Source organism: Drosophila guanche, unplaced genomic scaffold, assembly GCF_900245975.1.
Source record: "Drosophila guanche unplaced genomic scaffold, DGUA_6, whole genome shotgun sequence".
Taxonomy (NCBI): domain Eukaryota; kingdom Metazoa; phylum Arthropoda; class Insecta; order Diptera; family Drosophilidae; genus Drosophila; species Drosophila guanche.
In genome coordinates, this window is record NW_022995743.1 from 4,614,995 (window position 1) to 4,749,841 (window position 134,847).

Consider the following 134,847-nt stretch of genomic DNA (forward strand, 5'->3'; position numbering starts at 1 on the left):
TTGTGGAATTTATTTTTGTGAAAGATTTTCCAAACCGTTGCACAAAATCGAGCTCAAGGGCAGATTATAGGGCTTAATGCTTTTCTCTGTCTTTCTCAGTCGCTGCCTTTCTCCCTCTTTCTGCCTCCCCTTTCCTTTTGGATGGAGAAATGGCGGGAAAATGCTTGTCTGTTTAGTTTAAACTTCACGTCTCTTGCGATGATTATGACACACAAACATATGTGGGATGGTGGGTGTATGTCCCGTGCCCTCTCCCCCCTCTCTCTCCCTCTGTGTATTGGCGTGTGCTCCACCTTTTGGCGGCTGTTTACTCCCAGTGCGCCGCGTTGGGGGCCTCTTATTCTCAATTTAGATTCAAATCAACGCAAAGTCGACAAGAGCCATCGGGCGCAGATGTTTACACAAAAATTCACTTCATTTAGTTAGTGTCAGGATAAATAAAGCTCCTGCTGCCACCCCGTTGGCCCCCGCATTTCGCTTTGATGTGATGTGACTGCCTCTGTGGCACTTTGTGCCACATCATAATTAACTATCGAAGGAATGTCATATGGCATTCGGGTATATTGTCTCTTTGGCAGCACCAATTTGGCCTCAAAATAAATTGAGGAAATTTACGATTTTCCTTTGTCCTTCCACCGCACCCCTCAATGGATTCACTCTCTAATTGGCCTGCATTTGATTTCACAAGCTCGTTTCGGGCTTTGTTCGATTTTTTATTCGGGAATTCAGGAATTGGATTTTCTGCTGTTGGAATTTGATTCTTCTTTTGTTAGATCTGCCCGTTAAGTGAGCTGTTAAGCGAGGAAGATTGACTTGAATATAATTAAAAGAGGGGAAAAAGTGGCAATTTATTACAGAATTTACGGCCTAAAAGCCAATACCTCTACCTCTGCCAGGTGTTTGCATTGTTCTCCCACTCTGAGCGCTGAGCTAGCTCTTCCCTTATGCTGGAATGAAAGCACTTTGCTGATTCCCCGGACGTGTTTGGCTATTTGAATGCACATTGCTGACCAATTATGCCCAAAGGATGGGCACATGCTGCAGCAAAGATTCTGATTCTGTAGTGTCCATCAAACAGAGCTGCGTCCGAAAGGTACAAAAGGCACACCAGTGCAGTGGGAAAATGGGAAAATGACTGAAAAGTTGTGCCAACAGTGAATTTATTTACATTTGAATAGTTTGTTTGTTTGGTTTGCTTTTTGCGTTTTGGTTTTGGGTTTCCGTTCGGTTTGGACTGCTGGCAGCTCTTTAAGTGTGTGCATAAATATTATCGTTAGTTTCGGTGTCTGCTGTGTGCAGGACTGGGGCGCCGGATATGTGCTCCACTTCACTGCTATGCACTGCACTGCCCCTACACACCGCTCCACTGACAGCCACTCCACTCTCCAGTCTCCAGTCTCGAGTGTAAAGTCCCAATTGTCACTGGCAGTGGGCTCTGTCACGTTCTGGCCCGGTCTGCATCCTCCCTTGGCCAAACATTGTTGGCTCAAAGGCACAGAACACGAGGCTTGTCATGTTCTACGCGTCCCCAGGTTGGTGTGAGTAGAGGGGGTCGACAGTGTGTCAACTACAAGAAATATTTTTTTCGGGCTTAAGTGGTGGGGTGCAGGACCGAGCTCAACCTTTTGACATGTCAGCGCCCCCATCGCTGTGGGTTCCAGCCCCATGCTACTGTGTTGTCTACTCCCATCCTGTTTCTGTTCATCCAATACCCATCCTCCCACTGCTCTTCTCTTGACAACCAACAACCAGGAAGTGGCTTTTGCCTCTCCTGGTGGCTCCTGGTGCTTCACCCTCTGGTTTCGTTGCAGATTTTAATTGAATTTAGAATTTTCGTTGGCTGCAGCACAAAGGCCAATCTGGCCAATCCAATTCGCCAGCTGAAAGCCAGCTACGAATTTGGTTATGACCGGAGCAGACTCCCTCTAAGAGTCCCACCGTCTTTCAAAACTCTAATGGAATTTACCTGAAAATTTAGTTGCCATAGGTGCACCCATGCCCTCTTCCCTTTGCCCCGTCTCGAGCTCTCAGAGAGAGTGCATGTTTGGGTGTGCGTGGAGGGGGCGTGGTCCCAAAGTCGCGTGTCGAAGGGCGGCCCAGACGCGTCGAGACATTTTAGTTTAATTGGCAAACAGGAAAACAATTGCAGGGACAGCTAGAGTGCGGGGCCGAGTGGGTGGGAGAGTTGGTAAAATCAGTGGATTGAAAGCCAAGTGCCGCACTGCAGCAAAAACATTTTCCCCATTTTCATTCCCATTTTCATTTCCATTGCTTTGGCTGCTTTTGGTGTTGTTATGGGTGGATTGTAGTGGTATTAAAAGGGACTTCCGTTGTCTATCTGGGGGCATGTCCTCTCCTGATTAGGCAACAGATCGCTGGGGAATTGCTGTGGCGATTTGTATCGCTCCTGATTGCCAGCCAGCACTGACTGACTGGCTCCCTTTGTCCGCACTGCAAAGTGCCATTTGATATTATCTTCTTTGGTCTTGCCATAATGGTTCATCCGGCAAAATGTCAGCCGCAGTTGTACCAATTAGTGTGAAATTTGTTTCTGACAATTACAGGAGAATTTTTATGCTCAAAGGCTCTGTAAAATGGCATTCAAATGTAAGGTATTTGTTCTCAAATTAACATTAATTCCTATTAATAAATTTGCATTATTTCCTCCTGCCTTTTGACAGTAATTGTACTGCCAAATGTTTCCATTTTACAACAGTGCAAAGCCATCTGACTTCTGATTAAATTTTTCCTTAATTTTATATGATTTTCATGCATTCTTCCCGTCTGCATTTTTGAGATCCATTTATCTTTTGTTACATTCCTCGAATTGATTGTTATTTACCCATTTCCCGAAGAGAGAGACCCAGCGAATGCTTTATGGCACCCTAAAGGATTCGCTCTCAAATAATCCATTGCCAAAACGAGGCCATTTCGCGAGGGTACCCAGAACCCTGCCCCAACCATCGGGGGATACAGAGTCCCATAAACGTTAGGAGGCTGCCCTGCCGACTTAGCAGCACTGAATATTTAATGCTCCGGCAATGGGGCAATGGGAAAGAGATCCTGGGTGAATGAGTGATTTCTGCTCCTTTTACGATGAGTAGCGAGAAAGAAACGATTTCGAATGATTATCCATCCCCATTCACAGTATAATGAAAGGAAATGGAAGTGGGAAATGTGTAGCCAAAGGTGGGGTAACACTAAACAGATCGAAGAGCGGCAGGAAATGTGCAAAGTGCCAGGCCGCACGACAACGCCCGTACACCTGCAGGCATTACTCCTTAAAGGCCCAGCGGCTCACACAACTAGGATATAGAGTGTCTAAGTATATAATATATTTTGTAGTATCTATATGGGTCACGACACTGCAATTAGGCGATTAAATTAAACAAAACATACCTTTCCTTCACCAGTTGGCACCTCATCCAGGGGAAATACCGCCTGCTGCCTGCTGCCTGCTGCCGACACGTCGGTGTCCTCTAATGAGCCACAAATGGCAACGTTCTCGTTTTGTTGGTCAATACCCTGGGCATATCCATCCGAACAGTCAACCCAAAAAAAACCCCCTCACAATTAGCAGAGTTTTTTATGCTGTTTGCGATATGCCCGACGTCGGGGGAACTTATGTATTTGATCGATAAATTGTAGGAAAAAACGGCGGCACACTTTTCCTACAGATACTAGATATCTGTGTATATTTATTTATATTTTTTTTATGTGTAGTTTGGTAAATTATTTTTGCACTTGTTCACTTTCTTTTCATTTATATTTTGTTGGTTATTTATAGAAAATGTGAAGTGAAGCCGAAACGCAACGCAGTACAAATTTCTTTTAGATATTTTCACTTGTAGTTTGAAATATTTTAGATTTTTGTGTGAGAATATTTAAAGTTAACTTTTCTACTTTTTTTTTTGGGGTTTTCCAAAATCTTAGGTTTTCGAAAAAAATAACCAAAATTCTCGTGGCACTCGCGATGTGTTGTGGCGCAACTTTACCGTCCGATCCGTGCCAGAGCCGTCGAGTGTTTGATGCGATTCGAATCGTGTCGGCTTTCTGTGTGTTTTCCTTTCGGATTTCGTTGCGGTGCTTTCGCCTGTGACGACATGGAAAAGCTTTGCAACGTCATTGAGAGCTTTTACGTGCACTTTGCTCTCTATCTCTCTCACTCTCTTGTTCGTTCGCTCTCTGCTCTGGCCTCCTTTCTGGCCATTTGATTTGTTTGTATTTTTTCTTTACGACTTTGCCTTGTTTATCTTTAGTGTCCCTCCCTATCCGCCTCCTCCCTTTTCCCCACTGCGGGTGTTTGTTGAGTTCATTTCGTTTCGTTTCCCATTGCCCAGCCTCAATGGAGCAGAAGAGTGTGAGGAGATGGAGATGGCGACCATTTGTGGGTGGCAATAGAAGGCGCTTTGGGGATTGCAACATTTACAGCTATTCTCTTTTTTTTTGGGCCATGTACCAGATGTACCCTAAATGCAAACAGAAGGGTATTTTAGTTGTGCCCTGGACAGCAGAGTAAAGAATAAACTCTGGTATTTGTGAGTATTCCCGAACAGGAGCAGATGTGTCGAAAACTGTCAGTATTTCGGTGTTCATAATCCATATTAGGGGGTATCAAACGTACCTCAAGTTTCTGCCAAAGTTATCCTGGCTCTCTGTGTATTTCTTTTGCTTTATTTTTGCTGCTGTTGTGCTCTCTTCCTCTTTTGTGTTTTTGTTGTTCCGTTGTCCGTTCTGTATGACCCTCTTTTATGAGCACATTGCCAGCCATTGCCGACAGCAGCAGCAGCAGCAGCAGGCAGGCAGCCCCGCGGCAAATATCTAGAACCTCATGACAAGCATTATTTTGACATTTTATTAATGTGTCGATCCGTGGAAATGAATGAAAGGTTTTACCCATTGCTCATGTGTGCTACTTATATTCGAATGCGAATCTATCAATGCTAGAAGTGCACATCTTTGGCATATATTTCTGCTGATGAATGCATTTGCATTGAGTGTGCTTATTATTCACACGAGAAGGTTGCACGGGGTTGGGGGAAATTCCCCTGGAATTAGTCTCAGTCTCTAAATGAAAGGTAGTCCAAAACCAACTCTTCCCTCACTTCATTCTGACCTATTTCCTTTACACCTCATCATTTCGATTGGTAATTACATAAATGGCCAACAGCAAAGGCAGCTCGTGATTTTTGCAACAACTGCAAAATGCAATTAATCTTCAGTCTCGCCGCAGCCAGCCCAAAAACTGTCGAAGACCGCAAACAATCTCTCGCTCAATGCAAACATCAAACATCCACTCCAACCCCACGTTCCCAAACGACGTCATGCGACATGGCAGCAAACGTAAGGTAACGCTTTCAAAATATACGTTTTTTTTTTCTCCTCGGTGACGTTACAATATGTCAAGTTTTATGATGATTGAACGAGCAGCGGGAGAGGAGAGAGTGTGAGATTGCCAGCGCCGGCACAACGAGAATGTTTTTAGTCGACTGAGGGAATGTCCAGCACTGGGACACAGCACTTCACATCTTAATTGCATTTTGCATGATATTATTTAGTCTCAAATGGAAATAATGTAACCCAAGGTGCCAAGAAAGCATCCTCTGAATATGGATTAGAAATTATTATTCCTACTGCGCATATGCCCAGCTGCTTGCCAAGTTTAAGGGGTATCAAAGAGTGTGCACAAAGAGCTAAATGGAATGAAGCATATGGGCCTGAAGAATGCTTGACTAAAGTCAAATACTGTCTGCGATTTGAAGTGTTTTGTGGTTGCTTTTTCCCTTTCTGTGCTTCGTCCTGTATCTAATCATCATTTGTGTGCCAGTTTCTGTTCTGTTTGGTGTGGCATATTATCATAAGACATGATTTATTTATAGAAGCAAAACCAGGTGGCGGCACACAGATACACACACAGACAGACACACTCATCTGCATACACATACAAAGATTGGCGTTGTCCTCGCTCAAGTTCGGTTCAGCTGTCAATTGATTTACTTGACCCACATGGGCCCCAGGCCACGAGCAAAAAAAAACTCCAATTTGGATAGACAGCGGCACACCCACTCACCTTTCAGCGCCTTCATCCTCCCTCTACCCCTGTGTGGCTTGCCGCCTTTTCACCAATCCGATCAATATTTGGCAGATAGCAAAGGGAACCCCCACTGGGGGTAGCGATAGCCGCCAAAAAGGTTTCCCTCGCTGACTTAAAGCTCTGTTTCGTTCCTTTTTTTGTGTGTTGTTTGTCAAGCGCTAAGCTTTTGGCCAATTGTTGCTGCTGGCTGAAACGAATTAGGAAAGAAAGCAAGGCGAAAGGACCCTCAGGTGTTGCTCAATTAAAAGGAAATTCATTTGCACGGATTTCAGCGCAAATGATATTTATGTAAATTTATTTTTGCCACAACTTTTTAATTAACCCAAAAATGTGTTGGACTGAGAGGCGTACAACTTTTGGTGGCAACTGGCCAGGGGTATCCCCAGATGTCTCTTTAATCTGTTTAATCTATGCTAATGAAATGCGGACACCTGTCCGTCTAGGACAGTTGGGGGCGGGTAGGGCCGCTTTTGCTTTCTTCAGCTGTCTGCTGCGGTTTTGCTGCTTTCCTTTTTAGTCTGTTTCCACGCCGCAAACGCTCAATTACTGCCAAAGGCAGCCCAAGGGCTTAGCGAAAGTATCTGCAGGAAGTAGTTGTACGAAAGGAGCAGGGAAAGCCCCGTATAAGTGTGGTGTTTGAGGAGGAAGCTACGCCTAATTCTAAGGTTAAGCTAATGATATGCATGAGTTTGTTTGCCCAACTTTCCATACGAAATAAGTGTGAGCCAAGCAAGCGAGGCAGAGAGGTGGCTTCAGTTTCAGTTACATACAAAGTAGAAGGGATAAAGAATGAGCTCTTGACAGTTGGCTCTCTTTTATATCTTTGAGTTTCTAATATCCAAAATTGATTGCAAAATCTTTGGAAATTCTTATCCCAATTAAATCACTATATCAAACAAGCTGCACCCTTTCATGCACAGCCATCTGTCTGTATCCTTTAACTCTGTCAATTTCTAACGACCCAAACTGAACAAACATCAAGTCTAGGGCATGCGAAATCCCTCCGTGGCCCCACTCGACGCGTTTCGTGGCCCAGAGAGCGAGTGGAAGATAAATTGAGGCTGTAAAAGCAAAACACTTTGCACACTGCCAGGGGGGGGTGTGGATGTGGAAATGGAATGCCAGTGTAAGAGGCCACTTTATCATAAACTCAGACTCAACAGGTTCCTTTCTATCCTACCGAAAGGCGTAGCTTTCGGGCATCGGGGCATCCCCCTTTCGGGCAATTCCCCTTCCGCACGGTGTCTGTGCTGCCATAAAAGTTGCTGCGCTCTGATTGAATAAAAATTTCATTAAACGCACATTTTATAGCAGCTGGAAGGCGTTTTGCAACACGCCCCCCGGGCGAGGACACGCTCTCTCTCTCTCTCTCTCTCCCGCTAAGATCCTAGCATCCCTTGAAGGAGGGGAAGTGGAAGCAAAGGCAGCCTCGCCTTAGGCAGGATTTCGCTTTGTTGCCGTTTATTTTAATTGCCGGCATTAGACGTTCGTTGATAGGCCATAAAAAAGCCGTTGGCTTTTGGTGTGAGCGGAAAAGTCCACAAAGACAAAATGGCGAGACGGATACCCTTCGCCACCCTTCGGAATCCATAGCCATGGCTGATCAGCCAGAGGTATTGCCAGCTTCGTTTCGGCCTTGGAATTGATTTTGGTTTTGGTTTCTCGCTTTCTTTTTTGTTTCAGCCGCGTCGTCGGCTTCAGTTCCGGTTGGTAGCGGTGGACCAGGGGCGTGGATTAAATAGGGTGAAAACGGGGGGTAGGGGGCAAGTGTAGGTGGAAAAGCCAGACGTTGCCTTTCGGTTTTTGCGGTTGTTAAATCGCTTTTATGACGTTTTCTTGGTTGCCGAAAATGTTCGCTCTGCGGTTAACTTTTCCTCCATCGTCCTGCCATCACGCATTCCACCCTTCCTTCGAAGCCCCACCCCGTGGAAGTTTTCAGCATTATTCAACCGACTGCGTTAAGCTTTCGAGTGTTTGGGTAATTTCAGAGATTTATGCAACTTTCTAGAGGCGGAAAAATGAATTAAGCAAGGAGTTGAGTGGCGATGAGTATACTTTATGCTTAAACCTTCTGGGCTTTACCAAACCTACATACAACTAAGCGATTTACCGATTTATATAGCCCCATTTCCATACTTAATCTTTATGAAAAGCCTGCGTGTCGTTCCAAAATGTAGGTACACATTTGAACTTTGCGCCCTTTTGCTTATTATATCGAATAGTCGGTTTCTCATTGTGACACAGTCTGGGCGGTATGAAACATTGTACATTACATGTAGCGCCATCTGGTTTCCTTTTGAGCAACAAGTAAAGCTTTCTTGCCCGTACGATAGGTGGCACCACTTAAGCCATTCAAAACTAGAAAAAACAACACCCAATGCACTCCATGGTATGGGTAGAAATCTAAATGTCATGGCTGCAGTTCGTTTTAGAGTGCAAACACATGCACTATGGCAACACTCCACTTCTATTCCCACTCCTACACCCACACACAAAAAACACTCGTACAATTGTTGGGTAGCAGCTAATTTCGTCTGGACAGAGCGACGGCAATCGCAAAAGGGAGAATAAATGATGGCGACAGGTAAACAGCGCTCTCAGCTTGCTCTCTCAATCATCAACGCTCTTACGCTCAGTTGTTTGCTCTCCGTCTCTCTCTGACTACACCAACTACTCTCTTTGGCTGAGGTGCGCGTCACAGGTAAAATTCAAACGGTGCTTGTAACGTATTTCTGGTCGACTGTCGAAGCCTAATTGCGCAGGTGCAAGAGAGACGTCCGCTGCGTGTCGCTGCCAGAAAGAGATCGCTATACAGACGCAATATAAGCAGACAGACGCGATCATGGCCCAAAGCGAAGCCATGGCCAGTCGGCGTCTCAGTTGCTCACGCGGCTTACCTGTCGACCGACGTTTTTTCCCCAAAGAATAATCCGAGTGCTCGCGTTGGTTCCAGGTGTCTGTCTCTGTGTGTGTGTGTTTGCGTACCGTAGCTCTCTTCTACACGCGCGTTTATCAGTGTTTGTGTGCGTATTCAATTAATTACAAAAGCAAAAAAAGAAGCAGCAGCTCTGGGAATTGAATGAAAGAAAGGCAAAACCCCCGTTGAAAAAGAGTGTATGCAAAATAGTAGTTGCGTGATACAAAAAGGCCATCAAAAAGGCAGCAACAAAAGAGGGAGCATGAAAGGTGATTAATTCACTTAAAAGTGCAATTAAACAGCAGCAGCAGCAGCAGCGACTACAAGCAGCAAAATCATTGGAGCAGCGCAAGGTGCAGACAAGGTGAGGGCGAACTTGAAGCATTTTTTTTTTTTGGGAAAATTATACAACAACGAAAATATTTAATGAGCGTGGTGCATGTGTTCGTGTATCTCTCTCAGGTGTGTGTGTCTGTGTGTGTGTATGTTTGTGAAAGAAATGCACAACAACAGAAATTGCACTTGAAACCCCATGACAAGAAGAGAAAGAGAAGTTGCGCAGCATAGAAGGTGAAAGAAAGAAGAGGCAGAAAATGATGATGACGATGATGCGGTAGAGGTAAAAAAAAATCAGTACAAAACGGTATAAACGTGATTCTTTTTCCACACGCCATTACCCAAGCGACCTCTCCTGCTCCGCCGCCAGCGCCACTGTCTTCGGCTTTGTGGGAATTTTCTTGGGAAGAGAAAGAAGAGCAAGAGGAAGGAGGTGGGGCAGGAGAAGGAGAAGGAGCGGCAGGAGGACTGCCAACTTGGCCTCCAATTTGATGCTGCAACTGTACACTCAGTGCTCTAGACTCTCTACCCCACTCTTCTCTCAGCACTACTCTTCCCGCCCAGCCTCCCTCCTCTTCCATCCTCTCTGACTTCTGCTCTGATCCATTGGCGACATTTTTGGTTTGGAGCGCTGTCTGCCACAGCAATGACAACAACAACAGCAACAGCATCCAGAGCTTGCCTGAAATGAAGCGTGGACTCGATCGGCGGCAGCAGCAGCATAAAAAAACGCAAATCTGGCGCAATTGAGCGCGAATGAATGCCAAAACCAGAAAAACAAGCAACAACAACTACCAGTCACAGAGAGAGCGAGAGAGAGAGAGGGAGCGATACAACTGCCAAAGAGAGAAACAACAATAACAACAACAACCAGAGCGCATAGATTGCCGGCCTCAAGTTACGACGTCGTCGACGATGCTGCCCCAAACTCGGCTTTCGATGCTGCTGATCGTCATCCAACTTCATTATGATGATCGTTATTATGGTATTTTCACTGAATGAGCCACATTCCGGTTTAGTTTAGCATTTCAACAATCCCGAACACACAAAAGCATCCCCAAAAACCCACACACAGACGACAGCCAAACTCTCCCCAGTGGTCATTCCCCACTCCACTTATCCATTCTTCACTCCCATTCCCCCTCCCCGCACACTCCATTTCCAATTGAAAAGCCAGTCAGCAACTGTCTGTCCCTCCACTTCACTCCGCCTTCCCATCTCTAACGATCGCGCTTAAACATGTTCGGTCCCCCCAACAGCACTACCCGCCCTTCCCGCAACCTTGCTGAAAAAAAAGCAACACGGCAAGTTTTTGTTGCTGTAAATGCAAGCCTGTGACGTTGCCGTTGTTGTTGTTGTTGTTGTTGTTGTTGGTGCCTGCCTGCATTCCAGCGATCGAGCTGCTGCTGCTTCGGTTGCGTTGGCAGCCAGCACCTGGAATGCACCCATAGTCAGCCTCTCTAGCTCTCTCTCTCTCGCTCTCCTGTTCTCTCTCTTTGCTTTTTTTGTTGGTTTTGTTTGTTTAGAAATTCCAAGAGAGGGACATAACGAAAACGAAAAGTGTGAAAAGTGAAGCCACCAAAAGCGGACAAACGACGAACTTTGAGCTCAGCCTGAAAGAGTGTATGGCTTTGTGTGTTTGTGAGTGTGCGATTCTCCTTTCCCTTTACTTAAGCCTGCTGCCGTCTCTCTCGCTCCCGCTCTCCCTCTATCACGGTCCTTCTCGATGGCGCTTGGGGTGGGAAACCTGCACGTTTTTTACATGTAATGTGAGGTCAGTAACACTTTTGTTTCAAACATTTATCACTCTCCGTTTTGGGCGAGTGAGTGCGTGTGCACCGTTTATGACGTCAAAAGCGGCGCCTGGAAAGAGAAAAAGAGTGAGAGAGAGAACGAGATGGAGGCACGTTTAATGAACTCTCGAGTTGATTGACAGGCAATTTGCTCGAATTGTTTGGGCTTTGAGAGAAAGAAATGAGTGGGGCTCAAATCATGCACGTGTGGAACGGAAACCCACATTTGGGCCTAGAAATTCTTGAGTGAAAATTATCTTCAAAAGCAATCAGACTAAGGCATGTTTGAATTGAACTCTTCTTGTATATATTGAAATCCTTCTCATAGTTCTTCATACAATTATAAACATAATAATTGCCTCTCCAAGTTTCAATCAAAACATCTGCATCTGCATCTGCATCTGCTTGAACATTTCGTGGAACTACAAATGTCACAGTGGAAAACCCAACTAAAACGGAACGCTGTTGTGTGCAAGGCGTGGCACGTGCAACCGCCCACAATTTGAATGTTTGAAACATTGCTTTGGTCGGTCACCAGACGAGCGAATGTTGACAAACCAAACCTTTTTTTTAAATTTTTTTCTGAAATTGTTTTGCATTTCACTGAAGCGGCACCGAAAGAGATGACGAGATACTGCGGGAAAGATAGGGCGGGCTAGAGGGAACTTGTTTTCCTCATATCCAAACGAAGCGTGCGAGATTTTGTTTAACGCGGCTTGTCCCCAAGAGAGTGCGAGAGGGGAAGCAAGAGGAAGTGGGAAAGTTAAGAGGCGACTCCTGAGTTCAACGGGGCATGTGGAGACAGCTGTGGGCACAAACAAGCTGCGTGTTTACACATATTTTTGCCTGTCGTTCGCTGCCTTTTTGTTTGTTTTTTTTTGGCCACAACGAAATGAATTGAGTTTGGGCCTGGCCCACAACTAGTTGCTAGTTGGAGCACACAAGCCCAGACACACGTGCAGACAACCGCACCCAGAGCACCCAAACCACTGCCCTCCGGAGCCCCTGAGACCACCTCTCGGTTACAGCTCACCCCTAAAAACAAGCTCCTCTCAGCCGACACTCCCCATGTGGGAGACACACTATTGTCCACGCAAGCATTTTACAAAAATAAAAGTAGTCTCGAATTTCTGTTTGTTTCATACCCACTGGGAGTGGGGGCGCTACCAATCTGCATATTCAGTCTTTCAGTTTCGCGTCACCACAGTTCAAAGGAGAGTACATTTCTCATCCAAATGCTATCTAAATCGTAAAACTACAGCTGCCATCAAGGATAGGATGTGAAGGGTATCAAAGTAGTCTATTACCGAATCGCAACGCCTTAAATTCGTGTTTGAGTTGACAACTTTTGTGGGGAGTCGTTGGAGTGGGCCTGGAAGTAAGGTTTTGCGGGGTAATGGCAGGTCATGCATACATATGTAAGTACAATCATTACGCGGGACTCGGCTAGATATACGAATGAACGTACATATGGCTGCTTTCCTCTCGTATCTCCTGCCTCAAACAGTGGATCCATTTCCCGCATTTTGCGGCTCCCTGTTTGTCATGCAACCCAAACCTCCTCCAGGCCCACCCATGTGTGTATGTGTGTTCAGTGGGGTGAGTTGAAGGCTAAAGGCTGGTTGAAACGCAACCGTTTGGTTTTTATGTCTTTTGTAAAATTTTTATTTAATTTCTAAATCTTTTTTTTCTTCCATGAAAAGTTTAATATTTGTTTTTCATGCTTGCGATTTGCATAATTTGCACAAACACACATATACACACACGCACACTTGCTCAGAGAGTCACACACAGACGCACACAGAATCATGACCTCCATTTGTGCCTAGCCTGTACCTGTGGGTAGAGCGAACAAGAGAACAAGAGAATGAGCGAAAGAGAAAGAATGCTCTGCTCGCATGCGATATATTTTATGAATGCAAATCCCTGTTCATTCGGATTTGGTTTACTTACTTGCCCCCAAACCTGCTTTTCCTCCTCATCCTCATCCTCATCCACCCCATACCCCATCCCTTATTCACTTTCACCTTCTTTGTGCTCTCTTCTCTGGTTCATCCTCTGCCTGGTACACACAGAGCCACACAGCAAAACAGTTGCTGGCTGGCTGCAGTTTCCATCTCCACCTACAATCACGCGGGGGCTGTCGAAGCGTTTTTCGCCTCGCTTTAGTTCGCTTTTTATTCATTCACATCGCTGTTCTATTCATGCGCTTCTCCTACTGAATTGAAATTGAAGGAGTGAGAAGCGGCTAAGGGTGTACCCTGTATTGCCTAAAAGTTGTATTAATATTTCATTAGGATTTCCTAGGATTTGTATCACTTTGAATACTCTTGCATACTTTGAAACAATTAGCATTAATGAATGTGTTACAGAAAAATAATATTATTAGTACATTTTATTCGAATACAGAATACAGAAAAATAATATTATTAGTACATTTTATTCGAATACAGAATATTTATTTTAGTAAATTTTAAGATGACCTGAAGAAGGATCTTTCCTACCCGCCCCTCCATAATCCTACAGGGTACTCAAAAAATTAGAGCACCACAAAACTGAAACTGAACTGAATATTTATTATTATTATGTCTTTGCCATTTCATACGGCCCGCCCCGCACCACTCACATGGCCCCTCTGTGGCTATGCTGCTCTCTGTCTCTCACTCTTCTATCCTCTTCCTCATTTACCTGTCTGCCTCCCTCCCTTGCCAACACCATCTCCCACTTTCAGTGCCCCTTCCGCCGGCGTCATGCCCTCATTCTACACGAAAATTGTTCCACCTTTGCTTTCTGTGCTTTTTGTTCGTCTTTTCCCTTTTATTTATTTTTATTGTGTGGCGCGGCGGCTTAAATGCGCTTTGCAGATATTTTATGCCTTCCTTCCAAGGGGGGATTCCAAAAACGGGAAAGGCGGGAAGGCGGAGGGAGATGTGGGCCAAATATGTTTATTTGACACACACACACACACATCCCAACTCCTCCCTCGCCGCCAGCTGCAGTCGGTCTGCCTCTGGCCATGCAAATCTCTCCCTCTCTCATTTTTCCCTCTTCGGCTGCTCCATTATTTGTTTGCGTTGTGGAATCAAAGTTCTGTTGTTGTTGGATTATCCAGTGACACGGCTTACAAAAGAGTTTTGGCTTGCTGCCACGCCTACTTTTTGTTATTTTCTGCGGCACCCGCCCCCTTAGGGCTGCCTTTGGCGGGAAATTCATTTTAGCCCCTGACAAAGCAATTTTAGTTATTTTTCCGCAATTGTGTTTGGGTGTGTGTATGTAAGTGTGTGCTTTTTGTTTGGCCTGAAATGTTTCCTCTTTATTGACTTTTGGCATTTTTGGCATTTTTATTATTATTTTACTCCATTTTTTGCTGAACCTTTCAACTTTCTCTAGTTTTATTTTATATTTCACATTTGTGCGTTTGGCAGTAAATGAAGTGCTATAAAAGTATCCATGAACTTTGCAAAACTATACGATTGTTTTACCAAAAAGCTAAGGAAACTTTTCAGCAAGAGGGAGCCTCTCTTTTATCTTTCAATCCTTCTGAAGTCTCTCTCCTTTGCTGGTGTAGGAGTTTACAACTTTTCAGAATTAAGTTCATCTTATGTCTCATGTCCTTGCCAAAGTTCAGTCGATTAGTGGCGCACAGAAGAAAAATCTTAAAGCAAGGAATAAAAGTATCAGGATTGCATCCCATAAAACGAAATGAGTTACACAGATTTAGAGCACTTCGTCAATCTGAAAGCCCATAAATGAATTCATTATTTTCATCCTTTTAATCATAAATTAAACAGATTTGCGTAGGTGCTTTTATATGTGTAAATAAAAGGAGTGTAGGCTTTAATGGCCTTTAATACACAACCCATGAAAATGCCACACAATGCCCCTTTGGCAATTGGACAGTGCCCTTCACTTGGCCCCCTCATACATATAGTAATTCTCTGTTCATTGAATCGTGATTGCGCATCGTGATCAATTATTGAGTACGCAATTTAAATATCATTAAAATTAAGTTGTAATTTAATATTAAAATCCTTCCAAAGGGGATACCCAATGGACAAACAAAGTGAGCGAAAGAGAGAGGGAAGTATAATGACCATGGACAGCGGGCGGAAAGGACATTAAATCCGTTTAGGTTCTGCCTTTGTGTGTCTGTCCCTCCAGCCTCCCTATTTGGAGAGTGCGTTCAGTGATGTTCACATATGATAACATACACATACAGTATGTCCGACCTAAAGCCCTAAAACTCAATTCCCAACCAACCTTTGACCCTGCATGCCACTCTGCCCGCCCTCGCACCCACTGGTGGCTAATCTGTGCCTGTGCGTCTGCTGTGCAGGGTGATGATATGCAAGCGGAATCCTCTTCTGGAAAATTGCCTCCAAAATCCTTCACGCTTCATCAATTCCCATTGTTGTTTTCCCATTGTGTGTGTGTGTGTGTGTGTGTGTGTTGTGACTGCCTCTCTCGCTCTCTTTCTCGCTTCTACATTGAATTGCAAATATTTATGCGTGTGTGACGGGGAGAGAGCAAAGTGGTAGCCCACGACGGAAGTGCCACACACAGCCAACCCGCTCGGCATTCCCCCACTCTCCTCTTTCTCTGCGTACTTAAGCGAATTGCGTATTTATGTGTGTAATCGCAACTCATCATTCCTAGGGGCACGGGGCATGCCTGGTAGTTTTGCGGGTGGCAGGGAGTGGTGTATGTGTTTGTTTGTGACAGGAAGGGGGCAGTGGCAGGTAGGGGAAGGATATATACAACGGTGCTTATTCGTTATGGACTGATGGATTTCCGTCTGTTACCTTTTCGCATTACGAAAATGTCGCTCGAGGTTTACTCCCCCCTCTTCCACTTAAACGTCGCTGCCGTCTATATCTGTCGTGTCAGAAGTGGCTGCGATTTATTTTGGCAGCCATTTACATATTTTATTGTCAGCTAATGTTGGGATTGTAGGTGCGTCATGCCTATGGAGTGGGATAGGTGTGGGCTGCGAGGACAGGGGGTGGCATATTGAGGTGGGTCTACATCAAGGCTACGTCTACTTATCTCCTTGACTATTTCTAGTGTGCGTCATTTAGCGACAAGCCCATTAGACAGGATCATAATTCACTGTTGAATCCAGAGCAGAAATTAAGCTGGGAATCACAAAGGGGAGTGGAATCAATTACAGAAAAACGAGAAATTGTTATGCGAAAGAATAGGCTAAACCATACTTAAAAGATAAAATGTGCATAAAGTAGAAATCATCTCTTTCAAGTGCCATTGGAGCTTTAATTTCAATGCATTTCTGTTGCATTTTAATTGAATTTGGACCAAGAAAATATTACAATATTTTCTCTGGCTAAAGTTGCCATAAATAACACATGTATGCTCGTATTCTGTGTTATTTTGTGCTCATACAACGCTCATACAACACAGATCAGATTGTTTTTCCGGCTCTCGAGGGAAATTCGCACAACTAAAATCATTTTGCCACTAAAAACTTTGCCAGAATATAATTTCATTTGGCAAACAATTTTTGCATAATTATTTGCAGATTGCCGGCAAAATTTCTGGGCTAACATTCATCATTCCATCGACCTATCATCCCTCCCCATTATTGCGGACCCAACCCCTTATGCCGTCCCTCCAAGTACATACAAAAGTTTACCCAACAAAAAAAGACCAAACAAAAATATAAACACAACATTTTTTTGCTGCTTTTGTTTTTGTTTAATTAAATTGAAAATGTTTTTTCGCTGGATTTTGAGTGGCAGCGAAATGAGCAAAGCACCGAATGATGATGGGCTTCCCAATGGGCTTCTCGTCCAGCCCCGATGACAGGCCTGGCAGATGCGGAAAGCGGCTGTAGTTTTCCTCCCAGACATCAACGCATTGTTGGGTGTTTTTTTAATAAAGCAAATCGATGCCCGGAGTCGGGAGTAATTGAACAAATTGCCACAAAATTTGCGCTAAACAAAAGCTGGCTGGCAGCATGGAAAAGTCTTTACAAGTTCTGCGGCGCGTTGAAACGGAAAAGCGTTGCGTAAGGAGGTGGTGCTGATGCGGGTGCGGGTGCGAGTGCGGGAGGGGTTACGCCACTTATTGATGACCTTCTTCGAGGTAAGCCAAGCGTTGCGTATACGCCGTGATGAGCAGAAAGAGGGGCATGGCGGTTGTTCTGAGCGTATGGCTCATTCAATCATCCGTTGATTCATTGACAAGGCTGTCAATGGGCATATTGATTTATGACCCCGTCTGACACTTCATCCCCGCCCCCCGCCACACCTCTTGGAGCGGGGGCGGAAGAATCCATTCAAAATGTCAGTCTGCCATAATTTGCAGGACGACTGACGGCAACCCACCCAGCAAAAGTGCTTAGCACAAATCGTTTTCACTTTCGACATAATTACCAATCCATATGGAAGAGTGTGGCTTGCCGCATGCCGCATGCCCCAGCCACTACCCCACCCCGACCTTGTGTTGTATTAACCGCCCGCTCAACACGCAAATAATTGAGATGTGGCCCCACAGAATGAACCGCAGAGCTACGTTTGGATTGTTGTTTGTTCAAGCGTAAAGCAACAGATAACCAGATACCAGATACAGATGCCAGCTACAAATACTAGATACAGATACAGATACCAGCCACAGAGATAAGTATCAGCTGCAGATGCAGATACGTTGCTTAGTAGCATGTACACCATGTGGGAATGTTTTATCGGTAGAGCGCATAGAACGTGCTCTTGAGTGTGGCTACCCCAACAAATACAAGCGTTTCCCAGTTGCAACTTGGCAAACTCAAACACAAAAGCGTTTCCCCCACGCCCTGTTCCGTTACTGGCATTAAATTCCATCAAATCGACACACATAAATAATCAGCTGCTAGCCGGAATTACTAAAAAACAAGTTAAACAGCAGCTGCCGTTCGTACACTGTTAATTCTAGGCTCTAGAATCTATTTGATGGCATACCTCTATGAAGCACATGCAGATCCATTGGCTGAGATTAGGCTTGGGCAGTCTCTTACAGTTTGGCATTCGCTTGCAAAGACGGGAAAGCCAGGGAAGGTGGTTTCCGGAGCTGCAACTCCGCTCAATTTGTGAAACGGGGATATACCAACATTAACCGGTTTCACACAAAAAGCGGAAGAGCTGCGTTCCAGCTACAAATGTTCCTTCATAATGGTAGGATTGGATCCACACAAAGTTGCATTGCTCACTTGCACAGGAACATCCATCTCCATCTCCATCTCCACTGGAATCGCAAACCGGGCAAGATGGTTGGCCCCACAAGCTTTTATACTTAGGACATGTTAAAGGAATACAAAAAGAAACCATTAGCATGCTAAAAGAATAAAAGCGACTGGGTCTTAGCTCTGGTTGCTCCTGTTCAATATTAACACTGAATATTTGATTAATTTTATTTGTTTCTCTGTCAGAAGTGCTTGCCTGTGGTAGGTCTTGAAAACTCGGAGCTTAATTTGAAACTGATGTCCTGCCAACATTTGACCCCATGTATTTATACTCAATTGCTGTACAGCGGAAGCGGTGCACCTACTGCATGTATCTTTTTGTTTGGTATTGGGCCTTTGCATTCTCATTTATGGTTGCCCAAGCGTTCAAGCTTAAGACCTTCTCAATGGTCTGCATATTGCTGCTTCCGTGCGATAAGAGAAATAATATATTCGGTGAGGCGAAGAGGCTCTTCGGAAACCATTAGTTTGTAGCCTGCAGGTGTTAATTTCACGCTCCGGCTGAACATTTCGATACGAACACTCTCTCTCTCTCTCTCTCTCGTATGACACCGAATGCGACCCCAAGGGAATGCATGTGGGCGGTGGACACACATATCCAAAACGCACAAAACAGCAACCAAAAACAACAATAAACTAAACAAAAACCAAAGCGTCGCACTCTAAAATGCTCTTCACACAGCGGGGAAAACATTTTGCAATTAAATTTTGGCCACACTTGGATATGCAACATTAGTTCCAATTCAAATTGCATTCCGTTGGTCACATCTTTGATTAATTTATGTGTGCAAAAACGTAAGACAATGCCACGGAAGTGGCAATTTGATATGCTGCGCCTGACATTCCACTCCCCCGCCGCGACCCGTTTCGAGTGTCGCAAAAGAGTGGAAAAGTCGCAAAAGGCAATGGAAAAATGAAACTGAAACTGAAACCGAAACTGAAAACCCACAAAACAAATAAAATGCACGAATAATAAACACCGCAACGCGTGGCTCGGCCATTTTCCACATCCCACTTGCAACAGCCCCCTCATCCCACCAGCAATCGGATCGGAAATGGTTTATTGGCGAGTGAGTCCCCAATATCCTGTGACAAATAATTAAAACAATTGTAAATTGCAAATTTAATGAGAATTTCCATTGGTTTTCGACCCACCCGTTCCGTTGCTTCTGGAGTAAATATTATCCTGGGAATTACACACGAGATATCTGTGAGTACATCATCGTGGAGGGACGAGTAGATCATCAGGCAGCCACGGTAGCGAAGTGTTTTCATCAATCCATTCAATCCATTGAAATCTGTTGCAGCTGTCTCGCCCCTCTCTCATTTGTGGATGGCAGCCACAATGTCTGCCACAACGAATAATGCCATTCGAATTATTATGGTAAATATTTGCGCAGATGTTTGTGTGTGGCTATGTGTGTGCGGGTTATTCTTCATAACTCTTCATAATTATTCATAATTATTGTTTATTTGACTTTTGGTCTATGCAAATTAGTTGCCTAATTCCGTAAATATATTTGGATGCATTTACTGTGGCATGTGCCCTGAACAAACGGCATGTGTGGGTGTTACCTGCAATATTGGTGCCAATTTGAACGTGATGCTGCCACCATCCATGAATATATATGTAGATATAGCTATATATGGAGAAGTATGTTCATATGCATTTCCATTTTATATATGAAAGTTGAGTGAGACTTTTGATTTTTGTGCATTTGACACGTTTGGCACGGCCACGTTCTGTTTATGGCGCTGTTAGTGGCAAGTCGAGCAGCAGCGGCAGAGGGGGAGGAACGGTGTGTTGCCAAAAAAAAGAAAAGGTGTATGTATTGTGGCATGCTGGTTACAAGAGGGATGCCGAACCGTTTGGAGCTGTCATCAAACATGCAAACTGCATTCGAGTAAATTGCCAAGTGAATGGAATGCTTCTGCCTCTGCCTCTGCAGCCACCCACTCTGTGGCGCTGAAGTATTTGCCTCACAAACTCAGTCGCTGAGCGGCAAAGAGACCAAGAAATAAAATCAATCAATAGACCGAAGTTTAACTGTTGGAGAAAGAGAGTTTACAAATCATCAAGAAAAAGGATACTCCAAGGAGCAACAAAATGCGGGAGGATATACATATAATAAAATCAGGATATCAAGGCATAAGGGCTATGGGAATTTCGATCTATTGTCGGCTGTTTGCTGCTGGCCACTTGGCTCTTAAGAGCTCCCTCCTCAGATTTCGTCACAACAAGCTGGTAAAAATGTATCTATTGAGCTATCCCTCTGCGTCCCCCGTCCTGCCTGTTAGTAGTCAATTTTCCAAGTTTATTTGTTTCGGTGGAGCAGAGGGGCAAGCAACATCCCGAATAACTTGTTCCACACATATCCATAAATACCCCAGCAGGGGCAGCTGGGCTGGGCCACACTTTAAGCCAGGCTGAAAAGTTTTTCCACACACACACACACATGCAGAAAAAGTGGAAAGTGAAAAGCGAGAAGTGAAAGGCCAGCGAGCTAGCGAGGATCAAGCGGCGGGGAGTAGAAAAAAAAGTAAAATTGCTGACAGGAAACTTCCAATCAGAAATGAATTACTTTGAAGTGAGTTTTGCCACAAGCGGGGAGTGGGGCAGCGGCACCGCAGTGTCAGGTTTAAGCAGCCATAAAATAACATTAATTTGTTGCAAATTCGTTTGCCACAAGTTTTTCTAAGTTGAATTAATTTGATTAGCTTATCGCCGGTTCAAAGTTGTGACTACATCAGGGCTCCCCCGACGCTCCTTAAATCGGATCCCACACTCCACTAGATGGAATGCCAGCGGGAGAGGCAGTGGCTGAGTGGGCGGCAAAAGCAACGTCGAAGACGACGACAATTCAAATTTTATTAGATTACATGAAATTTATGTGGCAATCAACTTAAAAAAAAAAACAGAGAAGAGCCGAACTCCAAATGTCTAGGAAGTGGCTGGCAGGAAGTGGGGTTTTTTCTTGGGTGGAAAATGCAAATGACACAAGGACTGTGTGGCCTCATTTTAATAAGAATAAACTCCTCTCTCTCTCACTCTCTCTGTGTGTCTTTGTTGAACTAAATAAGTCAAATAAAAAGAGTATATTTCTGCTGCTGTTTAGGGGCGGTCCACACCATAAGGGGACCATTGAAAAGTTCTCCCAGAATCGCTCATTTCATTTCATAAAGTCAAGGCAAATAATTTTCGTTTATTTTGTTAATATTTTTACGGCAAAAATGCTTGAAATTGATAAGGCTGCCTTTTGTATGGGACATGTGTGGTGGAGTCTGGGAGGAGGATGTGCGGCAGGGTCTCTGTGGGTTAGCATTGTTAGCAGACACACACACAGAGTAGGCGAAGGAGCGAGTGCGAGAGAGAGAGAGTGTGTTCCGACCACACTTCCTTTGGGTCCAATTCTATAGAGGAATTTCTACATGGAGGGCTACTCATTGATGCTCTGCTTCTTATGGCAACAAATTCTGTAAATATTTTAATAAAAGAAATCAGAAAATCATTTCACTAATGGCAGAAGGAGGAGCCTGAAAGTTTCAATTAATTATAAGTTGCGAAAGAAATGTTTAGCGAATGGAGTGTGTCGTTCCACTACCTCTACAAAATGATTACAACTAACTGGTTACCTCTGTAAAATTCCATAATATTGATACCCCGCTGTGAAAGTGTATCTAAAAGAGCATAAACCAAATCCAGAGGGAAGCCAAACAAAAAATTGTTGAAAATACAAAATTTAAATTGTGTGCGTTGTCTGCGTTTATTCTTTTCTTTTCTTTCTTTTTTTTTTTTGGTGAGCAGATGGGGTGGTGTGTGTACCTGCTCCCACTGCCTGCATATCTATATCTAATGATTATTTGTTTGTGCTGTTTGCTGATTGCCGCCTGCTCCTTACACTTGTTTGCCTTTCTTTCTCCACAGATTGGATGCGAGTCTCCAACGTCATGGTATGAAGGAGCCGACGAACACTTTGGATGAAATTGTAAGTGCTTTGGCTAATCAGTGCCATCCTACTCGTAGATTAAGGCAGAATCAAGAGACAAGCACAAGCAGCTATGCCCCACAGACCTACTCGAACACATGTACTAGACGTGTGTACATCTGTCTCTCTGTGCAGAACCACAACCCATATCCACCTCAGAGTCCCATATGAAGTGTCACATAATCTACCGGAACCGTTTCTCAAGCATTAAAGTCGGGGCGGGGGGAGAATATATGCGAAAAAGTCACCACAATGCAACGGACACATAATGAAAGTGAAGTGGCGTGCCATGGAATGAGGTTTACAGAGTTGGGTTGGAAGCAGCGTCTATTCGGCTTCTGTTGGGGCAGTGTTGCAAGAGCAGTTGCAAGCAATTGGCGCTTTTTAAAATGAGAGCAAAAAGATAGGAAGATAGAAAGAAAGAGAGAGAGTGAGAGTGAGAAAAAGTTGGAAATGCAAAGCAATCGAAATAAAATGTCAGTCCCGCAAGTGGTGGCAGGTGGCGTCAGCAAAGGGAAGTGGGGAAGGCAGCAAAGAGAAACACAAACAGAGACAGAAGAGAGAGAGAGAGAGAGAGAAAGAGAGGAACGGAAACCCAGGCAGACATCAAATAATAAGAGAGGGAACACTGACACACAGACTGAAAAGTAGGGACATGTTAGGGATCCCCCAAAGCAACGACAAAACATAGTTGGGTGTGTGGTGTGCTGTGTGCGGTGTGTGTGTGAGGGACTTCAAAGTAGTGCCCCAAAAGTGGAGTTTAGCTTTCAGTTAGAGGGGACTGTGGGGTATGGTCCTGCCTGGACGAAGGAGAAGGAGAAGAAGGTCCAGAGGAAGTCGAGCGTTTGTCAGAGCATCGCCGTGTCAAGCGGTAATTGTTATGTAAATGAGTTTTACAGTTTTTGCTTGGCCAAAAAAGGTCACCCAAAGAGTCAGTTAGTTGGTTAGTGGGAGGGAGACAGAGAGCGAACGAGAGACTAAGAGTGACAGTGAGAGAAATAGGCTTTGTCCCAAGCAACAGCAACAACAACAAATTTCACAGTCAAGTCAAGTCAGTCAGCAGTTTTGGGCCGCCCGGCCGCTACCTACCGATGATGAGCCGAGGAAATTCCGGGCAAAAAAAGTTTTGTTTGGCTTTTGTTTCGTTGTCGTTGTTGCTTTTGGTGCATGCCACTGCCCCCTTACCTTCCAGCTAGCCAGTCTGCTCCACCTTTCGTGTTCTTTGTGTGCAAGCGAAGCTCTTTGTAAAATTGCAAATCAGTTTGTAAGTCAACGGCAACGTTGTCGTTGCCACTGTCTTTGTCGTTGTTGTTCTTGCCACTTTATAGCATGCCTCAAACGGCCCCCCCACCAACATCTTTGCCACAACATTTTTGTGGTGTAAACATACGAATGGCTATGACTGTATTTCAGTAATAAAGTTGCTCTCTCTCTCTTTCCCTTCTAACATAGGAGGCAAACACATTGGAAAGTTAATAACCGTTTAGGAAAGTTGAAAGCGGAATGAAATTAAGAATTCCATCTTCTGTCTCTCTCTTTGCAAATATTTACGGGTGGAGAAAGTGACCTTTTTCGTAGGATGTTTTCTTTGGGAGATTATCAAGTTTTGTGGATAAATCTTTTAAGGCAGCGACACAGTGTGCGTGTCTATGGTTTATTTCCCTACTCTAAATCTGTGGGAGAGATAACCCAGGGAAAATGACTTTTCTTTCCTAAGTAGCAGAGTGTATCCACCATATACGAATATCCATCAGACAGCTATCAATATCCAGTGGAAGCTCCTATGATGGATCCACCGAGTGTGATGCATCTTCCTGGCCTGACCATTCATTTCCCATGCAGTTCCATCCATATCCACAATTACACAATTTAAACAGTTATTGAATTAAAGCCAATATGAGAGCATTTCCCTCTTGGCCAATATGGAAAACGTTGCCTACTGCTGCGGGCGGCTCATAACGTACAGCTCGGCCAATTACGAGACGAAGCTGCGAACACATACGCAAATACACACTTACAGTTGTGTGCATTGGAAATGGTTCTGGCGTACTTCCTAGACGAAGGACGAACAGCCGCAGGATATCCCAACCTTTAGCAATATTTGTGTTGGCCCATTTTCTTAAGTGCAACGTCAGCTTGGCATTTCGCAACAATTTTGCTGCTGCTGCTGCTGGTACAGATAAATGCCAGGACAGGCAAGGAGCCTGAAGGACACACACAAAGATAAAGTGAGAAGGGTGAACACCAAGGGAGGAGCATCACGCACACAGATGCGACTCCGAGTGGGACTTGAATTTTTAATGCAAGGAAGGGGGAGACATGGGCACAGAGGGAGAGATGCGGAGGCGGAGGCGGAGTAGGAGCATCATATGCCAATGCCATTCTCAGTGGCATATTTACATTCCGGCTCAATGTCAATTGCTCTTATAAATTAATTTGCAAAAAGACAAATGTACCCCAACAAAAACACACACGCACACACACACGCAGTTGTGCTACCATTTGGGGCACGGTGGCACGGGGGCACAGGGTCACGCTCTTGGCCAAAAAAAAATCGAAAAAAAGAAAAGCGAGCACGCCTTTTGTTTAGAGGCCATTACGGAGGAAACCCGTGGGCCGTTGTCCGTGGTCCTCTCTGTTTAACTGGCAGTGTCAGCTCATGTGGAGCTCCTGCTGACCTGCCCGCTGCTTGCTGTCTGTGACATTGTCTCTTCCGTCTGTCTGTCTCTCCATCTCTCTCGCTGCAGGAGGGTACACATTGTTAGGCGGCACCCTCAATGTGTGTGCTCCTGCCTGTAACCGTACCCGTACCTCAGCTGGCGTGACAGGTTGTTGTCGTTGTTAGACGTTAGACGTTTTTCTGTGTGCTTTTGTCTCTTGCGCCACTCATTGGGAGACGGGCAGGGAGCAGCAGCAGCCACAAGCAACAGCAGCAGCTGCCAGTTGTCGTAAATATTTGCGCACAAAAGTCGGCAATGATTTGCTGCACACGCACCCACAGACACACACACACACACACATACGGACAGGACAGGACTTAGCCGAAACTAGCTAGAGCATCCACACGCACCCACGCATAATGAGAGCCTAACCGCTGCTGGGTACGGGATGGGCTGGATGGTGAATGGATGAGGTATTATGGCAGCTAATTAGCGCAGTAAAATGACAGCGCAAACCCTGCGATGCGTTGCGCTGCGTTGCCGTGGCAGGCACAGTGGGACTCGAAGGCACCGAAACAAAAGTGCAACAATTGAGAAAACTAAAGACTCAAAATCCAATTAAGAAATGATTCAATTTGGAGGCACAATTTTGTCACACGAATATCAAAATGTCTTCATGCAGAGGCAGTGCCCTGCAGTGGCTTGGGGCACACGCATGCACTTCCGTATGGTGTCGCAGAACGTGTCACCCCACACCCACACCCACACCCACACCCCACATCCAACCCACACACGACAGCTGCATTTGCTTCGGGTTTGCCTTCGTGATTTAATGCTTTCGCTTCGTCCTCTGGCTTCGGTTTCGGCTTCGCTTGTCGCCTAACGAACTTCGTTAGCGCTGGTTCGTTTCGTACGCTTTGGCTATTGAAAGCAGCGCCAATTCTGCTTTTGGCTCTGCGTTCTTTGGTGTTGCTGCTGCTGCTGCTGCCGCTGCTGTTCGGTTTCCATTTCAGTTGTGCATTGGCTGGCGGACGCGACAGTTCGACAGTTTCCGGTACAAGCAACGCAACGCAACGCAAACGTAGCGCGTAACTTAACGTAACGTAACGTAACGGCGTGGTCGTGGTCGTGGCTGTGTCGTCTGTGTTTTAGGGGCCTCCCCCATCGTATTTTGGCGCATTTTTGTATCGTGAGTTATTAAAATGCGATAAAAGCCAGTGAATCGGTAATAAAGCGCTTATCTGTGGCCGCAATTACGACAAAAACAAAATAAACAGACGACGGAAGAGGCAAGGGGAAGCGATACTGGGCTGAGAGAGATCAGATCAGATGGAGGGGGGCAACCCTTGAACGTTTAACATTTGGCGGTTTTTGTTGGTTTTGTTGGGTTTTTTTTTTTGGGTGACAGCCGGCAACCAGAGCCGCTGACTGTTTCTTCAATTACTTGTGCGGAGGGGGGTGTGGGAGCAACTTGCGGAGTCAATTGTGTGGCTGGCCCCCGCATCTGTTGCAAATTACAAGAGGGAGCATGCCGCCCAAAGAGTGTGGCGGCTCGTGCCATCAGTAGCGCCTAAATGAACATATGAGTGTGGCTGTGTGCCCGTGTGTGTGTCTCTTTTAGTTAATAGTTGTCTACGTGTGTGGCATATTACCCGGAGACACACACACAACTACACGCAGAGAGGCATTAATGTGAGACGAGACCCAAACACACGGACGCACCTTTGAGGCGGTGACAAGAGCTGGCTGGCGGTCGGGGGGATGTGCACAGGTGTGTGTCTGTGTCTGTGTGTTTGGAGGGATCGTGTTTGTTTTTCTTGGCTTTTAGCTTCCGCTGCGGGCTATCTCAAAAAGCATTCAAAGTATCTTTCGGATGTGCCACTTGCCGTGTTTCGATGCGTCTCTTGCTCCGTGTCTCTTCCACACTCTCTTTCTCGCTCTCTCTCGCTCTGTGTGCTACATTTGGCTGTTTATGACATTTAAATCAATAATGTCGCATGACAGCAGACCACCCTCCCTCCCTCTGCTCGTAGTGTCACTTACTCTGCGTCCTCTACTCCGATCTCCCGGTGCGATTTGTGCAATTTGTGCGGATTTGTTGCATCTTGCAACATCAGCCTCAGTCGGCAAAAAAGGTGACTGCTCCCGGCAGTGCTCTCTCCACCTGCCACACCAGCCACCACCATCTCATTCCCGTCTGCCCTGAATTCGCTTAATGAGCGCCGCCTGGCCGCAGATACTTATTTAACGCTCATACGCCCCGTTGCACGCCCCTCCAGACGCTTTCTTTGCCAAGTGGGTGGCAGCGAGTGGGGAGTGGTTGGTGGATAAAGCCAAGGCCAGGCGGCTTTTGTTTGTTAGGAGTGGAGCGGAGGGGGGAGAACTGCAGCCGCTCTCCATCTCCATTTCTGTGGGAATTCCCTGCACCTAGAATTATAATTATGTTTGGCTTAATCCCATTTACGACTCTGTAATGAAGATGTCAGATGTCCCAGGTACCCGTGCAGCTCCCCTTCTGTCACAAATAGTTTGTGGCAGTTTAATTTGTAAAGTGTGCAACACTCGTGTGTCCAAGTGTCCAGCTAAATTCGCCCTAAGCTGCCACAAAACTCAATTTACATGGCCACAAGTGCCACAAAAAAAGCAACAGTGGGAAAACATAGCGAGAGGGAGAGAGAAAGTTAGAGTGAGCGAAACGGGACAACATTTTAATCAAATGTGTAAAAACTATTTCTGCTCCGCTTGCTGCAACCTTCCTCCCTTTCAGAAAAGGAGCAACACAAAGTTTTGGCTTCATCATCATCATCATCATCGTCTTGGCCATGGGCAAAACATTCTCCCATCCAGCACGGAGCATTGGCGAGCACGTCTCCCCACCCACCCATGAATTTGTTAATTTAGCTTAATGTGCAATTAAAGCTTCTAGGAATGTGAACACCCTAAAAGCTGATTTAATTTGCATTTCGGTCAAGGGATATACGAGAGTGAATGGCAGCAGGAACATAGAGTGTGTCATGGGGCATGAGGACTACCTGCCTGCGAGTGTGGGTGTAAGGTGCCAGAAATTAGGCTAAATGCCTGCCACATTCGCGGGATTTAGAAGGTGCTACGTTCCTCGTCCTTATCCTTTTTTTTTTTCTTTTTTTTTTGGGGCACAACATTATCTTATGGTCGTAAATTCAACCCATTTTTTTGAGGGCGGCTTCCATACATATAAGAAAATCCTATTAGCAGCGCAGGTAAATTTCCCAGAAGGGTCATCACGCGGAGAGATGAAAAACTTTTGCTTTTTGCCGGATAGCCCCAAAGAGTGCCCCCGAAGGTACAAAGGTGGAGAGAGAAGATGAACATCTAATGCGCAGTCCACTAATCGATTTGTTATGCCTAAGGTTACCCAACCTCCTAGATTAATCTATCAATTGCATTCACTTCTTGGGGCATCTCTCTGAACCTGTAATCATACTCGTATCTTGATGGCATTATCATCCACTTGGAGTATCATATTTCACTTGCTATGACCATTTGTTTTCTCTTACTTGATTGAATTACAGATCTTCTTTTATTTGTCCATGAAATCCCATTGCTGGACCACAGATTTCCAGCTTGCAACATTGGTGGCTGCCCCAATTGCCACCCCCTTCCCCTTGTGCATCTTGTGGGATTACTTTTGCAAGCCTACGTTGTGGCTGGTGCGCCCCTCTTGTTGCTGGAATCTGTGGCCAGAAATCCATTTGCTCTGCTCCTAGCACTCGTCGCTAATCTGTCCATTGTGAGACATTGAAAGTGGGCGTAGAGTCATGGCCTAGCCACGCCCCATAGTCCCCCAATGGCACTTCATAACTGGTTTGTGGGAGCGAGGAGGAGTGTGACTGAATGGGGAGTGTGCGAATTTACGACCTCAGTCAACACTCATGGTTAACTCTTGGTCAATGAGCAAGCAGGCGGTGGGGTTCACTTCAACTTCAATGGCAAATGGCACACAGGTTGCCGTCCAGCGATGGGGAAGGAATGGGAGAATGGGAGCGCGAGGGAAGCCATCCTATACTTCACGATTACTTAATATTAATGACTTCCAGCCACTCTCTGTGTGTCTGTGTGTGGTTTGTGTGTGCAGGCTCTTCACTGACCTTCTCAAGCAACACCCAAGCACCCGCTCCCCCTTGTGATCCTTGCGCGCTGATGTCGCAAATCTCTGATGCTCTCGTCGATGAACAACTTTTCTCGCTTTGGTCTTTTGTAATGAATGCCCTTTTTATCTGTATTAGTTGTATAAGTGTATAAGTGTGTTTTCTGTCTGTGTGGGAAAGTAGTTTTTGAAGAGGAGGAGAGGCAGAAGGACGAAGAGGTTGCCTCAAGGCTTTATCTTGGCCCATTGTGTTCGACAGCAGCGGCAGCAGCTGCTTTGGGGAGTTGGGGAATATTTGCTTAAGCTGATTTAACTACATTAACTTGATTAAATAAGTATTAAACAGTCAGCAGGGGTGCGGGTAGGCAAACAGGAGCGGATTGCGTAGATGCGGGCCTGCGGGTAACCCTATCCTACGAACAAGTACTTGCTCCTCCTCTTAGTTATTGATTGATTTCAGATTACAATCAATGTTGCGCTGAATGTTGCTACCAAATGTTGCCTCGAGGGCAAACGCCACTAAAAAGAGTTTAATATTAAAGCCACCCTCTGTATTCCCCTGTCGTCAGCCCTGCAGCCTGTGTTCGATGTTCGATGTTCGATGGAATGTGGTTCCAATTGTGGTTCCAATCAAAACGTTTAGAACAACAGAGCAACAGCATGCACGATGCTGTCTCTCTGTCTGTGTGTGTTGTGCGGTGGCATATCATGTTCTCTGATTGCTGGGGGGCACACACACACACACACACACACACACACACACACAGCAGTACATATATTACACAAATAGTTTTGATTGTCACACGCCCCCCGACCTACACACACAACGAGAGTGGGAGTCAGAGACAATTAAAGTGCGGTCTATGGATTGGAGATTTGGCAAGTAATTAGCATTCCCCGAGCGACAAGTGACACCCAACCAACCAACCAGCAGCCCAGCCCCCATTTCAATGTCATGGGAATGTAAGAAATAGTTGCCACAATTTTGGGTTTTTTGCTGCAACGATTCCCTCGATGGGAACTTGCTGCTGCTGCACGACAGAATGGGTGGGAAATGGAAATGGAAAATCTAAAATTTAGCTTTTATAACTTTGTTTCCACGCACTCTTTCTGCCACTTTTGCTCTCTCTCTCTCTATCTCTATATCTTTGTCTGTGTTTTTGTCGGGGAAATGGAATGCGGAAAAGCGTAATTTAATGAAAAGTCATCAAAGTCCGTCTACTGCAGGGTGATGGCAAATCTACAACTTTTTGATTTCATTTACTAAAAGAAGATATACAAAAAAGAGAGAGAGGGAGACACACACACTCGGGCAGAGCGAGAGAGATATGCGAAATCACTTGACCATAAAATTTGTTTAATTTATGCAAAATGAAAATCTGTTTGTCTCGTTATCCATCCAGTCCCAGTGCCAGTTGCCAATAAATAAAATACGATAAAAACCATACAGAAATATTAATATTATTGCAAGCTCGTATTATTTTGCTTTGAGGCACATAAATGTCAACATCTGATGAAGGACATTTGAATAATTGTGTGGGATTCAGGGAGAGACAGGAGTAAGAGTGAGATATGATGATGATGCGTGCGTGTGGCAGACACATGTGACTGCTTCTTGACCGCTTTTCTAAAAGGATTCCAGGCACACTCACTTGCCTTTTCTGCCCTGCTAGATGATGTTGATGATGATGGCTCTTAGCCATCGGACAGCTCTGGAAATGAACAAATTTTTGTGGGTCGTCATTCAAGTTAATAATAAACAGACACAAACAGGGCACAGATACAGTCCAACACACACATACTTGTACACTCGAAGGCCGTTTGAGCAACACAAATGAAAAGAGGGCGAAGAGCGGCGACGGCAAGTGTTGTGGAAGACATAGACAGCAGGATAGGGTGGCGGGAAGGGGGGGTGACTGCGGACTGCCACCAAATTGCGCTTCATTTATTTATAATAATTACAACAGTAAAAAGTTTTAAAAGTCATTTCAATGGCAGCAACGGGGAGCACAGCCTGGCCCTCACTTAAATATGCAGGCTAATAGGCGGCCCTGCCTCGTCTTCCACAGGGTGTGGCAAAGGACGCAAACTATGTCCAGAAACTGGGCTGTGGGTCTGTGTGGCACTGAATAATGAATGGCATGAGAAATTGAACTATTATTTGCCACCCGGTCAAAGGACTGCAGGGCAGCAGGACATCAGACAATCAAGCGTAGGCCTTGCTTACTTTTGGCAGTGGAAAATTCTTTGTTTCGGTGCAAATTTAAATTTAATTCTCTGAATTATGGCCCCAATTTGCGCAGTGACGAGTGGGGAGAGAGGGAGGCTGAACGGATGGATGGATGGGTTGGTTGTGGCATGGGGCACATTGGCCGTGCCCTGACCAGTCCGGCCATAATCTGCGCTTAAAATATGAGCGCACATTTTTAATGCTCACACGGACCCACTCTCACTCTCACTCTCCCTTTACTCTTAATCTCCCAAACCCCCCCCCCCCCCTCTTTTATTGTGTTTGTTTTTACTGTTATGCCTGCATTAAATCAATTCCAACTCAGAGAGCGAAAAAACAGAGAGAGAGAGAGAGAGAGAGAGGGCGAGGGCCCGTGAGGCGTGTAAATTTGATGTTTCAATTTGCCTTTTTATTTATTTATTTATTTATATTAAGATTTTTTTAACAGCAGGGGGGAATGAGTTGTCTGGCATGCAATAAAAAATGCAATTTACATATAAAAATTAAATTTCAAAATGCAATTACGTTTGCCAAACAGTGAGGTCCATTAAAAGCGACAATCTCCATTTAATAGAATTCTCCACTTATCCACTTAACCATCGGCACATCTGCCAACTGCCCGCCTACTGCCATCGTCCTTGTCACGCATTTTCTCTTGTTATTTTGAGTGCCATTTTTTCCGAGTCTCACTTAATTAACGCAAATTATTTGCAATGCCAATAAGCTGGCTGTATTCATTAGATCCGAGGCTTTAAGGCTTCATGAATGCGTTGCCAATGGGATTTGTCGTCATTTATTCAATTTGATTGTTGAATTTTGCATTTCAGGCGTGGTTGTGCCCCTTGTGCTCGATGGATGGGGCAGCAAAAAGTGCGAATAATTTATGCATTACCGAAAAATCATTTGCAATTTTGATGCACTTTTTGTTGAATGTTTCGACAGCGAAGAGGAAAGAGATTTATGGCTACACAATTGATATGCCTTCCTGTGTTTTGCTCTCTGATTTATTGTTCTGGTTTCTGGTATTGCCATCTCCCCCTCTCCATTTAAAGGGTATCCCCTGCGCGAATACTCCCATTTATTTCGTGCACAATGGCCTGACCTTGAACGTACGCGCTTTTTTTTTCAATTACTGTGCGCATTTCGTAGAATTTCTCGACCATTTGAAACAGGTCAGATTGGCGAGAGGCTGCTCACGTGTAAAGGACTCCCCTCAGCCCCTCTCCTTCTGCTTTAATTACTCTTGCGGAAAATTGCTTCAACTCTCAACTTTGTTGAGTGTTAAGCATTTGCCACGAAACGGGAGAACACACACACACACAAAAAAAGCAACTCGACACGGCTCTGGCTTTCCCTTCGTCCTAGCTCTTTGCTTTTTCTCTCTCTTGCTCAATGAGGGTCAATGTGTATTACAATGCGTGTGGCTGGCTGTTGGGTGTCACGCCCGTTTCTCCTCTGCCGGAAACCAAAGACCCAAAAACGAACCGAAAGGCAGGGAACCGCAACCGCAGCAGCAGCAGCAGGACAAGCCCGCCGCAGTATCCAGACATGCAGACTTCATTCTGCCGGACATCAGCAGAACATCAAAATACTCCCACCTCAAATCAGAGTCAGAGTGAGAAGTGAAACCTCGCGTGAGCGACGACTTAAACCGCAGCTTGTTGTGCAGACCCTTGGCTCTCGTCCTCCTGGACCTGGCAACCTGCTCCCGTCCTAGCATGAGTGGTGCAAAACTTTTTGCAAAGCCAAAAGCCACTCGCAACTGAAACCACTTGGAACAAACCGTTTGACGGAGGCAGCAGCAGCAGCAGCAAACAGCAAGTGGAACTGGAAAGTGGTGTGTGGCAGGACCCACAGAAAGTGCCACTAATGTCTGCTCCAGTAACTATATCACGAAAGTGAGAGGCTTGATTTTCGGCCAGCAAAAGCAGAAGGATCCTTGTCGCACTTACCGCCATGCGACTACATGTGCATATGTATGTGTGTGTGTGGCCTGTGTGTGTGGGATTTCAGGTGTGTCCTTGTACCGTTGTCGCCAGCAGCCAGTGCCCCCACTCGTCTCTCATCGCTGCACACAAATTGCCAAAGTTGCGGACATTCTGGTAGGCAAAACTTTCAGGAATTAATTAAAATACAAAATGGCCACAAAAGGCGACGGCGATGTCAACGTCGTTGGCTAAGGCAGCCAGCAGGGCAATCCAATCCGTGACAGGATCAGAAACAGGATGTGTGGCCATGACGGTGAGTGCTGAGGCTGAGTGGACGAATGGGGCTGTGTGGCACCCACTGCCATCAAACACGCTTCCGCACTGCATATCCTGTTTGTAATCGATTTGAAAATGTGCAGCAAGGACATTGAAAAAGGAAAAAAAGAAGCGAGAAAAAAAGAACTGCCCAAGAGGCATTGTGAGCTGCAAGAGGAGGTGGAAGAAGCGGAAGCAGCGGGCAGCGGCAGTGGAAGTAGAAGTAAGGGAGGCAGACCGACAAAGTGGCACAAAACAACAACAGGAAGAAACAAAAAAAACGAAGGAAAAAATTAGCAATAAACGTGCCCGCACGCAATGTCCAATGTCCCCGGGACGATTACTTCTACAAAGTTTCACTCCCACTCCCACTCCCACAGCCACTTCAGCCCTTTTACACTTACTAAAAAAAGAGAGGGATAAAATCAATAATGCGCTTGTTGCTCCGCCACAGCCCCACAGCAGCAGCACTAGCAGAGGCATCAGCAAAAAAAAAAAAAACACAAGAAGCAACATCAACTTTCATGGCAGTACCTTGGCCATGGCGCAAACGCGCTCTGCGGACATCTTTCAATGTACAATTATATTGGCTGCCAGCTACCACCACCCCAACTCTCCATGCCCCTCTCCATTCCCCCAATGTTCATGCAACATAAATAGTTGCGTTCTGGCTGCCTTTCGGTTACCCTTTTGCCATGCCTCTTTTCCTTAGCTTTTCCTATTTTTGCTGTTGCGGAAATTCTAGAAATTCCGTGAACAGCGGGCCAATAGAAGGACTCTGCTGGAGCTGCTTAGCTTTGTCAGCAACATAAGTGTATGGCCAAATGTAAATAGAAAGGATATAGAGGAGATAGGGGCTTGTGGTGGCTCGGGGGAACCACATTGCTTTTTACATGCTTAAGATACCATCGCTAGCGAGCGAGCGAGCGACGAGCGAGCGAGTTATTATGACAAACTTTGTTAATTGGAAAATATTCACTGAAAATGTTGTGCACAGAATGCGCCGGATGGATACATTCATGGCTCCATCACCAGGGCATCAGGGCATCAGGCAAGAGCAAGAGCTTGGTTTTGGCTTTTGTGGTGCCAATGCACATTCGACAAGCTTCAGTTTCCTTCGCTTTCTGTGCTGAAAAGTAAACTTTCTTATGAGCAAATATTTTCACAGATGGCATTGAGGCATCGTTAGTGGCAAGTGGATTAATTCATTAACGAACTAGCAAACTCTGCGGCAAAATAACGCAACTTGTTGGCTGGAAAGTTAAGGAGTTTACACTGAAGTTTTGTGCAAAAAGCTCACAAGGGATATTATGATTAAGCGAATAATGGCAAGGATATCTGACAAGTAGAGCCGCAAAGTTTCAGAGAATGGTTTCAGTCTCTGAACGATGGCAGAGATATGCCACTGACACCTGCCATAAATGGAACACCATTACATTGGTGTAAAGATACTTTAAGTACGATGCTTAGGGGCACTTAACAGCTACGATTTAATGTCACTTTTCATGGTTCTGCTTGACTTTAGTGCAGTTTTGTATGCTCGTTGTCCGAGGACATATGCTTGCTGTTTTTTTGTGACCCAGAAAAAGGGACAATCAATTGTAAAGTGGCAGTTGGCGACGGCACGGGCACATTACTCTCCTTCTCCTTCTCCTTCTCCTTCTCCATATCCCTGATCAGCTTTTGAGCTTAAAAATTGTATCTCCTTTGTCCAAAGGCAATCCATTGCCGGCTTCAGTTTCTCTCCGCATCTCCCAACCGCATTCCCATTGCCATCGCCCTCGCCAATCCATATTATCCCCATCATCATCAACGATTCGGGCACTGAACGTTGATGACGGGCGTGCAGGCGGTTCGTACGAAAGCCAATTGTACTCAGTGCCCATCGAAACGAGTGCTTGGTCAGTGGAAGTCCTACAGTCGCACAGTCGTACATGGACAAGGACCTGGACATGGACATGGACATGGCCATGGCTCCAGCTAGTACTCGCACTCATCATGGCGCTTTATTGTCTGTTGAAGAAGGGTGTTAGCAGCAGGGCTAGAGAGATCTGTTGGCCAGTTTTCCATAGCGTTCTCTCTCTCTCTCTCTCTCTCTCTGTCTGTCTGTCTCTCTGCTGTTTCGAGTGGTTTATGTAATGGCAAGTGCCAGCGATTAAGCACACGCAAACTATGACTTTAACTGGGAGTGGGGCAGTGTACTATACAGCTCCTCCTGCTCCTCCTCCATCCATTGCATGTCGAGCAGTGTTATTGTCACGGCTGTTTGGGGCACGGCACAGCTCGGCACGGCACGGCACGGCTCGGGGTCTGCCCCTGTTGCCAATGACAACCCAACAACGGCAACACACTGGAAGCTCGGTAAACACTATAAACACACACACACACACACAGATGCATACACTGTCGTACAAAGTATGCTTTCAATCAGGCACTGAATTGAAAATCCATTAACGTGTACAACGACAGAGTCAGAGGCTTCCTTCTGCGCGCCAGCTGCTGCTGCTGCTGCTGCTGCTGGAAGCCAAGAAAAGTGGTAGGGAGAGGGAAGAGGAGAGAGGGGAGAGGGGAGTTCGAGTCCACGCTCGTTATAAATTGACTTGAACAATAAATGAAATAACGCATACAAGCATACATTTTGGCCTACCGCTGTGCAGTGCAAGGACAGACCGGATTGCAGTGAATGCAATTTCCAAGTAAAATCCAGAAACGAAACGAAACCCTAATAAAAACGGTAATATAGAGTGGAAGGGGGAGGAAAAATTGTCACGAAAATTCCCATAAATCAAAAGAACTTCAAGAAGTGCAAATCAAGACAGAAACGCCATCAAGAATGCTGACCTGCGTGTGTCGACCCGTTTCCGGGAATCTGCCCAAGATGCCGCCCGCCTCTCTGATGCCCGCCCCAAGGCCGACCGGCAAGAGCGGCCCCAGTCCCACGCAGGTGGTGACCTGCGAGCCCAAGATGAACGCCATGCTGAACGCGAACCTCAACGTGAGTATACGCAAAAGGACCAAAGGACAGCCCCAGTTCGGTGTGTGGTTTCGAGCGGAGACCCAAATCCAATAAAAAAGCCGAAAATTAGCTTAAAGCATAACTTGATTTATGGCCCACAAAGACATGGGCGTTGACAAGATTTCAGTTTCTGTTTTACTTTTACTTTGAGTAAAAGATTATAAATTGTAGAAAATTTCATTTGCCGCAACGCCAAATCCCATCTCTGATGTCCCATCTCTGATCTTTGATTTCAGGTGCCCAGCAGGCTGACATCAGCCGAACTGAGGGCGATGGCCTTGAGACAGCAGCAGCAGATCGACAGCCAGCACCAGCTGCTGGCCACCAAGGAGCAGCGGCTGCGCTTCCTCAAGTCCCAGGAGGTGCGCAGTGCCGTGGCCAGTGCGGAGGGCGAGCGACTGCGACGCCTGAGGGAGCGCGTGGAAGCACAGGAGTCCAAGCTGCGGCGCCTTCGCGCTTTGCGGGGTCAAGTGGATTTGCAGAAGACCTACAATGTAACCCTGAGTGAGTATCCAAAGCAAAAAGGGTTAACATATCAGCGATGGTTCCAATTGAGTTGAGCAACGGACCGACAGATGGTTGTGGGTGTGGGTGTGGGGCAGCTGAATTAACATGTGTTAAAATCGTGTCGACTAGTGGCATGTCCTGCCCCACTCCAGTGGCTGCCACTCCACTCCACTCCAGTCCCTCTCCCGAGTGTGCGGTGTTTAATTTATGTATGTGTGCCACTTTGTTGTCCTTTATGATTGCCAGAGGGCGGCAGGCAGAGCCATGGCCACGCCTCTTGAGCATGGCCAACAAGATGTTGGCGTTTGCGTTGGCATTGGCAAAGCCCACAAACACACACGGACACACAGACAGAGACAGGCACACATGAGCACTATGTTAATGAGGTTTCGCCCAGTTGTGGCTCTAATTAGTTTAGACAGCGAACAGAGCCCCCAAAAGGATAACACGGCAGCAAAGCAAGGATCCAAAGCAGAAGCAGCAGCAGCAGCAGCAGCAGGCGGCAAGCGATTATAAAATAGTTAGCGATAAGCGGGGGGAGGGCTGGCGAAATGATATTGTGATGCGAGGAGCAACGCTGTAACCCACAAACACATTTGGTTTTGTCTCTCCATTCAGGCAACGACTTGGACTCGATTCGTGCGCTGTTCAGCGAAAAGGAAAAGGAACTGAGCCTGGCCGTTGCCAAGGTGGAGGCGCTGACGCGGCAGCTGGAGGAACTGAGGCGGGACCGCCGCTGTCCGGTGAATCTGCTAACAGCCACAGCGGGCAATGGCGTCGGCCAGGCACTGCCCCCGCAGGCATCCCGCGAGCTGGAGAAACTACGAAGAGAGTTGATGGTGAGTTTTGGGGGCGGATGAGCTTGGGGCTGAAACAGAAACTCATTTCGTTGCTCTCTCTCTCTCGCCGTAGTATCGCAATCAGCTGTCACTGCAACAGGATGCCCGACTGCACATGCAACGCGAGGCCCTGCAGCAGCGCCAAGCGGAGCTACGGTCCGTGGATCAGCGAATCTACGAGCTGCAGACACGGCTCCAGCGCAAAAAGCAAGCGAATACCCACCATCAGCAGCAGCAGCATCTGCAACAGCATCAGCAGCAGCATCAACAGTTGCAACAGCAGCAGTTGCAACAGCAGCAGCAGAAGCAGCAGCAGCAGCAGCAGCACCAACAACAGCAGCAGCAGCAGCAGCAGCAGCAGCAGAAACATCAGCAGCCACATCATGCCACCGTGCCCGTCTCGAACCTGTCCTCAAAGCACGGCGGAGTGGCTGCCCTCAAGCAGCAGCTGCTGCAGAAGCAGGTCAACCAACTGGCGGCTGCCGCAGCTGCTGCCGCCGCCGGACGGGCCCGAGGCAATGTGGCCGCCGTTGAGCCCTTCATCCACACGCCACAAAAGTCCACCATAACGAGCACGGCCAGCTATTTGAGCGGCGGCAATATGCTGAAGCATGCAGCGGCCACGGCCAACACCAACCAGCAGAATCAGCTCATCCAGGATCTGACCCACATGAAACTGGGACAGGGCAGTGGTGGAGGCTTCTTTGCCGGCTCAGTGCCCGTACCCGTGCCCGTGCCCGTGCCCGTTCCAGTGTCAGTGCCTGGCGCCAGCTCCAGCAGCGAGAGCGATGAGTCGAAGCTGGCCAAGAAGCTGCTGACTGCAGTGCCCATTCCAGTCACGGCTCAGACCAAAACGGGAGCAGAGCTGCGGAAGCAGGCACAAACGGAGGCCATGGACAGCACCACCCATATCTATGCAGAAGTGGGGCCCAAGAAGCGGGACAGGGAAGCGGCAGCGGCAGCAGCAGCAGCGGCAGCAGCTCAGGCGCAAGCGCAAGCGCAAGCAGCGGCCGAGGCAGCTGCAGCTACAGTGACTCCTCCTGCCTCCACGAATGCCAGCAAAATACCCAAGAGCATATCCAGCAGCGGAGGCACCAGCTCCGCTTCTGCGCTAATCAACAAACTCAATCAGCAGGTGACCAAGGAGAGCCAGGCGGATACAGGACACCAGCAACAGCAGCAACAGCAGCAGCAGCAGAAGAAGAATGAGATTGCGGTGACCAGCGAGACGCTCTCGGAGCGCAGCAATCAGCAGCAGTTGACGGTGCACAGCATGCCCCTTGGTGCCATCAGCAAATCGGTGGCTCTGGCCGTGTCCAATGCCGCCAAGCCGCTCCAGGTGCAGGTCACCAATCTGGCCGTGCCGCCCCGCAAGCCCATCAGCAGCGTGGCGCCCAATTCGGCGAGCGGCAGCAGCAGCAATGGCAGTGGCAGCTCCATACCCAAAATGATCACCTACAGTCCGAAGGTGAACCGTGTGGCTCCCAATGTGGTGCTGGCCGATCCACGCCCAGCCCTGCCGCCCAAGCCCAGCAAGATGTCGCCCACGGAGCAGTCGTCGTCACCCCCGGCAGAACCAACTTCCAGCACGACTTCCGCCCCGCCCCCGACTGTCGCCAAGACACAGAGTCAGGGGCAGGGTCAGGCACAAGCTCAGGTGCAGGCCACCTTCGGCTTGCAGTCGCTGAACATCAACGACAACCTGCCCATCAAAGCCAAGCCACTGACCATCCGCAAGCAGCCGCTGTTCGAGCAGCCGCGACTCAAGTCCAGCCAGACGGGCCAGACGGGGACCAATGCCAGCCAGCCCAAGCAGCCACTCCAGTCGCAGCGGAAGTCGGAGCCAGCCAGACCGGCCCCGGAAGCAGCTAAAACATCGCCCGATCCCTCGCTCCAGCACTCGCCCAGCAGTGAGTCCAGTGTGGATGAGCCAGACCGTGTTGTCCCCCCCACAAAGGCGGAGCAGGAGTCACCTGTGGCAGCAGCACCCACCGCGACCAGCACCACGAGCAACATCAAGGAGCGGACGGGAGCGGGTGGCAAACCGAAGCTGGGGCGACGCGTGAGCTTCGATCCCTTGGCCCTGCTGCTGGACGCCAGCCTCGAGGGCGAACTGGAGCTGGTGAAGAAGACGGCGAAGCAGGTGGCCAATCCCAGTGCGGCCAACGACGAGGGCATCACTGCGCTGCACAACGCCATCTGTGCCGGGCACTTTGACATCGTCAAGTAAGTGGAAACCTTCAATCCCCGCCGGCTGCCCCCTAGATTCATATGTTGCCTCTTTGCATGTTCAGGTTTCTGGTGGAGTTTGGCTGCGATGTGAATGCCCAGGACTCGGATGGCTGGACGCCGCTGCATTGTGCGGCCAGCTGCAACAACCTGTCGATGGTGAAATTCCTGGTGGAAAGCGGAGCCTGCTTATTTGCCTCGACGCTCTCAGACCACGAGACGCCGGCGGAGAAGTGCGAGGAAGATGAAGAGGGCTTCGATGGCTGCTCAGAGTATCTGTACAGTAAGTGAAAGGAAATCGACACTCCAATAGCAAGTGTAACTCCCTTTACCTTTCAGGCATCCAGGAGAAGCTGGGCATCCTGCACAATGGCGACGTCTATGCTGTGTTCTCCTACGAGGCACAGAACGGGGACGAGCTTTCCTTCCGCGTCAACGAGCCGCTGATCGTGCTGCGGAAAGGCGACGATGCGGAGAACGAGTGGTGGTGGGCGAGGAATGCCGGCGGCGAGGAGGGATACGTGCCGCGAAACCTCTTGGGTGTAAGTACAAATGGATAAAGACCTCTCATCCTTACCCCAACTGATGTAATGTAACCAACTAACCGGATAAACTCCCCTCCCGTTCCATTCCATTCCATTCCATCCACAGCTGTACCCACGTGTGCCGCCACAGTCGCCGCACTACGGCGATTAGCAGTTAATACGCTTCACCATACTGAAGCGCAAGGCTGGCCGACTCATACAGAAGCGCTACATCTCCAAGTACATATAGGGCTCAAGCTCGATGCTGAGCACGTGCCACCGCAGAGAGTCAGATGGGAATTATTTATCACGGCTCCATGTTTCTTTTTGTTAACTTTTTGTTTTGGGAAAAGCAACACAAAGGATGAACGACAAAGGAGAATATTAAGAGGAAAGTAAGGAGAAACAGAAGGAGGAGCCAGCCATATGCTCATCCATATGGTATGTGTGCCCCATGTATCCATGTGTGTGCCTGCAACATTTGCCACCGACCGACTGCAGTTCCAGCTCTACTCTCCTGCTACGACTATCTATTTATCACGACGACTGGCCCAATTAGACCGGCTTTGGCCCACCCACCACTCACCCGCCTTCATACGTACAAAAGCAAATTGAATTTCACATTAGCCCCCCACCCACTCCTTCCGTTGTTAGATTAGGGCCTAGACTATTAGTAGCCCGCCTGCTAGCCAACAGAACTTTCTCCATAAAAGTTTAAATTGAAAATGGAAATTCATAAAATTTCTTGCCACACCACACACACAAAATGTTTCATCTTCGCCCCTAATTGCATATATCAAGCTAGTACTTAAACACTTAATTGGACTTGAACAAAGTTCACACAAAAAGAGCAACATTTAGGCATAGATAACGTAGATAACCACAAGAAGGATAACGAATGCGAATATCGAGTATCTAACGAATCGAATGTGATTTTTGTATAGAGACAAGAATTTTAATTTAATCCATTTTTATCGAATACTAAATGCTGATGTAAATTACATAAAACTGATTCGTTGTCGCGTAATCGCATTATAGATTTACCAATTAATGTAGCTTAACTTAATTACACATAATGATTATACATATGTATGTATCGATTGCCTAATTAGCATTAACAAAAGAAGAAACTTCAAACACACAGATTGGAATGCAGCTACGTTTGAAAATTGAAAAATAAAACGATTAAGAACGCTTACATACAGCCCTAGTGTTGTGCACTTACAAAATATGCACATATGTACATACATACGAACATATGTATGCAACGGTGAATGTTGAGAAATTACTGTGCTCCTGGGCTTGCATGTGGTGGGAGAGGGGAGCAGAATCTGAGCAGACCACAAGGAGAACATAAAAGTGAACAGAAGACAACAGAACATTGCCGAAGAAATTGAACCTGAGAGCGGCGCAAAATATGAATGCGTGGGAGTCTTAGTTTCTACAACATTCCATGCTCTCCTTCAGAAGAACTTCGTAATTGCTCTCGCATTGACTTTTGTGCTCTTTCTCTCCTACTCCAAGGGAGCGAAGGTTTGTGCGTTTGATGAGCGAACACTTGTGAATGCAACGGTGAATTGTGAGAAGGAGAGATTGTTGTGCTTTTGGGTTGCCATGTGTTGGAAGAGGGGAGACGAAGTACAGCAAAAACGAGTGTTCTTTGTATGCATAAGAAAACAGGAACAGCAAACGCAGCAAGGGACTAATGGTAAGAGAGGGCAGATAGAAGAAACAAGTGTAGATATGTATTTTCTCTTGATCTCATGTACATATGAATGTACATATATGTTTTGCATGTGTTGTTGCTTTTGTTGGATATTTTGACAATCATATTTTGGACATTTAATGAGTATATCCAAAGACAATATAGCAATTATATTGTCTATGGTAAATATTGCTGTGGATTGTACAGATGAGTTTATTACATAGTACCCACACCACATAAAACTAATAATACTAATTGACTCTCATGTCATGTCTGTCAAATATTTCGAAACCAAATACTAAGCGACGGAGACAACTTATTCCAAGTGATTTATTTATTTTGGGTTCTACCCCCCCTAGGCACAATGGGTCCCCAGAGATAAAATTAATAACATGAGAGTTGAGAATAAATTGATTGCCGCCAGCATTCATACTCGTATCTCTTATACCCGAACGAAACCCGTTTCGTAGAACAGTCGTTTATTCTAATGAAACGCGGTGGGGACATCAACAAACAATCGACGCGGATCACAGACTCAGTCTTCGCTCAGACTTTCACATAGCTAATTCTTCCAGAGTCCAGCGGTGACATCTCCCTACAGTTCTCCTCAGGTTTGTCGATAAGTACGAGCTCTTTCCAAGCACGCAACACATTTGTTGCTTCAAACAGAGGGCCAAGTAATGATTACGTAGCGATTAAATATTATATTTTAGTCATATAGTAAGTCGTACAACAATATATTGGAGAACATTACTGAACCTTATCAGCAGTAAGCAATTAGTGCCTTACAAACAATTGCTCTCAACCGACAAAACAGCCTTTCCATCGATGACTTGCACATCCAATTAATAGAAAAATTTCCATTCGACTCTAAGCGATGCAATTTGTGGTGCTTTGCTGTTTGATGCTGGCTGGATGCCTTCCGCAGTCCAGGCATGTGGAGGGATCCAAGATACTGGCAGTCTATGCATTTCCAGGTAAGCCAGATTCAAAACAAACGGAATAACTACTCAATCGGTGCGTATTTTGGGTGGCAGGCAAATCGCATTATATGATGCACACGGCCCTGATGCGGGAACTCGTGGAGAGTGGCCACCAGGTGACCATGGTGACCGCCTTCTCGCTGGAGAAGGAGCAGCTGGGCAGCAACTACACGGAGATACTGATAGAACCCGTCTACGACTTCTGGCACGATGGTGAGTGTAGATTCACCCAGAGGAATCCGCTCGTTATCTGTCTCATCTGCCCGCAGTTAAGCTGAACTTTGGCGCTCAACATTTGTTCGAGCTGACGCGTATGACAAACTATGATTTCCTGAAAATGCTAGAGATCATCGGGCTGAAGACCACAGAGCACGCTCTGCGTCAGCCCAAGGTTCAGGCACTGATACATGCCAAGCAGACCGTGGGAGTCTTTGATCTCCTGCTGGCCGAACAGTTCTACCAGGAGGCATTCCTCGCCCTGGCGCGCATCTACAAGATACCTGTGGTAACGACCAGTACGCTGGGCTACGAGAACCACATGAGCCAGATGATGGGTCTGATCACGCCCTGGTCCTTTGTGCCGCACGGCTTTATGCCATTCACCGATCGCATGAGCTTCCTGGAGCGAGTGAAGAACTCGTATGCCTCGCTGTACGAGGATCTGGATCGCCTGCTCAACTACTTCCCCAAAATGGATGCCGTTTCGAGAGAGTTCTTTGGCCCCGTGTTGGGTGAGTATAACAGTTTGAGTATTAGAGAAATGGGAAATTATTTAATCTCTGCTGCCAGGCGATGTGCCAAAGGTCAAGCAGATGGAGAGAGAGATCTCTGTGATGCTGCTCAACAGTCACGCACCGCTGACCACGGCCCGCCCCACAGTGGATGCCATGGTGCCGGTGGGCGGCATGCACATCTATCCCCCCAAGGCACTGCCCGCGGACATGCAAGCATTTTTGGATGGTGCCAGTGAGGGGGCCATCTTCTTCAGCCTGGGCAGCAACGTGCAGAGCAAGGACATGCCCCAGGAGATGCTGCAGCTATTCCTGCAGGTATTCGGCTCCCTCAAGCAGCGAGTGCTGTGGAAGTTCGAGGATGAAAGCCTCCGCCAGCTGCCGCCCAACGTGATGGTACGCAAATGGCTGCCTCAGGCGGACATCTTGGCCCATCCCCAGGTGAAGGTGTTTATCACACACGGAGGGCTGTTTGGCACCCAGGAAGGCGTGCACTACGCCGTACCCATGCTGGGCATTCCCTTCTACTGCGATCAGGTAGGCACTTGGCCACAAAGTGGAATTCAATGCTCATTTCCATCTCTCTTTTGGCAGCATCTAAACATGAACAAGGCCGTGCTGGGTGGCTATGCCATTAGTCTGCACTTTCAGTCGATCACCCGTGAGATTCTGGAGCACTCCCTGCTCGAACTGATCCACAATGCCACCTACAAGGAGAACATCCGTCGCGTCTCGAGCATTTTTCGGGATCGTCCCCAGGCGCCACGCAAGAATGCCGTCTACTGGATCGAGTATGTCATACGCCACAAGGGAGCACCGCACATGCGATCCGCCGGCCTGGATCTCAACTGGTTCCAGTTCTATCTGCTGGATGTGATTGCTTTTGTGGCGGCCATAGCCTTGGCTGCTGTGTTAGCCGCCCTTCTGGCCATCCGCCTGCTGATGGGCAGCGACAAGAAGCACAGGAAAGCCAAGGCCCATTGATCCAGAGTAGTATTTGTACATACAAAATACATACAAAATGTTTCCAGCAGTGCTCGTATGTTATTTATTATAGTTGTTGTGTTTGCTTCTCATCAATTAAACCGCACGAGCGAACAGAGATCGTCGCTCGCCTCTAAACTCGCCTAGAGATGGCCTCTGTGGGGGCTTGTCTTCGTGACACGCAGCTCGAACATATGAAGATTAAGATGCTAGCGAAAGGGTGATTGCGATTTTTAACATTTAACGATCGCCCCATTCCTCGTGAAATTATCATAGAACGATGTTGAGGGCCCTAGCTACCCATCCAGTCCATCCAAAACACGTTCTCAGTCGTCGGAGAATCGTCGAGTGAAGCGGTTGTTGATTTTTGATAGCGCAGTGAAGTGATCGGCCAAGAGCCCGGGCAAACTCAAAATGGTTTGTTGATTAGAACAAATGAAATATCTTTCAAGTTGCTTGTTAACTATTTCACCACAAAGGTCAATGAATCTTGTTGGAAGCACCGAGAAGCTGTTGTCAAACAACAATAAAAACCTGTTTGTCCATGGAAAGATTTGGTAGTCGAGCAGGTAGTTTGCTCTTATCAGTTAAATATTAAAAATCGTAGGGCTATCAACCTGCAGCAACAAACAGCTGACCGATTAGATAATGAAGCGTTTGGCAAGCAAACTTGACGAGAAATTATTGAGAAATCATTGACCCGATTCTACTGATATTTTCCAGCAACTGAAATGTATTCTGCTGCTCACTCTGGTGGCTCTGCAGCAGCTGGACCTGGGTGCCGGGTCCCGCATTCTGGCTGCCTTCTTCTTTCCCGGCAAGAGCCACTTCATGATGACGAACGCCATTGTACGGGAGCTAGTACAGCGCGGACACGAGGTAACCTACATCACGCCCTTCTCCCTGGCGAAGGAGAACTTGGGCCCGAACTACAAGGAGATTGTCATTGCACAGTACAATTTTTGGCCAGAGAGTAAGTCGAAGGCAGGTTGGTTGAACAGCAGAACCCACAACAGTATAGTGTTTTCTGATTATAGTTAAGGAAATTACCAAAACCAATACCATTCTGGAGATGACCGATGTGCCGAATCTGACATTCGTCAGACTGTTGATGGTTATGGGAAGCCACAGCACAGACTTTGCTTTCGATCAGCCGCAGATACAGGAGCTTGTGAACGCCAAGGACAAAGTCGGGAAGTATGATCTGCTCCTGGCCGAGCAGTTCTATAACGAGGGTGCCCTCATTCTGGGGCATCTCTATCAGATACCCATCATCACCGTGTCGACCTTTGGGTACGCCAATTACCTCAGTCAGATGTCGGGCATTGTGTCGCCGTGGTCCTATGTGCCCCATGCCTTCATGCCCTACACCGACCGCATGTCGCTGTTGGAGCGCATCGGGAACGTGATCATCTCTGCCACCGACGATCTCCTTAGGGAGTTCTCCTACTACCCGGAGCAGGATGCAATTCTGAGGAAACACTTCTCCCATCTGCTGGACAGGGTTCCGACCATCAAGGAATTGGAGCGAAACATCTCCGCCATTCTGTTGAACAACTACATGCCGCTGTCCACGACCAGACCCACCTCCTTCAACATGGTTGCCGTGGGCGGACTGCACATTAAGCCACCAAAAGCGTTGCCACAGCATCTGCAGGAGTTCCTCGATGGCGCCACCGAAGGAGCCATTTACTTCAGTCTGGGTGAGTGGAAGGTGCCCTTCCTTACAGCAGCTCAAGCTAATGTTTCTACTTCGATCTGCGCTTAGGTTCCCAGGTTCGCAGTGCCGATCTCCCGCCCGAGAAGCTGAAGATCTTCCTGGACGTCTTCGGTAGCCTGAAGCAGCGCGTTCTGTGGAAGTTCGAGGATGAGGCGATGCCCAATCTGCCGTCCAATGTGAAGGTGCAAAATTGGATGCCGCAGGGAGATATACTGGCGCATCCCAATGTCAAGGTGTTCATCGCCCACGGCGGCCTCTTTGGCACGCAGGAAGCCGTTTACAATGGTGTCCCGATGCTGGGAATGCCCGTCTATTGCGATCAGCATCTGAACATCAACCAGGGCAAGCAGTCTGGCTATGCGCTGGGCTTGGACTATCGCACGGTTACAGAGGATGAGCTGCGGTTCTCGCTGACCGAACTTCTCCAGAATCCCAAGTACAGAACCAACATGCAAAAGGCATCGCGGGTCTTTCGGGATCGCCCACAGACTGCCATGGACACGGCCATATACTGGATCGAGTACGTGATCGAACACCGCGGAGCTCCACATTTGGTGGCTTCTGGCGTGCAGCTGCCCTGGTATCAGTTCTACCTCCTGGACATTGTAGCCCTGGCCCTGGCCATCGTTCTCCTGCCCATCCTTGCCCTGTGCTGCCTGTGCCGTGGCTCCAAATCGAAGAACGTGCCAAAAAAGAAGGCAAAGCGGAATTAATTGGAACCAAAACTTGTTTTATTTGTAGAAACAGAGGGGATTACAATTATGTTAGATATTTTGTGTGTGTGTTTGCAATTATTAAATGAATAGTTAATTTTGAATAATTTCATAATACATTTCTAGGGCAACAGATGGCTGGCTAAATAATTGAGAAGGAAGCTGGCGAGAAGCGTACAAAGACCGCTCCCAACTAACTGAACCGGATGCTGAAATATGTCACGAGAATTAGCTTGGTGGATCGAGGGATCTTGGGATCTTGGGATCTGGTCGGGGCTTCGATCGTATCAGCCTTGCATTGGGGATCATACAGAAGCATCTTTGTGTGTGTTGAGTGTGTGTGTGTGGGTGAGTGTCGTGTTGTGTTTGTGTTGGTGTTTGTGCGCGTTCTCTAATGGCTTATGACCATGGACTTCTTTACCTTCTTCTCCTTCTTCTCATGGGTGATGGTCACTTCCTCTGCCAAATAAAATATAATGTGAGATGTTCTCAGGGTTGGGGCTTAGGGATTGACGTACCTTCGAACTTGGTGGGCAACTGACGGATCGTCTCGATGGTCCTGACATTCTTCTCTCCGGGCTCAATGATCTCCTCCTCGTACTCCTCAATAATCTCCTCTTCGTCGGTATCATCGGGATTGGCTTTAGCACTGGGCACGGGATCGAACACCGTCTTCACGGCCTTCTTAACGATGCCCTCAGCGGTGACGGTGGTGTAGTGGTACTCGGTGCCACCCTCGATCTTGATGGTCTCAACGGTGGTGACATCGCCGGGATTCTCCGAGGGCACAATCTTCTTGGTGCCCGACTCGGACTTGAGCTTCTTGGTGGAGGTCACGTTCTTGTGCTTCTCGGCATCCTTGAGCGTCTTCTTGTACTGCCTGATCTCCTCCTCGGTCAGCTCCACTTCCTCCTCCTCGTAGACGGTCTTCGACGTGGTGATCGTCTTGCCAGACTCCAGCTGCGTGTTGTAGGTGTACTCCACACCGCCGGGCACGCGCTTGGAGGCCACGGTCGTGCTGTCATTCTGCACAAAGTCCGCTGGCGGTGGTGGGGCCGAGGACTTGGCCTTCTTCTTCTGCTTCTTGTCGCTGGACGAGGTGGCGGAGGTGATGGCCTTGATGTTCTGCTCCTGCAGCGAGTTCTTGCGCACCGTGCGATTGTTCTCCGTGATCTCGATGTTCTGAGTGACGGAGACGCGCCTCTCGATGGTGGTGTCCTCGCGGTAGTTGGACTGCTGATCGCTGGTGTTCTGGACCACGTTCTTCTGCTGCTTCTGGACGACGCGGCGAGAGGACTCCGTGGAATCGGTGGAGTCAACCGACGACTTGCGCGTCACATTCTTCTTGTTCTTGTTCACCTTCGTGGTGGTGTTCTCATTCACCTCCGTGGGCACCGAGTCGTAGAAGGTCTTGGTGCGCATGCTCCTGGTGCCGTCCTCGTTGATGGTGGTGTACACCTCCTCGTAGCCGCCCTCGATGGCGCGGGTCAGCATGGTGGTGCGCTCATCGATGCGCACCTCCTTGCCCAGCCGCTTCTGGACGAGCTTCTTGTTCTGCTGCTCCTTCAGCAGATCCTCCTGGCTGACCGGCTTGGGGTCCCAGAAGGTGCGCACCTGCGTCTTCACGGTGCCATTCGGCTGGGGCGTGGTGGTGATCATCTCGTAGCCACCCTCGATCAGCTTGTACTGGGTGCTGGCGCCAGTCGCCCTATCGAACTCCACCTTACCATCCTGAATGTCCGCGGAAGTCAGTTGATCTGTGTTGTTGGTTGGATTAATGAGTGTGGTCTAGTGTCTGGGTATAGTCTCTACGTAACCATTGATTCATTCCATTCATTTCATACCTAACATCGAGTGTGTGCGTGTGTGTGTATCGTATCTTGTTGTTGGGTTAATTTCGCTGCATCTGCGTATTCGAAGCACTTGAGGCCTTATCTCTATTATTAGTTGTTTTCCTATCACTAAGTTGTACTACGGGTAAGTCTACGATATTGCAATTGGTTTCCTACTCAAGGCAGCCTGGCGATTAGTAAGCAATTTTTACAGCATTCAATTCGATTCCTCTTCGATTTCTTTCCATTCGTTGCGGGAGTATTACGTTCGGGTGGGGTCTCTTGGTTGTTCTGTTTCCTGTTTTTTAGACGTGCACGGGTTGGGGCTCGGTTTCCAAATGCATTTCCAGCCGCCTGGGCCGACACGCCAGGTGCGGCAGGCAGCTGTAGTGCATCAGCAGGTTCAGTAATTGCTATTTAAACTTACGCACCGCCCGCTGTCGGCTGGCCTTGCCACTGCTGCCCGTCTGCTGCTGCTGCAAGGTGATGTGCTGCTGGCTGGACGTCTCTGATGCCTGTGGTTGCGGCTGGGGCTTGGCCAGGGATTGTCCTTGTGCCTGCTGTCGCATCTGTGGCTGGGGATGCTGTGTGGAGACGGTGACGGAGCCGGAAGCAGGTCTCTCAGCGTTAGTTGCAAGTTTGTTAGTTGCGGCCTTTGTGCGGGGACTGGGGCGGGGCGATTGCTCAGGCTCAGGCTCCGGCACAGGCACCAGCACCGATACCGGCTGCAGGCCCGTACTCGAGCTGGGCTTTCCATGAGTCTTGTCGGATGTCCTTTGCGGCACAGTTGGATGCTGCAGCAGTTTGCTTGCGGTTTCGGTTAGCAATTGATTTAAGCTTAGTGTGTTAGCATTATCGCAATCATTATCAGTGTCAGTATCGTTATCTGGAAAATGTGGTTAGTGTTAGGGCGGCAGTTCTCGATCTCATTTGCATTTGATTTATCTACAGCGACAGTGAGATGTGAATGTGGCAGATAAATGGATGGCTATTGCTTAGGTGCTGGCTCTTACAGCTAGGATTCTGTGGTAGATGGATGGATGGATGGATGGATGGATGGATGGATGTGGTGCAGTGGTGCACTTCCCAAAGGCTTAAAAGTAAACAACTGAAAAGTGACAAATGTAGAAAAAGAACCGATTGAACGATTGATTGACTGATTGACTGACTGACTGAGCATGGAAACAACTTAGAACTAAAATAAAAATGCGCATTTAAAAACAGAATTTCACAAAATTTCACAAGGTGTTTGTGTTGTGGTTTTTTTTTTGTTGTTGTTGGTTTTTCTTTGTGGTTCTTGAATAAATATTACGACAATATTCCAAAGTAAATTATAACATAAATGGTACGAGTATACGAATAATATGTAGATAGATAGAAAATATGTTAGTATTCCATGGCAAAAAGGAAAACACACTCGGGTAGGGGTAAGGCTCACGCACACACACGCACAGATGCAAATACAGACGGGGTGGCAGAGACACAACAACTGCCACAGGAGTTCAGTTTTTGAAGATTTATTTTATTCTAAATTTCTATTTTATACACACTTTTGCTTGATATTTATTTATTATGAAAACAAAAATCTATCTACATATGTTTAGGGGGGGGGGGGGGGGAACAAGAGGAGAGGGTGGGACTTTATGCTACAATGAATTTGTGGATGCAGATGAACAGTCATCGCCATAGATTGGTAAACACTCACGTACGAGTACGCATACGAGTACGGAGCACTGCCAAAAGTACAACATTTTCAATTAAAATACAATGAAGTGTAAAGTTTGTGGCGCGGTGGGGGTGTGGGCCAAGTTTTGTGGGCGTGTATTTATGTGAGTAGAAGAAGGGGGCAGAGAGCCAGTGCCAGTGGTGGTGGCAACTGTGCCAAGTGCCACATGGCTGCTGTCGAGAGCAGCAGCCAGCCACACGAGTGAGTGCAAAAAGTTTAATTTGAAAACTTAATTAAAATTTTCTGTGCGTATTTTTCATTTTTTTCGCCTCTCTTTTCTCAACAAGATGGCCTGCCTGCTGCCACGCGGAGCGTGCATGAGTGTGTCAGTGGATGGGCATGTGTGTGTGTGTGTGTGTGTGTTGGTGGGGGGCAAATAAAAATTGCATTTATGACACTCGGAAGTATTCGCTCGACAACATTTTTGGACCAGAAGGGCGCTTCAACGTGCTCATGAAACCTTAAATTTCAATTAGAGTTTTGGTCCTTGACAGCATTGACAGCACTCTGCCCATGGCGCTGCCTCTCTCTCTTCGAGTGTGTGTGAGAGTGTGTTTTGTGGGTATCTGGGAGGGGTGTATCTGTGTGAGTGTTCGAGTGTGTGCGTAACAAAAAAGTGGCAACAAAACGACGAATAACGAACGATTTTCTGCGTTTGTTCTGCTGTGTTTTGTTCTGTTCTACGTGTTCTAGGTTTTGTTTTGTTTTTTGCTTTTCTTTCTAAGATGAACTACCGGTTTGCTCGGCCTCCTTCTCCGGCTTCTTGTCCAGCGTCTGCGAGATCTTCTTCCAGATGTTGTCGAACGAGTCGGCGCCCGAGTAGTCGATCTGTCCCGACTCCCAGCACTGGCGACGCATCAGACTCTCGTAGGCCTCCTGCTCGGGCGTTCGCTGCACTCCGATCTGCAGCTGCGACAGGGCTCCAGCCAGACCAGCCTGAAAGTAGGCAATGGAAAGTCAATTTGGGCTTTGCTCTGACATTTGCTCTTTGCTAGTTGGTGGAGCGAGTGGGTGTGCTGGGGGTTGGGTTGTTGGGGGTGCTGGGACAGGCGTAGGCATGCATGCAGTGTGTGCGGTTACAAATTAAACATTTATTAGTCAGGCAACACAACATTGATATGTTAGCCACGGTACAAAACACAGGGAGTATGATTAATGTGAGTACGGAATGCTACTCGAGGCATAAATCATGATGCATTGCGGGTGCGGCTCCTGCTGCTGCTGCTTACGGTTGCAAGACATGTCCGGGCGACCTTGTAGTAGATTACTATACGGAATGGAGAAGACACGAGAGGAGGAGATGGCATGCGACACAAGGATGCGATGGCTTCTACTGCTTTTACTGCTGATGATGACAATGGCGGCCGTATGAATTGCTGTTCGTGTTCAATGTGTATTCTCAACCCGGACGAGTGCAACCTAATAAATCAAGAGATGCACTCAACCCCAGGCGGAGGACAGCCACCACATGAAGCATTGAACACCTAACAATGGGTGGAGCAGGACGCAGCACAATGACAATGACAATTCGTATGCAAAACAGTGACTGGACAGCACGAAACCATGAGATTATATTATCACTAGCACTAGGACAGGCACTGGGACACCACTATCCGATGCAGGGAGTCTGGAATTTGGTGTTGGATGGTCAGGTGCAGGTGCAGGTGCAGGTGCGGGGTCAGAGAGATTGATGATTGCCTTTACCTCAGGCTGCACTCCGGCTGCGACTTCTGGCTGCGCTTTTATCGTACTCTTTCTTACTCTCTGACTATGCACGGAATGATGAGGCGAGGGCGTGGCTTTGGCTTTGGCAGTGGCTGTGGCTGTGGGCGAGGACGTGGCATGTTCTGGTGGGATTGGGTGTGCATTCAGTTCATTGGAGTTCACATCCTTGGACGTGAGCTCCTCGGCAGTTGCGCGGCCATTTGCATTGGCATTTTCATTGGTGGCAGTGGCAGTGGGTGGAGGAGGAGTGGTGGGTGGTGACGGTGGCTGTGGGCATGCATCGGGTGCTGTCCACTCATCGTTTGCATGCTCATTGTCCTGCACATGGCTGCTGTGGTGACCCTCATGCTCCGGCTCTGGGCTCTCTTGCCTCCGCTCCAGATTCTCGTAGTAATCTGCCCAAGGGTCGCGGAATTCGCGCACGTGCAACAGGTGGTGCAGCTGCTGCTGCTGCTGGAAGTACTCGTGCTGCCCATCCGATGGATGATGTTCCGCCACGGAGGGGCCTTGCGAGTGCGTTAGATTTAAGCAAAGGCACTGGCGAATGCGATGTTAGAGATACGATACGGGTTTATAGAGTAGAGTATAGCGATCCGGGTATTATTTATGGCAATTTACAGAATTAACAGAATGCGCAAAAACATAGGAAAGTAAGAGTTGGAAAATAAAAGTAAATGAAAAGTAAATCAATTTGCAAAAACAAAATAAAGAAAACAAAAGACAAGAGGGAAACGCAGACACAGAGGCAGAGTCACAAGGGAAAAAGTGAAACGAAAGTATTGTGTGTGTGTGTGTGTGTGTGTGTGTGTGTCTGTATGCTTGTGTGTGTGTGGATGGGATATAGGAGGATCTATAATGATTCAAGAGAGATTTCTGGCACCCCCAAACACCACACCACACCACACCCACACATCCCTGAATCATTTCCATCGAAACATTTCCCTGGCTTGCGGCCAAATGGATGCAAATTAGAAAAAACAAAAACGAAAAGAGCTCCACACCGAGACAATTAGACACACACACAGATACAGTGGGACAAATATTACAAAAAATATAAAATATATATCTACAAATAAGTGAAAAGCCAACCCCACTCGAGTGGTCTGTCTGTCCGAGAAAAAAGAGGTTACTCTGGGGCGTGGCTGCTAATTGAATAAAAATCAACAGAAAATCGAAAATCCGAAAACCGAAAGTAAACCTCCCAAAACAAAAGCAAAGACATACATAGAACAGATAGATCTTGAAAGTGGAACAAAGGAGAAACGAGCGGTGAAAGAGGAGAGTGGAAAACGAGGTCAGCCATCGGCAAGAAAAAGACAAATACGAATAGTGAACCGAATCTGAGAAATATTTGGCGGGTTATTTACAATACTTTGTGAATCGATAGAGGGGATCAATAAATAAATATTGGCAGAATAAATAAAGAGAGAGATAATTGATATTTACACATGGATCGGTGCTCTTTGGGGGGGAGGCTCTACAGATTGCATATCTACGAGTCTTGTGGGTGCAGAGTGCTTTCGACTATTACAGATCTTCTTACCTCTGGATTGAACCCTGCGACTGCTGGGGCTCCATCGGGCTTATCACTAGCAACAGTTCCTTGCGTTTTCTTGCGGTTAGCGAATAGAGATTGTACGAGGCAAAGTGGGGGACGGGGCAATACATTGGGTTAGAACAATACAAATTCTGGTGTTAGCTTTGGGTTTTAGTTATCAGTTGGTTCGTTTCAAACAAGAGATAAGAGTAAGGAAGCTGGAAAACGAACGAGCGCGGCGGGGTGTATCCAGATAGAAGGATAAAGAGAGTGTCCATATCGATCACTTACCATTTCGCTGGACAGGGACTCGATGACAGTATCACAGAAGATATTCCACCAGAGCTGGATAAGGTCTTGGGCGTGGGCATAGTCTGAGGACACGGCCGCTGTCTTCGTCTCAGAGTTGAACTGGATCAGCCAGGGCTTCAGCTTGCCGGCGAAATGCAAAATCTTAATCTTATCTCTGAACCTAGAAGAATGAAGGCAGGGCAGAGGGTTAGCCAGTGATCCTACAGTAGGGGTATGTTCGACTTACTGTTTGAAGGCGGGCAGATAGCAGTAGGAGGCATAGGCCGTCACATTGTAGACGAATGGCAAATGCTTCTTGATGTCCGCCGTCGCCCAGTCCGCGAAGTACTGATTCAGCAGACCCTGGTCGCCGCCATCGAAACTGCCGTTCTTTATGGCGAACTCTGTGATCTTGCCGAAGGTATCCAGGCTGGGTCTGAACACGAACACGCCGGAGTTGAAGCAATCTGGCCAGCTGACATCGGGTGCAGCAGAGAGTTCCTCCCGCTCAAAGAGCTCATCGACATTTTGCAGGACCTGCAAGGAAAATAATAAGTTAAACAGCTGCAGTTGAGGTCAGCCCTGTAGAACTTACCAAGGTATCGGCATCGAGGAAGACACACTTCTCGAACTGCACCAAGCGCCAGCAGTGCAGCTTTGTGAAGGTCACGCCCAGCTCTGGGCGCGAGAGCAGGGCCAGGTTGGCCGCATCCTGTGAGTCCAGCACATTAACCTCTTGTACAACATTGTACACGTCCTTCAGTCTGATGCGCATCGCCTCCGACACTGTGGGCGTCACCAGCACGGCCAGCTGGTGAGCGGTCCCGGCCCGCTTCAGGGAATGGGCCAGCACCAGGGCACCCAGTGAGTACGTGTCATTTGTCGTCAGCGTCACCCAAGCGAACTCTGTGGAGCAAAAGGAATCGAATCGAATATAAATGTTTTAGCAACGGACATCCGGGAGTGGTGTGTGGTACAGTTACAGCCACAATTGCAGTTACAATGCACGTTTCAGAGCAGCAGCTTTTTTTCTAAGGGTTTATTTATTTCGAATTTTGCGAATTATGAAAAAAACGGAGAGCATCCACGTTATGGGTTATAAATAAACAAGAATTCTTGTGCCATATGGAAAAGCACAGAGATCCCATACAAATTTGGTGTCTGCCGATGTCTGCGAGTCCCAAACTGCGTCAACAGTGGGCGGGGGCACGCGGCTCCCACATGCAGCGAATTTTCTTTTGCTTTTGTTAGAGAGAGGCAACAACTGCAAAGCGTATAATAAAAAGTAAAGAAGCAACGAGAAAATCATAAAGAATTGGGGAAAATCGAGCAGAACATATTTCAGGCGCATCGGCATCGGCATCGGCATCGGCACCGGCATCGTTGGACGGGCAATTAGAATTTTGCGTAGTTGGCATTTAGTTGGGCGAAAGCTATAGATAGAATGTGATAATTTATCTCCGAGATATATGTACATGAGTTTGGGGTACGGTGCTGGCAAATATGCGGTTTCATAGATACATTCCCTTCCTGATTTGATGGGGAATTAGTCTTTACGGGGTTAGATCTTCCATAAATGTGTACAGATTGTTTGTGGGGTTGATCAACTGGTTGATCTCTTCCGATTTGGTTAGTTACGGATTATTCGTTCCCCAACGATGTATACTTTGTTGGAATCCCTTCCATTTCTTCTGGTTATCCTCCAGAAATCGTGTTAAAATTAATATCAATTAATCCATGCATTCTTGTTGTATTGAAAATTAAAAATTCATTAGAGTTAAAATAGAGATACCAATTAATTAAAGTTTTATTTCCAATTTCGATTATTGACAAGTTGAATTTCGAACATTATTGCTACAAAATCAGAGATAGTTTGTTGATATATGTATGTACATTTTTGTTGTACATTTCTTTGTACATTTTATGGGACTAACTTTAGTGGGGTTAAATGTCTGATTAGAGAGTTCTGTTTACATTGGTTTTAGAAGCGTGGGAAGCATTGGAATACAACAAGTGGATGGATTACAACAACTACCTTCTCGCTGCTACGGACACGGATGAGGATGCAGATGCTTTAACAGAGGCTTTGCAGCTGCAGCTGATGATGAGCTTCATTTCGAGAATGCTGCCTGCCCCTCTCCATCTATATCCTCTTCTATATACAACTGATGGATTTGTGTGTGGAGTGTGTATGTGTGTGTGTATATGTGTAAGAGTGTGGGCTTTATGCTTTCTTTTCTCATGATTCGCAGTGCCTAAAATAAAAATGAAATCATTTACTCTGGGCCGAAACGAGAATGGTTTTTAATAACTTCTGACTTACCGGATGTGACCAACACACAAAAAAGAGATCACAATGGCAAAAAGATTCACAAGACAATAACGATCAAAAGGAATTTCACTCTGCCACATAAATCGGGCGACTTAAATAAAATAAAACAAACAACACTTGGTCTAATTTTAGACCTCCACAACTGTTCAGACTGTTGAAACATGTCAAACGGAATGGCGACGCGACATTTTCCTTAAAAATATGCTTAAACTTAAACTTAGAAATGGATAAATTAGCACGCTGTTTGACAGCTAATTGTGGGAAATTCCTACAAAATGTTTCCAGTGTAGAAAGCTTAAGCTTCGCTCTGGCCGAAAGCTCACGCTCTCTTCAAAACATAAACCGCTCTCTTTTATCATGCGCGTAGTAAGTATACCTGTAGCACAATAAAGCTGATAAACGACCCAGTCAAAAGCGAGAGAGTAATAGGTCGCCCTGTGAGTGCGGGTTTGTTTAGGGGGTGGTTGGGGTCTGGGTTGAACGAGTGCTCATTGGGGCATGATAGGGTGTATCATCTGTCAGATAAGCGCAAGGCTCGTCCATGAATGGTGTCGGAAATTAAATGAATGACAGACCCGAGACCTTGAGTGGCCCAGACCTGCTCCGCCCATGCCCATGCCCACACATCGCAGCCTCGAAACCCGTTTGCCAATCCACGAAAATGCCACATTGGGTGCAGTGGGGAGCAATGGGGAACGAAGAATGAGGAATGGGCGACCGGCGAGGCGACACCAACGCACAAATTGGCGAGTGCAAGGCGAGAAACAAGTTCTGCGGGAACACATGGATGCTGTGTGTATCTGCTAGATGTGTGTATCTGTGTGCCGAAAGAGCAGACCACTAAAAATAGCCGGGTAAATGTGAAATGAAATGAAATGAAATTGTAGCGCGACAACAACAGAACAGCAACAGCAACATAGTCATCTTCTTCTGGCTCTGCGGCATCTGCGGGTAGGCGATGCAGTGGCACAGGCGCCTCCGCGGTGGCTGCCTGCCGCTGGAGATCGATCCCTATTATATCCCCCATGGGCGAAAACCTCAGACAAACACAGCTGCAGAGACTGATGATAAATGCGGGCATAAACTCATGCAGATTTTATGGATTGTGGAAGAATTGTACGTGTACAACGTATAACCCAGACAGAAGCCAATAGTGGGCGTTCTTTTGCTCCGAGACAAGGAATTTTTCGTTCTCGTGTGGAAAGACTTTTCGAGAATTACATATAGATATTTTCGGGCGCACAAAAAGTTGTTAGCGCCTGTCGCCAGCCATAATTCCGAGCGATACATATAACGGCGTTATAAATAGAAAAACATCTATAATTTATATATATCATGTATAAACTTGTGGGATCATGTGTATATATAGTGTGTTTAGTGCATCTTCAAACATGATCAGCGTACGTAAGCGAATGCGTGTGAAAATGCCAAGGAGATTGCATCCCCATCCCAATAATCTGAATGGGATTTGGATTTTGATTTCTGTGTGGAGGGGATGCGGAAATCACACTAATAATGCTGATTTGACGATGCCTGGCGCTACTGGGTCAGAAGAGCAGAGAGCAGAAAAGCGAAAAGTGGAGCAACAAAAAATCAATATGCGGCGACAATCAAGTCACAACAAATCACCGATTAGCAGCAGCAGCAGCTCTAAGCATAACTGTCAAGCGCTTCTCTCTCCTGGTTTCTCTCTCTCTCGTTCACTCAGCGGCTTTGCGGTAGTTTCTACCTCCCCATGCCCATAACGCTTATCAGTTGTCAGCAGCTTTGCCTAAGGCACCAATTCGCATACTTTTTATAAACAAACAAATTGAGGTTTTAGTGCGCTTTTTGAAATACGAATCGAAATGCTCTGCACAGCGTAGGAGCGCGAGAGGGACAGAGTCTGCGGGTAGGTAGGTAGGTAGGCAAATGCTTGCTATTGAAGGTCAGTAAAGGTCGTCGTCGCCGCAGTTTACTAGCCAGCAGAAAACTCGCATAGAGCTGCTGCTGCTGCTTCTTTATACTCTACGAAAAATATGAAACACGATTATGCACACGTTCTTATCTTTCAAGCGAAATGATATGAAATGTGAGAGTTGCAGCGAGGCGAGGCTTAACTGTAGTTTGTAGAATTAATATAAACGAGTGGCAGGGAAGAGCAAGGAGCTTCCACTTGGGGCAGGTTCCTTCTGAACTTGGAGTTTGGAGCTGGAGCCATGCCATGCATATAAAATCTAACACACACGCACACACACACACACTTTCTTTTCATTTTTCGCATTTGCTTTTTGCTGCTGGCTGCTGCACTCTACGTCCGAATCAACGGTTGCGGGGGAGTAGTGCATTTAAAAACTTACTGCTCATTTTGTTAGGTTTTCTTTTTGTTTAAGTTCGTTTAATTAAAGCACACGCGACGGCGGGTCCTTTTTATTTCTGTACGGGAGTGGGTGGGGCGTGCCCGTTAAGCTTTCACACGGCGGCCGAGAGCGAGTGTCAGAGTCGAACTAGGGGGAGCGTCTGCGTTCCGTTTGGGGCTAGCGATGGCGAGAGAATGAATTGGCCGTGGGGCTGCGGTGGGCAATAAATGCCATGTAGTGATGAAAACGGGGACGCAGTCGACGGCAGGCAGAAGTAACCGCAAAAGCCGGCGGGAGATCTCTTCGCATAGGTGTGTGTGTGTATGGGTTTGTGTGATTGGTGGGGGAGGGGAAACGTTTATTTTGCATTTCACTTGCTCCGAGATCAGTGTGACCGCAGAATTATCGATAAAACATACCGACAGACCCTCGAAGCTCTATCGAAATAGATTATAAAATATAATATACTGTAAATATACCGTATATCTTTAATAATTTTTCTCGACTTTGATCTTCTGTTTGATATTACCAGCTGGTTAGGACTCTCATCTTTAAAAATGTAATTTTACTCAAATTATCATTAAACTATCCACAAGATTGTCTGATTTTCATGACTTATCTCTTTGGATTGAATGCATAAATAGGTTAAAGCTGAAAAGGTCAACCAAAAAAATAGCATTAAGTTACGTGGGTAGGCAATTTGTTGCTGGCCAACAGATAGTATAATATGGTATGGGCACTTGTGTACCCTATTTGCTAAAATTAATATTAAAATTTTGCTTTACCAGCTTTACCAGCGCACATTTCAAATCACAATCAGCTGATGAGTTGATGTTTTTCAAATGCAGCCCTTCAACATTGTATCGACCCTGTTTTCGATAGAAGAAGTGCTTCCACCGAACCACGCCAGGCGGAGCTTTAGGTCAGCTGCCAGAAAATGCGACAGGTGGCGCTGAGTAGATTCGAAAAGAAAAACACATTCGCAACACTGGTATTTTTGTTTGTTATAAATATCGCTTCTTTTGAAAACTTAAATGTTCTATAATATAATAAAAGCTAGAAACTACTTCGGTGGCATTTGAGCAAGGCATTTCTTGTAGTTTTGTGTGTGTGTTTTGGTGTTTTTTGGTAAGTGGTACATGGCAATTCGATGAGTAGTCTGTTGTCTACCGTCCTATGGCTACACTAAAAGCTAGGTGTAATAAATAACTGGCCACTAAAACTAGCTAATTAACTAATAAACTATTCCGCTAAGGTCTGGCAGTATCACAGTGAAGAGGCTCGTCCTCCGGCTGACGGTTAATGGCATTTCTGGGCGAGATCACGAAAGGCTTTCGCTTTTGGGCCTGGCTCATCCGTCGCTTGGCCCGTTTTTTGCGCCACCTGCTCACGCACCACATAACAACTGATGGTAAGAAAGAAGATGATGACATTAGAATGAGATTCACTCGAGATACTCTCCCCTATCTACTCACTCAGTAGCACGAAACAGACGCCGCCAAAGCAGCCGGCCGCAAAGAGCCACAGGCTACGCGACACGGCCAGTTCCACAGTCGAGAGGCAAGTGCGGAATGTCTCCGAGTGTATCGTCCGATTGTAGGGCAGTGGACACGAGTCTATGTTGAGCGCCTCTGAAAATGCAAAGTGGGAAATTTTGAAATGGAAATGTGAACTAGAAGTTGGTCATGTGCCAAAATTAGCAGCTGCAGCTGCGACTGCCACTGCATCGCCTTACCCATGCAAACGGGGACGAACTTTGGATTGGCGCCGAGCATCATGATATGATTGGTGACTTGCTGGCAGCTGCACGGACTGAGCTGCGTCTTGGCCAGATCTATGACCCGCAGATGGCACAAGTTGGCCAGGCTGTCGATGTGGAAGTTGGTCAAAGGGTTCATCGAGGCGTTGAGCTGCCAAAGTTCTGCAGGGAGCACAACAATTAGTTAGACATTGCCTTAGGGGGTGACTGATTGACTCACTTGGCAGCACGCCCAGATCGGGGAGGTCTTGCAGCTCACAATTGGCCACGTTCAGATACTCCAGGGGAGCCGCGATGGGCTTCTGCAGCGTCTCCAGGCCCAAATGTGTCAGTTCGTTGCTGTCTATGTAAAGATTTCTCAGCTTGGGCAGTGTAAACAGCTCCATGGGAATCGTGGTCAGGCCATTATTCGATAGATCCACTTCCTGTGTGATAGATATATAGGAGATATCGGTGGTAATGGCGTTTCGGTGATTAATTGGATGGCGGTGTTACCTGGAGCGAGGTGAGCGGCTCGAAGGTGCCCGGCTCCACCGATAAGATCATATTCTCATAGAGCATCAGAAACCTGATGTCTGTGTACCTCTGGAACGAGCCACTTTTCAGCTTCCTGATGCGATTGTACGATAGATCCAGAACCTACACAAATTGCCAAATCATTTAATGACACTCGAATGCTTTTGCTTTTGAATGTGGAACTGAAACTAGGGATGTTCCCATAGATACATATGCTACGTATAATATATGTATGTACTTATGTTTGTGCAGTCCCAACTTCTTTATGCTTTAATTAAGCTCAATTGAGGCTAAATGGGCGGGGGACCGAAGCGAGGTCGATGACGAATTAAGTTACGGATCGCAGCCCGATTGACCCCCGAGACCCCCGACTGTTGCGTTACTCACCTCCACCGAGGTCTTGAGGTTCTGTGGTACCTCTTTGAGGTCCATGTCGTAGCAACGGATCCGCAGCAGCTTCTCAATCCGTGCGTACTTGCATTTCCGCTCGTCATCCTGTATGACGAATCCAGTGGCTGGCAGGGGCAGGGCCCGCAGGCTGTAAAGGCAGACGATCAGGGGCAGCAGGCAGTGCAGTTCCATGCTCTGAAAAAGGAAGAACCTTTGTATTGTATATAGAACGGACCGATCGGAACTGGAGCTATCAAAAAAAGCTCACATCCCAGCCTCCCCCGCACGGGCCATTGGGCCACTACCCATTCCATTCATAAATCTTGGCGCTAACTTGTTTATTTTGTTGATTGAAACTAAAATAGTAAACTAAACTCAATGCGAAAACGAACAAACATTTGGACATGGACATGGGCGCGTCAAAACGTTTATTTTCGAATTAACGAATTACAAGATCATTGCCGCACTGTGGGTCTGGGTCTGGGTTGCTTTTTTCTTTGGATTTGGATTAGTTTCGTTTGGTTGGGGGGAACTGAAAGCATTCAATCAAGCGCATCTCCCGCACCTGGTAAACCCACCCACAGTCACAGCAGAACAAAGCACAGATCTGAAGCGTAGGTCAGCTGTTTGTCCCCCCGCCGTATGTGTGATGTGCATACTCGTATTACGTATACGCCATGGCCAGGCCTGCAATCAGTGTCGTTTCGGGGCCTGCATTTAATGCTCGATCGCAGCTGGGACAAAAGATGATTCCGCATTTGGCGGCGGAAGCAGCTGAAAGCTGTAATCATGTTAGCCAAACCAAAATTAGAACTGACTCACAGGGCCATAGATACATCAGAGCTGCAAAGAGTCTACGAAACGTGCACAGCGGTGTCTGTTTTCTTGTATCTTATCACTGGGGTGTCTAGTGTATATATCTTTTAATTCAACATCAAACAGAAGAAGGGTAACTATAAATCATATATATGTATATATATTCCATTAGAATTCTTTTATGCCCAGGCCATAATGTGTCGGAAACAACATCACACAACCAGCGAACCGATCCGAGGCACTTGCCTTCAATTTGCCAAAAGGAAAAGTGGCAAACAATAATTGATTAATGGCCAGAACAGAACATCGCCATAGCGTGATGTATGCCCAAAACTACGGCTATAAGTATAATGTATATATCTTGATATGATCTGGGCATGTAAACCCACTCGGAGTTGAGCATTGGCCCATTGTGGATGCCTCTGTCACGCCCCATTGAAATGCACTTGGAAAATCGCACGTTTCGGACCCCGAGACTCCATCCATTCATCCGTCCATCAGACCCCGTATCACTTGCAGTTGCGTGATTTACTTTGTGAAAACTTTAAATGATATCCGAGCCTGATGAGTAATGTCTTGAGTATTGTAATTTAGCAGTGGCTCAGGCTGCGGTGAGGGTCGGAAGGCGGCGCCTTGTGACATTCGGGCTAAATGCGCTGCTTCAGCTGAACTTGGGAGTAGTCTGTCAACGTGTGCAAAAACCATAAAAAAGCCCTCACGGGAAGCCTTCTGTTTGCTCAGGCCAATAAATGATGAATGACCATGTTTGCTGCCATTCATATTGGCAAATCACCTAAGGCCTGTCCAAGTGGCAGAAGTAAGCCCACAAAGCCCCATCTGGCCGATAAGATCGGAGTGTTTTCACCATTCAGGAGGCCGAGGTCTGGGCCAATCAATTTTAAAGTTAGTAAGAATCAGTTGGCTCATACTAAGGGTGTTCACCAGTCAACGGCCATGATTCATGGGCCACATATAGTACCAGATAGTCATAATTCCCCCATGATTTCCAATTTTTCCCCATTTTTTGTTTGATGACTTGGTTTGGCCTTTGACCAAAAATTCCTTAGCTCCACTTGAGAGCAATATGCGTCCGCACAGTGCTGGCCGAAAGTCTGTTGCTTTGAAGCCATTTGAAGCCGCGGCACACTTTTCCCACCCAGTGCGCGACTGTGGGAGGGTGGGTCAGTGTGGGGGGTACCTCTGTCATTAGAGCCCGTCGAATTGCCAAAACGAAGCAGACGAAAATATGAACCAAACAAAATATTGAAGCTATTTCCACACTTTTTTTGGGACTGACAGCAACCGCAACAATGGCTATAAATATATTTCATATATTTAAATTAAAATTAAGCAGAAAGAAGCCCCAAAAGATACAACAGCAGAAGCGGCCAGGGGGAAGACGATACAGATATAAACAGTGGGAGCCAACTGCAAACTTATGGCACAAGCACTGGAATGGGACGGATTCAAATCGAACAACTTTTATGCCCCGTACTTTTCCGTGTCGGTTTTTAATATCACATTCTTGTGGGGTGGAGCTCCGCATCGAAATCAAATTCAAAAGAATTGGCCATAAAAAGGGCTAATGCCAACATTGATCCAGGGGCAGCAAATGGAGATCCACTCCACTCCACTCTAGGTCTGTCCCGAGTCAATGCCTAGCCCTAAGGCTACCGTTGCCATAAGGTGGTGGGGTCAGAATTTATGCTTTCCACTTTGGTCGCATTTGTTCCCATATTTATTTATATATTAGGCTCAATCAAGGGGCTGCTGCCATAGAGCAGACGAAACAATAGGAAATGCGAATGGGGTGGCAGAAATGGGTTACGTATTGAATCGGATCGGAACGGATTGGATTGTATTGGATTGGTCCAAGGCAACTTCCACCTCCAAACAACTGTCGGCCAACGGATTGCAGCCTGTCCGCCGCCCCTTCCACCCCGTTGCTCGTATGATAAATATGAAAATGGAAAATTATTTATCTGCCTCGAGCGATGCCCAAGCGATTATGGGGATAACGACAGGCTACACGAAACCGAGAATCCCCCCGTAAAAAATGGGCGGCACGAAAAAACTCAAAATTAGTTTCAAATATTTTAATAACATTCTAAACATTTGTGAATGGATTTATGTGCTCTTCTGATCGTCCCTGTCACACATTGTGGGCGTTTCACGATGATACATATGTAAATGGTGTATCTACAGATATATCTGTTCAGATGCTTCTATATCTCTCTGCAGGGCGCCGCCTTGCTCCCCTCAACAGGTGTGTGTGTGCGAAGGAGGGGCGAAGATTTATTCTCATTTCTCAGGCCAGCGATAAAGATTTATTTGTTTGGACTTTTCCCTGATTCTGTGATGAAACATCACTCGAATTTGTGGCATGTCCGGAGTACTAAAACTGTCTCGGTTACCTCTTCCATTCCCCGGAAAGAGCATTGAGTAACAATTGTAGGGGGCGAAATGAAAAGTGAATCTTATCGGTGCACGTCAAGTGTTGCCCTTATCTCGGCTCTTGGCTCTTGTCTGTAAAGGTCTTTCCGAAATTATAACAGCGATGCCAAGAACAAAAAAATACTTCATTGAAATGGCACCAACAACAACAGCAACCATAATGGTGGAGCAATAAAAAAAGAACGTTGTTCATTTATTTCAATTAAATGCAATCAAGAAAACATTCCCCGAGACGGAAAATAACGATACGAACAGAAACAAAACAGTCCATTCCGATCCATCGCTTATTGAAAGTGGAGTGGAGCCCTATGCAACACATATTGAGTGGGGTTTCGGTGTGCCAAAGCCAAAGATCGTATTACTTTTGGCTAAAGGGGGGCTTGCTTGTTTGTTGGCAGGTATATTGAAGTTCCTGGAACACATTGTCTCATTCGTAGATTCATTACTTTTTACAGAAGTTGAATGTGTATATGTATCAGGTTCATCAACTCATATGCCACTTCTTTCTTTTTCTAGAACACTGATTGTAAAGATTAGTCTCCCCCTTGTTCTTGTTGATAAGCAGGTGTTTTTGGTCGTTGCGCTTACAGAGAGTTAATGACTGTATAAACAGTCTCACTGTTCGTTCCCTCTAGAACATTTCTTTCTGTTTGAAGTCGGAACCCTCCCCAGCTTAATCTGCTTATTCTCCACCTAATTGAAACCAATTTAACTGCGGCTCTATGGAATTATGCTACTACTCTCCTCGTGCAAGTCAACAAAAGCAGAAAGCAGAAAGCAGCAAGCAGAGCCGGGTCTGCTCGGCATTGCTGTGTCAATGCTAAGTTTCCTGATTAGAAAATCTAATGTACGAGTACCCCAAGTGCCTGGCGCAGCTGTTGTGCAATCCACGAGAGAGGAATACTATTATGTAGTGGCTCTAGAAGTAGTAGAAGATAACCCTTGGTCTGGGTGGCTCTAACTTTTCTTACAAGTTTAGGTAATCCAAATGTTGAGGCAGTATAATCCCATTTAATCCCTGAGCAGGATCATTGTTTCACTTCACTCATTGCCGTATAATCAGTTATTGTGTGTTGTACAGATTTCGTTTCGATTAATTTGTTGTGATTTTCAATTAGCACAAAATATGATATTATTTACGTGGTGACAAGAGAGTGAGAATAAATTTATATAGCGACCGTTACGGAGCAGCAGAGTCAACCGGAACCGTTCAATTCAACCGCAGACATGGAATTGAAACGAACGCAGCGCAGAGATCGCTCGCTCCGAACCAAACCGATCCGATCCGATCCGAACCGATCCGTTATGTGCCCGTACGGCGGGACGAGACGAGCACACGAGCCACAGCGAAAACTCTGATAAAGCACGCACACAGAGACAACCACGTAGACCGACCGTTCCGTAATGCAAGGGAAAAACTCAAAGTGTAAACTCAAGAGAGCGGATCTCTCTCTCGCTCGCTCGCTCGCTCGCTCGCTCGCTGAATGCGTTTTCTGATAACGATGTAGATTGAATTGTTTTGGGGGTCTTGACAGCTTGATATTGTTGTATATTCTGTTGATACATATTTGTGGTTTTGGCCCGCCACTCATCCAATTAGCAATTAAACGCTAATCGCATCGCTAAAACGGGAGGAGGTACCGACCCGACCCCTTCCTTAATGAAGCATCCACGTTGGACAGTAGGAAATAGTATGAATAAGTCACATTTGTAAACCCCTAATGTACTAGGTACATATCTTGATGAATGATAACGAAAATGAGAGCTTAATCCATGTCATAAATGGGTGCAGACGGACACCTTAATTCCGTTCTTATCGAGGCGCGACTCCCTTCGACAGGCTGATGTCTTGGCCGCATGATCGGACATGTGAGAAACGCACTGATATTCCACGAATGCATTTCCATGGAACCACAAATCTACCCATCCTATATGCTAGAACTATAACCCCTGCAAACCCGCCAGTTGCTACCTGCCATCAGCGCAGGTAAGAAATGCACAGTTAATGGATTGCTTTCAATCGCGATTTATTTGCTTGCTTTTAATCTTTTTGCTTACAACATGAAAAAGAAATGGTAGAAAAATATGACATGTGATTAAAGGTTTTAATACATAAACCCACATTCCATTAGTTATACTTTTTGTTTTGTTTTGTTTTGTTTTACTCTGCTTACCAGTAGCTTTTTTAGTCTTCAAATTTCATGATGTTTTCGTTTAAAAAATATAATAGATGAAAAGGAGAAACCAAAAGCATTATTTGGAAATTAGGTCTGGCGTTTTTTCAGTTGGTTAATTGAGTAAAGAATAAAGTAAAGTCCCACATGTTGCGGTTAGACTTGAGTTTTAAAGGAAAACAATAAATAATTCTCAGGGGATAAAGCTTCTTCTCCTCTCCCTGCTCCACTCCACTACAATTCTCCTTTCGTTGATAATGTAAAATGTTTCTTACAAAAGGTTGAGCAATGTAAACTTAAATCTGCATTTAAACATTCCTTGGTTAGTTTACATTTTTTCTAAATATCAAATTTTTTTCGTTTTTTTTCAAAATATTTTTCGTTTGTTTTTTATACATTTTTTGAGTGGTTTTTTCGTTTTTTTTTTTGTTCGTTTTCTTTTTTTTTTTTTTAACTTTCGTATGTGTGTGTTTTGGTTGATTCATTGAATAATTGAAACAAAATTAGCATTCATCTTGGTTTTCCATGAAAAATCAATGAAGCTTTTTGGCTAAACAATATCGTGAGCTCTTCCTCTACTTGAATAAGTTTGACTCGTTCATCTAAATTAGTTAATACAATACATTTCATTGCATCGGATGCTGCAGCCAAAACGAATCAATATATTGCTCTCCTACCCGACAGGGGGCTCACTGACTCTCCTGCAGACGCAGCTTCTCGCTGATGCTGGTGCTCTGGTAGAACAGCCGCACGACGTGGGTGCAGCTGTCGGCGCCCTTGGTGGCCAGAATCTCCACCTGGAATGTCTCGGAAAAGCGCGTGTCGATGAAGCTCTGCAGATCGGCCACATTGCACTTGGCAATGGTGGCGCTCTCCAGCTCGCAGTGCTTGCTGTAGCGTGGCGGCTTGGCCAGCTCCTCGGGCAGCTGGCGGAACTTGTCTGTGACCGCATTGTTGCCAAAGTCGATAAAGTGCACCTCGCACTTTCCCTCGTCGAGGACCTTGACGATCTGGGCACGGTAGAATACCTCGTCCTCGGGGAACTGGGCCACGCACACGGCTCCAACTGTCAGGTCAGTGAAGACGGGCAGCTCTTTTTCGGCGTCGAGCAGCTTGTCGGTCATCTGCTCCAGCACCGGCACGTCCACCTCCATTTGCACGTAGAATGAAGTGGGATCGTCGTACTGGACGACAACACAGTTGTGCAGCTCCACCTGGAGGGGTTTCTGGACGCCTGCCACTGTGCTGGCCAGCTCCTGGGCAAAGTCCTTGTAGTTGATGCGCAGCTTGACCAAATGGGGCTTCGTTGCGTCTTCGTTCGGCTGCATGGTTATCTCGTAGACCTCGCCAAAGTGTTGCTCCAGCAGGGCGGCGAATGCCTCCTCCAGCTTGGTATCGGGCACATCCGCTGGTATCTCACTCAGCTGGCAGTGCAGGGCCAGTGGTGGCACATTATCCACCTCCCGGGGAAGCTGGAAGATCTCCGTGGCTCGCATGGTAGTGCCATAGTCAACGAGGAACACAATAAAGTCATTTTCTTTCAGTACCGATTTAATCACGCAGCGGTAGTAGCAGGAATCCTCCTCCGAGTAGGTCATTGAGACCACTGCCCCCTTCGCCGCAGCAGCAGCATCCAGATCAAACCGCTCCAGTTGCTCCTTTTTTAGGCCCTGCAACGTCTTCATAACCAGATCTAAAACGGGAGAGTTTCGCTTCAACTGAACGTAGAAGCTCCTTGGAGAGGTGCCGTGAGAAATGACGCACTCGGAATTCTCGTTCTCCTTCTCGATGCGCTTCAGCTTCGCCTCCACGAGCTTCTGCAGCTGCTCAAATATGTCCAGGCCGTTCTTGGCTTTGATAGACAGTCGGACTATAGGCGGACTTGCTGTCTTGTCGAGAATCTCTGCGAACACAATGCCATCGCAGCTCTCCAAGAGATCGTTCAGGGATTCTATGGTCAGGGATTTGTTCTTTTCAAAATCAACGCATGGCTGGAGACTGTAAGGCTCAGCCAGTGGTGGAATAGTCACAAACTCATCGGGCGTCTCGTACAGCGTGTCGACCTCTAGTACCAAGCCGAAGTCGACCAGAATGACACGATATTTGCCGTTCAGCAGCTCCAGGACTCGTGCGCGATAGAAGTCGCCATCATCTTCACACTTAACCACGCACAGATCATCCACATGTCCCTCGTTCTTCTTTGATTGCAATTTTCCCTCTTTAAGTTTGGCACAAATGCTGTCTGCCAGGGCATTCTTCTCAGCAAACTGCAAATATATTTGGGAAGCACTTTCCACTTGGGTGATGGTGGCTTTGGTGATGGCAGCGGAACCAGCACTAGCTTCTGCCAGCGGTTCCTTGCTGGTGGCTGCCTTGGGCTCCTTTTGCGGGCACAGCGGCAGTAGACGGTCAATGATGTTCTCCTCATCGAGCATCAGATGGATGGTGACATGATCTGCGCCTGGCTTCAGCAGCTGCGTGGTGAAGACCAGCTCCCCCTCGCCAGTGAGCTCGGCAAACTTGGCTTCAGCCTCTTGGGACCAGCCGGTGTGCGTCTCGGGCAGCTGCAGCGAACACTTCTTGGAGAGGCTGGGCAGCTTGGCGATCTCCTCGGAGACCTTCAGGCACTTGGCGGTGGTCGAGGTGTTGCCGTAGTCAATGAACAGCACTTCGTAGCGGGAGTCGGGTAACTGATTGAGCAGCTCTGCTCGATACCACAACTCATCGTCCTCGAAGAGAGCTGCGACGATGCTGCCCTTCTCGAAGCGCTCCAAGGGTTCGAGGGTCTTTTCGTTGTCTCGCAAATACATCTCGATCAGCTCCAGGGCCTTGGAGTCGCGCTCCAGCTGGATGTAGAAGTCGCAGATACTATTCACGTGCGAGATGTAGCAGGTACAGCCGCTGGCCACATACTCCAGGGGCTTGGCGTAGCCGTCGGCAATCAGCTTCTTGGCCACGTTCTCGCCCTCGATGTACAGCTGGACATAGCTGATCGTTTTGTGGTCTCCATGGGTGAGATACTCGTAGCGCAGTATCTTGGTGTACGACTCGTTGAAGATGCCATTCGCAGCATCAACCCAGTCGAGTGTGCTCTTGGGGCCGATGGGCAGGGCACAGGGCAGACAGAAGGGATCCATGTGACCAAACATGCTCTGTTTGATGTCCGTGGTATCCGAGACACAATCCGTGTTCCCAAAGTCAATGAACTGCAGGACCATTAGCTCGGCATCAATTATCTTGGCGCGATACCAACACTTGTCCACGGAATACAGAGAAACGCAATCGGCTCCATCGACGACATTCTCCAGCGGTGGCAGCGAGGGTGACACAATCTGCAGGTTCTCCTGCATTCGATTCAGCTTATCCAGTTGATCGACGGGGTGCACAAAGAAGTGGGCCGGATTGTCGCAATGGCTGAGTACAACTGTTTCCATACCCTGGTAGGGGTCCTCCTCAGGCTCAGCAGCTGGCTGTGGTGGCTCCTCGTCCTGCACCGCTGCAATGGCTGGCTCCTCCTCTGGTTGGACCACAGAGGGAGCCGGTTCCGGGGAGGTTGGCTTAGATACTGGCATTGGCGCAGGAGATACAGGCTTTGGTTCTGCTACAATTGGTGCCACAGGAATTGGAGTTGGCTCCACCGGCTTAATCTTCCTTGCCGACTCCTTTTCGTTCTGTGGCTTTTTGGCCTTTGGCGAGGCATTTGTCGAGCTGGACTTGCTGCTGCTGCTCTCCTTGCTGCGCTTGTCCTCCTCATCATCCATGGTCAAGTCCACGGTCTCTATGTACTCATAAGTGGGACTCTTGCCCTTATCCAACTGCTTGCGCATGTAGTCCAAGTCCAGATGGGAGGCCACCAGTTTTTCCGCCTTCAGTCGCTCCGCCACGCTCTGATTGTCAGCCATGATGATATCGGCAATGAGGTGATTACGTCGAACCTCAATTGGCTGGATGGTCACCATCTTCTCCTCCAGCAGCTCGGCGAGACGGCTCTTTAGTTTTCCCTCATTGCTGGGTCGTCCCACGGGTAAATTAACCTCTACAGCAAATCCACTGGAGTTCGCATAGAACCTGTTGTCGAGTGCCTTGATATCCTGGCGATTCAGCTCCTCCGTGTTGCCGTAATCTATGTAAAACACCTCGATGCGTCGTGCATTCGGATCGTTGGCGACGACACGTGCTCTGTACCAGTTGCTATCCGATCCCCGGGCTGCACAGATCTGTCCCGGTTTGTACTTGTTTAGCGAGTCACCTGGAGAAAAAGTGTCCAAGTTGCGGGATTATGTTTGTGTTTCCTTGTGGGGATAACTTACCTTTGGCCTCGTAGAACTCATACATGTCATCGAGCAGAGTCTGCATCGTTGATTCGATTGCCAGGGGCTGTACAAACACGCGGTATGGCTTGGCGGCGTAGACGGCGAGGGCCTTGAAGTTGCTCAGAACCACGGGATAGCTGCAGACGAAGGATTTGCGATCCTCCTTGAATAGCGGCATTACGGGACGAAGGTAAATACTGCAGAGAAATATAGGTAGAAGCGAATGTAAGAGTCTGACTGGAGAATTGATCGACCGCCACTTACATGTTGTTCTCACAGACGTGCTTCACATTAAAGGCATATGATTTGCCTTCGTAGTACTCCTTGAATCGCCTGGCCATATCTGGGTTTGACTTGACGAATTTGGCATCATCGTAGCTGCACAGGAAGCTCACATCGTGGCAGTAGTCCAGCTGTATCTTGAAGTTGGTCATATCCCGAACGGATGTAAACTTTCCGCGTACCTGCTGACCAGCCAGCAGACTCACACGCACCTCTGGAAGAGCATAGAATAATTAGGTTTCAGTAATCAAACGTAAAATAGAAGTAAGGACCAACCTGGCGGCACTTCGGTGAGGAACTTCTCCTTGACCAGCGTATCCCTGAGCGAAGCTCCGTTCACAAACACGTTGACCGTGTAGGAGCAGCTGCTGTTTGTGTTGCTGATCGGCTGTTTGGCGAGGAACTCGCACTCGACTCTGGCATTGACCGGCACAAACTTCTCCATGTGATCCACAATGTACAATTGGTCGTAGTTGGTTACCACGCTGTGGAAGCTGCAGCGATGGGCCAGACAGGGGGCATCGGCGAAGCGCTGCTCCAGCTGCCACACATCCTCGGAAGTGACAGTGATCAGGCTGCCCGTGTCCACGCAGAAGACGCGATACTTGCGCATCATGTGATTGCAGGCGTTGACCGTGGCCCGAAGAATCGCATTGTTCTTGCGCTGGCGCACCACCACCGTCGAGCCGACCTTCAGCTGGAGTTGCTGGTGGGGCTTTTGGCGATAGAATTGTCTCATTTCGCGCAGCAAACCATCGTATTTGGCTGAAGAAGATTTTGGCACAATATAAAACTGGAAGGGCGATACCCACCAGGACAAGCTGGCGGCCTCCTTTCCAGTGGTTTTCATTTCCTGCAGGGAGTATGGCCTGTCCAGGGAGACATACTTTTCAGGTTTGGCAGCAACTGCCAATTCGTTGGCTGAGCCCGCATCACTCTCCACGCCGCTGGAGCGCTTGGAAGCTATGCTGCCGCCATCCAAAGTGGATTTTTGTCGTTGAGGTTTTTGGGCAAAGCCCTGAGGAGCATTCTGTGAACGCTGATTTGGCTGATTACGCTGCTGCTGAGACTGAGACTGCTGCTGTGGCTCCTTGCGCGGCGACTGACTGTTGCTGAAGCGTCTGAAAAAGATGCAATGCATTATTTAATGTTGCGACGAGTAATGAAATGTTCTACTCACGTGTTTTTCTTTGCCTCTTGATTTCCATTCATCAGCCGCGGCGACTGGGCTTGACTGCGTCCATTCTGTCGGCTGCTCTTGCGGGGCGAACTGCTGCCACTGTTGTAGCTGCCAATGCTCTGGCTGTCAAAGCTGGAGTCCAGGTTACGATCGATTTTCTGCAGCTGCTGGGGATGCTTGCTATCCCTTGAGTTGCCTGACGCTGAGCTGCGCTTGTCCCAATCACTAGAGGCCTTGCCACGGATTGTTTGCTGCTGTTGCAGTTGCTGCGGCGGTGGCTGTTGCTGCTGATCTTGGTGTTCGCGATCCTCGCTCTCAACGATGCTGGTGGAGTTGAGAATTAAATCCTTGTCTAATTCGGAGGAGACAACAGACTCGGCTCGCGTGTTGTTGCCAGTGAATTGGCCCTTCTCCAGCGAAAGGTACTTGTCAAAGGGCATGGACAGCTTGTAGAGCTTCTTCATGACGTTCAGGTTCTTGGCGAGAAGATTAACAACATTCAGGCCGTCGGGCTCGATGCGAAAGACGCGCACATTAAAGGTTCGACGTCGGATGTTTGACTCTTCGGCCAGCATTTCGAACTGGTCGGTGATTTTATCCTGGCCCAGCTCGCTGCGCTCGAAGCCCTTCAGGCAGCACTTGATGGCCTGGCGCGGCATCTTCAGATGCTCCTTGGCAATGTTTCCGATCAGATGGCGCTTCACCGTCTGCTCGTAGCCAAAGTCCACGTGCCTCACAATCACAGAATCATCGACACGCAGGATCTCAGCACGATACCACTCCTGATCACATTTCACGATACAGGGGGCACCCAGCGTTAGTTTTTCGGGCACCTTCTGGTTAATGTTGTAGTACGTAAACATGTTATCCATCAGCACTTGAAACTCCCCTATGTTGGCCACCCTCTGCACGTAGAAATTGCTGGGCGAGTCAATGTAGCGAATCTCCACCTCGTCATCGTTCAACAAATGGTCAGCCTTTTGGTATTCCTGCAGCGAGTTCTTCTGCTGCTTCAGCTCCGCCAGTATATTGTTGCCCTGAAATTGATAATCCCGCTCATTAGTTGTGATTCATTCGAATAACTCTTTCGATCCGACTCACTCTAAAGCTGAGATGACAGGTCTGCATGGAGCCAACACTCTCTGGCGGCTGCACCGTCAGTTGGAAGTCAGTATACAGAGCCGAATTCTTGAAGATTTGCTTCATGCTTTCGTCAATGGGTTCGATCTCCTTGATGCCGGCCAGGGCAAAGCGGAAGGCAAAAGGCTTGATCTGCAACAGCTCCGCGGGTATTTGGTAGACATCTTTCGATGGCAGCACTTCCGAGTTTCCGTAGTCCACGTAGACAACCCGGAAACGCTGATCCTTGATGGAGCTCACCAAGGCACGATAGAAATTGCCATCCTGAGAGAAGCGGGCCACGCAGGCAGATCCCACCTCCGGTGCCTGGGGGAGTGGCTGCAGTCGCATTCGTTCAATCTGCTCCATCATGGCATCCAGTTCTTTGGCGGCGGTCTTTAGCTGCACCCAGAACAGGTGCGGCCCGTTCTCGACGTAGCTCACGTGAACGTCATAGGTCAGTCCCAGTGTCAGGCTGGTGGTCCTGAAGGCCGGAATGGTGCGTTGCTGTATTGCTGGCCGCTGTACGCTCGCCGATTGCGGTGGTGGTGTGAAGCGTGCCGGCGCATATGCCATCGGGGCGTAACCAGCCATCGCGTGAGGCAACGGCATAAACGGTTGCATGCTTGGGACCTTGGGCGCAGGCTTGTTCATGCGCACATTGTAGTAGTTATAGACCTGTTGCTTGGGGTCGGCTCTGGGCACGTTAAAGGGATTGGTCGCCTCATAGTTGTGCTTTTGAGTATTGACCAGGGCTTGAGGTGGTATCACATTTGTCTGCAAAGATAACAAAGGTGTTAAATATCTTCAGATTGTTTTTGGCGGGAATCATATTGCGAGTCGTACCAAATTAGCTAAAGGTTGCTGCTGCTGCTGCTTGGGAGCGTAGTCAGGGGCGGCTGGATTCAACACACTCGAGGTGGTCGCGGGAACGACGCGTTGCATCTCGAGGCGGGCAGCCAGGGAACGTCGAGCAGCCAGCTGCTCACGTGCCAAATCCGTGGGTGTTTTTAAGGCGCTGTTCGGACTTATAATGTTGTTGTTGTACTCCAAAACTGGCGACTGCGGAGAATCCTTCCACAGCTTCTTGCAGTGATCGAGCATCAGTTGAGTGGACACCGGAGCCCCGATTTGTTTCTGTTGCACCAGAAACTCAGTCAAATCAAAGTCCTTCCAGCGTACGCTGGCAAAGGACTGGCCACAGATCTGGGCTGGATCGATGGTAAGCTGGACGGTCTGGTTGACAATCAATTTATGCACTGTCTCCAGGTCGTTTTTGTCCCATTCGGCGCATATGCCGAGGACAATGTACTGTGAGCAGAGAACGGGAATGTTCTGAAGAAGCTTCGGCTGCTTGAGGAACATTAACTGGAAGTGGAGTAATGCGCGTTAATTATTCTACTCAAAGCGTGGCTGCTAGTCGATCGATGGTACTCACGTCGTGGCTGCTCACAGTTCGTTTGAAGCCGTAATCGAGATACTCTATTTCGACGCGCATACGCTTGTTTCCATCCAGAGTGGCGCTCATCACACGCGCTCGCATGTACTCAGTGTCCCCGGGAGCGGCCCCGTTTGTCTGCTTGAACACACACACTGTGCCGGGGGTGAGCAGAGCCTGCTCCCGCTCGATGGACCATGTGGGCTCAATGGCAAAGCATGTAGCCAGCACATGCTCAATGCGCTTGGTGATCAGCAATGCAGCATCGCGGTTGATCTGGCCATAGACCTTCAGATAGGGGCCAACGTGATCGAGATGCGTAATGTGTAGATTTAATTTCGAGGTGCTGCCTCCGCCAATATGTGGCTGTCCATTCATGGTGTCGCCTGTTGCTTCTGTTCGCTGAAAACGATAAAGAATGCAGCTGGGCTAAAGAATTTGCTAATATGCCAAACACACACACAGATAATATAGAAAAATTGCTGTTCATAGAGAAAACACGCAAAAATTGCACCGTTATTATGAGTTCGGCACAGCTTGGCAGCTCTAAAACCTAACTGTGTGTGTGGGCCCTTGTGAATGTGTCGGTTGCAAATTTTTCGGCAATACGCGCAAAAAACAATGAAACGGTAATTAAATAATTCCAAACTTACGTCTTGTCGTCGTCGTTGTCCAAAGCGAAACTATGAAATAACGCCCTTCCCTATGTCGCCCGCCAGCCAGGTGGCCAGAGGTGCCTCTCCAACCCCCCTCTCACAATCGTGGAAAGTTAATATCGCAAGTCAATGGCGATTCTGTGCTCTGGTTATTTAATTGGACGGCGTTCAGGGTTTAAAAGTGGCAAGGCACACGTCTGTATATGTATGGCTGCGGTAACTGTTGCTTTGCGGGCGCTGGCGCTCTTCTGGCTGCTTATTGTGGAAGAAAGTCTCTTGCTAGTGATTAGAAATCGCGATGCACACCCGTCCCGTCTGTGGTGCAGGTGCAGCGATTGAATGGTTTCAGTCTTTTGAATTTCTTTTAGTCCTCGCTAAATGCCTGCTTAGCAAGCACAAACTATGTTAAGTGTGATTCGTTGTAGTTATATCATTAGAAAAAGCAATTAATCAACGCGAAATAGAATTTTTTTAAATCACAAAAAATTACAACCAACTTTTCCACTTGACAACGACGACCGACCGCCAGTGTGACCGCGGACTTATCGATAGATATTCCGTCGGACCCTCTAAAATAGACCAAAATATACCATCTCATTTTGAAAATATACCGTAGATACCGCAGTCTTAAATCATATTCCTTGATTTTGATGTTCTGTATGACATTACCAACTTTCAAAGACTTGTATCACTTTGACAATAATTTAATCCGATTTAAGAATCAATTTGGCTTATTATAAATACATCTTTCAATTATACATTGTTACACAAAATTCCATTTTCCCCGCTGATTTTAAACATATATAACGACCCATTCTTAGACGGACATTTTTGTAGCCGTTTTATATATTTTCTATGGATTTATACTTACATAATTGATATTAATTCATTCTCAAAATCTATAATCTGCAACATTTCGTTGAGATGGCCCGCCAACACAAATTCACTTGGTTTTTCATTGATTTGAGCCTGAAATTTACAATAAATCCTCAATTCGAGGCTATCCTTCCATTCAAGGGTATTAAATGAATGTAACGAAAATTCTCAACCCATTTTTCTCGATTTTGATATTCCGTCTGATATTGATAGCAAATTAAGACTCGTGCCACTCAAACTATAATTTTATCCGATTGATCATTGATATGCCCGTATTTATCAATATTACGTTTTACCATCAGCAATAAACCGAATGTATATTCTCTATTTCATCATTTTCAAAATATGCGTATGCAGTTTGCATTCGAATTCGGGAAAGCTATCAATTTTCCCAGCTTTAATTCCAATTTGTTCAATTAAAACCAATCATTCACTTTCGTAGTTTATGTATGTATAGCCAAGCCATTTCTATATTTCGTACACTTTTGATTACAGTTTACAGTTACAACTAAAAATGATTGCATTTGAAATTGTTTTGTTTACATATGTTGTGTATATATTTTGCTAAGAATCTCTTTTAGATATTAATAAGATGTGATAATTGCAGCATATGCAGCACACATTATCATTTATTAATTGTTCGTTTTTACGTTCAGATCCATTTCTAAGGCGCGTCCCAAAGGGTCCTCACATCCGAACTCACTCTTGAATCTAATTGAAGAGAGAGATTATTTGAGATACAACAAGCAATGTCGGCACTCCATTCATCGCAATTGCTACTCTAATTGAGCCATAAATAATTGGGTGATGCTGCATGGATTATCTATATCGGTTACAATTACAGCCAAATACAATTAACTCAACGTTTAAATTCAAACAAAAGTAAGCGCAGCAGCCACAATTAGGTGGAAATTATATGCGAAGGGTAGCAGGTGTAGCAGGTGGTGGGGTGGCAGCACTGCAAAATGGTAACGACGATTAAACACATGCACCAATTTTATACATTCGACATCTGCGACAACTGTCCATGACGCGCTTCAACTATTTACTTGTGTAACAACTAAACACTAAATTAAGCTTTAATATCTAACCAGAGCCCAGCACCCCGTGGCGTCATCGCGCCGAAAGTAGCGCGGCCTATTGTCCCTGAAGACGGTGACAGCGGGAAACTGGTTCTCCTGTATGAATTTGATGGTGGCACGCGTCTGAAACGAGCAAAGCAATTAGATCGACTCACTCCCAGCGGGGGGACACAACACACGCAAGCACGCACCTGGGGCGCAAAATGTGGCGGCTCCACATCGGGGCTGGAGGACAAATGCTGCAGCAGAAACTCATCCGTCTGCGATAGCCACAAGTCGGCGCCGCGCAGCGGATCATAGTTGAAGGGCCCAATGCGCAGCATTCCCAGCGTGGAGTCGTACACATCCAGAACCTGAAATGCCAGAGAGTGAAGAGTGTTGCGTTGGTCAGGTGACAACTGCGTGGGGATTCGCATTTCGATTTGAATCGCTTACCGACTGCGCACCCATGAAGATGCGAGCATCGCGCAGCTCACGGTCGGGGCCTCGGTCTGGGAAGCTGGCCGGAAAGATCTCACCAGTCTTGATGTTCACACCCACACCATATATGATGGGGCAGTTGATCTCGCCGCGCAGCATGGTGTTCAGCTCGCCCACACAGGCCTGCGTCAAATCGATCTCGAGGTGATGATTGTGGAATGATTCTGGAAGGAGATTTCCATTAGAGCCTGCCACCTGCCGCTGCCACTCACACTCACGCATAATGCTATAGAAAACATCCTCGCCGTAGCCCTTTGAGTCTCGATAGCCACCAATCAACTGCAACTCGATGCGTCCTTCGGGATAGCCCAGTGCCAGCTCTTGCACCCGAGAGACCATGGTGCAGACAGCCTCGTCCACACCGCTTCCATCAAAGTGGGCCAAAGCCACGGCCCCAGATCCTGCAAGGGAAAGAGATGCGTAAGGGCCAGATGACAAGGTAAGCAGGGTTAACGAGCCAAACGAAGCCAATTTATGGGTGCCACATACCAGAGTGCCTCACGACAACAATAATACAGGTGGTGGCATCGTCGGCGCCAATGATGTTGACGTTCTTGTCGTGCGGGGCAGAGGCGGCCAGCTCCCGCTGCCCGACATAGAGCAGACCCACGGGTCCCACGGACTTGGCCTGTATCGAGTGCAACTGCTGGGCATAATCTCTGTAGACGGGATGCTGCAGGAACAGGCTGTTGGTGTCCATCGGGCAATCATCCTGCAGCACGCCATTCAGCACTAGAACCATTCTGGCTTAGCTGTCTCTCTCTCTCTCCTGTTCCTCCCGAGCTTTTGTCGGGCTTCAATTTCAATTACGTAGCGGCGTGGCGTTTGTCTTCAACAAGACAAGTAGCAGGCGACTGAAACGGAAGGCAGAACAGAGTGTAGAATGAAATGATGTGAAACTGAATATTTTGACTTAGAGCCCAATGGGAAGAAAGAACGGACTGACTCCTACAACTATCAGGGAGTGGCGAGTAGGCAGGGGCTACAACAGAAGCAGCATAAAAATCAATTTACGATGCCCGCAACCACACGATGCCCAGCGCAGGAGGAGAAGATTTGCATGTTTGATAATAATTTCATGCGGTGGTGCTAAAAAATATGGTTACTGGTAACTGCAATCCTTCCTCGATCGCCTTCCTTCCTCCCGCCGTTGGCTCGTAAATTTTACAAGTTCTCTGGCACACAAATAAAAATGTCAAAAGTCTGGGGCCCTGCGGCTGAGTGTTTGTATATCTGCTGATTCGATTTCCTCTTCCCTTCCTGCTGGCGAGCGCAACAATGGACTGCCTGAAATTGGTTCTTCGGCCGAGGCAGAGGCGTTGCCCCAAAAAGGGATTGCAGCAGGCATAAAACAGCGAGCGACTCGTGGCCTGTGGAAATCTAATAAAACAATTAGAAGGCCATTTTGGGTCATCAATTTACGAGTGATATGGCATCAGCCTCAGCACCCCACATGGGCGTCAATTGAGGCACAAACACGTTGTGGAGCGGCGTTGGCAGAAGTCACAGATGTCACACACAAGTTAATAACAATTAAGTGGCAACGACAGCGAATTAACCACCAAATGAACAACGAATTTCATATAATTTAATAATACTTGGACAGCCAGAGAGAAGCACCCTGTGGTGCAACTGCATTGGGTATGGCATGGAATGGTGCATGGAAAAGGCGCATCTGACTCGAGCTGAGTCAGTGCCTCGTGTGTAATTGAATTATTTACCTACAGACACTGGCTAGTTTCAATTAAGAAAAATAAAGTCAAGCTAAAGTTCAAGTATGCCCATATACGAGTACGAGTACGAGCAGGGGTACGAGTATGACTGAATCAACAACAGACGAGAGACATAAGCGATTACATGGGCGAAAAGCTGTCTCAAACAATTGTCAGAGCTAATTTCAGATGCAGAATTCGTCGTTGGCTTACTGCTAGCCCAAAAAGGCTTTTTATATCCCCAGCCAGCAAACAACACTATTAACCTGCTCGGGGCGGAAAACAATGGAAAAGTTGGTGGAAAAATCAAACAACCAAAAACGCTGGAGAAGCGAGCGCCTCCTCTGCACAAATGCGCTGCACGTTCGCTGGTGGATGCTGAACTGCCAAGGCCCTGGACCAGAACTAAAACCAAAACAAAATATAAAGCCAGGACCAGACCAGGTTCAGGGTCCGCGTCTCTGGCAATTGTTATGCTGCGGCCGTCTATGTGTCTTGGTCTTGCCTGGAAGCAATTTAGCCGCGATCATGCATGAATCTTGATTAGATATTCAACGAGAAATAATTTGAAAATGATGACAGTTGGCGATAGGCGCAGGCAAAGGCATAGGCACAGGCACAGCCAAAGACATCTCCACGAACCGGAGCCAAAGGAGAACGAGACTATAAATGGTTTGTGGAGTCAGCGGATCTCAAAGGAGATCACTATATAAAGACTAGTATATAGGTGAAGCTGCGGATGACCGAGTTTCCCTACTGATTACTAATCAAAAGACTTAAAACTATTCGTTGACGCTGGCTTTACGGGCGGTCTTGCCAGTCAGTCAGTCACTTCGTGCGAGATTCCCTCCAATTGATAGGCCCAAAAACCTGATTGACTGGAGGTGCTTATTCCTGCGGTCTGTCAGCGAAGAGAATAAATAAATGTATTGCCGAGGGAAGAGAACAGAACCAAAGTGCAGTCTCCACAGTGATCGATGGCAGCCGGCGACGTGGACGTGGCCAACAAGGCCATCAGAAACGTTTCAATTCATTAGGCTGGCGACGAGTCTATTAAGAGAACGACTGGGTTTCGGACCTCGTTACGGTTCGGTTTGGTTCGGTTTGCTACGAGCCGTGTAACAATCACAAATTATGGGTTTGTAGGGAAAATGATCTTGTAGACTTAACACTGATAGCCAGTGCCTGGCCAAACAGGTTCCACTTTTCTACTTGTCCGGCATTCTTGAAGCCAGCAACAGGCACAACAGCAGCAGCGGCAGCGGCAGCGGCAGAATGATTGATGGCAATTTTGACGAGTGCAACAGTGCTTTGGCAACGGCAGCAACTGGCTGCAGCAGCTTCCACTTTGAACGGACAGAGACGGACACTTGCAGTCAAAGAAACTCGCCTCGGCCTCTCGGCTCGCTCTCCTTGTAATGTAATTTACACCCTGGAGTCCATCGTTTGGCTGCCGTTGGCACTCGACTCTAAAGTGTCCATGTCCGCGGTCTTTGTCTCCGCCGTTTCGGTTTGCAGTCCATTTCTGGCTGCAACACGCTTGCTGCACATTTCAAATTCTTCTGGCCGTCGAGGGCAGCCCTTACACGACACAATTGTCAACAAGCGCGAACAAATTTCAGCACGAAAACAAGAAATGAAGTCAAGATTGTACAAGCCAAAGCTTTGAATGCTCTTTCCACGTGATGTAGGAAGCGATTTTGGTATAATTTGAAAGGATTTTAATAGAGAATTCGATACTGCAAAGGGATCCAAGACATCTTTCAGCAATTAAACTGGCAATAGTGGTCAAGTTTCTGTACAATTTTAGCAGCCAACTCCTCATTTTGTTGGCCAAAGAGCCAATCTCTCGCAATCTAGTTCTGAAAGGTTCCGCGCAAAGCTCTTGGCCAGAGATAAAACACCCTTTATAAGGGTATGATAACAGCAACAATGACGACCGGTTCTGTGCTGATCTTCAGCAGAAATTTCGGCTTCGGTGGGCGGCCCAAATGAAGAAATTGCTGGCAGTAAAGCCCCGGCAAACGGCAACAGCAACAGCAACAAGCAGCCAGCAACAGCAACAGCAACAACGGCAACATGTGACACAGAGAAGGTACAGGGAGCGGGAGACAGTTGGATCTGGGTAAAACTGAAGCCTCCTTCGACGTTAAAGCCCTCTTCCGGGTTCGTGATTTTCGCTTGGTCCTCCTCCAGTTGCTGTTGTTGCTGTCAGTGGCTGTGGCTGCCGCTGCTGCTGCTGCTGTGTCTGCAATTGTGACTACAATTGTGGCAGTTGTTGCAGTTGTCATTGTCTTCCACACATTTCATGGCCATAAAATGTCGACGGGGGGATGCGGAAATATTGGAAAATTAATTTCAATCGTTTGTTAATCGAAAGATAACTCTATGAATCGAATTCTTCCTGCAGCTACAGCTACAACCACAGCCGAAGCCACAGTCATTGCCAATGGCTTCTCCTGCACTGCACTGACAATTTAATTTGGCCCGAATGGAGAGGAAGTTTGACTGTGGACCAGGTCCAGGTCCAGGGCAACTGAACGTGACTGCCAATTGACTTCCACACAATTTCGCTCTGGCACGCAAATATCGTGAGTCTGTGGGCCATCACATCACCCCCTTCTCGGTGTCCCCAAAAATGGTCACAGCGAAAAACGAAAGTTTACATCGACAGAGGGATGGAGCTCTAGACCGTGGTCCCCGCTCAGATTCGTGTTCCTCTCTGGCGGTTACAACGTTTTGGGATGCCAAAATCAGCCAAAAGAAACAAACCGAATGGAAGTTGACATTTTTGTGCCCATGTTTTGTCGTGTTGTATTACTTTTTTCTGGGTCTAGACCAGACTCCACTCCATTCAGCGGAAGATGCCAGTGTACTTCATCCAGCAGTCTGAAGTTGGGAGAGCCGTTGAATAGCTCTAATTAGAATTGCTGCTCGTCGTGCTCCCTGCGGTTCGATGTTTTCAAATCAGCAATTCCATTCTGCTGCCACTTCTCCGCTTCTTTCTTCGCATAATTCCATTTCATCCAGTTAATGATTAATGATGCCGGCTCCCATATAGTGGGCTTCATTATACACGTACTGTCATCGCCGCATTCAATTAGATTTTCAGAGAAATAACTGGAACCACTTTGCTGTCAATCATTTGACGGAGTATCAGAAAGTGTATGAAGAAAAGAACTCTGAGGATAAAAGCGAGATAAGATGTTTCCTCAATGATTTCTGATTGGTTCCCATATCACAGGGTTAGCAGTTACAACAGTCAGAACATGTATATGAACTATTTAACGTTCCTTTAGTTTCACATACCAATATTTCAAAGATTCCACCAAATAGGAAATTTCTCTTCACACCAAAGAGACAAGACTCCTAAGTAGGGGGGAATTCTCACTGAGTCGTACATAACAGAGTTCCCGGATCGGCGGTTTGGCTGTTCGGCTGTCGTGTAGTATCTGCTAAGTTGCCTCCGACTACCTCCTCCTCCGGTTGCTCGTTTTTCCCTATTTCGTTTTTTATGGCTGCTTATGCAAATGCAAATGCGAGACGGTACTGCGACTGCGACTCGGAGTGTGCGTAAACGTTTGCGCCTTTTGTTCACATGGATGGGATGGGATTGGGGCCTGCCTGCGATTCCAAAATCGTTGCGCTGCCGTCATGTCCAGTAATTAGCATAGCACAGAGCCAGAGCCAAAGCAAGAGAAGGAGAAAGAGAAGGAGAAGGAGACGGGTCTCTTTCTGTAGTAGTACGAGTACGAGTAGTTGTTTCTGTTTACGGTGCCTCTGCGCCGCTTGACAACTGCGGCACTTTGTTTGTCCTCTCCTCCGGCACCGCGTGGGCTGTGCTGCAGTTTCGCCTCCAGTTGCCTGTGCCCTCTCGCTCATCAAATAAACTCTGCCAGTCAACGTGCGAGGCTTTGCATTTGCGAAAAAAAAAAGAATCCAATGTCTGACTTACTCTGCGTTAAACTTGTTTGACTTTTACGAGCCCACTATTCCGAGCTGCAAAATTAACCCTTTATCTGCTGTTGATTTCTGTGAAACTTGCTGTCATTTGTTTCTGTATGTGTATGTGAGTAAACATGCATGAACGTGCATGTCGAATCTGTCGATATTGCGGATATTTGTCAGTGCAATATCTTTATTAGAACTTTCTTGCTGTATTCTGGATGATTTAAGTACACATTTTGCGTACATTTAACACACATTCCACGAGAATTAGAGCCAAGAATTATCCGCTGTGGTGGGGCTGTCTGATGCGCCGACAGTGGGGAATTTCTGCTAGCGCAATTCGCCATGTTTTCTGTGGGCTCATTTCTGTTTTTATGGCCAAAAGACACACAAACACACACGCCGAGAGCAACTGCCACAAACAACAGCAAGAAACGACAAAAGTCCACAGCAATCGGCTGGCATTTACAACATGCCTACAACGTGGTAATGGTAATGGCAGCACAACCACTGCACCGCTGCACCACTGCACCGCTGCACCACTGCACCGCCAGAGCAAAGACAGCGGCTGTGGCGGCATCTTGGTCCCGTCTTGGAATACCAAATTTTATAGCGGTACACTGTTAAATATTTTGTGGCACTGGCAGCGCAACAGGCAACGAGCCACAACCAGAACTGGCTACGTGCGGGGGCGGAGGCTTGTTTTTATAGCCGCCCAACCGCCCAATCGGCCCTGCCATCCGAGCACCCGCCCGCCCGCGTGCGCGTGTGTGCCCACCGGTTTGATCTTGGGCATTCATTCCGCATGCGGCACTATAATTTATAACAACTGCTGAAGGCGCTCGCCGAATGTGCGACTCCAGCATCAGTCGCTCCAACCGCAGCTCCCAGTCAGCTCTGTCCGCGACTCTACTCGGTGCCGACTCCGATCCGACTCCACACTGCTCCGCATACGCGCTGCGTTCATCCTTTGTGGCCAGAAATTGCAGCGCATTGTTTGGCTTTGCCTTTTGTATGCCCTACAATCGTTGGGGTATCATGGGACTTCTTGTGAGCCTGAGTTCTCAATGTTTGATTGCTGATTTTAACTACTGAAAGGTGTTCTCTTCAATCAGTACCCAAGTTCTTCTATCTTTAAGATAAGGAACTTCACACTAGGAGTCATTTACCCACGAAATTCTGCATCCAATCTTCCATAGTGTATTCATTTCTTCGCTATGTACTGCACTCTTCACGATGCAGTAGAGTTGGAGTGGCAGGCACGCCTCTATCTGCAATGTGCGATCTATTGCGACGGGCGCTTTCCTTTGAGCGGCTGGCCTGCAACGGCCTGGGATTGGATGGCATGGCACGGCTTGGCTGGAGCAGGGTATGCTGTGACTGTGCCTGGGTTTCGGATCATCTAATGGCTGGCGGACGGACGCAGCTCCATTTCACCTGAGATTGATAGCAGTTGACGTCGCTGCAGCTCTCTTTTGGGTTTTTCTATTGGGTGCACAAGGCGATGGAGACTGACAAAAGAACTTTTATGATTCGGCCAGGTGAAATATATATACTTTGGCATTCAGCGCTCGGGCTTGCAGGCTCAGCGCCCCTCCCACTACATGATGGGATCTGAATAGATTTCCGCAGCGAGCTCTTGTGGCTCTAGGGATGTGCCCTCTCTCTCTCCCTCCCTGCCTCTGTGTCTCTTGCCTTGATTTATAGGAAGCGATTGCACATTTTGCAAATTACGATGTCTCAGCAGCTCAGAATAATCCATTCGCTGTTCGTTATTATTATTAATACCTGAATGAAGGCACCAGCAACATCATCATCCAGCTTCGGCTGCTGCTCGGACTCCCCTGACTTCCCGTTTCTGTTGATTGAATCTTTTATGTGTGGATTTAAGAGCCATCTGCAGTGGCAGGAGCAGCAGCAGCAGGAGCAGAAGCAGGAGTCAGACAGGCAGAGTTGAAATTAAATATTTATTAAATGGACAGCAGCCTCACACACACACACACAAAACACACAAGCTCCCACAATAGCATATAAATCAGCTTAAAAACTATTCAATGAATATTCCAATCAATAGACAGAGACGAACAATGTGGATGGAGATGGGGAATGGGCGAGCGCCCGGAAGCTTTAGAACATCTCTGACCCCCAACTGGAGCTGCATGAGCTGCAGGAGGAAATTAAAATGTTTGCCAAATGAGATGACTATGGAATTGAAATAGATTAGTGAACATTGCATTTCCAAGCGACACACACACATCGTGTGGCTCCTTCGTAGGGTTCGGCTCCTCTGTGGCTCAAGTCCCTGCGAAGGTCTTTTCTGTGGCTGCAACCTTTCAACTCCCGCCAAGAATCTATGGCAGCAATTATGTCCTTTTCTTGTGCTTGTGGCAAAGCCGGTCCAAGTCATTGTCCTCAGGTTACACTGACCAATTTCAAAGCTGGACAAATTGAGGTGCATTCCCACACCATTCTCCCCCCAGGCAGCTGCTTGTCAGTCATTTGGGGGCCCCTATGAAACAGAGGTAGTCCCTCCCAGAGTTAGTTTAATTAATTCAACATCGAAGGCTGTAAACATGGTTGGGCAACAGAGTCTACACTTTGACAGTTTACTCGAAAGAGGTGTAGGCACTTGTCGTCAGTCAGCAACAGCAGCAACCACAACCACAGCCACAGCCACAGCCCCGTCTGTAGATTCATCTGTATCTCCATCTCCATTACCATCTTTTGCTTGACTATTAACAAAATCACACACAAAACTTAGAGAACTTTAACCCTTGACTCGAATGAAGAGGCAGCAGCAGCCTCTGGCCGACTGGCTGCTGTGAGAGTTGCCGTCGCATAGAGTTGGAGCCAGAGTCAGCGGCGGAGTTGCCTTCAATTAGCACTTTGGACACACATATTAGTGGGTAAAAAAGACAACAGTTACTCCAATTTTTAATGGCATCTTCTTGTTTTTGGGACATAAAATAGTGCAAAGAGAGAGTTGGATAGACGTCTGTTAGCACCATAAAAGATCTTCGAAAGAAAAACTAATTACACAAGTCGTAAAATCGTAACCAACCCAAAAAGGCAAACCGAATGCGATTTTCAGACACCACCGGGACTCTACGAAACCAAATAGATCTGAAAAATCTGTCAGCACTGACTCATACTACGGTATGTATACAGGAATTATCAGTTTTTATATACTATAGATGATTATATACATTCAATTTTGATGAATATAAAAACCAAAACAATGGCGAATAAAGTTCGCTTTTATCAGTTTTTTAAATGAATCTCAAATTTCAGCTGCCACAATCAACTCGACTGCTCCTTGCAGCTTTTCTCAATCAACGATAAAGATAGTCCAGGGCTCATATTATTTTTAGACCGGCTAATATTGATCATCTTCTAGCAGCGCTTGATTGATCGCCAAGGATAGTAGAAGAACCTAAGAGCCAGACCGAGACCAAAACCAAACGCAGACCCAAGTGCTGCCATGATCATCGATTTCGTTTGGATCGATGCATTGGACAGCGAAATAAATTGTTGCTACACGTATAAGACATCGTGTACGACAAGTTAAGACAACGATCTGCTTGCCTCTCCACCAATCCACCGATCCACCGATCCACCGATCTACCGATGCAACTATCCACCGATCCGCATCATGTGGCGTTGCTCGCTGCAGGACCCACAGACTACAGGCGGCAGACGCAACCGCAGACGGTAGATCCTCCTTCTGCGGCCTTCGGTTGCGTGGACACTATTGCGCAGTGTCTATATCATTAATTAATTTAATCACTCGAACATGATTTCGCTGTGCCAGCGCTCTCGCTCTCTCTCTGCTCTCTGCCAACTCTTTCGACAAAAGTTATTAATTTCGAGGCACTTGGGAAAGAAAATCTGAAAATCAATAGCAGCAGATAAGATGGGAAAGCCCCCGGCCAGGGGTAGCTACCAGCTAGCTAGCGATAGCTGCCTCCCCTGCTGAATGGGGAGCACAACATTCAGCACAATATAGATTTCCGATGCATATTTCTGAGGAATAATCATTTGCTTATCAGCTCGCTGCGCAGCTCAGATCTGTTCTGCTCTGCTCTGTTCAGATCTGTTCTGTTCTATTCGGTTCCTCAAGCAGCACATAAATTTTAACGATCTCCGAGCATTCGGCTGTGCGATAAGGAGGTATGATTTTTTAAGACGCGCTACAGAGGAGAGAATGTTTTCGAAATCAGATCATAGAATGGGCGGCAATACTCTCAACTCACTTTCATTTTAGTTTCTAAATGGAGAAGGGGAACTATGTAAATCTGTGATGGGGGGATGCTGTTCTATGGGAAAGTGTTATCTTTTAAAGAACTTACACTGAATCGTAATCGTTCACTGCACTTGGAATTCGTGGATCTAACGTGGATATTTCTTCTTAAATTGTTAATTTTCTCACACAATTTTCACTTAGCCGACGGCTATTTTTCCTCTTTTTGTTTTCTAAGTGGAAATAATTTTGTGTTTATTAATTTCTCCTTTATTTTTGGGTTTCTTATTGTTGTTGTTTTGTCTCATAAATACACTCTCGAGAGATATTTGTCTAAAGGGGGAAACACACTAAAAACTGCCACTGAAAATAGCGCGAAGCGGTACGCGCTCTACGTCGTTCCCCTGAAAAACCGGACTTGAGAATGAAACTGAGACTGGGACTGCGACGGGGTCTGAGCCTGAGCCCGAGTCCAAGTCGAAGTCGAAGATTCGAGTGGACGGGCGTCGTCAGAGTCGAAACAGAGGAGAGCAGCGCCAGCGCCAGGGCCTTAGGACAGCCTGTTGAGGCGAGACAGAGAGCGCATGATTTGCTGCCGGCCACCTAATTGGACCCCGTTGCGACGCTGCAGCGATGCGACGACGATGTGGTCTCTCGTGTCGTGGTTGCCACATCGTGCTTTGACTTTAGCTTCGACTTCGGTTTCGGCTCTTTTGAGTTTTGTTTTGGGGCCCGCATTCTCTGGCAACTCTTTCGGGTCCCCGCAGGGGCCCAGCCAAACGGCGGCGCGAACGAGATGGCAAATGAAGCAACACGTGTTCTTATCAGTTGAGTGAAGCAGTCGGCCCGAGTCGAGTTAAACCCATCTGAGTGGAGTGGAGTGTGAGTCGACTGGGGGGGAATTGAGTGAAAGCCGTCTGACGATTATTTGATTTTGGTTTAATTCTATTATATGCAGGTCCTCTGTTGCTCGTGCCTCTGCGTGTTGTTGCAGCTTGTGGTCAGTCCGTCGCCTCGTTGGGGTTGCATCTCCGTTGGCTGGACTCGCTTGCTCCTCTAATTGGTCAGTGGCCAGCGTTTTATGTACAACAAATGCAGCTCGTGCTTGCCCCTATCTTGAGTGCCACTCAAATGCTGGACACTTGACGGTGTCTTTCAGAAATAATGGATACAAAAAGGGGGACAAAAGGGTTTTCCAAATGGAAAAGGTTGAACGAGTTTTAAGGGGTTCTATCTCTGAATTGGTATAAAATATTGATGAAATTATTTTGGAGTTATTTTACTGATGGAATGTGATAATTTCAGCAAGAACTTCTTAGGCACAGAAGTTGTTAAAAGTTTTCTGCAGTTTTTAAGATAGTTTTATGGAGCAATCCCCACAAACTATAACTCTCTGCCGCAATCCCAACTCAATTTCCCACAAATTGCAAAACTCTTACTAGCACACCGATACCCGTTACCCCACCACTCCACCCCTTTCCAGGACAAGCACAAAAGCCATTACGCACCGCTGTGAGATTGTAATCTAAGCTCTCGTTATTGGAGCAGGCAGGGATTTAATTAGACAAATGTCCCCCAATTTGTAATGTCATTTTTCTCGGCAGTTGCGGAAAATCCGAATGTAAAACTTTTTGGTGTTGAAAATGCAAAAGGTGAACCGAAGGAGCCACACACAGAAGAGAGTAATGGGGTGGGGTTAGCAGAGGGATGCTGCTGCGATGGCCCCAAGTAAGAAGAAAATATGTCTAATTTTGCACCATGTGGACACTGGTCATTATTTTGGCCAGAAAATAAGTTGGGAGGTGCACAGGGGGCGGCGAGGAACGTTTGCAGGTACAAGAGATGTTTGCCAAGTCCGACAATCTCTCCCTATCGCACACTCAATAGCTATCTCTCTCTGGTAGTTGGATGTGTGTGAGCCAGCATGCGGTCTCTCGGCGTCCAAGCGACGACAAAAAATGAGATTTGCTGACCGGTGGTCATTAAAGCACATTTACAATGAGCAAAGCCATGTTGGCTTGTGGCTAACATGGTCCCTCGCCTACTTCTGCGCGCCCCCCTGAGAACACCATGGTCCATGGTCCATGCAAAATGACCAGAGACAAGCGATCAAATCGATGCCGAAATTAATTTATCTTGGCAACGGCTACCAAAATTTGACAAATTGAAAATGTATTTCAAATTGACTGCACGCTGTTATCTCAAGTGGAGAGTCAGGGGAGAGTGGGCAGTGTGGAAAGAGTGGCAGGGGGTTTGAGGGGGTACACATGTAAATTGGGTAAGCCAATCGATAGATAAATAGTTTATTAAATCCCCACTTGGCTTTCGAAATACATTTTGTACATATTTATGTACATATTTTACATACTTTTATTGATAAATCCTATCTAAAGGAATATATTCAAGACATTGGGCACATATGCCTCTAAGAAGGCTGCTCCGGGATCGAAGGGAGACGCACTCAATTAATCTTATCATGTTTTGTGAACTCTGTAAGATTTCCAAAGCAATTGTCTAGGCCGAGGCCTGAGCACCCTGCTTCCATCGCTTCAACCAGTTGATTGCACTAATTGGCAATGAGCGTGACGATCGCCAGCGATGGACAGCGACTTGGAGCGAATGGGGGAGCGAGTGCTCCCGAGGGATGCGACAAGATTTTCATTCATAAAACACTCGCCAAATGGACCGGAAGTTCTTATTGGATTGCAAATAATGATACACTTGGTGAGGGAGGGTACCATGGACGCGATTGGCAAGTATGAAACCTTATTGATTTTAGAGTTAATTTTTATTTTCTCCCCACTTCTGTTCCATTACCAGTTCTTTGGCTAAACAGAGCTCCTTCCCCCTCAAAAGATCTTCGTTTGTGTAGAAAGAGTATGTTATCTTCGTGTTTTAAAAGGCACTTCCTTTTGCTGCTTCCCTTTGCCAGCCTTTGCTCGAGTTCAATAGTGTTAATTAAAGCAAAAAGCCTTAATTATAGTTATTTGTTTGTTCTACTCGTCACAGGGGAAGTATTTCCGCTTGGAGCACAGCACAGCTGCCTCTGATTCCACAACGACAGTCACTGTGGTTCCACTGCTAGTTTTGGGGGCTGTTTATGTTACGGATCCCGTTGGGGATCGGATCCGATCGGCTTCCCCTGGTCACCAGATCAGAGTTCAAATGCAGGCAAAAATATGTAAATGCAGGGCGCTTGCGTGGAGCGATAAAAAACAAATGGAAAAGGGAACCCACCGCTAACCGATTTCAACTTCAATTTCGAGCTCAGTCATAAACTTGCAAGCAGATTGGGAGGGTTCTTTCAGGCTCTGGCTCTGGTGTTGCGACTGAGACTGGGACTGGGACTGGAACTGGGGCTGGCACCGAGGCAGCGGGTCACGAGCTTGTCGGCCCAAGCTAAATGCTTGTTAAAGGGCGTGCTCGAAATTGTAGTTGGAGTCGCTGTTGCTGTTGTGTGGTTGGTTCGTGGCAACCACAGAAACAAATCAGCCAGGCGGAGAGGCATCCCAGCAATTGGCAAATTCGATTTGCAATTTTTACAAATGCTGTTGGAGCTGAAGCTGAAGCTGAAACTGTTACTGGAGCCAAAAGATTGAGCCTGAGATGTGGCTGCTGGGCTGAGTAAACAATTTAGAATGAAATGCAATCGGGAGTCAGAAAGTTGATTTGCAATTTCATGGCAGCAGCAATTTGCACCTCATCATCATCATTATCCTGCTCGCAGTCTCGCTCTCTCGCGGGTGATGATCTTTCAATCGTTCAATCAGGCAGGCCCTGGCCACAGCAGGTCAGCCCCGGAGCTGAGCGGAGCCAGGCACGTGCAGGTTGCAGGTTACAGCCTCCAACCCACGGCTGCGGCTGAGGATGTCCCAAATATTTCTCCCTCTCTCTTCCATCCGACAGAAACAAACTATTCGTATCATTTTGGGAATTTCGCTATCATGGATGAGGCTATGATGCAGCTGTTGGCAGGCAACCAGGAAGTGGCCGCTGAGTCCAGCGCGTCCAAAGGCAAGTTGTTGCTTCCAAGCAATGAGAAAAATTTCGCTAGATAAATAATGCATATCTCACGCACTCGCTCCCCGGACCAGAGTCCGACCCCAGACCCAAACACAGGCCTAGGCCACAGCTACAGCTACAGCTACAGTTGCTGGCCCAGCCGTTTAATGAAGGCCTAGATCCGATCCCGGGCCATAATAAGCAATGGGCAACAATGAAATCTTTTGCCTCGGCGCAGGCCAATTTATGCGATGGCTTTGCTTGACTGTTGGGACTCTATGCTGCCTCCTGCTTCCACCGCCAGCACCCTCCTAGACTCGATACCTGCGTGTCGAGTCAAGTTTCGATTTGGCGCGACGGCTGGCTTTAATTTAAGCCCTGGGCCTGGGCCTGAGCCCCAGAAGATCAGCAAAGGATTCATTAAGTTTTGATTTTGGTGCTTTTCTATTTACTTTTTCCCAAGATCAAGCGAGATTTACACCAAATTGCCAGAGCCTCTGGCTGGGTCTTAGTAATGGTGCACTCCACCGCCGCCGCCTCCGAGTCCTACTTTTACTGCATCCTCCTCCTGGCCGTTCTGTGGATTACCGTTTCTGATGCCGCTCTGATGGCACTGCAAAATTGGTTCATTAAATTTCGACTGTTTGTTTGTTGGTTTGGAGTCCCATTGCCCCTGCCACTCCTGCCAGCTCTTGCCCATGCATACCCCTGAGAGTGCTCTGTAGCTCCCACCCACATCCCGAGTTCAGTGGAAACTGGTTTGCTCAACAGTAGCACGACCGTGATAGCGACAGCCCTTCATCATCGTCGGAGGGCGATGGGCAGTGCCTAATTAGCAGTTCATCCCGCACAAATTACATACACACACGAAATGTGGGACCAATAATTCGATAATGGGCATGTCCACAGCTGTAAATTACAATATAATATGCCGCACAGGCCACTCATCATAACACATCAACCACCAACAGAGGAGACCGCATGTTTGCAGAGGGATCGGGATTGCAATGCAAGCAACCAGCTGGAGCAGATCTCTTGTGTGGCTATTTAAAGATTATTTATTGCTTGACAGCAGCTACCACACCACTACCTAAAAGCTCTCCTCGTTAGGACAATCATTGAAACATTTATCAAATGGGAAGAATAACAATTGCAGAAGAGCATGACCGTGGCCCGCTCTTTTTGTTGTTCGTTGTACTTGGGCATTTAAGAGAGAATTACTTACATTTTCATAGCACCAAGTGGTTCGCAGATATGTACACTCTATCTATTTGTTCACAATTTGTTGTTAAAGCTCATTTGTTACCATATTTTGGCTAATTTTTATTTGTTAGCTGCAATTTGTTGTATTGTTTACTTTTTTTGCACTTAGTGTGAACGTTATCAAAATATCGACACCCTGTTTGGGTCACACACCTTGATTGCTTTATTTTGGGGTATATTCCAGTATTTTTTAAAACGCGTTATGGGCTCATCCTCTTCTCTTGATGACACGTTGCGGTTTGTTGTTTATTTTTGCACTTAGTGTGCCCGCACACGTGTGTCTGAAAAAGCACCAACAAACACTGCCAAGCCGAATATACTAAAAACAGCTGTTGGAATGACCTGTATGCGCGGTTAGTTTGAAAGTGTAAGTGTGCTTGTATTTGATTTTGAATAACCTTGAATTTTTGGAATAAATAAATATAACAACAGCTTGATAAATTATATAAGTTACAGGGCACAACTCAAACACTGCCGCTCAATGAATAGTCAAAGGAAGACGGGCCTCCCTACATGGCCTGAACCAGCATGAAGAGCTCCTCCTTCAGGTAGTTGACATCCCCGGTACTCCCATCGGACGAGGATGCTTCAGTGCAGAACAGCAGCAGAGAATTAGGAATGATCCTGCAAAACACAAAGATATTTCACCATGCAAGTGGTGCAACCCAATTAGTACTCACTTGCAGTCGAATAGGGTCTTATCCATGTCTTCTTCACCGAACTTTCCCTCGCTGGTGGCCACCAGATTAAATTCCAGTGTCTCGTCCGCCAGACAAGATTGGACAAATTCAAATATATCGGATATCTTCTCGTACACATTGAAAGTGCCCTAGATGAAGATGATTTAAGAGATTGCATTAGGCTTGCGCTCGATTTCATCATCAAGTCAGTGACTCACTTGTATGAAGAGGCCATTGGGAAACTTGACCCTAATTAGTGCGTATCGGTACATGCGCAAAGTGCGCTGCTCCTCCCGCTCCCGCATTGCCTTTGTCCGCAACATCTGGGCCTGTTGTATGGCTTCGGTGCGCAGCTGCTGCTCCTTTTTGATCTCCTCCGGGGCGAGTCGATAGAAATCATTGGGTAGAACCACACGCCGTGCCTGCGAGGGTAACAGCACTTTCAGGTTGCGGTCTAGTTCCAGGGGAATGCACTCGGAGTTCTTCAGGGCGTCAACCAGGGTGGGCAAGTCAAGATCTTGTTCAGTCTGTTCCCTGGTCCAGAGGAGGAAGGGCTCGTCGTCGATTTGGACCTCGCTGAAGCCAGCAGCATACAAAACATCCAATGCACCCTCCACATAGCGCACCTTCTCGCTGAAGATCTTGTTGGACATGCGAATCTTCAAGAACTTTTCATCGGTCGGGTTCGTGATTAGATTTTCCAGATACCGAACAAGTGTGGCTATACAATCGTCGGCCTTCTCCTTCACATTGCAATTGTGGATGATCAGGCAGGCGGTTAGACCGCGATCACCCTCCTCCAGCTGCTGGTACAGGAACTCCTTGATCTTCACCTTCCAGTCCTTCTTCGGTAGAATCTCATCGCTGACCATCGGGCAGCGGAAGAAGACACCTTCGCAGGCCAGGTTCCTGTTGTCCCCGCCGGATGAGGTGCTCGTTGTTGATGCAGACACCTCTGCAGTGGCAGACGCCTCTTCCTTTTGCCGACGCTCCGCCTCGAGCTCTCGCTTGGCCTGAGCCTTCACTGCCGACAGCGAGGTGTTGAACTCCCGCGAAGTCTTCTTGTCGATGCGAGCGAGCGCGGCTGCCGCTGCAGCGCGTGCTTCATTGCTCAGCTCGTTGCGCTTGGGCGGAACGTAGGCCTCGTACTTACGACCCCGAGAGTTGCTGCTGCTCGACGGTGCCTCCTGCTTGGGGGTGTTCAATTTGTGGCCCTCACCCATCGAGTTGCCCATAAGCTTAACCTGGAGAGGAAGTCACTTTCTGTTAGAAGGGTTCATAGAGGAATTGAATTAACTTACTTTAAACGCCGCTGCCTCCTCCTTCTTCTTCGAAAAGAACTTCTTGATCTTCGACATGTCTATATGCGGGGTGAGTGCTCCTTGGGCAACTTCAATTTGGCAACAGATAATTTAAGCTCTTCGATTTCCTTGAGCGTACCTTAAGCGTAACCAAGTAGAGTATCTATTAAAGCGGCATGTTCGAATATTGTGGGGCTTTGTTCCCTACTTGGCCTGACAAATTTCTCGGTGATGACTTGACCGTACACGGACCAGGACCAGGCGATCAGGACACACGTTCCTGCCAGCAGCACCAGCAGTACCTTCAGCAACGTGGCTTGCAGGTCGGTAAACTCGATGAGGCTATTCTGCCAGTGCCAGTCTTCGGTCAGACTCCCCAGCTCCCCGCGAACGTTGACGGCTGCTTTCAGAGCAACGCCAGCGAATACCTCCACTTGGGTTGCGATGGTCTGCAGAGTCGAGTTCAGAACTTGTATATACAAGTTGATACTCATTGGCTAGCCGAACCTCTAGATGGAGCTGTAGGAGTATTAATTATTGTTTTTTCAACTGTTTATACAGTTTAAATACACAAAGAACATTGGCTTGACGGGTGTTGTTCAGTGTGACCGCGGATTTATCGATAAAATATACCGACAGACCCTCGCAAATATACCCGTTCATTTTCAAAGTATACTGAAAATATATCATATATCTAAAACCATTTTCCATGACTTTGATCTTCCGTATAATATTACCAGCTCGTTATCAAATCGTTATTCAGTTCTCCATAAGATTGTGCGATTTTCATGACATATCTATATTGGATTGATTGCAAAATAAGGTTAAAACTAAAATGGTCAAGAAAAAAAAGAGCATTACGAACATTCGATACATCTATACGGTATGCAACCGATAGGTTCCGGCTCGTCCATCTCTAAATAAGTGCTGCCCATCACAGTAACAGATTGGCAGCACCTGCGATTGCCAGTGCTGAAAAATAGCCATGCACAGATCTTGCCGCCAAAGTTGAATTTGAATGTCGATGGTGAGGGAGTAATTCAAGCGCCTTGAGGATTGACCTCATTCACGGTGCCCTTGCTGGGCCCTCGCTTCCTCTCATAAATCTCTGTCTTTGCCGTTGACCTTATTGAATTCCGCTTTATCCGGCCTGGTTGCGTAATTGTTATTGGGAAGGACGCGCCCATTATTTATGCAGGGCCAGCTGTCGCCCGTCCGCTTCTGGGCGTAATTGAATGATTTTCGGTCATTTCGGCAAGTGCTTTTGCTTCCTGTAATTTTGGGCGATTTCTTGCCGGTTTCCTCTTCGTTTTCGCATCTCCACTTTGCGCAAGGCGATTATTGATTATTGATCGCATCCTTGAACACGTTTTGGGGCAAGTGATTTGTCCGCAGACGCAGAGATGACGCAGGCAGCCTGCCTGCATGGGAGCCATTTCCAGATTCAGATTCAGATTCAGATCCAGAGCCAGGTCAGATCACGCTCCAGTGGTGCGGCGGGTTCAACAGCCAGCAGAAGTGCCCAAACACGAGCAGGGGCCAAAGAGAAATCTCTTGCAGCTTATGGCTTCCGTATGCCGCCATCCGCCATCCATGCCTCGCGCTCCACTGGCCACGCGAAGACCTCAAGATACTTTTCTTATTCTGTTTTGCTTTTTCTTCTGCAACTTCAATTACACCACCCAAAAGGGGAAGGGGCTGGCGGGCTGAGGGCCGTGGGGCCGTGGGGAGTGGCAGATACAAATGTCTATTCTATTTCGCTTTGGTTTATTTATGCTGTCTCATTTTTCTGTGTATGTGTGTGCGGAGTACGAGTGTCTGTACATTAGTATCTCTGTGGCAAGTACAAAATGTCGACGACTTATAATTCGAGCAGCGTGTAAGATATACTCTCCGTAGAGTCTCCCCTGACTCTGCCTGGAATGTGCTGCTTTGGTCCGTTGCTTTTTGTTTGCCATCTTCATCATCATCATCATCATCTTGGTCTCGTCGCAATCAGCGATCCCAAGGCGTGGCTGGTGAATGTGCTAGAGTTAAGCATTGCATTGCAGACGTACCCCGTACCCGTATCATGGTTATGGTTATGCTATCGTGGCCCAAGATCTTCTCCCCAGCTCTGCTCTCCATCGCCATTATATCTATCACAATCACGCGATATGTTCTCACTTCTCACTCGGCCAGCTCCTGCCTGCTCCCTGATGCCTCCTTACCCTCTGCAAACCATCATTCAACGTCATGCCCGGGTCGTCCTCCCTCCTCCCTCCTCCACTCGCATCAGTTGCAATTGCAGTCTGCTTCTCAGTTTTTTGCGCAATTAAAATTCCGCAAATGTTTCTCAAGAGCGAACGCCCGAGACGGGTGCGGTGCGGCCTGGTCTGGGCTCCCAAGAAGCCAAAGTATGCGCAAGGCTTGTGCGCATGCGCCACCACGTCGCTGCCACAGCAATGCAATTGTTGTTATCAGCCGAGAATGGTTGCTGGCCGTGCGCCGAACCTGAAAAACTAGTTTCGATTGGCCAGCTGAAGGCAGTCCGTGTGTGTGTGTGTGGCCACTGCCGGGCAACATACTCGTAGAGCGACAGCGCCACAGAGAAAGAGAGGGAGAGAGAGGAGAGAGGAGCACCAGTGAGAGTCCTAGACTTCCTGCGGGTATATTCGGTTTGCTGGAGCAGCGAACCTACAGCTCTAATGCATGGCCAGACTTCCAGGGTAAACACCTGTCGAGCACACTTTACATTGCTGCACTTCACATTCCTCCTCGCGTTTGTTTTTGTTGTTTCCTCTGCAAATTTCATGGTTGGGAAAGCCAGTAAAAGCCTCATGCAAGCACTTGGCTGTTGCCTCGACTTTTCTTTTGTTTTCTCCTTTCGGCCAAAACTGGTTAATGGCCAAATGGCAAAAATGGCTTGGCTTGGCCAACATAGCCCTGACTTTGGCTCGAAAGTCAAGGTAAAGAGACATTGAAATCAACTCGCAAAGGGTTTTGTTTTTCACGCTGGTTTCTTCAATTGATAGCATTTTGATTGCAGGAGGAGCGGGGTTAAAATTAAAATTTATGCGCAGGAAACGGAAGCGAGGCAGACGCCGTTGCAGACAACGACCAGACACAAAGTGGCTTCTTCTAGGCTTCCTTGGCATCCAAGCCTGCTGCCTGCTGCCTGTCCATCCTCCTCCCTGCCCACCCGTGTAGCCAGAGTCTGGGGGCTACGCAAGCGGCGTGACAAACAGGCAGAAAGTGTCACTCAAATTGGCCACAAAATTGAAAGTGATGACACGCCCACACACTTGCGTTGCCTTGCATAAGTAAGTAATTGGGATTCAGCTTGGGATTGGGACTGGCATTGGGGAAGAAGGAAGCAGGAATGTGAGGGAGGATTACAGTTTGCCCAAGAAGCGATTCATGAATGAAGGGAAGCAACTCTTTAATTGTCGTATTCATGGAATGGAGCAGAACTCTATTAGATGGGCTGCACTCGCTGGGCCCACGTTGTAATTCCATTCTCATGGACGAGCCGTTTGTGCCTGTGCCTCTGCCTCTGGCTCTGCCCTCTCTGCGCTTCCTTCACACTTGACTTACGGCTGAGTGGCCGCAAAGTTCGTTCCCATGAACTTCTTCTGGCTGGTGTGTGGCAATCCGACCACACTCTCTATGCACAACATTCTCCCTCCCATCTATCTGTATCACTCTTCACCATGTGTATTTCTGTATCTCTATTTGTGTGTGGGTCTGCTGGCAATGACAGTTTTGTCTTGCCGTCTCGGCATTTCCCTCAAAAAAACAAAAACTTTTCACACAGCTTTTCCTCTGCTCTCTCATGGCCAAAGCCGAGAGTTTCCAGAGCGTGGGAGTGGGAACCAGAACCGAAAAAAAACAAAACGAACACGCAGAAATCCGATCCATGGAACAACATCAAGTGCTCTTGAATTCGCTGCCTCCAAACGCTGGGCGGAAGTTGCCAAGATGTGTGCCTCATGGGTGGGCCATGCTCTACATGATACCCCCGCACGAAACCGCTTTGAATTGGAATTGAAATCGAAATAATGAAATTCGTAGACGAAGCACAATTATGGCTGTGCCCGCTGTGTGGACCGCCTGAAGTTCTGCCATAGTTGGAGGCATTCCTTATGGGTTATTCTCCCCCAGGGGGGGGGCTACGATCTCCCACCTCTCCCACCTGCAGTCTAATGGTGTCGCTTGGAATAGTTTATGGCATCCGCTCTGGTGAGTCACCTTACCATTCGCTTGATAAGCGTGGGTCGTAATGGGGGTCTTTCGGTGGAGCATTAGACCCGTCTTAGGGTTCGATTCAACCTGTTCTGATGGAGGGTCCATTCTGATGTTGATGCAGGCCACATGTTTAGCATTTCTATTCGGATACAGAACAAATAAACAACAAACAAGCAATACAACAACAAGTGGCATTCCCCCCCTCCATGCCGAAAGCCATTGTGTGTGGCTCTGGCAACTCTTTACATATTTTGTTGATTCATTTCATTTGTTTACTCCCTCACCAGCACACCACACCACTGCATCCATCGTATCCAGAGTTTCGTGGGAAATATCGCGCCCTGCGACTGCAGCCAATGAACTAATTAAAAGAGAGAGAGAACGAAGCCTGAAGTTCTTTCCGTTTGCTCTGAAGTGTTTCAATTGCACAATCGAAGAGCCCCACTCTCTTTCCATTTGATGAGCTGTGGAGTAGGGGGAACTCCCTCGAGTCATACCACTTGAGGAGAGTGAAAGAGATTTTTGGTTTAGTCATTTCCTTCGAAACGAAATTCAATTACGGATAGGGCCGCAAGACAATCGGACGAGAGCAAACAAGCCGGAAAAGCGGAAAAGCATTTCGACAAATTGGCAAAGGCCACAAAAGGCAAGGCACAGGGCAGGGCAGGGCAGGGCAGGGCAGAAGCTGAAGCCCGGTAGCTGCAAGCATTGTGTGTGTTTGTGTGGTGTGCGGTTGAGGAAGCCGCAGAGCTATCGACGGAACCGTCACCTTCATTCTCCGTTCTCCGTTCGCTTCCGTCAGCGTCCGCGTTCGCGCTCACTTCCGTTCCGTCCGTTTTTTATTGTTTTCGCACCTCGTCTTCCGTTCGTCGGCTTTGGGTCGCTCGGGTCGCCGGTCGCCTGTCGCCCGATCGACGATCGCCAGTCGTCGTCGTCTGTCAGCGGATATTCTACTTTACATAAGCGGCATTTCCTCAATTTTCCCGGTCTTTATATGATTTATTTGATTTGCCGGTTTGTTTTGCTTCGACTATTCGCCCATGCCACAGTCCCTGCCCCATGCAACATACAGATGAAGAGATTATGAATCGATATTTGATTAGGGGGCGGAGTGGAGCGAGTCATTGATCATGATTTGATAACAAAGTTGGGAGTTGTGGTGGCTGGCTCAACGGCATATCGGAATCCAGTCGAACAGGAGCCACTGGGCACTCTGCTCCTCATCCTTCTCAGTGCTTGTTCCTTGTCTTTGTATCCACCTGTGCCTCCATCCTCTTTAACAGCAGCAGGATGACTCCCCTCCATTGAAGAACCTACAGAACTGCAACTGAAACTGTTGCAATTTCAGTTGAAATTCCTGGTGTGGTGTCCCTTCCTGGCTGCAGATTCCTCTGAAGCGTCAGCTGTTGGACATGCTCAGAAGGTTCCCCCCCCCCCACACCTTGCCCGTTGCCCCGTGTGCCCTGTCTGTGCCTCTTCTTTTGTGGCATGTGTCAGGTTGCGACATCTGTTTTACAAGGTAAGCGGCTGAAGACCGTTCAGTCTGTGTCTGGTCTTGGGTATGGGATGGGTCGGGGCTCACTTTGTCTCACTTCCTTTACCTTTAACAACATCCCGGATGCTCCCGAAAACAGAGCCAAACTGCACTAAATGCAAACTTACAAAAAATCCAGCGACAATGAGCCACATGGAGCGCGTCAATAGCAGCAGCAGCAGCAGCAGCAGGAAGAGCAGAGTGCACCACGTATGTACATATCTCTAGCTGAGTATCTATGGATCTGTGTGTCTGTCTGTCTATGCAGCTATCTGTGTGTCTGTTCATTCATAGAAGAGACACAATACAAAAAAGAAAAACCTAAATGAAATGAGCGGATGCACGGGCGGATGGAGCGCTTTGAATTTGTATACGCGCCTCTCTCTCTCTCTCTCTCTGTCTGCCTATCTCTCTCGCTCTGTCTCTATGTCTGTTTGTATATATATCTTTCTATCTACATATCCATCCATCCGGGTTCTATTTGACTACCGATGCTGATTATCGTTATCCGTTATGGTCATAATTGTTCGACTGCTTTTTGTTTGTTTTTTGCTTTTATTTGTATTGGCAAATTCAACTGCTACTGAAATGGGAGCTCAAATGATGGCTCTAAAAAACCAACAGAATGGTGGATAGATCTCCACCCACTTTGATGATGTTCAGCTACCTCTTTCCCCCCTCTATTTACTATGAAGTAACTCCATTTTCCCCCCGTCCAGCCACCATTAATCAAACACACACAATGCGGAAAACAGCGTCTGTCTTCGGAAAATAAACACTTTCGGGGTGATCTGATCTATGCATGGCCTGGGCCTAAACAAATGTTGGCATTAACTTCTGGCCAACAATAACAAAGAGTTTATTGCACTTGTCTGTGTGTGTGTCTACAGGAGTAGACGGCGTGTGTGAGGGGGCACTTTTCCCCCTTTCGTTGCACGACCCTAAGTGAATGTTAATGATGTGCTAATTGGGCAAACGTATTTCACTTGTCAATGCCCGTTCTCTGGGGTGAAGAATTCTGAAAGACATAAACAGAACATAAAGCATAGCAGCTGAGATCTTTTTAGGCATTTTCGGCTCTTCGTTGAAGAAGAGAGCGACGTCGGAGACGGTCATCAGAGAGGGAAATAAACTACATTTATGCTCGAAATTCACAGAGAGTGTGAGTGGCCTGAGAGTGTGAAATCCATTTCAACTCCACTGATAATGCAAGTTGCCAACCAATAAGAAACACAGCCAAGAGCACGTTTTCATATATAAAATTGCATTTTATATTTTCATCAGATGCGAACTTAATCAACTAATAGGACAGCATTTGAGCTTCACTTCCGCTCCAGATTCTTCTTCTTAGAGCCAACTTCTTTGACAACATCGAAATGCAGATTTAATGGCTAAGACTTAATCAACAAGAGCACTAGCGACTAGTCATTACAACTAACTGAACTAAGCTTAAGCTAACGCTAGACTAAGGTAAGCCTAGAGTATTTACAACCAGTGAGAGACATGAAGGCAGTCGTCTAGGAGCAGCCTAGGAGAGCACCGCCATGGCGCGAGCCAGGCGTACGCGGAAGTCCCGGTAGAGCATCTTGCCGCCGACGGGCACACGGCACAGGTACATGTCCAGGCTCATCAGGCAGAGGGCCTTGCCGTTCATGGGGAACTTCTGCGGCAACTCGGGCGTCACCTCCAGGCCCTCGGAGACGGCCATGTTGATCAGCCACTTCCAGACGTCGGCGCGCGTCCAGTCGCGGGGATCCAGCGGCAGGCCATCCGATCCCATGGGATGCATCAGGCTGGTCGTGGGGCTCATCATGATGTCGTCACCCGATCCCAGGCCCGTCATGGTCAATCGGTTGTTGTTGTGGTCGTCGGAGCTCAGCAGCGACACCCCACCGCGACACTTGTCCAGCACGTGGTGGTAGGGATGGTGTTGGTGTTGGTGTTGGTGGTGGTGATGGTGACGCTTGGACGATGGCGTTGTTGGCGTTCCACTGCCAACGGCAGCCCACAGCTCCTGGGTGGCATTCACCTGGGAGAGATCCAGAGGCGGTACGCGTCCGGCATACTTTGGATAGCTGGCCTCCACTTGCATGGTGCTTAAGTGTACGGGTTCTTGGCTGCAACCAAAAGAAAGAGAATAATTTTTGTGATTAATGCCAGTGACTCAGAGGGGGGTGGAAGGAGGCGTGTCAGCGGAAAGGGGGTTAATGCACATGGGTGGGCTGAGCGACGGAAATGCTTTCACGAGCTGGCAATTGTTTTAATCGCAATGCCAGCGAAAATATAAATACAAATACTAACACGAAACAAAAAGTTAAGCAATGCACAGGATGGAGCGACGACCAGCAGATACCCTGAGATATGATTTCAGCAATTAAAAGGGACTTAAAATCACAGAGAAATGTGATATTTTTTCTGTTCTTTTCTATTCGATTCTTCTATTCGATTTTAAAATTTAAGAGATTTATTTTGAGTTCCGTCCTTTTGCCTGTGCCAAACACCCTGCCAAAAGAGGTATACCCTTTATCTTCAGGATTACTCAAGCGTTGACCCTCTTTGAAGTGTGACGCACATTTGTCATTTGGAGAGGGGATTACTCATTCCGCACTCCACTTAGAGCATCCAAAGTTCGCCATGGCCGATCTTTGTTGCTTCTGTCTCTCTCTCTCTCTCTCTCTTTGTATGAAATGATATTTTTTTGTTATTAAATCTGACCTTGTTGGCGGATGGCAGAAATGGGCGTCATCCGCATCGAGGTGGCGGGTCGCACGCGAAACGCGAAAGGAAGCGCTGAATAATCATTACCCAGCGCTGCTGCTGTCATATCGATCAGCGGTCACATTCTGCTGCTGCTGCTGCTGCTGCTGCTGCTGCCGGAACAGTAAGAGCAGAGCGGATAGGGGCGGGAGAGGTGAACGGATCTGACATAGAAACGCAGGCAGAGAACGACTGCGATTGCGATTACAAACAGAACGTTGGCAGTATGGAATGGAACGGAACAGAACGAAACGGCGGCGGAGACGGGGGAAGAGCGGAAATAATTACCCTCCCAATTGGCAGCTGCGAAAGAGGCGAGCAAAACAAAGAGCGACAGAGAGAGAGAGAGAGACTCCGATTTTGAATCGGATCGACAAAGGGAACGGGAATGGGCAAAACAACAAGCAAAACATCCGCCGACAGCATAAAAGGTGTCAATGCGAATGCGAATGGAAGTGAAATTTGCAATGTGAACGGAACGGGGGAAAGGGAAGAGGGAAGAGGGAAGAAGCCAAGAGAGCGGAAGCCAGCGGCGGCGGCGGCCCAGCTCCCAGCTCCGAGATTTTAAGGGCTCGCTCAGTCCACAGAGGAAGTGTCGGGGTGAACCTTTTAATAGTTTTCCGGAATACCCATGCGAGCTTCGCTTCCGTCCAAGGAAGTGCGTAAAGGAGTCGCCTCGCTGTGGCGGGGAATCAGTTTTAATTACACAGCTCGTTGCCAGCGGTCGTCGCTCTGGTAGGGCGCTACATTTCCCACGAAATTCTGGTACGGCGATGGGGTAAACAAATGAACTACTGAATCAACATACAGACTATGGAAAGAGTTTTCGGAACCACACACATCGCTTTTTCTGAAATGGGGAACGAATGCCACTTGTTGTTGGATCTCTCTTGTTTGATTGTTTGTTCTGGACCCAAAGATATGTAGATGCCAAACATGCTGCTGGATCAACATCAGATTGGACCCTCCATCAGAACAGGTTGAATCGAACCCTAAGATGGGACTAATGCTCCACCGAAAGACTCACTACTTACGACCCACGCTTTTTTCAATCGAATGGTAAGGTGACTCACCAGAGCGGATGCCATAAACAATTCCAAGCGACACCATTACACGATAGATAGATAGATAGATAGATAGATAGATAGATAGGTGTAGAGTAGAGAGGTGACTGATCGAAGTCCCCCACTAGTGCAGAGCTTCAGGCGGTCCACACAGCAGGCGCAGCCACAGTTGTGCTCTGTCTACGAATTTCATTATTTCGATTTCCAATTCAAATTCTTAAGAGGAAAAAGTGTTGTGGCTTGGCCCACCCATGAGGCGGGAAACCTAAAGTTGCCGCTCCCACGAATCGGGTCAAAGGAAAAGATGGGTTGAAGATGACTTTGATTAGTCATCAACAAATGCCAAATGGGTCGAGACAAATGAATCTGTCGGCGGGGCTTCCGTTGCGTGATTCGAACATGTGAATCGTTTATCCACAAATGACACGAATAGACTTCCCCGGCTCAGAGTGATTGATTCGTTGTGGCAGGAACAGCAGCAGCAGCAGCAGCAGCAGCAGCACATGGCAATGACATTCTGCTGCCTGATCGAGAACTCGTGTTGAGCACGCGTCGCATTTTCACGCTTCGTCGTCTTGTTTGGGCTTCGATGGAAAGGGAAATGGTTTTCTGTTACTATTTGGTGTGCGCTTTGTCCGTTGACAAAGTCAATGACAGGAAGTGGAATGAATCGTCTGTGCAATGCTCGCATATCCGCCTCCGCCTGCGCAGTGAGCAGCACACAGGATGCAGTTTACCCTCGCACCCTGTTCCTCTCTCACTCGCTCTTTTAGTCCATCTGTCTCTTTCTTCCAAGGAAATGCTGACACACACCCACAGACACACTGACAATTGCAGATAAATGAGGAAATGTGCGATACTTGCGCCAGTTTTAATTACATTCACGAAATATACTCATAGCTTAAAGGGCGTTCTCTGTCGGTCTTTATGTTGTATCTTTGCACTTTGCACCATCACCGCTCTGTCGCTCTGTCGCTCTGTCTCTGTGTCTCTGTTTTTCGTTGCTACTTAGTGGCAGCTACTAAACAAACAACCACAGAAACTCACAAACATACATATGTTCCTTCGCTTGGGACCTGGAGACTTGCCGTCGTCGTCTTTGAGTGTGCAAAAGACAAACGAAACGTAAAAAATCGTAATTTGAAGTTCGTAAAAATGACGCGTTTCCTGTCATTTGGCTTTGGCGAGCACTTTAAGTGCGTAATTTGCTATCCACAAAAATATATACATGGGTGTGTGTGTGTGTGTGTATTTGTGTGTCTTGTCTGGCTCTGTTCTCCTCTGGCTCTGTCGGCGGGTGTTTACGACGCATCCCATTCCATTCCAATCTCCTTTTCCTTCATCCGCTCCCACATCTCGCATTTCCGCTTTCTCAAACAGATTCTTGGTACATTTATCATGGAGGCTGACATAATTTGCTTATTATTTACACGTTTATCATCTTCACAAACAGGCGACCTTCCAACTTAATTTAAATTCAAATTTAATTCAAATTCTGGATAATCCTGAGGGCACCCTCAAATCTGTTTCATAATTGCCGAATTGCATTCTAATAGAAAAGTTTACATCTCTTGTCGGGGCATATAATTATCATTTTGTTTATAGATAATTCGTGTAAATGGTGTAAACACGATTAAACGTAAAATATTGCTGTCTGTTTCTTGGCTAGATTTCAAGGCAATAAACTCGTTCATTCATCGGAGTGTGGAGTGCAGCAACACAACGAGCGATGCAAAAACAGCAGACGACAGATGATAATCTGCTGAATATTGTTAAAAATAAACATTTTTGCCCAGTCGCAGTCGAAGCAAACGAACCGGATTCCATTTATGCACATGTTGCTGTTGTTGCTGCTGTTCTTGTTGCTGTTGTGACGTATGTTTTCTGATATTACAAATCATGTAACGCCATCGAGGCGGCTGTGGCTGCGTCTGCGTCTGCGTCTGTGGCGGGATCGGGATCGGGATCTCGCCGTCTGCCCAACGTCTGCATACTGACAGTCGCCGTCGCTTGTCTCCCATTCATCATTTCCCCATCAGTGGCACAGCCAGCAGACTGGCCCCCAGTGCGTTTGTCGTGATGGACGGATGTGTGACGACTTTCGGTCTTGTTGTCGCTGATGCGTGCCACTAAAATACTCGCATGTACAGCCAAATGGCGCCAAATGCATCTCGGAATAGCCTCGACTCGCCTAGCCTCGCCTCGCGGTGTCTTTAGTGGGTGAGTACGGGTAAATTAAGGGGAGGTACGACTGCGTTCACGCCTCGCACGTGTCAAGGTGAAGTGAGGCATGCAGCAGGAAGTTCGCCCCACCAGAGGAGGGGAGTCGCCTGATAAGACAGCAATAGAAGGAAGCCGGCGTTCCGTACGAGTCAGTCGGCGGTTTGTCATTTCCTTTCGGGGACTGGAGCTGCCAGCAGAGGTGAGTCAGCTGGGAAATTAATTAAGGCGGTTGGCACGGCGGCACCAGGTGCACATTTGGTCTGTCCTGCAGCTGCAAAGATTACAGAGAATTCTCTGTGTGGATGTGTGGTTCCCTGCACACCCTCCCTTTCCCAACTGGTATCCATCCCTTTGCGCATATCCTTTGCGCATGCGCGCGCATTTATAAAGGAGCAGAAGCAGAACAGAACGGAGCCTACAGAGGGTAACAATCGAGCTGAATGCATCTTTATCGACTTGGCCACAAACATTTCCTTTTTGCAGCTGCCGTCTTGGCATTTTAAGTGTCGCTTTGCTGTGTGGGGCACTGGTAGTGGTGTCTGGGTCTGGGTCTGTGTCTGCCTCGATGCGGTTATTCTCTCGCTTCTCAACGTTTTGTTCTCTCCATTCATTCATTCTCTTTCATTGTAGCTCTAGACAGTTTTCTCTTGTGCTGCTACACAAATGTGTTGCCTCGAAATAAAGACCAAAGCAGCTTAACTTTGAGTAAGCCTTTAAGATGTGTCTTAACTTGTACAAAATCATTATTATTTAGAGCTGCTTGCAGCTGCATTTCTAGAGAAATCTTTTAGACAGACACAAACATTAGCTGCAGAAAGCGTAACCCAAGCAGGGTACGTGTTTAACTAGGAATTAATATTTTCCAAATTCAATTTGTTTGATTCATTAAAAGAACTGGCATTGATTTGAACCTATGCCAGACCTTCATTAACCTTTCATGCTGACCCTTAAGTATTTGTTCAAATGTCCATTAGCTCTAAAGTTTTTTTAATATGCCTCTTTAGAGCACATCTTTAGAGGTCAATTAGTAAATTCAGTTTTGAATGCACGCGAACAACAAGGCAACAAACCATCAAAATGCTGGCTAATGGTGTGAACCTTCAAATCGATTTTTGGGTATATTTTTGTAGTGTTAATGAGGGCCATAAACGATGCTTGACTTTGGTTTGCTTTTTGATGTGTAAACCAACTTACCTTGATCAAAAATGAACGAATGTTAATCCAACAATCTGCTTCGATTTTAGTGTATTTTTATTGGAATTTCCAAGTTTATTTTTTCATATATGAGCTATCTGTTTGGTTGATGGAAGCTTCCTGCTTGGAATTATTATTTTATATTTGTTTTTGTATTTTTAGAAATTGCACTTTTTGTCGCTTGTTTTGGCTTTCGCTTCAAGCACGCGCGCTCTCCCTCTCCCTCTCTCTCGCTCTCTCTCTCGTTCTGTGTTTTTGTATTGTATCTCTCGGATACGTTTCACAACTTTTGCAGCAAAGTAACGTATTTTGCACGCTTTGAACTACTTTTTCTATTTCGCTTTTGGCTCGAGTTTTGAAAGTTTTTTGTTGTTGTTGCTGTTGCTGCTGCCTGGCTGCTGCAATTTGCTTCGTTTTTCACTTAACACGAATTGTGGTTTTGATTTTTGGGGTGGTAAATCCAGTTTTGGTACAACTGCAAGGCGAGTATCTTAGTATCTGACGGGTGAGTAATATGCGCTCGTACTTTTGTGTATCTGTATCTACGCTCTGTTCTCTGCTCGCGCGCACAACGTTCGTTATTCGACTGATAGCGATCGTGCCTGTGCAGCGAGTTTTGTTGCCTCGATTGTGTCGCTCTCTCTCTCTCTCTCTCTCTGTGTGCGAAGCGCTCTCTTGCGCTCTCTCTCTCTCTCTCTGTCTCTCTCAGCTGTTTTGGCCCGCCAGCTGTGGCTACATGTTTGTAGATCGTTTCGTATGCTCGACTCGACCCGCATTTGCTGTTAAGCTGATTGAGTCAACACTTTTGAGGTCAATGAAAAGGGTCCAGAGATCGCTTAGGGTCGACAGGATGGGGCTGGGCATGGGAAATGTGGGCTAACTTCAGCTGGTTTTTGTTTGGAGATTAAGCGACTTTATAGGAAAGAGATTTGTAATCGAAATTCAGTGTGAGAGTAAGAGGAGAGTAATAACCCCCATGGGTTATCCCTTTCTTGCATGTTGTCCCACCCTCTGCTGTTGTCATCGAGTATTCATACCGTTTCCCCCATTAGCAGACAACTCTTCGTGGTGGACCTTTGACTTGTCAAGCAATTTATTCCAAATTTCCATTAGCATTTTCCATCAATTTATCATTTCACACTTCATCTCCAAAATCCGGAAACATGTGTACTTGGTATGGTGGGGAATACATAGACCTAGGACTGGGGGAATTAGATATTATCATGGAATGAAAGTACTCTCAGCAGGGTAGTACTCTCCACATATTAATAATGCATTCATTCATACACTCACTCATTCATTCACTTACTGATTCATTTATTTTTGTTGAACAATTCTTCCCCGCTGACTAATTACGCAGCCAACTCGGAGTAATTACAGGAAATCCCTTTTCCTGCCTCGCACTGAAAGCATTTTAATGTAAATGATGGCAGGCCTTGCGGCTTTTTTGCTCCCTTTTGCCGCAGGATCGTATCGCTCTGACACGCATGCCAAGGATCATGCAGCAGATCGCAGCATATGGTCTGCGGCTGGGCTGTCAAGTGCGTGTTTCAGACTGAATCCTTTGGCTGCTCGCATCTCATAGGCAATGCGTGAAGTGAGATGATGACTCTCGGGTTACTTCGTCAGTACTTCGTTGGAAATGCCATCGCACTCGATCGAATTCCAGGATAACGCCCACGACGGGGCACGCGTACACGTGAGCATTCAGGCAGGCACCTCAAGAGGAGTTGGTCCTGCACTCGAATTGCAGCTAGCAGCTAGCAGCTGTGGCAGCCAGCCTCCACCTTTGAAGCGGTGTCCTGTTGCGATCTCAAGTGCATCTAATGGCTTGTTTATCAGCAGTTCTCGATCTTCGGGCAAATAAATTGAGTTTTTCCTGCGTGTGTGTGTGCTCCTTTTTCGTTGGTACCTAATTGATTTCGGCGTCGCTCTAATCATTTCTAATTGCAAAGGATGCCCCAGCAGCTGCCACGATCGATAAGGTATGTGGCAGCTCCATTGATCTATAGTTTATTTATTCTCAATCTGTTTCCTATGCGTTGTGGTTCTTTATGGTGTCTACAATCCATGGAATGTAGGCTCTAACATTCGTGAATACACTGAGGCCATTGCAAGTGCTCTCGCCATAGCTGACAACACCGAGCTGAACCTTAAAGTCGACGCGTTGATTGGTCACTGTGGTAACCAGTGGGCCACCAGAGTCGCCCTCACATGCACGGCGCACCAGATCCCCAGCACAGATGTGATTCTCAGTGGCGTCATAGCCATAGTCTGCCAGGCAGCTGTCTCGATCCACCTGCGTGACATTCGCCGCCTTGAGTACGTGGCTCAAGGCACCCGTTTCGGTCTTGCCCCAGCCGGCCACAGAGAACTGTTCAATGGAGTCGACATAGCGCTGCCACGTGTCCGTCGTGTCCAACACAATGCAGATCGGTGTCATGTTGTCTGCAAAAGGAATAGCTTTCAATATACGTATGTTGGGAGTTGATTCTCACTGGCATTACTTTGCTCCACCACTTGAGTTTTGAGTTTGAGCAGAGCGATGTCATAGTGCGTGATGGTCGTGTAGGAAGGATGCGGATGGAAGGACTCGATGGCAAAGTCTTGAGCAGGCAGTGCACAGCCTTGCTCCCTGCAATCAGTGTGGGTCCTAGCATCGTATTCGCCCAGTCGCACCACACTGTAGGTAGAATAACTTCAATTAAAAGAGTTTATTAACCAAAAGATAACACTTACAGCTCATCCCGATATGGTATGCAATGCGCAGCAGTCAGAACGAAGCCTAAAATGAGTTCATTTTAAACTTAAGTCACACGAAAGACACATACAAATACAAACGATAAGTGACGAGTGATCCGGCGCACACAAATTTGCCATTTCTATGCATATATGCCATCCAGGGTGTTGAAAACAATTCGGAATCCGAGCCACCTATAAGTCGGCGTTGGTGTCGCGACTTTGAGCTGCAACGACGTTCGAGTAAACGCAGCGAGCCAACGGCGTGGCATGCCACCAGAGCCAGCAGCAAAGTCACAGCGTGCTTCATTGCGGCACAATCGAATTGAGACTGATGCAATCGATGCGAAAACATGCGAGCTTACAATGGGAATTATGCAGAACTTCAACTTCCACGAACTGATAATGTTTTAATCTGTTTTCAGAAAGCAGCAAGATAACCCTCAAGCAACCCAGTGGCCTCCAGCTATGAGGCGGTGTCCTTCCATGAACTTGCTCGAGCTTGCGTATCTGCTACATATTTGCAGCAAATTAATTTCAATCCGCCTAGGCAGAGGACAAACACACACGGAAACACATGCAGCTACTGCTAATCCTGGGCTTATCCTGTGCACATACGCATGACTGGCAGCTGCCATGCATCCAATTGCATTGCTATCTATTGTCTGGGCCAACTCGATAAGAATCTCCACGGACAGGATGTGCAAAACAAGGACCGAGAGAGGATGTTTACTTAGGCCACAGAACGGACCCCGTACGTGACTCTGTGAGGTAATTTCTGTGTGTGTTTTTCGTATGATAATTGCCCAAAGGAACGCACGGAGCTGCTACTCAACTATTTGCTTAGTATTTGCCGTTGTTGTTGTTGATTTTCAATTACGTTCGTGTTGGCGCATAAATAGAGTTGGACCCAAAGGAAATAGTCCCCCGAGCCGAGTCCAACGATCAGAGGCGATGGTTAATTTACACTTACATCTGGCGGATGGGCTGGAGATATTCCAGCTGTAGAGGCAGAACTCTTTGGGATGGGGTTGGGTTGGCAGCGTGTGCCTAGAAAATATATCAAATTCCCAAAAATAGTGGATATTCTCCATCCCTTCTTGGGGGTTGTTGTCGTCGCCAACTATTTATAGAGCATTGAGGCAGCGCCCCTCGAAGTAGACTAAACGATTTACGACCCAGAAATATATTCAAAATTTCCTCTGGACATGTTTCACGTGCCCCCAGAAAGTCATTAAAGATCAACAAAAATATACAAAAAGGGCAGCCAGAGAGACAGAGGGAGTTTTAGTGGTGGTGGTTCAGAGCGAAGTAAATTTAACGATCGCATTCGGGGGATTTTCCCGCTTCTCCAGTCGAAACATACGGACAATAATCCTAGGCAGCTTCTGGTTCGTGCTCGGCGTTTTATTGGCACTTTCCCCAGACTATAAATCAATAAACAGATTGTGTGGCATCTTCCGTCATAAAGTTTTTCTACTCTTCGTAGAATTTGGACTGCCCGGAGGCCTGGAGGCGGAACAGCTGTCGATCTTGCCTGGGTTTTCTCTTCACTGTCTCTCGCTCTCTGTCTCTCATTTGCTGTTCCGCAAACGCCTAAATCAATCAGAGAAATATAATGATAAAACCCCCCAAAATGAAGTAACCGTAAATAAAAAAAAGCTGGAAAAAAAAGATCGGCGCTCGTAAGTATCGCATCCGAAATGCCACACAACATAACGCAGATGAAGGGCAGATCTGAGCACCGGAGCGGAGAAGACAATAGAGAAAAACAACAACAACAAGCCACAGCAGACTTCCGCTTTCATTTCATAAATTCGGATTAAGGCATTTCCCAGTGATAACAATGAAAGTACATAAAGAGGAACGAAGACGACGACGACGGTGAAGAAATGCTCCGTGAATCTGATTAACGGCCGGCAACAATGAGAACTTACAAAACGTGTCACGTAAATGCCAGGGCATTCAGGGGCAGCAGCAGCACAGTAGTAAAGTGAACCCACAGAACATGCCCCAGAGCAATCCGCACATAGACAAATAACACAACACACAAGACCAGAGCAGATCAGAGCATACCACAAGAGGTAAACGATGGGCAAAGCTCACTGGAGGAACTCACGGCTTTTTGTTAGTCAAACTACTTATGGAGATCTCTTCTTGTGGACTTGTGTGTTGGATTGTAGGTGGGCGCGGAAGTGAGTGGAGTTACGAAATTAGGGTATTACTTGAGGGGTTAAAGCAAATATTTGTCTATTTATGTGCTTAAAGAGGAAACGGATGCGAAGAGATGGAAATAGAGAGGATAGATGGAAGGGTTTTTATGGATAAATATAGAAATAGTTATACAACAAAATGACAACTAATTTATGCATATTTGCTAGCAATTTCAGACACTTTGGCAGCAGAAAAGAATTCATTTACATCGATTAATACACACAGATTAATATTCAATGGATTCTGCGATAAAACTCCAAGCATCCGACAGATGCATTTGACACAAAATAATCTAGATAAATACACAAAATAGATGGCTCAAACGACAAACACAATCCGCAAATGCCTTTATCGGGGGAACTAAACAACTGACGGCTACATTTTGGCAAACGGCAAACACAATTAGAACAATAAGATGCCATGGGCAGACATCCGCTAGATGATGGCTCGATGCATTTGGCAAATATTTAAGGCCAGACAAATGCATTTCCTGCCCTAAAAAAAAGAAGGAAACAGAAACCGAAACAGAGACCTTGAACATGCCTGCGCATACAACACATGGGATTAAGAATCTGCCGCAGGAGCGTAGTTGCCCAGGACGGGTCTCATCTGTTGCTCGATGCTGTGGCTGCTGTTTCTGATGAGCGGAAGCGAGGGAAAGGCGCGTTCTCTGTACACAAACAGAGGCGCAGGCAACACAGGCAACACACACAAAAACAAGGAAAAGGATGTCCTGCTGTGTGCGAGGAAAAGTGCGTGCACAGCAATTAACATTTTCCGCTTGTCCCCTCAGCAGGACATATGGCCAGGAGCCAGCAGCAGCATGAGGAGGGGAAACACCCAAATTAGAGTCTCATTTCGATTCAGTGTGAAATGCAGCAGCAGCAGCAGCGCAGGAAGCAGAGTCTGCTCTTTGTCCGTTCACGTCCAGGGACAGGCCAGGGGACAGGCCAGAGGACAGGTACAACACTCCCCACAAAATATTTTCGGTGATTAGTGACTTTTGGTGCGAGTCGATGAGGAAACGCCTGCGGCGTTAATTGTTTGTCCCAGCTTCGTGTGCGCTTTGATTTGCGCCGCTCTCTAAGCGGGTTGAGGCTAATCTGGGCCACAGGAAGCGGAAGCAGCAGCAGCGAGAGACGGAGCAGGGAAGCCGGAAGCCGGAAGCAGGCAGACGACCCCTTGATTTAGTCAGAATTTCGCCGGTTTATTGCAAATGTTTTACAAATTTGTTGGGTAAAACTATAAGCCACTGTCGCGGCCCGCGGGGAAATGTGCATTCTGGGATCGGGTTGTGGCTTTTATCGGCCACGCTGCTCGATCTCGGATAATGCATATTTTCCCGGAGGTCGCGATGGAACTGTCTGCCACTTCGGTCTCTTTCGATGTTTCCTTGGAGGCTGCATTTGTGTGTGCTCCGCCAGGTTCACGCAGGGACTCTGGTGGAGCGTCACCCCGGCAGCGGTGCGCACCAGACTCCGTCGCGTATTGGCGCCGGTGAGCAGATAGTTGACGGGAAACTGCAGCATTCCCGGTCGATAATGGGCAATGGGACTGAGGCCGAGGAGTCCGTTCTTGCGCCGGACATGGCCCTCACCGCCACTGCGACGCCCAGAGCCACCCGCACAGCCGGCACAGCCCCCTCCGGATTTACTGGGCTTGCTGGCGCTTTCATTTGGCATTTGATCCGTGTCCACCGGCTGCCAGGTGCGTCCGGCATCCAGAGCCTTGCCGGCGTTGCACTGGAAGCAACGCGCATGCCTGGAGCTCACGCTGAGCTCCTGCATGCGCTCCTGCCGCCTGCTGGCGGCATCTCCGCCACCGCGCTTGTGGCAGGGTCCCTTGCAGTGTCCCTTGCAGCCCTTGCCGCAGTTGTGGGGCGGCTTGCTGCACCTGCCCTGGCAGTCGTGCTTGCAGCGATTCTTCTCGCAGTTGGGCAGAAAGAAAGGTGCCGCATCGCTGCTTTGGGCCAGATAGTCCTTCTTGACCAGCTCATGATGACTTTCGCGTGGAGTGTGCGGGTGTGTGTGCTGCAGTGTGGCTAAGCTACTCTGTGTGGGGGTGTGTGAAGCGGGGTGCATGCTGCTGAATACCGATGGGAGCTCCTCTTTTTGGTCTTCACTCATCACCAGCAGGGTGGAGCCGGAGGCCACTCGCTTGTGGGTTTTGTTCCGCTTCAGCTTGATGTAATCCCCATTGGGGGCGCCCTTCTTCTTCGTGTAGATGGAGTATGGCCTGTGCTTGGATCTCCCCTTCTTCGGCTGCTCCGAGAGGCCAATGAAGATCTCCAGCGCCTTGGTGAGCAGCGCCGAGAGCTCCGTTTCGCAGCACTTGCGGGCACAGTTGGCCTCGCAGCTGGGCTCACAGTCCTTCGGTTGGGTCTTGCACTCGCAGGTTGGACACTTGCAGTCGCAATTGCAGGATTTATTCTCGCTGCCGCTCGGCTTGCACTCGCTCTGGCAGGACTTGCAGGTGCAGCTGCGGGTCTTGGCACAGGCAGAGGCTGCGGGCGGCTTCTGCACCGGACAGGAGGACATGTTGCATGAGCTGCGACTCTGCTGATACGTGTCCATGTAGCCTGAAAGGAGGCAGAAAGTGAGTCAGAGGTTGAGTATTTGGTAGAGAGATTTCCCACCATCCATTTCCATGTTGTAGCCATCATCGTAATCCATGTTCCTATCGTACTGCTGCTGCTGGCTGGCAGCTCGATTGTAGTCCACCATTTCGTAGTCTATGTAGTTGTAGCTGAGCGGATTGTTGTACTTGTAGTTGCTGTATCCTTGAGGCACATCCATGCCGGGGCCCTGGCCCTGGCCCTGGCCCCCGCTCCGACTGATGGCCGTGGTCAGCTGATCGATGAGCGCATTATTGTCGCAGTCCTGCAGCACAATAATGTTCAGCGGTGCCGCCCCACTGGGATCCGCCAATATCTGCTGCACCTGCTGCTGCGGTTGCTGTGGCTGCTGCGGCGCCCAAGGCTGGCTTATCGGCTGCCATTGTCCAGTCTGTGGTGCTGGCGTCTGTTCTGGCAGTGGCGCAGCCTGGCCAGACGGACAGTCACAGGTAGTCTCCGATGGCTGACGCATGTCACATACCGTTGGCTGTCCCTTTGAAACTGACCTTCGACTTCCCCAAGCCTGTTGCACCGGTGGCAGTGGCAGTGAGTAGGGAAACGAGGGATAACCATAAGGGATTGAAGACTGATAGTAAGGTGGCATCTCCGCTTGCTGCATAAAGTACTTCCCCATGGCATCGTGGATCCTGCAGTTGCACTCCTTGCACAATCCCCCGCACAGCCCGTTGCTGTCCGTCTGCTCACTACTGCGGCTCTGGCAGAGCGGACAGGTGCCGCCCTCGTGCCGTTCCGGCGTTGTCTGGCGCCTGGGGCAACTTTCGACAGCCTCGCCCTCGCCCTTGCAGTTGCCCTTGCAGGAGGTTTTCTTGCGCGGGCAGCGGCACTTGCAGCAGGGCGCCACTGTGTAGTCCTGGCACTGGTTGCAGTTCCGCAGCACAAAGATGCGCTCGTTGCCGGACTCGGGAGAGTTTCCCTTGAGGCAACCCTTCTTGGGCGACTCATTCCCCGAAGCTGTCCATGGATCACTCTCAACGTCCTGCATCCTGAAGCAGAAGTCCGTCTGTGTGCTCTCGTCCACTTCATCCTTGCTCGGAGTCGGAAAGTCCCAGGAGTGGCCCATAATTTTATCGTTTCCGAAATGTTTCATTTCATGAATTTTGTTTTTGGGTGAAATATATTGTTTGAACGGTAGCTCCCGACCCGACTCCTCTGACTGCTAGATCTTGGATTTCCTCTTCTTCATGTAGCTGCCAAACAGCCGGCGCCAGCTCCAGCTGCCTGGGCTCTTGATGTTGGGACCACCGAAGACATAGTCCTGATAGCTATGCAGAATTCGCGGCCACGCTCTCGTGGCAAGCAGCGACTGCGAGTCCGGATTCAGCACCAGTCCGCGTCGCGTGTTGGCTCTCAGATAACCAATCGGCTCCCTGCGATACACGGGTCCGCGGCTGCTCTCGTTCAGGTGCTCCTGCGACTCGCGGACTCGCAGAAAGCTGCCGCGATAGAAGGCAGCGGGTCCCCTAGCTGCGGGAAGTGGTTCCTCGGCTGCTGCTCGCTCTGACTGCTCCACGGACGGTGGCCTGGCGGCACTTAACTTTGGATTTCGCGACAAGATTGGCTCCTGTTGTCGATCATCATTTGGTGGCCTGGCGGGACCTGCTGCCTCTTGATGTTGTTGCCTGGTTCCTCCTCGATTCTCAGTTTGTGGCCTCATAGTGCCTGTTGCCTCCTGTTGTTGTGGCCTGCTCTCCGCTCGATCATCATTTGGTTTCCGACTGTTCGCCGCTTCTTGCTGTTGTGGCGGCCTTGTGGGGCTTCGGCCTGGATTTGGTGGCCTTGCAGCACCCGCCTCTCGTTGCTGCGATCTGCTGGAACTTTGTGCTGGATTTTGTGGCCTGGTGGGACTTTGCGCTGGCCTTGTAGGACTTTGCGCTTGATTTTGTGGCCTGATCGGACTTTGCGCTGGCCTTGTAGGACTTTGCGCTTGATTTTGTGGCCTGATCGGACTTTGCGCTGGCCTTGTAGGACTTTGCGCTTGATTTTGTGGCCTGATCGGACTTTGCGCTGGCCTTGTAGGACTTTGCGCTTGATTTTGTGGCCTGTTAAGAGTTGCTTCAGGATTCTGTGCTCTGCTAGGAAGTGGCTTCTCTTCTCCTGGCGTTTGCAGTCGCTGCGGCTTCACTGGAACTGCCATTCTTGGTGGGAATGTTCGGGCCAGCTCTGACCTGGGATGTACTGGAATTGGACGCACAAGACCGGGAAGTGCTTGATTTGCAGAAGCGTTTAGCACTCGACTCTCAGGGTGATTTGGACTGGCATATGCCCGTTGCTGCTGGGAGTATCGGGCTTGGGCCTGTGCCTGTGCCTGTGGCTGCTGGGAGTATCTCGCTTGTGCCTGCGGCTGCTGGGAGTACCGTGCTTGAGGCTGCGGCTGCTGGGAGCGACTTGGACTGCTACGTCCCTGAATCAAGTGTCCGTGCACGGAGGCATCGTGTGGGGCCGCTGCCAAGGCTGTGTGGAAAACGAAGAAGCTGTCAGAGATGCCAACAATGCCATGGCTGGTGCACACTCACTTGGGCTTGGGGCAGAGACATAACGCCTTTGAGCAGGCATCAGGGAAGGTGCCTCAGCAACGCTCGTCGGCCGTGTACGGATTCTGCTGGGATTTATGAGCTCTCCGGCTGAGCCATTTCGGCCGCCTCTGCAACGTAGCTTTTGGGTTCTGGTGTCAGGGGAGACATAGCAAACGCGGAGCATGCAGGATCGTGGAACTGCCGGGAAATGGCTGCTCCTCTTGCGGGACGTGGTGGCAAGCCGCTTGCGGCGAATGGGCACAGGTGCTGCCATCGATCTATAGATGGTCGTTGGCCTTTGCTGGTGGGGCGGAAAAATGCGAAAGATTATAGCAGAAGACGCTGAGTGGGGTGACTTACGGTTTGGGCATCTGGCAGAATGAGAAGTTTTCCCTTTGCAGCGCTCCCAGCAGTCGGGCGCTTGGGTTGCAGGCGGCAGATGAGGCGAATGCAGCCTCGCGACTTTGCGGGCAGGCAACCCATTCCGCACGAGGGATATGTCCTGCCTCTTTCCTTGGACATCCTCTTGCAAGTCTCATTCTCCGCACAGCTATAACGATGGATTTGCTCCTGTCGCTCCACCATCGTCTCGTTGGAGTCGCGAGCGAGATATTTCCAGGGAATCGTGTCATCTCGATGGCCGGCAATCTCGATGTAGTCCTCATCCCTTTCGGTGTATCGCTGCTTGCCCTTGCGCTTGCTCCTTTTGGATGAAGTGTGCCGCGGTTTGGCCCAGTTTTTCTCATACTTCTCGAAGGCACTTCTTTCCCTTGCCGGGCAGCTGCAGGATCTGTCGCTACGCTGGGAGTAAACGGCAAAGGGATGACGTGATCGAGCCACTGCTGGAGGAGGAAGGTTATCCCTGGTGCGACTCCGACATCGCAGACATCGCAAACAGTCGGAGCACGGAGAACTTTTTCTGCTGGAAATCCCTTGCTCTGCGGCCTTCGTGGCGCATTGGCACTTCTGAAGGGAAGTCGGAGCTGGCATATAGATGGTTTTGGTGACTTTTCTCTTTTTCTTCTGGCCCGTAGCCCTGCAGTTGACGGGATCATAGTAGCGGGGATCGTGGCAATCTCTGCTTCTGATCCCCGTACCCGATTCGATCTCTTTGCTTGGCATCTTCTCGGCAGTGCCTCTGCTCTGGCGAAACAAATCTGAGTTTTCCGACTCGTCATAGTCCTGTCCTTCCTCTTCGGCATATGTCACCTCAGAAGGTTGCAGCTCACTCGGGTCATATTCCTCCACGTCCTGAGTCTCTGCAGTCTCTGGAGCAACTGTCTCCATTTGCTGGGTGTACTTGTAGCAGGAACAAGGTCGCAGTTTGTCGCGTTCGCTGCTTCCGCTCATGTCGTCATCCATTACGTAATTCTCTGCATGAGGTGGTCCCAGGAGGGCCGGGCCAAGTCCCATATCGGGGGCCTTTTTGTGGTAAGGACAAGCAACGTTTGCAGTGTACTGAGAAGTGTAGTAATTATTCTCCGACTGCGGCTGGAACTGTGGGGATCGGTGAAATTTGCGTCCCTGATGGCAGTCGTTGCATCCCTGACGACACTCGTAACATTCCCGACGGCACTCGTTGCTTCCGCCTCCGAGACGTGGCTGATGGCTCTGCGTCCAGGACAAGTTCAAGTTAGCTGCCATTGGGGTTCGTGTTTGCTGCTGTCTTCCTAAGATATTGTTGGGCTTTCAGGAGATGGACAGGCGCCCCAAGACTACCATTGCATCAGAGATAAGAGCAGCGAACACCTGGAACACCTGTGAATGGGGCTATGAATTTATTAGATATATTGTTTAGAGTGAATGAAAAATGTATGTCAGCCAACTAACACTAAAAGAAGAGCTCATCTGATATGTGGGAGTGTTTTATGGCGTGTGCTTTGGTCCAAAGACAAATCTTTCTTTATTCACAACTAATTTAGGGAATCTCCTCCAGGGTCAGGCCATAGACAAGGGCATGGTGCAATGTTTTGTGCAAATCAGTGACTTGGCCGCTGTCTATGGTCTGTCCTGGACACACAAATTATACAGAAACGAATACAAAACGCCACACAATGAAGAGGGCACGAATGTCCAGCCCAGATCCTAGTAATGCTGTCGCATCGTGCTATTCATTATGGGATACATCATGCAACTTGTGCTGGCCTGCGGCCCCTTTCCCCATACTCTCTGGGCATGCTGCTGCTCCCTCATTGCGCTGATGGATCGATGGCCACGTTTCTTGGCAGGCGGCTTGGATGTCGTCCGTGGGTGCTGTGGTCGCTTCAGGGGCTTGGACATATCCGGCTTGGGCCAGTGCAGCGGTCGGCGCAGGTGTTGGCCCGGTGGAAGTGTGGGATATGGATAGGCCAGCTCCTTGATGCGGCTGCTCGAACGCCGCTTCCGTTTGCGGCGTCCCAGCTTGCATTGCTCCTCCTGAAAGAGTCTGTAGCACTCATTGGCGTAGTCATCTTGCCTGGCATCCGTTTGGGGTTCGTTGTGGCTCTCAATCAAAGTCGGATTCTGATACAAGATTTGGTTGGGGCTGTGGCTCTCGCCCGGAATGTCTGGTGATGCCGTATCCTGCTTCGGCGAGCTGTACTCCTCCTCATCCTCGTCATCCGAGTTGACCATCAGATAGACGGAGTATTGCTTCCTTTTCTTCTTTTGGGTGCCGTAACCCGCCATCATGCGTTGCTCTTCGCATGACTCAAAGTCATTCTCCTGCTGCTGCTCCTCCTCTTCCTCATTCTCCGGTGGATCACACATCTGACCCACCAGCTGCATAAGAGACGCCCACACCGAGCTGCCATCCTGCAGCTCCTGGTTCTGCAGCAATTGATTGATGTTTACCTTGCGGATGCGGTTCTTCTTGCCCAACGAATGGGTTTGTTCTCGATCTGAGGCTTGGCTTCCTTCATGAACATCCAGGCTGCAGCGCCCTTCCCTGCCGGTGCACTCCTCCGACTCTTGCCTTATAGATGTCTGACTTTGGTTGGGAGTCTTGGGCAGTAATCTGCTTCGATTGGGTTTCTCTACGCATTCTATTGGAGTCCTGAGCTCCTCCTTGCTCTTCTCAGTGGTGAGGGTGCTGGTGCTGGTGCCAGAGTCCTGCCTGTCTACTTCGTTATCGCCCAATTCTCTGGCCGATCTCTTTTCCTGCCGCTTGGTAGTCTCTGGCTTCGTTTTACGCAGAAATCTTTCCACCTTTGGTGACTCTGGGGCTGTTTGCGACTCCCCATTTAGCGACGTAGCTGAGGGACTGTCCAATGATCTGGTCTCCTTCTCAGAACCTGCATTGGATCTTACCTTCGATCTTTTCTTGGGTTTAGCCCCCTCATAAGTGAAAGATCCTGGATCGCAGTCCATCATTCTGGATTCTGAACTCCGATCGCAGAAATCTATAAAACTGCCAACGAATTTTCCGAAATTAAAGGTGCTAGGACTCTGTTGTTGCTGCGGCTGTGGATGTTGCTCCCGGAGATAATTCCTCTGTGGTTCCTTCTGTCTGCCCTTCTCCGGACTCTTGGGCTTGTCAGCTGGATCCAACACCCTCTCATGGCGCTTGCCATCCACTGCATGCATTCCATGGATGGTCACCCGCTTCGTCATCTTGGGATTCAACTCGCTAGCTAAGCTCTGGCCTCCCTCCGGACGAGTTGGCTTCTTTAGTATACCCACGGGGGCAGGCTCCCGTGACGGTTGGGGCGACAAGTGAAAGTCCTGCAGTTTCTGCAGCTGCAACTGCTTCAGGTGCAACTCCTTTTGCTGCTGCTCTATGCGATTGGCAGCCGCAGCGAAACGTGAGGCCTCCGACTCGAAGTAGCATGCAGGAGGCGCCGTCTGGCAGCTAGGACACTCCAAGAAGTCCTGAGAGCTGGCAGAGTTTTGATGCTGCTGGGCGTTGGCTGCACTCCTCTGGGAGTCTCCCCAAGCTGACATTAATTTGGCGACGGCAGGTTGATGACTGCGTCTGGTTCCCTCCCACTGAGATCTGCCCCACCTCGGTGGATAATATTGCTGAAGCTGTACTTGCTGTTGTGGCTGCTGCCTCACATAGTTGCCCGGCACCATGCGCATGCCTTTGGGCTGTGGCACGGTGACAATCTCCCTGGGCGACCACATCAGCTGGCGCCGCGCCCGGGTCACACCGCGGCGGCTCGGTTCCAGCACAGACATGCGGGGCAGGGCGCTCATCTTGTTCCAGCACGTGTTCTGCCAGCACTCGTCCATCGATCGGACCATGTGCGGCTGACGTGCGGGGTGACGGAAGTTACTCCCCTGCGCCATTAGCTGCTGGTAGGCCGTCAGAGAAAGCTGCCTCCTGACGCCATCCACCTTGCGCCTCACCATTTTGAGGTCTGGGATCTGGGTTGGACTTGACTATGGATTTTGATGGAATTTTTGTTGTTTAATTTTTGTAGTTTTGCCATAAAAGGTTGCTACTTGAAAATGTTATATGGCATATGACAGAAAACGAACATAAAACTCCCTACTACAAACGGCCCACCCCCAGAACTTGGACACGTGCAGCCTCCCCCAAAGACGCACGAAAAACTTTCAACTGACGTCACGCGAGTCCTCGTGAATGGCCCCTCGATGGTGCGTTTTCTATTCCATTTCACATACCTATCTGACGCTCTGATGTAGTAGTCTTCCCGGCATCTTTCATTCAGGAAGTTAGTGGGCCAATTGGAATATTCATTCATTACTAGCGCACTTCCAGGATTCCAGGCCGACTCTTGACTCGTGTCAGGTCGCAGTGCGTGTTCCAGTGTGCGCAGCATTCGAAGAGACCGTCTGAGATGCTGCGGTAAATATACTCTGACTCTTGATCAATTTTTGCACGTTTTTATTGTAATTAATGTCCGATTCCTGTACTATTTGCTATTTTTAAATGAAAATTCAACAAGTTTTCGTATTTAGTATTGTAAAACGACAGTATTAACGATTTTTGGTATTTTCGCGTGCCGATTCCACAGCCAGAGTTGCTTCAAGAGTTATCGAGAACGCAATAATGAGCTCACCATCTCTTAAGTGTGACTGTGTTTGGTATTAGGCTTTTTCCCAAATCACTCGATGGCGGATTTCACTGTTTTTCGGTGACAAGGTCACACTGATTTGTGTTTTTTTTGTGAGCAGGTGTGAGCACACCGTTGACAATTGCTCGAACGTCGAAATAAGCATGAAAAATTCCAATAGCCGAATGGCAAACGCCACTTGATAATATATAATATATGTGTTAATGCAAAAATACGAGGCGCACGCTACGCCCACGCGTTCAAGTTCAGTGCAGAGGCGACAACTACAGCAAGAAATGAGCCAACAGGCAGCGACAAAAGCACAAGTGATAAGAGAAATAATATAATAAAGTCGACGTGAAAAGAAATCTTGCCAGCAGCAGCAGCAGCCGCGGCCGACGCAAAAGCAGCGACAAATGAAAATAAAGTAAAACAAAATAAAAGATAGATAGAAATCGTAAAGTGTAAGCGGGAAGCCAGGCATATGAAAAGAAACGGAGTGGCTAGGCGGAGATTAAATAAATTTACAAGTGTGTTTTTTTTTGTATTTGACCAGCTTTTGTGATTGTTGTTGTTGGTGCTCGTGGCGGAGGTGGGGCCTGAAGAAAGAGGCAGAACAACAACAACCACAGTTTTACATGATCCCTGTGCTAGTGTTTGTGTGTGTGTGTCTGCTTGGAGCAACTATCCCTCTGAGATGAGCGCGTGACACGGTCGGAGAAGTATCTAAAAAATGTACGCATTACACCAATTGGATAAATCGACACATGTGACTTGTTGGGCTGCGTGTGTGTCACGTTCTCACCTCTAGCAAACGAGATGCGGAAGCCGAGACATATTCATGAATGGCAATTATGTGTATTGCGGAAAGTTTTACCTTCGTCGTATAAAAGTAAAGCTGCGCGTACGATTTTCCCCACTCTGGAAGCAGTGACGTTTTCCTATACGTGAGACTTGTGTGTGTTCGTGTGTTCATGTGTGAGGTGCGCTCTGTTGTGCTAACGTCATGGCAACTCCACCTCCAGCAAAACGTAAAAACAAGCCAATTGATGTGTTGAATGGTCTAATTGGACACCTTGCGCTTTAGTTGTTTTTACCATTTCGCTCCGTTATCAATTGCAGGTGCTTTCTCTGGCCCCCAGAGTTCATGTGTGTTTGCGTGTGTTCGTACGATGATTGCTTCACTGTTTCTGTGTGTGAATATGCTCGACCTCGACAAGTTTTCGTTTCGTTTTCGCCCTCTCACACGCACACACAGCCATCCCACACTGCGAGCGTGTGTGTCTCCGTATCGGTGTGTAATTGTCATCGTGCCTTTTCATATTGTAATTTTTGCTGTTGTTTTCTGGCATATTTCCTTGACATCTTGACCCCCTCTCTCTCAGCACCCTGCAGGTCTACCTGTCACGTCTCTGCCCTATGAAACTGTTGCTGCGCCCCCGCTAAAACGACCGAACACACACAGAAACTCAACTACTGAGTTTCATTCTCTGTCCCTGTCTGGCCTTTGGCAATCGATGGGCTGCCTGCCTCTCGCTTGTTTTTCTTTTCTCTGTCGTTGGCGCCCCCCACTCTCACGTTGCTGTCTGTCTGGCGCTGGGGCTGCTGTGTAAGTCCAAGCCAAGGTGTGTTTGTGAAAGGTGCTGTTCGATCTATCACTCCGGCTCCCTTTGTCTACCATAATGTAAACAAAATAGGCAACCATTGGGAGAGCTCTCTGGGAATGCATCACCTCATTTCAATACATCTTGATCCAAGCCTCTGTCTGTAGTCTTTGTTTGTTGTTGTTTTTCGGGCGTTCTTCCTTCTCTTTAAGCTTGCTGGCTCATTTATTTTAAAAAGGGCAGGCAGTCCATGAGCGACGAGTTATCAGCTCACGAATTTATAGATACGCAGAATACACCACAGTGCGGGTCAGATTATTAGGTTCTTGGTCCCATGCCACGACCCACTTGGGAGGGGGTTGCGGAAGCACCTTTAACCCGGTGACGTATTTTGCCAGCAGCCCACTAGAAGAAACTCTCAATATGTGCCGTAGCTCTCTCTCTCTCTCTCTCTCTCTCCATCTCTCTCTGTGCGGCGTGTGCGTTGGAAGAGATGACTGGAATGGAGGCCCCAGCTTCAGCTCCAGTTTCGCTTCCATTTTGGAAGTTCATTCAGCTTTGACTTTTGACTGCTACGGTAACGGGTTACGGTTAATATCCCGGCGCCATCGCTCGGTAATTTGCAATCCCATTTTTTTTAGTTTATCAATACTTTAAACGAGTGATTAAAGTTAATAAACAAGAGCGATATTCAAAATTTTCTGCTAAAGGAAGCGAAAAAAATGTTCCAATTGGGTGTGTGAGCAGGAGTGAGATGAATGATATGCGATTAATGCATTGTTGTCCAGCTGCCGTTGCTCTTTTCGCACCCACAAAATATGAGAATAAGAAGAAGCAACGGCATTTGTTTATGCCAATTAAGAGTGTTTGAGTGCTTGTGCCTGCGATTTGTGTGTACGTGTGCGAGTGTGTGTGTTTGGTTAATGTTTGATCATGGTGGCTGTCCTCCTCTTCTTCACTTGCTTTTTGCTCTAAATTGATTTTAATAAGTATTTTTTGACTGCTTTTCCTCTCTGTTTTTGCTCTGTCCTTTGCGATTATATACACATGCACACATGTATGAAGTCTGGTCCCCGTACGACCTTGATGCTGTACATTAACCCATTGAGTGTGCTCTCGCCGCCTCTGCCTCTCTGATGGGAAGACTCTTCTCGCTTGGCGATCGGCTTACAGAAAAACCAGCCATAGACACTGGTTTCTTCTGACTCCTCCTCTTCCACCTCTTTATGCCATTTACTTACTTGGTTTCTACACTGCTCGCCAAAAGTAACCGCTGCTGGCAGTGTAGTTGCCGAAGAGAACTATTTCATGGGATTGACTTTTGTGTTCTTTGAGATTTCTGTTCGAATAGATAACGGTCGGCTCGTGCTCTTATGATACCCTGTACTCGCGAGGGTGGAGGATATGCATATTCTGTTTAAGCCTTCAACTTTTAGAGTTCCCAGATCAATGAATGGGTTTTGATCTGGTATTTTGTGCAAAGTCCAAACGGGTCGTTTTCTAATCATTTCACTTTTGCATATGTATCTGTTGAGAGGGCATTTAATGGTCGTCATTATGCGCTGCACCGATCGTACTTGTTTTCGTTTTTACTATCTTTGGTGTTTGCCTTACTCCACGCATGCACACACACACAAACTTGTAGCTGATAAAGGAATAACAACACACATATACAGTCAACAGCAAGATTAGGAGTGCAGAAAAGTGTATTACATACCTCTTAATTGAAATTATGTTTTCTCTTTTTCCTCCAAAGGCGATAAAGTGCACCGAAATGTGAAAAGTAATTTTGTGGCAAAAGTAAAGTGCAATTAAATTGAATATAAAGAAAAGGCATAAAGGAAACAAAAAAATAATTGGATAAACAAATTAAATTGAAAGTCAACAAAAGTGAAAAAAGTGTGTACCTGCAACACGTGCCTCAGCTCCCAAACAGGCTGGGCATGGCCCACTGCCCACTGGTGAGCATCCGTTGGAGCAGCCGCAGCAGCAGCAGCAGTCGTGGCATCGTGTGGTTCATGCAACAATTCAATTAGAGCTTTTTGTGCGGAAGCCAGAGAAGAGAGAGAATTTAGTGTCGGTTCTTGTTGTTGCTGGCGGCGCTGCTGCTCTCTTCCCCGACCCGCGTCCGTCTTTGTGTATGTGCATGTGTATCTGTGTGAGAGCGCCGCCAGCAGGCATTTAATGTGACAGACGAACTCCATGTCCAAAGCGACGACAAAAGAAAATGCAGTTTAAGTGAATTTCCTGCGTGGACGACAGGCCAATTACGGAAGCGGGATCGTGTGCCGCTAATCCCCCCCCCCCCCAAATCCGAGCTCCGAGCCACAACACAGAGAGAGAGAAAGCCAGTCTTAGAGATGGCCTCTACACCGACACAAGCAGCACCAACAGTCGCAGTCGCAGCAGCAGCAGCAGCAGTGTCCACGCCACAAAACTACAAAGTGCCATCGACCAGCAAGATATCCGTGGATAAGCTCCTGCGCGTCGGTTACTACGAACTGGAGAAGACCATCGGAAAGGGAAACTTTGCTGTGGTAAAGCTGGCCACCAACATTGTGACAAAAACCAAGGTGAGTGCGAAATCTTTAAAACCCTCAATTTCTGTCGATTTAATTCGCTTTAAGAGATTAATCTGTTGCTCAGCATCATCTTTGATTGATTAATCCTTGAATAACTTCAGTTATTAATGATTAAAAATGCACATTCACATTCTTGTTGGGGTCTTCACAAATTCATCCTTGCTGCATCGCATTTCCTTCCATCCAGAATTATGGGATGATTTTTGATTGCGTATTCTGATAAATGTAATTGATTTTAATGATTACTCTTTGATTATATTGTTTATTGCCGCGTGAATATGTGTAGAGCAATTATTTACACAACTTATTGACAATCGGGAGTTTCGTTTCGTTTCGGCATTCGGCTGCTTTTTCGATTGTTTGGGTTGTTGTTTGCTTTCAATTGACAATGTCGGTGGGGTCTGCTCTGCTCAGATGGCTGTCGGGTTGATGGTATGGGGATGCGGTGGGCGGTGGGCGGTGGGCGGGAGCTGGCATCATCGACAGATGCTAATCAGAATCGTATTTGTAAGGCGCTTTAAAAAATGTGTATCGCTGCGTATTGCCATCTCTTCCGACCGTATTTACCTTTATTGTTGACGGATGCTCAGCAACCAAGCAGCTCTCCCAAAAGTTTCTGTTCTGTCTCTTCAGGAAGTACTTGAATTTCACCTTTTGTTGCCCTTTGTTTCTTTGCGATTTGTCATTTGCATTTACATATCGCTTACTGTTTTTATATTAATCTGGTTTCTTTGTGAATTTCCTGACATAAAGTTAATGGCAGCTGATGTGAGAACCGATCCCTTCCGAAATACATGTACACTTCTACAGTAGATGTTTCACTTGGAGTTGGCTTCCAGATTTTTTGAATGTTGCAACTCCACTGAATTTCCCCATGCTGAGTCACACCCATGAACGGGGCATAGGTGCATCAGGGGGAGTGTTAACAGCAACAACTGTGACACTCCTGATAATTGGAAGTGTCAACCGAAACACACACATACAAAATCCACAAAGGAATGCAAGCTTTGAATACCCGTTTCCCATTTGTCGCTCTTTAATCGCTTTATACAGGGTATTGAAACGGCGAATCGCTTGAATCATTTAACGTGACAGATGTACAGAGCGCGGGCGGTAGAAAGCCAATCATCTGAGGGTTGTGAGGATAGAAGAGAGATCAGAGGAGATTGTAAATTGAAAATACAAACGTAATAGATTTTTTGCATAATTGACAGCGTTGAGAATTCAGCACCGAACACGTGCCCATTCATATCGATCTAAGCAATTATCGCTAGATATGTCATGGACAGAACATTTCAGCGAAAAAGGAAAAAGAAAACAAATTAGAAGGAATTGCAAAGGTTTGCGATTGGCCATACCAATAGGATGGCAATCCAAACTAATAATCTTCCTTTTTTCGCACTAATTAACATTTTGCTTTCTTTTGATTATAACACAGCTGTTCAAGGGCTTAAAGGTCCACGTCCATGGGTTAACTTATCAAATTGTTTGCATTGCCAATCAGTAGGCCAGTTAGTGTTACGAATGTATGTATGTACAGATGTTTACACACTGGCTTATCTCCCTTAAGCGTATTTGCCAACAATTTACTACAATCAGTTGAAAATGGCAAAAGATCAATCCACCACAAGAACCACAAATCGATCGATAAGAATGTGGATGACATGTGCTTGTGGAGACTTCACTTGCTGACTGTGGAACATAGAATCCAACCATAATCTAGTTTAACATTATTTTATTATAGAAAATCCCGTATTCTACACACAGCTGCTCAGGTGATCAATGGGAATCAAAATGCTTCGACTTGTGACTAACTTTGTTTGGAGAGAACGCAGCAGAATTCCCTCCCGCTCTTAATCGGTTTCACGTGTAGTTTCTGATTAAATTTGATTGTAGTTTAATTGTTAAAAAGTTTAATTGAGTTGAATTATCGTTCGGTGGTTGCCTTGGCAACTGTTTTAATGCTCTAATTGATGCAATAAAGAGCATTCATGTAGCGCACTCCACTCCACTCCACTCGCTCTCTTTGGGCGACTCTCTTTGTGCTGCTGATTGATCTTTCGCTATGGGTAAATATTTAATATTTAAGCTGCCGTCGTCTGAGCGTTGACTCTTTGGCCAGCAGACCGAAAAAACATGTTTGAATATCTAACACGCGGCAGACAGAGAGCGAGAGAGAGGTAGACGAGCAATCGCTTAACAATCTTTATTTACCTTTTCATTAACTCTTTCGCGGCTTTTTGTTATTCGCTTTTTAACTGTCTGTCTGCGGTTTTTTATGCTTGATTTTTTTTCGTTGTGTATTTTCGAAACCCAAAAAATCATGCGCACTAAATCTAAGGCCGCCAATGTCGCCCTTTCTCTCTCTGTTCCACTCGTTCTTGCCCTCATTTGTGTCTGAGTTTTCTTGTTGACTCTCTTCCCCTTCCTTCCTTATTCTGTTTTCAAAAACACACATTGGCATTATGATAACCGAAACTGTTATCAAGTGCTTCTTCTTTTTGCTTCTGTGTCCCCAGAAGAACAGCCAGAAGCAGCAGCCACAAAAAACATTAAAGAAGCCCCCACCAAAGTAGATTCGCCAAATCAGTCACGTGTGTTTGCTGCCTAGCTCCCTCTCTGTCTCTCTCTGTTACGCTGTTTGTCCGATGATCTGACTGTTTGCCCTCCACTCCGTCTTTGCAGCAGCAATGCATCAATGTATGTGTGAGAGGGAGAGATATTTACATTGGTTATTTCTCTAAAAAACGTTCTTTCGTTTGGGTTAGCCTTGTCGGAGGCTATTAGAATTTTGAAAATAAGTTTATAATGCAGATAAGAAAGTGTTTTCGAACCTACATCTAAACTATGTCATTAATTGAGAGCTGAGAGCTATTAGCGCCCGGCAAACCAAACGCCCCAACCGTTTGACCCATTTTTACTTGCAATTAAGTAGGCCATGACGGGGAAATTGTAAATGTAATAATCGATATTCCTATTTCCATTGTGCCCACGGACTTGCAAATCCAATTAGAAAATTTTAAAATCCCACCAAAGCTACATAAAGTGTATTGACCTCCGCAGCAGAGGAGAGGAGGAGTAACTGTCAAGTGGAGAGAGTAACAATTGCAGCTGCCTGAAGAAAAGTGAGGTAGTGCGAAAAGGAGGTCGCATATCGATTAAACACGTGTATGGAGGGAGACATGGGAGTACAACAGGGGGTGTGGGCTTGAGTCAGAGCCTTTAAAGAGGGGATAGAGAGTGGGGTGTGGAGTGTGGGATGTGCCGGGTGCGCTGGCAACTCGTTTGATTACCGCGCGTAAACAGCGACAATAAGAACGATAGTGCAAAAGTTGCAAGGACCCGCCCAAGCGTTGTGCAACATTTTGTGGCAGTCACATGCCAGCGAAGCCCCTTGATAGACAATGCCAATGGAAATTTTAATAATGGACGAGAAACCAAAGCCACCCACACCCAAGGCAAAGCCTCCCGAGAAGCCACTCCGAAGGAGAGCTCACACCAAAGCCCCATCACCAGCCGCAGCGCCAGCGCCAGCCAGGACCCCGAAGGCGACCCCCACAGCGATTATGTGTGAACTGACGCGCCTCAAGGCTCAGCAAAAGTACCTGGAGTGCCATCAAGTCCGGCTGAATGCCAGCAATTTCCAGGATAACCCCGACGACGAGGACAGTCACGAAGGCAATGATGAGCACGGGAAACCTTCCCAGGAGATCGGTGCCAGACAGAAGCCAGGAAGCTCCTCCGCTGCAGCCCTCACCAGCCAGATCAACGAGATTGAGCGCCTGCAACTCGAGCAGAACGACAAAATGCAGGTCTATCGCGCCACCAAGCGCAACGAGTTGCAGGACATGTGGCACTACGTGAACGCCATGAAGGAGGACGTCTTCCGACCGGAGCGACTCAGCATGTGCACGGTCAACGCCTTGAGAGAGCGAATCATTGGCCTTAACGGCCAGCTTGAGCGGTTGGGTGCGAAGAATTCAAAGGAACTGGAGACGCTGCGCGAGGAGTACCAGAAGCTGGAGCGGGAGAACAAGTTCATATGGAGGGGCAGCCTATAGAACCATCAGAATCTAATGAAAGACTGTTGTATACAAATGTATATTATGAATAATAAATAGAGACGATTGATAACCGCTTTCAAAGAAAATATACACAGCGTGAACCTCTTCTCAGATTAATGATTAAAGAGAATTATTCTTCTGTGAGGCCTTACTTTTCAAAGGAATATGGAATATGTTAGTGTCCAGTGACGTTCCTTAGTTATGGTTTACAATTTTGCAAAAATGAAATTACGATTAATTTAAATTCAGGATTTAGCGGACAATTCATGACATTCGTAATGCATTTCAATGGCCTTTATTCCTTTCAGTGCCGGTCGACGGCGACGCTCGTAATCAACATTTAAGACCTTGGCTGGGCTTGCATTGGCTTTTCCTTGAAATCAATAGAACCAAAGAACCTTTTGAGGCGATATTTTGCCTTCAGCTGAAGGATTCCTAAATGGAGGCGACATTGGGCTGGGCATGTCGTTTTCGTTGTCGTTGTCGTTGTCGCTGTGTGTGGCTGTTGTAGCTGCGATTATTTTCAAATGTCTCATTTGCAAGCGAAGGCTTAAGGTTCATCGCATTTGCCTGCGACGAAACGAAAGGTCAAACGGCACGTGGCAATATGGCATTTCTTTAACCCCTTCCCACCTCACTCCACCCCATCTCTGCGTCTACAGTAGAATGTAGAGCTGAAGTTCAACTTGGGGGCTGGCGGCTGCAGGCTGAGCTCACGTGGCTCTGGAATTTCTGTAGGGCGCAATATCAGTTTCGTATCAGTTTTTTTGTGCTCATGTTTTTGTTTATTTTTATTTCCTGCAATTATGTAAGGTGTCAAGCTCATTTCGCTCTTCTCCCCACCACTGGCTGTATCTGTTGCTGCCCCCTATATTACCCATACGCAGCGTTGCACCAACGAACATCCTTAATATGCAAGTTCCTGCAGTTGTCTCAAGTTCAAAGTCGAGAGGCACAGGCATCTGTGAGTTAAATTTTAAATCAATTTATATTCACACAAATTTACAAATGTAAAAAAACATTCAGAGGAAACGAAATCCACAAAACGAATTTGTTTTAAAGTTGAGAAAAAAACCGGTGCCTGATGAGGAGGCTGCTGCTGTGTGCCGCTGCTGCCGTTGTCATTGAGCGGAAGAGCTTGAGAAAGAGGAAGATAACAAGAGCGAGATAGAGAGCGAGAGGGTGAGAGAGCCACAGCTAAGCAAGATTAATTTAGCTAAGGTGATGCATTGGTCACTGAACGCTCTCGCAGAGCATTGCGCGTACTGAAGCATTTGCTTCAATTGCGTAGAGATCGAGAGAGCAGCACTCGAAAGTGTAGGAAAACGTCACCTCATACCAAGAAATAAAAATAACACCATGTCGGAAGGCAGCGTAAAGAGTAGCACGAGCGTGCGCTCACTTTTGTTGTTAATTATTTAACATTGTGTTAAATTTTTTAAATGTTTTGCGAATACACAAAAGCAAATAAACAGTCAGCAGCAGCAGCGTCAGCGGACAAAAGTCGTGAGCAAAGAATGTTTTGTCTTGTCTGTCTCCCTTTGTGCTTTTTACTCCTTCTACGTCTGCTGTGCCATGCCTCTTCGTCTTCCTCCCGGCTCCCGGTAGCACCACAACACACACACAGATGTACCGGTACGCGACACGCGCACCATGTATGGGGTGCTCCGCTATTGCTGCAGACTGTGCGGCCGCCAGACCATCTACCCACCTGAACCTGAGCAACCCCCCCTGGCAACAGTTGAAAGACGCACAGTGGAGCAAATTTATGCAATTATTTTAATTTGGGATGAAATTATGTTTGGGATGTAGAGGCACCACTTAGAACAATTTTGAAGGTTGGCTTATTACGAAGTTAATTTATCAAATGAAACAAAATTTCGTATCCATCCAAAGAAAATTAAATCCTTGCTTGTGTGAGGTAAAAATCCTTTTACTTTTTATCGGTCAACAATAGATATTTTGCCACTGTGCCTCATTCAAACGAGACACATTTTTTTGTTATTCTCCTTTTCGTAATTTTCGGCTGGCAACCCACGCATCTTAAATTTCGATGCTGCTGTCTCTTTGCAAGTATCTGCACTCTCTTTGCGTCTCTCTTCGCGGTGTTCTCTCGCAACGTTCGTTCACCTTCACCCGAAAGAACCGAACGACAAACAAACACAAACAAAAAACCGCAAACATTGAACAAAAATGGAAGGAAGAAAGGAACGGGCATAATTGACTAATTGTTTGCCCTCTGGTTTTCAATTTCAGGTGGCCATAAAGATCATCGACAAGACATGCCTCAACGAAGAGTATCTGAGCAAGACGTTCCGGGAGATCTCCATACTGAAATCACTGCGGCATCCGCACATCACGCGTCTGTACGAGGTGATGGAGTCGCAGTCGATGATCTACCTGGTGACTGAGTTTGCGCCCAATGGGGAGATCTTTGACCATCTTGTGGCCAATGGACGGATGA

The 134,847-nt window shown here is 47.5% G+C and overlaps 18 protein-coding genes and 1 long non-coding RNA gene across 32 annotated transcripts in view; 5 read left to right on the forward strand and 14 right to left on the reverse strand.

Moving 5' to 3' along the window:
* The window catches only part of LOC117585854 (GTP-binding protein RAD), a 22,504-nt gene extending 18,473 nt beyond the window's left edge, over positions 1-4,031 (reverse strand). For 2 of the 3 annotated variants that reach the window (XM_034275626.1, XM_034275616.1), the window contains exon 1: positions 3,400-4,030. The gene's annotated coding sequence lies outside the window, so the exon portion shown is untranslated. Of the gene's footprint in view, positions 1-3,399 lie in introns of all 3 variants that reach the window. The other variant, XM_034275607.1, reaches the window with a different exon arrangement.
* A 4,950-nt stretch (positions 4,032-8,981) lies between these two features.
* Positions 8,982-41,461, forward strand: LOC117581819 (apoptosis-stimulating of p53 protein 1). 2 transcript variants are annotated; one of them, XM_034269274.1, is made up of 8 exons: positions 8,982-9,375; positions 22,300-22,360; positions 36,872-37,139; positions 37,761-37,981; positions 38,055-40,207; positions 40,276-40,493; positions 40,550-40,752; positions 40,862-41,461. In XM_034269274.1, the coding sequence occupies exons 2-8, from the start codon at positions 22,328-22,330 to the stop codon at positions 40,904-40,906; spliced, it is 3,141 nt and encodes a 1,046-aa protein (XP_034125165.1). In that variant the 5' UTR covers positions 8,982-9,375; positions 22,300-22,327; the 3' UTR covers positions 40,907-41,461. The 2 variants fall into 2 exon arrangements, with proteins under 2 accessions (XP_034125165.1, XP_034125157.1); XM_034269266.1 differs by lacking the exons at positions 8,982-9,375; positions 22,300-22,360 and adding an exon at positions 36,320-36,614.
* Positions 41,462-42,968: 1,507 nt separating this feature from the next.
* Positions 42,969-45,186, forward strand: LOC117581834 (UDP-glucuronosyltransferase 2B13). 2 transcript variants are annotated; one of them, XM_034269285.1, is made up of 6 exons: positions 42,969-43,050; positions 43,315-43,416; positions 43,477-43,635; positions 43,692-44,153; positions 44,212-44,690; positions 44,748-45,186. In XM_034269285.1, the coding sequence occupies exons 2-6, from the start codon at positions 43,317-43,319 to the stop codon at positions 45,135-45,137; spliced, it is 1,590 nt and encodes a 529-aa protein (XP_034125176.1). In that variant the 5' UTR covers positions 42,969-43,050; positions 43,315-43,316; the 3' UTR covers positions 45,138-45,186. The 2 variants fall into 2 exon arrangements, with proteins under 2 accessions (XP_034125176.1, XP_034125186.1); XM_034269295.1 differs by having other exon boundaries at positions 43,044-43,062.
* Positions 45,187-45,401: 215 nt separating this feature from the next.
* On the forward strand, positions 45,402-47,672 carry LOC117581848 (UDP-glucuronosyltransferase 2C1). The gene is made up of 4 exons (XM_034269306.1): positions 45,402-45,554; positions 45,861-46,110; positions 46,175-46,840; positions 46,906-47,672. Exons 1-4 carry the CDS (start codon positions 45,552-45,554, stop codon positions 47,568-47,570), a joined length of 1,584 nt encoding a protein of 527 aa, XP_034125197.1. The 5' UTR covers positions 45,402-45,551; the 3' UTR covers positions 47,571-47,672.
* Positions 47,643-59,489, reverse strand: LOC117581870 (cell wall protein IFF6). The gene is made up of 3 exons (XM_034269336.1): positions 59,353-59,489; positions 48,089-49,327; positions 47,643-48,029 (listed from the first exon to the last, which is right to left on the reverse strand). The coding sequence occupies exons 1-3, from the start codon at positions 59,357-59,359 to the stop codon at positions 47,962-47,964; spliced, it is 1,314 nt and encodes a 437-aa protein (XP_034125227.1). The 5' UTR covers positions 59,360-59,489; the 3' UTR covers positions 47,643-47,961.
* On the reverse strand, positions 49,359-59,491 carry LOC117581857 (glycogenin-1). Of its 2 annotated transcripts, none has more exons than XM_034269327.1 (6): positions 59,353-59,491; positions 55,277-55,587; positions 54,929-55,218; positions 54,682-54,862; positions 51,863-52,064; positions 49,359-50,288 (listed from the first exon to the last, which is right to left on the reverse strand). In XM_034269327.1, the coding sequence occupies exons 1-6, from the start codon at positions 59,357-59,359 to the stop codon at positions 49,816-49,818; spliced, it is 1,464 nt and encodes a 487-aa protein (XP_034125218.1). In that variant the 5' UTR covers positions 59,360-59,491; the 3' UTR covers positions 49,359-49,815. The 2 variants fall into 2 exon arrangements, with proteins under 2 accessions (XP_034125218.1, XP_034125210.1); XM_034269319.1 differs by lacking the exon at positions 49,359-50,288 and adding an exon at positions 52,833-53,390 and having other exon boundaries at positions 50,616-52,064.
* LOC117581894 lies at positions 56,465-59,346 on the reverse strand. The gene is made up of 2 exons (XR_004573686.1): positions 57,005-59,346; positions 56,465-56,936 (listed from the first exon to the last, which is right to left on the reverse strand). It is a non-coding gene; the product is annotated as an uncharacterized LOC117581894 (long non-coding RNA).
* An 857-nt stretch (positions 59,492-60,348) lies between the features above and the next one.
* On the reverse strand, positions 60,349-66,526 carry LOC117581879 (asporin). 2 transcript variants are annotated; one of them, XM_034269348.1, is made up of 7 exons: positions 66,259-66,526; positions 62,015-62,212; positions 61,607-61,750; positions 61,332-61,536; positions 61,088-61,273; positions 60,828-60,983; positions 60,349-60,757 (listed from the first exon to the last, which is right to left on the reverse strand). In XM_034269348.1, the coding sequence occupies exons 2-7, from the start codon at positions 62,207-62,209 to the stop codon at positions 60,603-60,605; spliced, it is 1,041 nt and encodes a 346-aa protein (XP_034125239.1). In that variant the 5' UTR covers positions 62,210-62,212; positions 66,259-66,526; the 3' UTR covers positions 60,349-60,602. The 2 variants fall into 2 exon arrangements, with proteins under 2 accessions (XP_034125239.1, XP_034125246.1); XM_034269355.1 differs by having other exon boundaries at positions 66,250-66,526.
* A 1,401-nt stretch (positions 66,527-67,927) lies between these two features.
* On the reverse strand, positions 67,928-76,980 carry LOC117581809 (maternal protein tudor). The gene is made up of 9 exons (XM_034269254.1): positions 76,447-76,980; positions 75,794-76,195; positions 75,202-75,723; positions 74,338-75,132; positions 73,237-74,273; positions 72,333-73,177; positions 72,039-72,270; positions 71,772-71,971; positions 67,928-71,710 (listed from the first exon to the last, which is right to left on the reverse strand). Exons 2-9 carry the CDS (start codon positions 76,169-76,171, stop codon positions 68,151-68,153), a joined length of 7,569 nt encoding a protein of 2,522 aa, XP_034125145.1. The 5' UTR covers positions 76,172-76,195; positions 76,447-76,980; the 3' UTR covers positions 67,928-68,150.
* A 784-nt stretch (positions 76,981-77,764) lies between these two features.
* LOC117592579 (protein N-terminal asparagine amidohydrolase) lies at positions 77,765-94,158 on the reverse strand. Of its 2 annotated transcripts, XM_034286475.1 has the most exons (7): positions 88,897-89,300; positions 79,377-79,741; positions 79,106-79,288; positions 78,843-79,051; positions 78,599-78,760; positions 78,417-78,530; positions 77,765-78,036 (listed from the first exon to the last, which is right to left on the reverse strand). In XM_034286475.1, the coding sequence occupies exons 2-7, from the start codon at positions 79,627-79,629 to the stop codon at positions 78,025-78,027; spliced, it is 933 nt and encodes a 310-aa protein (XP_034142366.1). In that variant the 5' UTR covers positions 79,630-79,741; positions 88,897-89,300; the 3' UTR covers positions 77,765-78,024. The 2 variants fall into 2 exon arrangements, with proteins under 2 accessions (XP_034142366.1, XP_034142360.1); XM_034286469.1 differs by lacking the exons at positions 77,765-78,036; positions 88,897-89,300 and adding an exon at positions 94,015-94,158 and having other exon boundaries at positions 78,342-78,530.
* A 237-nt stretch (positions 94,159-94,395) lies between these two features.
* Positions 94,396-96,172, reverse strand: LOC117592570 (UBX domain-containing protein 6). The gene is made up of 4 exons (XM_034286457.1): positions 96,034-96,172; positions 94,951-95,976; positions 94,733-94,881; positions 94,396-94,676 (listed from the first exon to the last, which is right to left on the reverse strand). Exons 1-4 carry the CDS (start codon positions 96,088-96,090, stop codon positions 94,562-94,564), a joined length of 1,347 nt encoding a protein of 448 aa, XP_034142348.1. The 5' UTR covers positions 96,091-96,172; the 3' UTR covers positions 94,396-94,561.
* LOC117592599 lies at positions 96,034-96,628 on the reverse strand. Its single transcript, XM_034286485.1, has 2 exons — positions 96,242-96,628; positions 96,034-96,172 (listed from the first exon to the last, which is right to left on the reverse strand). Exons 1-2 carry the CDS (start codon positions 96,525-96,527, stop codon positions 96,093-96,095), a joined length of 366 nt encoding a protein of 121 aa, XP_034142376.1. The 5' UTR covers positions 96,528-96,628; the 3' UTR covers positions 96,034-96,092.
* Positions 96,629-103,037: 6,409 nt separating this feature from the next.
* On the reverse strand, positions 103,038-109,609 carry LOC117590726. Its single transcript, XM_034283638.1, has 2 exons — positions 109,033-109,609; positions 103,038-103,911 (listed from the first exon to the last, which is right to left on the reverse strand). The coding sequence occupies exon 2, from the start codon at positions 103,884-103,886 to the stop codon at positions 103,323-103,325; it is 564 nt and encodes a 187-aa protein (XP_034139529.1). The 5' UTR covers positions 103,887-103,911; positions 109,033-109,609; the 3' UTR covers positions 103,038-103,322.
* Positions 109,610-111,037: 1,428 nt separating this feature from the next.
* On the reverse strand, positions 111,038-112,109 carry LOC117583976 (serine protease grass-like). The gene is made up of 4 exons (XM_034272686.1): positions 111,874-112,109; positions 111,772-111,817; positions 111,540-111,715; positions 111,038-111,480 (listed from the first exon to the last, which is right to left on the reverse strand). Exons 1-4 carry the CDS (start codon positions 112,079-112,081, stop codon positions 111,068-111,070), a joined length of 843 nt encoding a protein of 280 aa, XP_034128577.1. The 5' UTR covers positions 112,082-112,109; the 3' UTR covers positions 111,038-111,067.
* Positions 112,110-115,171: 3,062 nt separating this feature from the next.
* On the reverse strand, positions 115,172-117,760 carry LOC117587903. Its single transcript, XM_034278885.1, has 2 exons — positions 116,621-117,760; positions 115,172-116,563 (listed from the first exon to the last, which is right to left on the reverse strand). The coding sequence occupies exons 1-2, from the start codon at positions 117,705-117,707 to the stop codon at positions 115,287-115,289; spliced, it is 2,364 nt and encodes a 787-aa protein (XP_034134776.1). The 5' UTR covers positions 117,708-117,760; the 3' UTR covers positions 115,172-115,286.
* Positions 117,755-120,931, reverse strand: LOC117587887 (serine/arginine repetitive matrix protein 2). Of its 2 annotated transcripts, XM_034278874.1 has the most exons (4): positions 119,494-120,931; positions 119,134-119,434; positions 118,660-119,071; positions 117,755-118,608 (listed from the first exon to the last, which is right to left on the reverse strand). In XM_034278874.1, the coding sequence occupies exons 1-4, from the start codon at positions 120,775-120,777 to the stop codon at positions 117,777-117,779; spliced, it is 2,829 nt and encodes a 942-aa protein (XP_034134765.1). In that variant the 5' UTR covers positions 120,778-120,931; the 3' UTR covers positions 117,755-117,776. The 2 variants fall into 2 exon arrangements, with proteins under 2 accessions (XP_034134765.1, XP_034134759.1); XM_034278868.1 differs by having other exon boundaries at positions 117,755-119,071.
* A 64-nt stretch (positions 120,932-120,995) lies between these two features.
* LOC117587912 lies at positions 120,996-123,567 on the reverse strand. Of its 2 annotated transcripts, XM_034278906.1 has the most exons (2): positions 121,649-123,567; positions 120,996-121,588 (listed from the first exon to the last, which is right to left on the reverse strand). In XM_034278906.1, the coding sequence occupies exons 1-2, from the start codon at positions 123,463-123,465 to the stop codon at positions 121,219-121,221; spliced, it is 2,187 nt and encodes a 728-aa protein (XP_034134797.1). In that variant the 5' UTR covers positions 123,466-123,567; the 3' UTR covers positions 120,996-121,218. The 2 variants fall into 2 exon arrangements, with proteins under 2 accessions (XP_034134797.1, XP_034134789.1); XM_034278898.1 differs by having other exon boundaries at positions 120,996-123,567.
* A 661-nt stretch (positions 123,568-124,228) lies between these two features.
* Positions 124,229-134,847, forward strand: part of LOC117590502 — a 15,785-nt gene continuing 5,166 nt past the window's right edge. For 3 of the 5 annotated variants that reach the window (XM_034283212.1, XM_034283473.1, XM_034283557.1), the window contains exons 1-3: positions 124,229-124,663; positions 127,494-128,310; positions 134,640-134,847. The exon at positions 134,640-134,847 is cut by the window's right edge and continues 128 nt beyond it. In XM_034283212.1, coding sequence (XP_034139103.1) covers positions 128,098-128,310; positions 134,640-134,847 — 421 coding nt within the window. In that variant the 5' untranslated portion in view covers positions 124,229-124,663; positions 127,494-128,097. The remainder of the gene's footprint in view (positions 124,664-127,493; positions 128,311-134,639) is intronic. The other 2 variants (XM_034283298.1, XM_034283381.1) reach the window with 2 other exon arrangements.
* LOC117590730 lies at positions 131,344-132,455 on the forward strand. Its single transcript, XM_034283681.1, has one exon. The coding sequence runs from the start codon at positions 131,724-131,726 to the stop codon at positions 132,378-132,380; it is 657 nt and encodes a 218-aa protein (XP_034139572.1). The 5' UTR covers positions 131,344-131,723; the 3' UTR covers positions 132,381-132,455.

Bases quoted from the DNA above. Each gene is read 5' to 3' on its own strand.
- LOC117581819 (XM_034269266.1), top strand. From the start codon at position 36,453: ATGCTGACCTGCGTGTGTCGACCCGTTTCCGGGAATCTGCCCAAGATG. The intron at 37,140-37,760 runs GTGAGTATCCAA...CTCTCCATTCAG, and splicing joins GACCTACAATGTAACCCTGA to GCAACGACTTGGACTCGATT. The intron at 37,982-38,054 runs GTGAGTTTTGGG...CTCTCGCCGTAG, and splicing joins AACTACGAAGAGAGTTGATG to TATCGCAATCAGCTGTCACT.
- LOC117581834 (XM_034269285.1), top strand. From the start codon at position 43,317: ATGCAATTTGTGGTGCTTTGCTGTTTGATGCTGGCTGGATGCCTTCCG. The intron at 43,636-43,691 runs GTGAGTGTAGAT...ATCTGCCCGCAG, and splicing joins CTACGACTTCTGGCACGATG to TTAAGCTGAACTTTGGCGCT. The intron at 44,154-44,211 runs GTGAGTATAACA...CTCTGCTGCCAG, and splicing joins GTTCTTTGGCCCCGTGTTGG to GCGATGTGCCAAAGGTCAAG.
- LOC117581848 (XM_034269306.1), top strand. The intron at 46,111-46,174 runs GTAAGTCGAAGG...TTCTGATTATAG, and splicing joins GTACAATTTTTGGCCAGAGA to TTAAGGAAATTACCAAAACC. The intron at 46,841-46,905 runs GTGAGTGGAAGG...ATCTGCGCTTAG, and splicing joins AGCCATTTACTTCAGTCTGG to GTTCCCAGGTTCGCAGTGCC.
- LOC117581857 (XM_034269319.1), bottom strand. The intron at 55,219-55,276 runs GTAAGTTCTACA...TTTTCCTTGCAG, and splicing joins TCCTCGATGCCGATACCTTG to GTCCTGCAAAATGTCGATGA. The intron at 53,391-54,681 runs GTAAGTGATCGA...CGCATTCGCCAG, and splicing joins AGTCCCTGTCCAGCGAAATG to TGCCTTTGCTTAAATCTAAC.
- LOC117581870 (XM_034269336.1), bottom strand. The intron at 48,030-48,088 runs GTACGTCAATCC...TTTATTTGGCAG, and splicing joins GTTGCCCACCAAGTTCGAAG to AGGAAGTGACCATCACCCAT.
- LOC117581879 (XM_034269348.1), bottom strand. From the start codon at position 62,209: ATGGAACTGCACTGCCTGCTGCCCCTGATCGTCTGCCTTTACAGCCTG. The intron at 61,274-61,331 runs GTGAGTCAATCA...TGCTCCCTGCAG, and splicing joins CGATCTGGGCGTGCTGCCAA to AACTTTGGCAGCTCAACGCC. The intron at 60,758-60,827 runs GTGAGTAGATAG...TCTTACCATCAG, and splicing joins CGTCTGTTTCGTGCTACTGA to TTGTTATGTGGTGCGTGAGC.
- LOC117581809 (XM_034269254.1), bottom strand. From the start codon at position 76,171: ATGAATGGACAGCCACATATTGGCGGAGGCAGCACCTCGAAATTAAAT. The intron at 74,274-74,337 runs GTGAGTCGGATC...TATCAATTTCAG, and splicing joins CCTGTCATCTCAGCTTTAGA to GGCAACAATATACTGGCGGA. The intron at 72,271-72,332 runs GTTGGTCCTTAC...ATGCTCTTCCAG, and splicing joins CCTCACCGAAGTGCCGCCAG to AGGTGCGTGTGAGTCTGCTG.
- LOC117592579 (XM_034286475.1), bottom strand. From the start codon at position 79,629: ATGGTTCTAGTGCTGAATGGCGTGCTGCAGGATGATTGCCCGATGGAC. The intron at 79,052-79,105 runs GTGAGTGTGAGT...ATCTCCTTCCAG, and splicing joins TGTTTTCTATAGCATTATGC to AATCATTCCACAATCATCAC. The intron at 78,761-78,842 runs GTAAGCGATTCA...CTGGCATTTCAG, and splicing joins TCTTCATGGGTGCGCAGTCG to GTTCTGGATGTGTACGACTC.
- LOC117592570 (XM_034286457.1), bottom strand. From the start codon at position 96,090: ATGTCGAAGATCAAGAAGTTCTTTTCGAAGAAGAAGGAGGAGGCAGCG. The intron at 94,882-94,950 runs GTGAGTCACTGA...ATCTTCATCTAG, and splicing joins CCAATGGCCTCTTCATACAA to GGCACTTTCAATGTGTACGA. The intron at 94,677-94,732 runs GTGAGTACTAAT...TGTGTTTTGCAG, and splicing joins AAGACCCTATTCGACTGCAA to GATCATTCCTAATTCTCTGC.
- LOC117592599 (XM_034286485.1), bottom strand. From the start codon at position 96,527: ATGAGTATCAACTTGTATATACAAGTTCTGAACTCGACTCTGCAGACC. The intron at 96,173-96,241 runs GTAGGGAACAAA...GTTACGCTTAAG, and splicing joins CGAGAAATTTGTCAGGCCAA to GTACGCTCAAGGAAATCGAA.
- LOC117590726 (XM_034283638.1), bottom strand. From the start codon at position 103,886: ATGCAAGTGGAGGCCAGCTATCCAAAGTATGCCGGACGCGTACCGCCT.
- LOC117583976 (XM_034272686.1), bottom strand. From the start codon at position 112,081: ATGAAGCACGCTGTGACTTTGCTGCTGGCTCTGGTGGCATGCCACGCC. The intron at 111,818-111,873 runs GTTTGTATTTGT...AACTCATTTTAG, and splicing joins CGGATCACTCGTCACTTATC to GCTTCGTTCTGACTGCTGCG. The intron at 111,716-111,771 runs GTAAGTGTTATC...TTCTACCTACAG, and splicing joins ATACCATATCGGGATGAGCT to TGTGGTGCGACTGGGCGAAT.
- LOC117587903 (XM_034278885.1), bottom strand. From the start codon at position 117,707: ATGAAACATTTCGGAAACGATAAAATTATGGGCCACTCCTGGGACTTT. The intron at 116,564-116,620 runs GTGGGAAATCTC...GCCTCCTTTCAG, and splicing joins CTACAACATGGAAATGGATG to GCTACATGGACACGTATCAG.
- LOC117587887 (XM_034278868.1), bottom strand. From the start codon at position 120,777: ATGGCAGCTAACTTGAACTTGTCCTGGACGCAGAGCCATCAGCCACGT. The intron at 119,435-119,493 runs GTAAGTCACCCC...CCGCCCCACCAG, and splicing joins TTCTGCCAGATGCCCAAACC to CAAAGGCCAACGACCATCTA. The intron at 119,072-119,133 runs GTGAGTGTGCAC...TTTTCCACACAG, and splicing joins TGTCTCTGCCCCAAGCCCAA to CCTTGGCAGCGGCCCCACAC.
- LOC117587912 (XM_034278898.1), bottom strand. From the start codon at position 123,465: ATGGTGAGGCGCAAGGTGGATGGCGTCAGGAGGCAGCTTTCTCTGACG.
- LOC117590730 (XM_034283681.1), top strand. From the start codon at position 131,724: ATGCCAATGGAAATTTTAATAATGGACGAGAAACCAAAGCCACCCACA.